The sequence below is a fragment of the Budorcas taxicolor genome, chromosome X, assembly GCF_023091745.1.
Source record: "Budorcas taxicolor isolate Tak-1 chromosome X, Takin1.1, whole genome shotgun sequence".
Taxonomy (NCBI): Eukaryota; Metazoa; Chordata; class Mammalia; order Artiodactyla; family Bovidae; genus Budorcas; species Budorcas taxicolor.
The window spans coordinates 86,087,791-86,231,969 of record NC_068935.1 but is presented as its reverse complement, the minus strand read 5'-3'; the positions used below and the strand labels follow the sequence as shown (position 1 = coordinate 86,231,969).

The 144,179-nt window shown below is 42.3% G+C and overlaps 2 protein-coding genes, 1 non-coding gene and 3 pseudogenes across 3 annotated transcripts; 2 read left to right on the top strand and 4 right to left on the bottom strand.

The window, feature by feature from the left end:
* Positions 1-33,471: 33,471 nt before the first annotated feature.
* On the bottom strand, positions 33,472-34,488 carry LOC128070471 (casein kinase I-like). Its single transcript, XM_052663778.1, has one exon. It carries the CDS (start codon positions 34,486-34,488, stop codon positions 33,472-33,474), a length of 1,017 nt encoding a protein of 338 aa, XP_052519738.1.
* Positions 34,489-38,602: 4,114 nt separating this feature from the next.
* Positions 38,603-38,674, bottom strand: TRNAW-CCA (transfer RNA tryptophan (anticodon CCA)). Its single transcript has one exon. It is a non-coding gene; the product is annotated as a tRNA-Trp (tRNA).
* An 18,473-nt stretch (positions 38,675-57,147) lies between these two features.
* On the bottom strand, positions 57,148-93,026 carry LOC128069555 (protein fem-1 homolog A-like; annotated as a pseudogene).
* A 1,220-nt stretch (positions 93,027-94,246) lies between these two features.
* Positions 94,247-100,439, top strand: LOC128069554 (CXXC-type zinc finger protein 1-like; annotated as a pseudogene).
* Positions 100,440-114,069: 13,630 nt separating this feature from the next.
* LOC128070473 (casein kinase I) lies at positions 114,070-115,080 on the bottom strand. The gene has a single exon (XM_052663780.1). It carries the CDS (start codon positions 115,078-115,080, stop codon positions 114,070-114,072), a length of 1,011 nt encoding a protein of 336 aa, XP_052519740.1.
* A 19,911-nt stretch (positions 115,081-134,991) lies between these two features.
* Positions 134,992-136,902, top strand: LOC128069553 (protein fem-1 homolog A-like; annotated as a pseudogene).
* The last annotated feature ends 7,277 nt before the right edge of the window (positions 136,903-144,179 follow it).

The window sequence follows — 144,179 nt, the reverse complement described above, 5'->3', positions numbered from 1 at the left end:
ATTGCCTCCTCCAACAAGACTAGTTGCCCATTCATAAATCTTGACTTAGGAATGCACTTGCTGTTTCCAAGCACGTACCCCCACCCCCAGTCCCTAGGTTAACTGTGAAATTGTCCTAATCCTCCCTCAGCTCTGTAGGAGGCAGCTGTGAATGCTTCTGGTTCATCGGCCGCCTGATCCCACCCTGTGAGTAAGTTATCTATAACAATAAACTGATCCATTGATTATATGGAGTTGCCTGCCTCATTTTTCAGTCTCAAGACACCATTCCAGTATCTTGAGTATCCCTCCATCTTCCAAAAATATAGAACAGCATTAATGAGAGACACAGAAGATGATTGGGGAGATAAAGTTTTAAAAAAAATTTCTAGGAAGGAGAGCGAAAGAGAAAAAATGGAAATCAGTAGAGCAAAGAATTTAAAATATGGAGGATCAACAACTGAAATAAGAGATTTTTTGAAAAGCAGAAAAAAAGTGTGTATGAGTGGGAAAAGGACTAGACTGGAAACAGGTTTGTAAAATTCTACACAAAAATGATTTTCAACCTAGAATTCTACACTCAGCCAAAAAGATAAATTTATTATCAGGGTCAAATAAACATATTTCCATGGTATTTATTACTTTTTTATTTCTGTAAATGTATTTATACAATTATATATATTACATAAATACATTTTATATGACATTTTCACATATGCAAAGCTTCATAAAGTTCTCTTGTCATGCATCCATTTTCAAGGATATACTGAAGGATGTACCCCACCCCCCAAATTAGAGGGTAAACCAAGAAAGAGGAAGACACAGGATCTAGGAAACAGGAAGGAAAAAAACAGGATTCTCAGGGAAGGGAATCTGATACAAGACAGAGGTAAAAAGGATTTCCTGATAGATGGCAAACAGAAGACACCAAAGTCATAGCTGTGTGTGAAGGTGAGGGAGCAACCAGACCAGCCTTCAGCAAGTCAACAAGGTCCAGGAGAGATTTTTTCAAAGAGAAGACACTGATACCCAGAGTTGAGATAGCACTCCTTGCTATTACTTGCTGTGTTAACTTGGGTCAGATAGTTTTTCTCTATGCCCCAGTTTCCCCTTGGAGAAAGAAATGGCAATCCACTCCAGCATTCTTGCCTGGAAAATTTCATGGACAGGGGAGCCTGGGGGGCTATAGCCCATGGGGCTGCAAACAGTTGGATACTACTCAGCAACTAAACAACAGTTTCCCCTTATATAAAATGAGAATAACAATGGTACCTACTTCTCCAGATTGTAACAAAGATGAGTTAGTAGATGTAGTGTGTGTGTAACAGTGCTGGGCTCATAGTAAACATGGTATGAGTATTTATAAGTAATGTCACTATGTGTGTGTCCGACTCTTTGTGACCCCATGGATTGTAGCCCACCCAGCTCCTCTGTCCATGGGTTTCTCAAGGCAAGTATACTGGAATGGGTTGCCAGTCCCTTCTCCAGGGGATCTTCCTGACCGAGGAATTGAACCTGAGTTGGAGAAGGCAATGGCAATGCACTCCAGTACTCTTGCCTGGCAAATCCCATGGATGGAGGAGGCTGGTAGGCTGAAGTCCATGGGGTCACTAGGAGTCGGACACGACTGAGCGACTTCACTTTTACTTTTCACTTTCATACAGAGGAGAAGGAAATGGCAACCCACTCCAGTGTTCTTGCCTGGAGAATCCCAGGGATGGGGGAGCCTGGTTGGCTGCCATCTGTGGGGTCGCACAGAGTCGGACACGACTGAAGCAAGTTAGCAGCAGCAGCAGCAGCAGCTCACATTGCAGGTAGATTCTTTAACGTCTATGTCTGAATATACAGAGAGATTTAAATAACTAGAAAGAAATTAAAGCAAAGAAATGATCAATCCATTAAAAAAATAGTTAATTCCAGGGAAAAGTAAAAGTTGTGAAGAAATAGTAAGCAGGGATACTACACAACTCAACTATAAACAGTCATAATAATAAACATGATAGATCTAATCAGAACAGTGATAGGTAGAGGCAAATGTGTATATGAGTGGAGGTGTGTGGAAAAGCTAAATCTCTCCCTTCCATAGTGGAAAGTCAATAAATAATGTTCAAAACTAAAAAGAAATCCATTAAAAAGTTTAAGAGAGCTTGCTTCTAGAGAGCTGGAATCTGGGAGAAACAAAGCAGGGAAGAGTCATTGTTTTAAGAAGGCTTCGAGAACTATTTGGCACCTTTTGTCATTTATAAATAAACTAGAAACTAATTTCAAATTACAAAGTGGCAAAAAATATTCACAGAAATATTGGGTTAACCAAAAAGTTCATTTGGGTTTTTTCCATAACGTCATACAGAAAACCCCGAACAAACTTTTTGGCCAACCCAATATATAAGAATGATAAAAGGTTATTAACCTTACTCTTTAAAAAAAAAAAACTGTAAAAATCCTTAAGCTAATATAAATAAATCAACAATGGACAGAAGGAAATTCACATAAATAAATAAGCAATAAAAATCCCGATTATGTTGCCTGATTAAAAAAAAGTCATACAAATTAAAATAGCGAGATATTATCTCTCATTCTGGAGAATTTCTGTCCCTGGGTGCCTCTTCCTACTCCTTACCTCACAGGAATTGTCACGTCCCCCTGTAGTCAGGGTCAGGGACGGCCCAGCAGCACTCCGATTGCCTGGCATCTTTCTGATGGGCTTTACCTCCAGGTTCTCTTGCTGACAACTCTGTTCTTCCCAGGAACCCGAGGTCAGGTGGGCACCTGTGGACTTAACCACAGCTGCTGATGCTGGAAATGGAAGATCCTGCAGCCTTCACCACAGGGTCTGTCGCAAGAGCTAAGCAGAGATTCCAAGAAACCTGGAAAGACAGTGTTCATGTGGTCAGTTATTCTGCATTCACCCCACAAGTGCTTCCTGAGAACATGGCACTGAATACTGTGGAGGAGACAGTCACATCAACCTATTCAACCTATTGAACCTATTCACATCAACCTATTCAAGTCATTCACCAAAAGGGAATATGAGTGTGACCATGAGACTCAGACTAAAATTAACAAAAGCTTCATTTCTAGCTCTGTCATCCTTTAGCTATATGAATATGAAAATGTTTCTTCAGGTTTTCTTTTCCCCAAAACAAATCAAAAATATTTATTTCAAGGGACTGTGAGAATCAAATGAGTTGACGTTTTTAAGGAACTCAGCAACAGACTGGCCCAGATAAATACATAATTCATATTAGCAAATATGGTTATTACAAGGAATCATGTAATATGCAGAAGGAGGTATCTCATTTAATGTGCACATCAATCACATTATTTGTGTACTGCTGTAATTATTATTATCTCACAGTATGTATATAGAGGAGAAGGAAATGGCAACCCACTCCAGTATTCTTGCCTAGAGAATCCCGTGGACAGAGGAGCCTGGTGGGCTACAGTCCATGGGGTCGCACAGAGTCAGACATGACTGAAGCGCCTTAGCATGCATGCATGCTTGCACTGGAGAAGGAAATGGCTACCCACTGCAGTATTCTTGCCTGGAAAATCCCAGGGACACAGGAGCCTGGTGGGCTGCCGTCTATGGGGTCACACAGAGTTGGACACGACTGAAGCGGCCTAGCAGCAGCAGCAGCATGCATATAGAAACAGGTTTAGTGATGTTAAATTGAAGTCAGTCTACCTGGCTGCGAAGTTCACATTCTCAATGGTATACCACATGGTACCTTATATATGGGAGGCTCAAAATTAACATGGTTCTACTATTAAATAGATGTTGAAAACATGATTATAATTTGAAAAAAGTAAATGTTAAGTAAAGTTTCTTAAGACAGAAGATATATGCCATAAAGAAATTACTAACAGTCTGGGACTAAAATTTTTAATTACCACAAAAACATCCAGAGGTAAAAACTGTTTCTCCTGTTGAGGGAACTAGGGAGGGGAAGTTGTTTCCCTGTCCAAGCTGAGGTACAATTTCATTATAATCAACTAATCCAGGCACTACAGATTTAGTCATTCTTGTTGGGGAAGGGTAAATATCACATAAAATGAGGAGGAACTTAAGACAAGAGAAGTTAAGAAATGACATGAAAAAGAAACAAGAAAGTAAACAAAATAAAAAGTAAAATAAAATTAAAAGTATGAATAGGTTAAATTTTAAACACGTAAAGATGACGTTGTGTCAGAAAGAGAATATGCTTTCTTTTCTTTTGCCTATAGAACTTTTTACAAAATTCTATCAAATAACTTGGCCACAAAAAAATCTGGTAGATGTCTGAATGTTGGGAATGGACAGGCTGCATCCTCTGATTATAGTATAAGATGTTCAATGTCACAATGCCTTAGGAAATGCAATCAAAACCAAAAATGTTCTACTAATTAGCAAACCATTTCATATACACTAGGATGGCTAAAAAAAAAGTAACTAATGTTGGTGAGATGTGAATAAATTTGAGCTCTCAGACATCACTGGTAAAATTTAAAAATGGTACAGCCACTCTGAAAAATAGGTTGGCAGTTCCTCAAAATGCTACCCATATAGAGTCATTGTATGACCCAGCAGTTCTACTCCTAGTATCTACCAAGAGAAATGAAAGCCCATGTTCACTCCAAAACTTGTGCACAAATATTCACAGCAGTATTATTCATAGCAGCCAAAAAGTGGAAACCATTTAAATGTTGACCAACTGATGAACAGATAAACAAAATTTGGTGTGTGCATACAATGGAGTATTACTTGGCAATAAAAAAGAAGTACCAATATATGCTACAACATAAATGAACCTTGAAATCATTATCTTAAGGGAAAGAAGTCAGTCACAAAAGACCACATATTTTATGATTCCATATATATGAAATGTCCAGAATAGGCAAACACATGAGACAGAAAACTGATTAGAAGTTTCCTAGGGCTCGGGATGTAGAGTGGCATGAACGATGAATGTCTGCTAATGCATGAAAAGTTTCTTTCTGGGGTATTGACAACGTTCTAAAATTATACTGTGGTGTTGACTAAACAATTCTGTGAATGTACTAAAAATTACTGAACCATACACTTCAAATTGGTGAATTTTAAGGTATTGAATATATATGCATGTCTCTTTTATATAACTAAATAAATAAATCTGCTTTAAAAGGAAAAGAAAGTGAAAGTCACCCAGTCGTGTCCAGCTCTTTGTGACCACATGGACTATAGAGTCCATGGAATTCTCCAGGCCAGAATACTGGAGTGGGTAGCCTTTCCCTTCTCCAGGGGATCTCCCCAACCCAGGGATCGAATCCAGGTCTCCCACATTGCAGGCAGATTCTTTACCCGCTGAGCCACAAGGGAAAAGGAAAAAAGAAAAAGAACACTTTCCTAAATAACCCAGGATCAAAGTCAGAAATCAATACAAAAGCTACAAAATTTTTACCAGAAGTCATGGAACATGCTAAAGTTTTATACAGAGTGAAATGTATATATTTTAATGGCTTTATTTTTAATTAAAAATAAATATAACAGGTGCAGATGACATTACCTGGAGCTTGAGCAGCTGCATGAGGGTATCAAACTGGCCATGGGCAGTTTGTCCAGGAATGTATTTCATAAAGCCAGCCAAAAAACTTTAAGGTAAAAAATACAGCAAAACCAGTTACCACTAATTTAAAGAAAATAAATACTGTGAAAGATGAAAAGTCTAATAGAGTGGAAAAATCTGTAGGTATACAAAAGGAACTTGCACATTTCCCAAAAGGTTTTTATCTTTAATCTCTATAGAAACAGCTGATTTTTCAGCAGTGTCATAAAAATGAACCAGTTAACAGTGGTGAAGCTATACAAGATTAATGGCTCAGCTGTAATACACTGGTGATATATCAAATTGCCCCCAAAGACCAACAAAGTAAATATTCTATACAAATAAATAGATAAAACAAAAAAGAGATACATGTGTCTTTTTCAACCCTGGTTTCCTCAGGGTATACGAGGTGGATGAACCTAGAACTTATAATAGAGAGTGAAGTGAGTCAGAAAGATAAATACCGTATTCTAACGCACAGAATCTAGAAAAATGGTTCTGAAGAATTTATTTACAGGGCAACAATGGAGAAACAGACATAGAGAGTAGACTTATGGACATGGGGAGAGGGGAGGAGCGGGTGAGATGTATGGAAAGAGTAACATGGAAACTTACATTACCATATGTAAAATAGATAGCCAATGGGAATTTGCTGTATGGCTCAGGAAACTCAAACAGGGGCTCTGTATCAACCTAGAGGGGTGGGATGGGGAGGGAGATGGGAGGGAGGTTCAAAATGGAGGGGATATATGTATACCTATGGCTGATTCATGTTGAGGTTTGACAGAAAACAACAAAATTCTGTAAAGCAAAATTCTTTAAACCCTTCAATAAAATAATAAATAAAAAAATGAATAAGAACAAAAGAGAGCTAAGTATTCACTCTAAAACATCAGAAGTAGAAAAAAACAAAATTAAGCAACCCCCCCAAAAGGAAAACAGTAATTAAGAAAAACCTTAAATAAATCAAATTAATATAATAGGATTTTAAAGAAAACAAAGAGCTGGTCCTTTAAAATGACCAATGTCACAGATAACTCCCTAGCAAATGAGATAAAGAAGAGTTAAAAAACATATATATTCACACACATGCACACACATGCACACATATACAGACAGAGAAGACAGAATGAGAATCATTCCCAGATAAGGCAGTGTTTCAAAGTAGTTAATGTAGGATATTACGCATAACTGTATAGCAACATATTTTATATTGATGTGAAACAGGTGCTTACCTAGAAAAATTTAAATTAACAAAGTTAAAACAGGAAAATACAGATAGAAGAGAATAATGAATGTGGAAGAGACCAAGGGAAAAAATGACATAACAACAAATACAAATAGACTCAAAGTTAAAAAGAAAAGGCACGGTCTACAGACCTCAGGGCCTAAGGAACAACTGTAGTGAGTTCCCTGGGTTTCCTTTTCCCTTGCATGTATCACAAACAGGCCACTAAAGAAGCTTATAACTCAGAACCATCAGTAGGCACAGACAACAAAGCTCTAAGAAAAGCCTGCACCCCTTAATCAAAGGACCAAGAAAAGAGACCTAACTGAACATATCCATCCTACTCCAGCCAAACACTAATAGAATACACATTCTCTTCAAGCACCTGTGTGACACTCTCCAGGGTCAAACAAACCTTAACAAATTGAAATCATACAGCTTATGTTCTCTAATTATAATAGCATCAAACTAGAAATCAGTAACAGGTAACAGGAAAGTCACCAAACTTTGGAAATTAAACAATACAATTAAATAATCCATGAATCAAAGAGGAAGTCTCAAGGGAAATTAAAAAGTAATGAATGAAAATGAAAATACAACATATCACAATTTGGGATATAGATAAAGCAGTGTTGAAAGGCAAATTTATAATCCTAAATGTTTATATTAGAAAATAATTAAGGTATTATTAATCAATAAGGTAAGCTCCCAACATAAGATACTAGAAAAAGAAGAGCAAAGAAAACCCAAAGCAATCAGAAGGAAGCAAGTAATAAATGTAAGAGTGGAAATCAATAAAATTGAAAATAGAGAAAAATCAACGAAACTAAAAGCTGGTTTGTTGAAAAGACAATGAAATTGGCAATCCTCTAGCAAGACTGACAAAGATAAAAAGAGAAGACACAAATTACCAATATCAGAAATGAAACAGTAGATATAACTATAGATTCTGTAGTCATTGAAAGTAAGGGAATATCACACACCACTTTATGCACATAAATTCAACAACTTGGATGAAACAGTCCAATTTTTTCACAAAACATAGACTCTTACAATTTACCCACTATTAAATATGTAGGTACTCTGAACAGACACTAAATAGATAACCTGAATAGTTATTTAACTACTGCAGAAATTGAAGCCATAATCAAAAGCTTCCAAAAGGAAATTTCCAGGCCCAGATGGTTTCACTGGAGAATTCTACTGAACATTAAAAGAAAAAATATCTACATAATCTATTCCAGAAAATAGAAGAGGAGAGAACACTTTCTAACTCATTTATTGAGATCAGTATTATCCTAATACTAAAACCAAAGACAGGACAAAAAGGAAAACTACAAGACCAATGTCTGTCACAAACTTGGACACAAAAATCCTCAAAAAAGCATTAATTAATAATTCCTGCAATATAAAAAAAGAATTATACACCACTAGCAAGTGAAGTTTATTCCAGGAATGTAAGGCTGGTTCAATATTCAAAAATCAATAAGGGGATTTCCCCATATCAACAGGCTAAAGAAGAAAAATCATATAAATTCATACAGTATTGAAAAATTCAATGTACTTTCACGATAAAAGCAGACAGACACATAGACAAATGGAACATAACAAAGAATCTAGAAGTAGCTGCACAAAAGTATGGCAAATTTATTTTTGACAAAGGTACAAAAGGAGTCAGTGGAGGAACTGCAGTCTTTTTAACAAAAGGTGCTTAAGTAACTGAACATTCAAATATATGCACCTCGATCTAAGACTCACAGCTTCACACAAAACAACTCAAATTGGATCATGGACAGCGGAAGAAGAAATGAATAAAATCATTATCACAGTGAAGACTTAATCTCTCCTTTCTCTGTAAGAGAATAAGCAAACAAAAAAGTACAAATTTTGTACAACACAACTGACAGCTAAACAAATATTATTTTCGAATTATACATGAAACATTTATTAAAAATTCACCAAAGACTAGGCCGTGAGTCCCCTCAGATTTCAAGAAATGAGCTTCATGCAGACATTTTTCTAACCAAAGAAATCTTAGAAGTCTAGTAAGAAGATAAACTTTTGTAAAACTTTTAAATAATTCATGGACGAAAAAAAAAATCAACTCTTGGAAACACTTAGAATCTAATGCACCAAACCCTGTGGGTCTCAGAGTGAACTTTAAGACCTTAACATTGATATGAGAAAAGGGGAAAGCCTGAAAAATAAAAGGCGAATCATCCAATGATATCCGGACAACCGATTCCATCACTGACCAGACAGAATTCCCCAACACTCACCCTCCCCGGGTCCCCTTTACCTTCACACTGCTCCGGCACAGAGCAACGGGATCCTCTCCACAACAACTATTAAACCACCGCAGAAAACTGCAGCCGCTTCCGGTCACCACCCCTAGCACCGCCCCTTCTCGGGGCTTGGGTGGGAGGTTCACACGAAGGGGCACAGGCGCAAAAACACGTTCGAAGCCACAGTCAACCAACAGTCAACATGGCGATGTTACGGAGTCAATGTTTTGGGGCATTCAGTGCCCCTCGGCAGCGTTGTCAGGCGGGGAACGTGGCCGCGCCCAAGTTGCGCTTCCCCGTGGAGTACGCCATGTTGGAGCAGTGTCCATTCCGTACCGAGGATGAGGAAGCCTCTACTCCCGTTGCGGAGCGGTGGCCCTGTCTCACAGGTGGTGGGGAGCAAGAATGGGGGCGTTTCTCTGGGCGGGCTTCTTAGAGAAAGGGTCTTTGGCTCTGAACTCTATGGATCTGTGTAATGATGTTCACAGAAGCTGAGAGGCCTCCGGAAAGACACAGAGATGCCAGTGGCTATTATCTCCTGGCAGATAACAGGGGATGAGAAGTCAGACTGCTTGCAGGCTTCTCCTGGAACATATCACGAGGGGCAAAAGGGGAAAAACCAGGGACCTACAGGCCCTCCTAGGATATAGCACTGGAGGAAAAGGGGAAGGAGTCAGTGTAAGCTTCCCCTCTGCTGGGCTTGTGGGGTTGGCTGTGGGATTTGGATGCTCCCCAAATCAACATTATCGACGTACCCACTCCAGCCACCCCAGCTAAAATAAGTTTATACCAATTTTTAAAAAAATTTCCCTTAATCTAATACAATATGTCAATAAAAATATTTTAGGAAAATTTTCTTTTTTCATAAAATATATATAGTAATAGTGCCCTTACTTTGCAAATGTAGCTTTAAGACAAGACCGCTTCTGCCCTTTTACCAGTTTGTTGCCCCCTGTCACCTCCAGTAAGGAAATCCTGGAGATACCCTTGCCCTCTGGGAGATGTCACTGGGGGACATGAAGAAGAAGTCATGCTGCCCTTCTCCTGGGAATGCCTACGTATCTTTCAAAACCCAACTTCCAATATCTCCTTCATGGAATCCTCCTGACAGAGGTAGAGGGCTCTGTATCCCACTGCAGGCCCTTCTGAATCCTCAAGTAAGGAAGGTGTTTGGAGGAGCTCAGGTGTGAACTTGCTGGATGCTCTCAGTCCAGTGACATTCCATCTGGGCCTCAGTTTAACAATCTGGAATATAAGGGTGTCCTATTCCAATTAGCCTAAGAACATCTGGGATTAATCTGTAGTCTGACAAATTTATCAGTCAGTGAGGGAAACCACACACCAGAGGAACCATAGTGTGGTTCACTAAACAAAAGAAAGAATTGAGTTATGAAATTCTGAGGCATGGTGAAGTTCACATGAAATGTGAATGAAGCAGTGTTTTGGTAAACTCAAAGCAAAACCGGACTGTATGTGGACTATAAAGTGAACTCAGAATCCTGTTCCCTTGGAAACCATAAAGTTAAGATAGATATGGAATTTTCTATCTAGATACCCCCTCTCTCTGCACTGGGGTTGGAAACCTTAGCTGCTCTTTTGTGTGTAAATGACTTAAAATCTTCAGCAAGAGTGGGATGTTTTATCTATACTGACATCAAACAGTTTGATACTTTATGATTGTAGAGAACAAAGTTTCTCAGTGAGTAAAAAAGCAGCAGTCACTCAAAGCAGGAGTTCTTTATGGCATTACAGATACAGGACATCCTTGAGAGAAATAATGTTTCCTATTCATTTTTATCTGAATTTTTCTGTGTCTGTTCCCCCAGCCTTATGAATGGCAGGGCATACTTTTACATTCTTAGCTAATTTTTACTTTCTTACATGGTTAAAGCCTCTGGTTATCCCAGATTCTCTTTCTGCCCCTATAGTCCTGGTCTGGGTGTTTGTTGAATGAATACATGAAAGAAGAAATGGAATCAGTGGAAGCATGTTTGATATTGTTAATGTCAGTGTCATAATAGTACTATGGTTATGTTTTTAAAAAGCTAAGTCTATTAGACTATTTCAGAGAAGAAAGAAGGAGCCAATAATCATATGAGGAGATGTTCAAAGTCATTAGTGATCAGGGAAATACAAATAATGAGATAACATTTTACACCCATTCAACTTGCAAAAATTATGTCTGACAAAACAGACTGTTGGAGAGGATATATAAATACAGGATCTTCTTGCCCTGTTGAAGGAATATAAATCAGTGTGACCACTTCAGAAAATAGTTGGCATTTCCTCCTACAGTGAATATTTACAGACCTCACAATCTATCCTGTCCATGCTTAGGAATAAATCTAAGAGAACCACTTGCACATGAAACCTAGAATATGCATGGTATCTTGTTTTGATAGCAAAACCTGAAAACAAAAGTGAATGGAGTCAAAATGAATGAACCAGAACAGTACCCAACAATAGGGATGAATTTAAGGGGGGAAAAAAAAACACAACTGTGATTCCCAAAATAGTATAAAAAGCGTAACACACTTTTATAAAACTAAAAAGAATTATTTAGGATTTTGTATAGTTGTGATAAAATTATATTAAAAGGAAATAAAAAATTGATGAACTTGGTATTTAGGATGATGTTTACCTCAGTTGAGGACAGGCAGGGCCAGGAATTGGGGAGACACGTGGTTAGATGGAATTATTGTTAAGGCCATACCTTTTCTTTTGGGTGGTAGGTGCATACGTGCTAATCATATTATTAAAACTAACTTAATGTTTAAGCTAATCTGGAAAATTAAACTGTCATATGGTGAGATGGACAGGGAAGTCGGGCATGCTGCAGTCCATGGGGTCGTGAAGACTCAGACATGACTTGGTGATTGAACAACAACAAACTTAGATAAATGTCTAAATGTAAAAAGAGAAAGTCTGCTTGGAGAAAAGTACAGTCCTGTCCTTGAATGGGCTAAGAAAATCTTTGGCCCCAGCCCAGAGACGCCACCCTGTGGTGGGATGATCAAGAAGGCAGGCGCTCCATGGCCTTGACACTTACTGTGGCCCCTGCCAAAGGTGCTCTGCCTCCAAGGCTCACCCCGGCACACCACTCATGCACCTGCTCGAATGTCTTTTTTTTCTCTTTTAAAAAATTATTGAAATACAGTTGATTAGCAATGTTGTGTTAGTTTCAAGTGCACAGTAAAGTGATTCAGTTATACCATCATTATTTTTACATTCTCTTCTATTATAGGTTATTATAAGATACTGAATATAGTTCCTGTGCTATATAGTAGGTGCCTGTTGTTTATCTACTTTATGTATGGTGATGTGCATCTGTTAATCCCATACTCCCAATTAACCCCTCCCACTTTGAAAGTGAAAGTCACTCAGTCGTGTCCTACTCTTTGCGATCCCACAGAATATACAGTCCATGGAATTCTGTAGGCCAGAATACTGGAGTGGGTAGCCTTTCCCTTCTCCAGGGGATCTCCCCAACCCAGGGATCGAACCCATGTCTCCTGCATTGCAGGCAGATTCTTTACCAGCTGAGCCACAAGGGAAGCCCTCTCACTTTGGTAGCCATTAATTCTGAATCACCTGGTAAATAGGCCAGAGTAGCTCATCCAGTGGAGAAGGCAACGGCAACCCCCACTCCAGTACTCTTGCCTGGAAAATCCCATGGGCGGAGGAGCCTGGTGGGCTGCAGTCCATGGGGTCGCGAAGGGTTGGACACGACTGAGCGACTTCACTTTCACTTTTCACTTTCATGCATTGAAGGAAATGGCAACCCACTCCAGTGTTCTTGCCTGGAGAATCCCAGGGATGGGGGAGCCTGGTGGGCTGCCATCTATGGGGTCGCACAGAGTCGGACATGACTGAAGTGACTTAGCAGCAGCAGCAGCTCATCCAGGTGAGGACTGTGTTGCCTCTGATGTCCAAAGAGGCTCTAGGCGTTGTCCCTCCTTTTCGCTTATGGAAGAGCCAGATGCAAAACTTATTCTTCAAGAGGTTAGAAGGAGTATCTCAACAAGCCCCCTACCACTGCACCCCTAGTAATCTCACTGAGATAGAAGGCCCCTAAATTTTTTTTCAGATTCATTTCCTGTCTTCTGACACACAAATATCTTATCCACAAGTCTAGAATAGTTGGTCACTCTTGTCCATTAGGTCTAATCAGCATAATATCCATGTAATGGACTAATGTGGGGTTCCCAGGTGGCACCGGTGGTAAAGAACCTGCCTGCCAATGCAAGAGATGTCAGGGACATGGGTTCGATCCCTGGGTTGGGAAGATCCCCTGGAGGAGGTCACAGCAACCCACTCCAATATTCTTACCTAGAGAATCCCGTGGACAGAGGAGCCTGGCAGGCTACAGTCCACAGTGTCACAAAGAGCCAGACATGATTAAAGTGACTGAGCATGAAGACATGTGATGTCTTGTGGAAGGGAAAGTTGACTAAAATCCTTACAAACTAAATTATGACATAGGACTGGAGAGTTGATCTACCTCTGAGGTAGGACAGTGAAGGTATATAGCTGGCCTTGCCAATGGAAAGAAAACTGCTTTTGCGGGTCTTTACTAACAGCACTGATTTTAAAAAAGGCATTTACCAGGTAAGTATCTACATGCCGAGTATCAAAGGATGTGTTCATTTGCTCAAGCAACAAAACTGTATCTGGTATAGCAGCTGCTGTTGGAAACACTACCTGGTTAAGTTTACGATAATCTACTGTCCTTCTTCAAGATCCATTTGTCTTCTGCACAATGTGACAAATAGGCACGTTGAATGAGGATATAGTGGAACCACCATCCCTGCATCTTGTAATAACTTACAATGGAAGAGAATGTAAAAATAATGACGGTATAACTGAATCACTTTACTGTGCACTTGAAACTAACACAACATTGCTAATCAGCTGTATTTCAATAATTTTTTAAAAAAGAAAAAAAGACATTCGAGCAGGTGCATGAGTGGTGTGCCGGGGTGAGCCTTGGAGGCAGAGCACCTTTAACAGAGGCCACAGAAGGTGTCAAGGCCACGGAGCGCCTGCCTTCTTGATCATCCCACCACAGGGTGGCGTCTCTGGGCTGGGGCCAAAGATTTTCTTAGCCCATTCAAGGACAAGACTGTACTTTTCTCCATGCAGATTTTCTCTTTTTATATTTAGATATTTGGCTCAGATGGTAAAGCGGCTGTCTACAATGCGGGAGACCCGGGTTCAATCCCTGGGTTGGGAAGATCCCCTGGAGAAGGAAATGGCAATCCACTCCAGTACTATTGCCTGGAAAATTCCATGGACAGAGGAGCCTGGTAGGCTACAGTCCATGGGGTTGCAAAGAGTCAGACACGACTGAGCAACTTCACTCACTCACTTATTTATCTAACGGTTTGTCGTTCAGTTGCCAAGTCGTGTCCAAGTCTTTACTACCCCATAGACTGCAGCACGCCAGGCTTCCCTGTCCATCTCACCATCTAACAGTTTAATTTTCCTGATTAATATAGTAGAACTTTGTTCTTTATTTTACTTATAGCATTGTGTATAATTTAATCTCAAACTTCCGATTTAACCCTCTTTGCCCACCTGCCTTTGGTAACCATAAATTTGTTTTCTACATCTATGAGTTTATTTCTGTTCTGTAAATAAGTTCATTTGTACCATGTTTTTAAAATCCACATATAAGATATTATCACTCAGATGTGTTTTCCTCAGATGTTTTTCTTCCCTGACCTATACCACAACTCTCTAACTCCTCACTATGCATTTGTTTTCTTCATAGCCTTCCTTTCTATCGGAATTTATCTTATTCATTTCCTGTTTGCTCATTTCTGTTCATGCTGATACTGCAGTGATTTCTGCTTCTCACATATGTATTCAGCTGCTTTATTTTTAGTATCTTTACCACACATGTAGAGAGCAGCAAAACATATATGTGCTGTATTCATTTTGTTAAAAGATTAATCATTCCCTCTAAAAGACTCTGCAAGCATCTTGGATGACAGGACTAGTTATAATATTGATTTTGTAGAGTAATGCAGAAAATACTAGAGATGGAGAACTTCTGAGTATATAAGATCCTATTTATTCTTTCAACAATAATCTATTGATCACCAGTCACTGCTCTTGATACTTAATGTTTGGTTGAACAAAGCAACCCCCAAACCCCTAACTTCCTGGACCTGACATTCTGGTGAAGAAGAAAGGCAATAAACGTTGTTAAAAGGTGATAACTTCTAAAGAGCGTTGGATAGGACAGAGTGATGTGAATTGAAAGTGCTGGAAAACTGCCACTTTAAATAGGAAAAGCAGTCTCCTCTTAAACTCTACCACTGGCTGCCCTGCATTCTGGAGCAGGCCAGTCTCAAATCTTCACAAGTATGTGGGCATCTAGTTGAAAACAAGGAAGAATGCAAGGTCAGAATATTTTCACATCTGCAGCTAAGGATGTAACAATGAGTACCTTTTTGTCCTACAGTAGATACAAGGAGTGGGCTTATCCAATGACTCAGTGGTAAAGAATCCACCTGCAGTGCAGGAGACGAAGGAGACTCAGGTTCAATCCCTGGGTCAGGAAGATCCCCTGGAGGAGGAAATGGCAACCCACCCTAGTGTTCTTGCCTGGAGAATCCCACGGACAGAGGAACATGGTGGGCTACAGTCCATGGGGTCACAAAGAGTCAGACACAACTGAGTGACTGGGTACACACACACACACGTAAGGAGTAATATCCAGTCTTCTGATCAGTCTTGTCTTGCATGCCTTCCTTTAGTAGGTGAAAAATATTTTACAGTATTTACTGAGCAGGGTTTCCTGGTGGCTCAGCTGGTCAAAAATCTGCCTACATTGCAGGAGACCACCTGCAATGTGGGAGACCTGGGTTTGATCCTTGGGTTGGAAAGGTCCCCTGGAGCAGGAAATGGCAACCTACTCCAGTATTCTTGCTGGGGAACCCCATGGACAGAGGAGCCTGGCAGGCTACATTTCATGGGGTAGCAAAGAGTCAGATACAACTTAACAAGTAAACCACCACCACTGAGCAGGAATGCTGACCTGTTGAAGAATCTCAATTATTACTGTTTTACAACTAGACCAGTTCTGTAGGAAACAAGAGAAATGGGTAGAAGTGCCATATGTGCTATTCTTTATCTCTCTATGAGACATGCCAGACTTGTGTCCTAAGGGTGCAGATTTGGGTGTGAAACCTTCAGCTGCCTCCTGTTCTCTTACTTAGCCCCTGTATCTGGGGCTCCCAGCTGGACAGGCTGAGAGTCAGGGCACCCTTCCAGGAGGGGTTGCTTCTGTCTTGGTAGAAATTCAAACAGTACCAATTGCAGTCAAGAATATCAAGCAGATCCAAAAAGTACATAGAAGCCTTTACGGGACTAACTTTACTTTATGAGCTTACTTGGAGAGATGTAATATATGTCTTGGGACAGACGCTGACTCCTGACTTGAGAACTCGAGTTTTGGGGGAAGCTGAGACTTCCCTGTAGTTCAAATGGTAATGAATCTGCCTGCGAGGCAGGAGACCAGGGTTCGATACCTGGGTTGGGAAGTTCCTCTGGAGCAGGGAATGGCAATCCACTCCAGTATTCCTGCCTGGAGAATTCCTTGGATAGAAAAGCCTGGTGGGCTACAGTTAGTGGGGTTGCAAAGAGTTGGACATGACTGAGCAACTAACACAGTCCACTACTTTTGGAGATGAATGGCTTGAACATGAGACAAGGGGAAAGAGGGAACATGAAATAGCCCTCCTTCCTACTAGGAGCCAAGCAGTTCTTATGACAGTCACTTTGCCAGATGTATTTTTGAAGAACTCAAGTGAGTACATGCTAAGACTTTAAACTATGCTAAGTTAGCTGACATAGACCAGGGAGAGATGGAAACTCCTGATAAACTCTTAGTTGAGACTATGGGAGGCTCTCCACAAGTTTACTGATGTCAATCTTGAAAGTGCCGAAGGAGGAATGATCTTAAAAGATAGATTTCTCACTCAGTCAGCTCCAGATATCTGCTGTAAGTTACAAAAACAGGTGTTTGGACCAAATCAGCCTTTAGAAAAACTGTTACAGCTGGCTCAGACGGTATATTATGGTAGAGAATATAAGGGGGGGAAATAAGAGGCAAAAAAGAACCAGGCAAAAGACTGAAGCCCCAACAATGGCTGATAGATCTGCTCTGAAACAACCTGAAGAAAAATGCCCAGAGGAACCCAGGTGAAAAGGGAAAGACTTGTTATTACTGTGGAAAGGAGGGGCATCTCAAGCAGGATTGCCCTCAGGCATCTAAGCCGCCCCTGGCTCCAGGTCTGGTCTACAAAGGACCATACTAGAGAATAGACTGCCCTCCGAGGTGTAGGCCCCAGGGGTCAGACTCTCAAGACAATCTGGACTGAAGGTGCCCGGGGGTCCCCATACAAGTTACCATCCTAATTACACCTGAGGAACCCTGGGTATTAGTAACTGTGGGGGGTCAATCAGTTGATTTCTTTTAGACACTGGGGCAACTTTCTCTGTGCTCACTGAAGCCCCTGGCCTGCTTTCCACCCAATCCACTACCATAATGGGACTGTCTGGATGAGCCAAATATTATGTCAGTCATCCTTTAAGTGGCAACTGGGACTCTGTGCTGTTTTCTAATCGTGCCAGAGTCTCCCTCACCCCTTCTGGAGAGGGATATACTGAACAAGGTCCAGGCCTGTATTTTCATGGAGATAGAACCAGCTCTTTTTAATGGATCAAACTGTAAATACTAGAGTGTGAACTGACGGAAAAACGGTGGGTCACGCACAAAATGCTGTTCCTGTCTTTATCAAGCTCAATGACCCTCACCTATTTTTACATCAAAAGCAGTATCCACTAAAGCCGGAGGTTAATGAATGGACAAAATCTTACTGTACTGACTCCTCATGATGTAACTGGGATCTTAAACTCTAAAGTTCAGAGCAACAATGCTCCACCTTTAAAGCTGCTGTAACTCAAGGGGTGTTGAAAGCTCTAGGAATAGAATATCACTTACACTGTTCCTGGAGACCCTAATCTTCGGGAAAGATAGAAAAAAGCTGATGGCATTATTAAGAGACATCTGCATAAGCTAACTCAGGAAACACAAGACAATTGGTTTAAAGTTTTACCCGTAGCTTTAATGAGGACTCAAACTGCCCCTAAGAAAAAGGGACTGTCTCTATGACCGACTGTTTTTGTGCACAGATATCATGATAGATCCTGAAGCCTTAAAATAAACTATGTGACTCAGCTTTTAGCTTTTCAACACACATTACCAGGAGGTTGACTCCTGACCCAGCCTTTGAGTCAAATAAGCCACCATTTGAGCCAGGAACCAAAGATGGGCCTGAGAATCTAGGTGGGCTTGCTTCTGCTGACTCCAAAAGTCCTGAGTCTGCCATTTGACTTTCAAGACAGTGCCTTCCTGTCCTGGACTCATCCCTACGTTGCATTCCACAATTGATCTAACTGGTGGGTCTGCCGAGCACTCCCCTCCTCATCAATTGAAGACTTCCCATGGTGGGTTTCTCCACTTCAAGGAAAGGACTTTCTTCAACTCTGAGAATACTTTGACCAACAACAATCATATGTGACACCTCTTCTTGATCAGATGACATCTAACAATCCTAAGATGGACTGATGTAACGATGGACATAACGTAACTTTTAATTTTGATTATGTTTTAACTTGGTTTAGACTATTTTACTGCACATAAGAAGGTAAATGGGTCTAGATCTGGTGGTTTTCTACCTGATGTTTATCAAATATGGGATGAGGTCATATGGCTAACTCCTAAAAAGGGACACCTACTATCTAATGCTCCCATATGCTGGGGAAAAAATAGAGCCATCCCCAGAAGTTAGCTGACAACTTACTTATAATGATTGGAAACAACTGGGGTTTTTGCCTCAAGAAATATACAGTACAATCATTCCTGTGTTTTCCAATCCCAGCTTGAAAATGAAAGTGAAGTTGCTCAGTCGTGTCCAACTCTTTGGGACCCCGTGGACTGTAGCCCTCCAGGCTCCTCCATCCATGGGATTCTCCAGGCAAGAATACTGGAGTGGGTTGCCATTTCCTTCTCCAGGGTATCTTCCTGACCCAGGGATCGGACCCAGGGCTCCCACATTGCAGGCAGACACTTTAACCTCTGAGCCACCAGGGAAGCCCAGCTTAGGTCCTCCTTTTGCCTGGCCAGGAACTGATTGGGATTGGATCCCTCAGTCACACAGGTTTACTCCAAATGGGACCTATTGGATATGTGGCTCTTACCTATGGGTGTGGCTTTCCCCTGGCTGGATAGGAAGATGCACCCTAGGTCTAACTTTTACTCATGGCTTCAGAGTTTTCAGATAAGCCTACTAATCTGCCACACCTTAAAACTCGTTGGGCAAGATCTGTATTTCACTGGTATGATTATCTGGCTACAACATTCGTTTCCTCTCTGGGAACTACACATCAGATGTTATGCTACGAGTTGATGCTTTGACTAACTTTCAGCCCTTAATACTGAACAAATACAAATTAGAAAGGTGGTTTTACAAAACAGATTGGCCTTAGATATTCTAATGGCTGCACAAGGAGGAACTTGTGCCATTATTCATACCCAATGTTGTACATATATACCAAATATGAGTACTAACGTTACTCACTTTACTAAACACATGAACAAGATGATTCAGGCTATGGATTCTCCTGAGGCCTCAGTCACCTCACTTTGGGAAATGTTTACTAGCTCCCCATGGTGGAACACAATCTTAATCGTAATAATTCTAATTGTTCTGTTTTTACTGTTTGTTCCCTGCATCTGTAACTGTGTAACTGGATTTGTTTCTAACCGTTTGAAAGCTTTTAAGTTGCAAATGATTGTCCAGGCTCCTACCAGTGCCACAACCTCCTCCAACTATTACTTGGAGCCCCTGGATCAGAGACCCTCAATATGAGGGTTAGGAGAATATGTTGCCTCAGCAATTTAGGGACCGCGCCCCTCAACAGCAAGAAGTAGTTATGGAATGAAAATGATGCCCCTTTCCCTTGGCAACATAATTCTCCTAAAAGAAAAAGGGGAAAGAGAGGGTCAATTCCTAGGTAGGTTAATAAGAAGTCCAGGGTCCCCAAGGAGGAGAAAGGGGCGTGGGGCTCTCAAAGTGGTGATAGGGGTCTGGAATTCTCAAGGAGGAGGAAAGGACAAACACCTTTTTTTTTTTCTTTCTCTATATTCCTTAGTTACATAAAACGTTTTTTTCTTTAAGCCCAGAACTGATGATTACACAACAAACAATTCAGTTCACACTCTGTACTAAGGATTTTATAACAATGTATCCTGCTTGAGGACAGTTTCTCCTTCCTGAAAACCTTCTGGCCAATCCTGTTATCTTAAAATGTAAATTATGGGTCTAGTGAGATCTTTAGAACCTGGAGAGATTCTTTTGATTTATTGTAATAACTAATTTTAAAATTATATAACTCCCTTGCTAACACTAGAGGGGGGGCACTCTGTCCCCCTTCTGATGTCTATGTCAGAAGCTTTCTCTGTCCCTTTTCATACTTTAATAAAACTCTGCTACACAGAAGCTCTTGAGTGATCAAGCGTGGTCCCTGGTCCCGAAGCTAAATCTTCTTTGGAGATCAAGAATCTGACACCGTTCACCGTAAGCTATCATGTTCTCCAATGCCAAATAGAAATGCAAAGACAGACTTTTGAGTGAAGTAGAAAAGAGTAGTTTTTATTGCTTTGCCAGGCAAAGGAGGCCACAGTAGTAGTGCCCTCAAGACTGTGCCCTCCCTTGGGAAAAATAGAAAGGGGGTCTTATAGTTCAGGAGGGGAAGGGAGTGTTGCAGGTAAGGAGTAGGGCAGATGCAAGCTTGCATTCTTCTTTCCTCTTGGAAAACTTCTACATGGTCAAAGTTGGTGTCAGGCAGTCTTGGGTGGGTTTTGGTAGACCTTGAAGATATCACACTGTGACTTTCTTTCTGGAATAAAGAATGCTTACAAAAGAAGGGAGTGTTAGGGAGTGCTTTCCCAGAGAAGCAAACACCACATGCAATGTACAGCTCTGGTTAGAAATAATCATTTTCAAAATGTAATTAAGTGAAAAAGAGAAACTTTTTTGAGAAAATGGCTGAGTGGGCTTAAAAGGATAATACCTAGCATATTGCAAGCAGTTTTAATCAATTTCTGCTATAACAGTATCTCCTGGACTTATTCTGGGTTATTCTTACTCTTTTCATTAGTAATGGTGCCCCTCTCACCCGTGAATTGCCTTTAGCAGCCCCTCAGAGCCTAACCCCAAAGACCTTCCTGCACCAGGAAGTCTACTCAAATAAGGGCAGGCTACCTTCTCCCAGGGCAGAACCACTGGCCTGCTGGGCGAGACAGGAGGCAACAGCTTCTTCCACTGTAGTGCAAGGACACCCTTCCATGATGGCGGTCCCTAAGAAGCAATGACACTTGAATGTAGCCATATTAGAAGCCCAGCAAATCTGCAAAGGGTAAAGGAACTTTAATGGACTCTGCATGAAAGCGGCCTGTCGACTGGGGAACATGGCTTCCCAAGTGCTCTTGAGCATGAGCTTTCGACTTACCCTGCCTCTCCACTAAACACCAGGGTGTTAGAGGTTGGAACTTGGAAGCAAAGGAGCTGTCAGGGGTTACAGGTTAGCACCGGTCAGGGGTGATTTTGAAACGGTTTGGTTGGCTATTCTGAGTTGAGTGATGGGGGGGAATCTACCTTGGTGATGGGGCTCCTGTGGATTTAATGATAGGATTTTTTACATCAGATGCCCAGGGAATTATTAGTCAACCCCTCTTTTTCTAATTTAAGCCTTAAGGCTAAACATTTCCATCTAAGACCCACAAGATATGTTGTATTATAGATATATAATATTGTATGTTATATTATCATTTTTGTTCATTAATAAGTATTTTAAAATTTCAGTTATGATTTTTTTAATTTCACCTGTGTAAGCAATTTGAAGCACTTTTCTATTTTGCAATAAAAAGTTAATCCTTTAAAAAAAATTGATTTCTAACCTAGTTTCTCAGTGGTTAGATAATGTGGTTTGTGTCATGAATGTTCCTTGCAACCCGTAGTCTTAACCTTATACCAATTCTATGCTAATTCCATGCCTTATTTTATGTTTACTATTTATATTAATAAACATAAATGACAGAAATGGTATGAACCTAACAGAAGCAGAAGATATTAAGAAGAGGTGGCAAGAATACACAGAAGAACTGTACAAAAAAGAGCTTCACGACCCAGATAATCATGATGGTGTGATCACTCACCTAGAGCCAGACATCCTGGAATGTGAAGTCAAGTGGGCCTTAGAAAGTATCACTACAAACAAAGCTCGTGGAGGTGTTGGAATTCCAGTTGAGCTATTTCAAATCCTGAAAGATGATGCTGTGAAAGTGCTGCACTCATATGCCAGCACATTTGGAAAACTCAGCAGTGGCCACAGGACTGGAAAAGGTCAGTTTTCATTCCAATCCCAAAGAAAGACAATGCCAAAGAATGCTCGAACTACCACACAGTTGCACTCATCTCACACGCTAGCAAAGTAATGCTCAAAATTCTCCAAGCCAGGCTTTAGCAATATGTGAATCATGAACTTCCAGATGTTCAAACTGGTTTTAGAAAAGGCAGAGGAACCAGAGATCAAATTGCAAACATCTGCTGGATCATCAAAAAAAGCAAGGAAGTTCCAGAAAAACATCTATTTCTGCTTTGTTGACTATGCCAAAGCCTTTGACTGTGTGGATCACAAGAAACTGTGGAAAATTCTTCAAGAGATGGGAATACCAGACCACCTGACCTGCCTCTTGAGAAACCTGTATGCAGGTCAGGAAGCAACAGTTAGAACTGGACATGGAACAACAGACTGGTTCCAAATAGGAAAAGGAGTACGTCAAGGCTGTATATTGTCACCCTGCTTATTTAACTTATATGCAGAGTACATCATGAGAAACCCTGGGCTGGAAGAAGCACAAGCTGGAATCAAGATTGCCAGGAGAAATATCAATAACCTCAGATATGAAGACGACACCACCCTTATGGCAGAAAGTGAAGAGGAACTAATAAGCCTCTTGATGAAAGTGAAAGAGGAGAGTGAAAAAGTTGGCTTAAAGCTCAACATTCAGAAAACAAAGATCATGGCATCCAGTCCCATGACTTCATGGGAAATAGATGGGGAAACAGTAGAAACAGTGTCAGACTTTATTTTGGGGGGCTCCAAAATCACTGCAGATGGTGATTGCAGCCATGAAATTAAAAGACGCTTACTCCTTGGAAGGAAAGTTATGACCAACCTAGACAGCATATTAAAAAGCAGAGACATTACTTTGTCCACAAAGGTCCATCTAGTCAAAGCTATGGTTTTTCCAGTAGTCATGTATGGATGTGAGTTTGAGACTATAAAAAAGCTGAGTGCCAAAGAACTGATGCTTTTGAACTGTGGTGTTGGAGAAGACTCTTGAGAGTCCCTCAAGGGGATCAAACCAGTCAATCCTAAAGGAAATCAGTCCTGAATATTCATTAGAAGGACTGATGTTGAAGCTGAAACTCCAACACTTTGACCACCTGATGGGAAGAACTGACTCATTTGAAAAGACCCTGATGCTGGGAAAGATTGAAGGCGGGAGGAGAAGGGGATGACAGAGAATGAGATGGTTGGATGGCATCACGGACTCAATTGACATGAGTTTGAGTAAACTCCAGGAGTTGGTGATGGACAAGGGGTCCTGCATGTTGCAGTCCATGGGGTTGCAAGGAGTTGGACATGACGGAGCGACTGAACTGAATTGAACTATTAGCTCCTAACTATCAATCCTACTAAAATTTTGATGTTTATGCTTTCAGGCATTTTCTTACTCCTTGGAAGAAAAGTTATGACCTACCTAGATAGTATATTCAAAAGCAGAGACATTACTTTGCCGACTAAGGTCCACCTAGTCAAGGCTATGGTTTTTCCTGTGGTCATGTATGGATGTGAGAGTTGGACTGTGAAGAAGGCTGAGCGCCGAAGAATTGATGTTTTTGAACTGTGGTGTTGGAGAAGACTCTTGAGAGTCCCTTGGACTGCAAGGAGATCCAACCAGTCCATTCTGAAGGAGATCAACCCTGGGATTTCTTTGGAAGGAATGTTGCTAAAGCTGAAGCTCCGGTACTTTGGCCACCTCACGTGAAGAGTTGACTCATTGGAAAAGACTTTGATGCTGGGAGGGATTGGGGGCAGGAGGAGAAGGGGACGACCAAGGATGAGATGGCTGGATGGCATCACGGACTCGATGGACGTGAGTCTGAGTGAACTCCGGGAGTTGGTGATGGACGGGGAGGCCTGGCGTGCTGCAATTCATGGGGTCGCAAAGAGTCAGACACGACTGAGCGACTGAACTGAACTGAACTGAGCGACATTTCTGCATTTAAAATTTGTGCATATACATGACTGTTTTATAGAAATTGAAGTCTTGGATCAGGGTGTAAGGACAGATACTTAACAACTTAGGAGCGGATAGTTGTACACTTGGTCCCAGCGAGAAACCTGCTTTTTCTAGGTGTCACACAATCATATCAGTTACAGATACACAGCTTGTGGCCATAGAAATGTGGTGCTCCTTAGCTCTCCCACAGGATAAGACCCCCAGCTGAAGTATGGGTATTTCCAGGCTGGTGGATCTGATCTCTACAATGCTCCTGACTTCACAGACCCAAGCCACTTCCCAATAAAAGCAGGAAATAACCAAGTTTTAAATCAGTTATCATTAATTCATGTATTTGTTTTTTTGCACCCATTGCTTTCCCAGTGTCTTTAGGGGGCCTTTAAGAATCCCTGAAGCAAAATGTCCAGGTATGACTCTATAAATTTAGGTCAGAGGAGATATAGAGAGAATGAACAAAGTCAGCACCAGGATCTATTTTGACTGTAGACATTTGCACCTGATAGTCCTGCAGAGTAATTAAAATCAAGATATAAGCTTCTTTCTTACCTTCCTGTCAGATGTAGCTGGAAAAGATATATAGTCATTTGTAAGATTTGCATTGGTCACAGATATAAAATATGCCAGTTCTTCCAAGGGAAATGTTTTATGATAATTAAATTTCAAAAACAAGTTTGATCTCCTTATGGAGTGTAGATGTATTAACCTTATACTTTATCATCTAAATCAGGACACTTTAGAATGGGAAAGAGGCATCATTAACAATTATGCTTGGGGACTTCCTTCCTGGAGGTCCAGTAGTTAGGACTCTGTGGTCTCACTGCTGAGGATCAGGGTTCAATTTCTGGTCAGGGAACTAAGATCTCACAAGTTATGCATTGCAGCCATTAATAATAGTAATAATGGTTATACCGAATAACAGGTGTAAACTGGACAAGGGGTCGGCCTAATGAAAAAGAGTGTTGTCGATAGTAACCTTGCCATAAATGTATTATAGTAGGGTTTGACACAGCCGTCTTTTTGATAATGGTTCCTTGGACTAGCAGAGGCAGCATCATTTGAGAGATTGGCAGAAATGCAAGTTCTCAGGTCCTACACCAGACTTTTGGGTATGAGGTTTCACAATATGTGTGCTGATGAACCCTCTAGGTGATTCTGATACGTGTTCAAGTTTGAGAACCGCTGGCTTAGGACCAGCTAAAAGTGCTGAGGTCATAGGGCCAAAGCATATCTCAGTGGATACGGTTCTTCATGTGCACACCTCACTGACTATTTCATTTCATATAGGTGCAAATCATCCTACATTTGAATTTTCCTCTGGAACTTTTGACACTACTTGGGCATTAGGTAGGTCAAAGTGAAAAGACTATATTTATATCAAAACACCACCATTGTACACTTTAAGTATATATAATTTTTAACTTCTCAGCCACTCCTGCCTAAAACCGGAATTTTTTTTAAAATGTTTAAAATTTGGTCTTAGAATATGCCATTTTCAGTCTGGACTTAAAATTCTGTGCAAGGACTTGGTTTGTGGTCAGTTCCTCTTTTAATGTTGTTTTTAAACATCTCCATTTAAAATATGATGAAATATAAAATACAATTGCAACAGTGAGAATAATTCTTCAAAGGTACAAAACTTAGTTCATGTATCTTCCCTGCATATATAATCCCTCCATGGTGATCCATTAGATCAAGGAAACAATGCTTACTTTTTCTATGATCTGGCATTTGTCCTCAGATTTTTAATTCATTTTGCTTCCCTGAATGTCACATATACCTTTCTTTGACATAGAGCTATGTGACATCATTTGTTTTTTAAACTTCTACACTTTCACACTTTTCATTACATTCCTTGTCATCCAATTTAAGCTTCTCCAACACTAGTAAACTGCCCCCCTCACATGGAGAATTTACCTTTCCTACCTACCTGTATTTGCTTTTCAACATTTCAGGGTTGCTACAGGGCCAAGTGTGTGTATGATACAGTTCTCCCTACTCAGTTCCCAGCATAACATCTGGTACTCTACTGCCTAGGAAAGGTGTTTCTAGTGGTTCTCAAACTAGCTGGAGGACTTAAGAGGGCTTAATTTAGTCCTCATTTTTATCAATATTTTTTATTGAAGTATAGTAGATTTATTAATACACTATTGTGTTCATTTCTGCTGTATGCCAAAGTTATACATATACATACATTTTAACGTATTCTTTTCCATTACAGTTTTTCACAGGATATTGAATAGCATTCCCTCTGCTATAAGTAGGACCTTGTTGGTAGTCCACTGGATATATACTAGTTTGTATTTGCTAATCCCAAATTCCCAATCCATCCCTCTCCCTTCCCCTCTCCCTTGCCTAAGACAAGTCTGTCCTCTATGTCTCTCTGTGAGTCTGTTTCTATTTTGTAGGAAGTTCATTTGTGTCATGTTCTCAGTTCAGTTCAGTCACTCAGTCGTGTCCAACTCTTTGCGACCCCATGGACTGAAGCACGCCAGGCCTCCCTGTCCATCACCAACTCCCAGAGTGTATTCAAACTCATGTCCATTGAGTCCATGATGCCATCCAACCATCTCATCCTCTGTCGTACCCTTCTCCTCCCGCCTTCAATCTTTCGCAGCATCAGGGTCTTTTCAAATGAGTCAGCTCTTCGCATCAGGTGGCCAAAGTACTGGAGTTTCAGCTTCAGCATCAGTCCTTCCAATGAATATTCAGGACTGATTTTCTTTAGGATTGACTGTTTGGATATCCTTGTGGTGCAAGGGACTCTCATGTTCTAGACCCCACATATAAGTGACATCATGTAGTATTTGTCCTCCTCTATTTCATTTAGTATAATAATCTCTAGGTCCATCCATGTTGCTGCAAATGGAATTATTTCATTCTTTTTTGATGGCTGAGTATACTCAGTCGCTTCAGTCATGTCTGACTCTTTGCGACCCCATGGACTGTAGCAGGCCAGACTTCTCTGTCCATGGGGATTCTCCAGGCAAGAATACCAGACTGGGTTGCCACTGCCTACTCCAGGGGATCTTCCCAATTCAGGGACCAAACCCACGTCTCTTATGTCTTCTGCATTGGCAAGCAGGTTCTTTACCACTAGCGCCACCCGGGAAGCGTATATATCACATCTTTTCTATCCATTCTTCTGTCTATGTAGTCCTCATTTTTAGTAAAGAATAACTATTACTGCATGAACACAGTGAATTGCAGAAATTTCAATTATATGTTCTTCTACTAAATGTTATTTTATATTAGGTATTTAGTAATAGGCATACTATGTTTTATACTACTAGGATTAAAACTCATTAAGGACTTCACTGGTTGCACAGTGGATAAGAATCCACTTGCCAACACAGGGGACACAGGTTTGATCCCTGGTCCAGAAAGCTTCCCGGAGTAGGATAGGATAGTGTTTGGATCTGAGATATATAGAGTTCTGGGATATTTTTAGTGCCACAGTGGTGCCCTCAGTATATGGCATGGGAGCAAGGGAGAAATTATCTCCTAAGAGATACAATTATGGGAGAGGGTGATAATTCAGGATGGAACAGTCCCCTTCTGAGATATACCACTGTAGGACTGGGGAAGTCAGGAAGGTTCATAAGGTACCAAAGGTAAGATAGCACTAGGGAAGAATCGGGAGGTGTTACTAGAGTGGTCAGGAGGGAGTTCAGGATGTTTCTCATTCAGTACATACAGAAGGTTTCCTGCCAGTATGAACATTCAGGTGTACAGTGAGGTGTGACTTCTGTGTAAAGATTTTACCACAGTCACTGCATTCATAAGGTTTTTCACCAGTATGAATTCTCTGATGTGTCATCAAGACTGACTTGTAAGTGAAGGCCCTTCCACATTCAGTATAAACATAAGCTCTTTGTCCAGTCCGAGACTTCTGGTATATAAGGAGGTTTGAACTTTTGGTGAAGACCTTCCCACATCTTGTGCAGGTGTGGGTTTTTTCCCTGTGTGAGTTTTGCTATGCTCATGCAGTTGTGATTTGGAAGGGAAAGATGTCCCATAGTCACTGTATTCATATGGCTTCTCTCCACTATGAATTTTTTGATGTGCAACCAAGTGGGTCTTTGGGATAAAAGCCTGCCTACATTCAGTGAATATGCAGGGTTTTTCTCCTGAATGAATTCTCTGATGCAACGTCACTACCGACTGATGAATGAAAGTTTCATCACATTCATTGCATTCATAGGGTTTTTCCACAGAATGACTAATCGGATAGACAAAGAAAGAGGTGTGGCTTCTGAGTGAGGACCTTTCCACATTCACTGCATACATAGGCTATCTTCCCAGTAAGAAATTTTCAATGAGCAATGTGTTCTTGTTTCTGGCTGAGGGCTTTCCCACACTGATTAGGTTCACAGAATTTCTCATTTAGATGAGAATGGACATGGTGTAGAAAAAGGAAAAAGTAAAATTTGACTACAACCAATAATCTTCTCAAGGTTTTCCTATGTTACTTATATTAGAACTTGTAAGTTTAAGGTCTACTTCAAACCATTCCCAAATGAGTCACTTTTAAGGGGTTGTTCTTATGAACTATGGGATCATGTAAGTTATTTTTCCAGCGTACTTACATTCACAATCTGTATACTTATTCAATGTGTTCTTATTGATGAAAGCAACATGACACAAAGGTCTATTTTGGTTTTCCTTATATTTATCTGGTCATCATATTGTCACAGTTTTTTATTTAAAATGAGTAATCATTTTAATTAAAAGAAACAATGAATAATTCCTCTTGAATTCATCCAGTTTCTCATTGTGAAATGAAGCTTTTACAGTAGTTATCGAGTGTATGATTTCAATCCCATGTTTCTCTCTTAAAAGGAGAAAGAGGAGGCAAAATTCAAATTTAATACAGTTAGCCAAATATAGGGAGAAGGCAATGGCAACCCACTCCAGTACTCTTGCCTGGAAACTCCCATGGATGGAGGAGCCTGGTAGGCTGCAGTCCATGGGGTCGCTAAGCGTCGGACACGGCTGAGCGACTTCACTTTTCACTTTCACGCATTGGAGATGAAATGGCAACCCACTCCAGTGCTCTTGCCTGAAGCCTGGTGGGCTGCCGTCTATGGGGTCGCACAGAGTCGGACACGACTGAAGCGACTTAGCAGCAGCAGAAGCAGCAGCCAAATATAGAGGAGTTACATGCAACTGATCCAGGTTGGACACAGGCAAGCCAGATGATGATGATGACGATGACGATGACAGAAAACACTAGTATGGTTCTTACTACATGCTATGTACTTAAATAGCTTTTAGGACATGCCAGGCACTATTCTAAGTGACACAGAAGTATGTACACACATACAAACTCGTTTAATTCTCCCAGAAACCATATGAGCTAGATTAAAAGAGGAAACTAAAGCCCAGAACAGGTATATAATTTTCCCAAGATGACATGGGTCATATGCAGGAGAGATTAAAACAAGACAGCATGTCTCCACTTACATAGATGATCTGGTACCCATTTAGTTCTTCCAGCAACTCATCTTTACTCTAAGTAATGTACCAATTCAGCTGGAAGGGGAAATCACTGATGCTTTGTACAGAAGATGAAATATAATAGTTTTATAATATTAAACAGAACGAATAAGTTATGCTATTATCCCGTTATACAAAATTTTAAAATACTGAGCCTGATCAGATCATGAAATCCAGTTTGTTTTCTTCTTTTGGTTAGGCTAAAATAGTGAAATCTAGAACTTTGTCTTATCCCTGCCAAACTTCACTATTCTTTCACTCCTATGCTGTACTCTTTATATCCACAAGCCTCACTTCATTTATTCTATAGACCTTAAGCATTCCGATCCATAGGCATTGATTGAGAACTTTTTCCAACTTTCTACTTCATTTAGTACATGTGTACAAAATTCGCTAGAGCCAATAATATTTAGTTACAGCTACCACTATTCAATGTAAAAAGTTAATGCCTGTGCTGAAAATAATTATCTTTAACATTCTGAGCCCATAGACTTCCTTATCAGCACATAAATAGAGTCATCAGTCTGGAACCATAGCTATGGATGTGAGTTTGCATTCTGCTAGTCATGAACATGTCCTCAAAAAATCCAGCATATTCCCCACTCCAATAATTATTCACATACTTCTTCCATTAATTTGGCTCTTTCTGCTCTGTTGTGCCAGTTCAAAATATATATGTGATTCATAGATCAGTTAAGAGCATTACACTCTGATTAGTCCACAGTCTCACCACAACTTTAGGGAGACGTAATTTTCTCTGAATTTTGAAAGAAGACACTATGCTGCCCACCTTGATGCTTTCTGAGTGAGAGTTGTCTGCTTCACTAGAGTGATTAATGAACAAGGCTGAATTTCTGTTTTGTTCTCAAGCCATTTCACCCCTTCCTACTAACAATCTGATTCTTTGAACTCTTTTTGACACACTTTTAAAAAAACCCACTGAAACATCTACACAAAATTATTAATGTCAGTACTTGACCTAGTTTCTTCATTTTTCCACTAGAAAATTTAAGAATAAAATATTATTTTTCTATTCTTAAAGATTTTTCATAGATATAGGATGGAAAATAATCACATACCAGATGATCTAAAAGCATTACTTGTAAAGAAATACTTCTGAAAAGAAAGTAAAAAATGATTAACATGGGTAGACCCCAGGGAAGAGAATTGGGGAGTAGATATGAGAGTGAGATTTTCTTACTGTGTACTCGTTCACACTTTCTGAATTTCAGTCTTTGTGAATGTATCGTCTCTCCAAAAGTTTTCAATTAAAAATTAAAATAAAGGGGGAAAAAGTTTTTATTTATTCTGAGTTTCTATGGGATGGTGGGGGTGAGAAAAGGAAAAGAATATTAGATACTGGAGTGATTAAGGGCCCAATTTTATGGAACAGGTGAAGCCTGTATCTAAATAGAGCCCTAAATAATCAATAGCCTAGACACAGAAATTTCCTATGCAGGAAGCATTAAGAAAACTGGAGTTAAACATGAGCGCTGGAAGATAAGTTTCAGTTGGAAATAAGGGGCTTGTTGTCATTAAGAGGAAAGTTTCATTATCATGTACTACATAATAGAGAGTAACTGCAATTTTATTTCATAAGGCTAGTAGTACAAGATAAATGTCATGGTTTAGGTAATGAAATCTGTCAGTAGTACCTAAAATGAACTTGTTAAAAAATGGAATCAGTTAATCCCATTAGGAACAGAATAATCCAGGATAAACATGGACTTGCTTTGTGGTGACATAGATGAAACTTAAAAAGCGGGGGGTATTTAAATAATTTCAAAAAGAGAAAAAACAAATTGCAGAGTGAAGAATATGGGAGAAAAATATCTGATTTGGGCAACGATGATTTCAGTTAATAATATATTGAGAATGAAGGAACTGCACAACTGTGAGAAATGTCACTCTTCATAGGTAAATTCTGGTACTAGGGTACAGTCATAATGCTAGGACTGAAGGTATCACCATATGAGTCAGTAGAATAAGAAAATAAAACGTGTTCAGAATGGATGGAACATCCCCTTAAGGAAGGGAAGAGCAGAGGACAGTAGACAGGGCTCTTCATTTAGAGGGAATGGAAGGAAAAAAGTTTGTAAAAAGAAAACAAGGTACTCATCAACAAGGAAAACACAAAATAGCTGCACTTATAAATTGATAGAACAATAAGAACAAGCACTTCACAGAATGGAATCTCACATAGATAACAAATACAATTAACATTCAAAGTAGCTGACTATAAGAGAAATTGAAGCACAAACACCAGGAAGTTAGCAACTGAGGATGAGACACAGGGAGCAAGAGTACAGAATCTGATGTCACTGTTGACATATGTGAAATTAAATGAGACTGGTTCTAGATGACATTGAGAAGCTGGAAAGGAAATGGAAAGGGACTGGCAGGAGCAAGAGCAGGAATTGGTGGTTATGAAAGGAAGCAGATATATGGATTTCCATTGCATAAGGACAAAATCTATGGAGGGGGAGGGACAGGCAGGACAGAAGAAGCACAAAATATTAGGGAAGGAAAAAAATAACTAAGAAAGCAAGGTGCTTGAGACGGTAGCACCTTGATCTAGACTACAGGGATGGGGGAAGGGCAGATAGCTCTCCTGCCAAAAAAAGCCAAGCAAAGAAGACAGTGGATATTGGCAAGGGTCATACTAGGAGATGGCATTTAAGCATCAAAGGGGCTTCTGTTAAACCTGTCTAAGCAACTCGAAAAGTTTAGAGCTTGTTTTTGTTTTTAAAGAAACAGTTTACAGTTTTTAATGAATCTATAAAACAAAAAGCTCCCATTTCAAAATAAAAACAAATCCCAGGTCATGTAGATGTTTACCGTAAGTACATTTATCTAAGCAACATATATACATGTTCAGTTTAAGATGTTAACTAAAATTCTGTGATAAACAAGCTTTTTTAAAATACCAAGGACATTACAGAGTTAATGCCAAGTCCTAAGGATAATCTAGTAGTCACTAAGTTTTTCTTAAGTCTTCACTTCAGAGGCTGTTATTTCTAGCTCAAGTAAGCAAGCAGAGTCGTTCATATGCTCAAACTTGGAATCTCGATTACTACCATATCAGCTGGCTTGCAAACAAGAAGTCAACCATATTAAGAATGTTTTAAGTGAACAACTTGCAAACCCCACGGATGGATAAACCCTCAGAATGCATTAACAATCATAGCAACTGCACAGGCTATTCTTCTGAAATGAGATCTCTCAAAGCAGTATAGTTCAAAATAAAAGATTTTAATTAAAATGGGCATAGGTAAAATTTTCCCACCAATTTGTGTGGTTCAAGCATTTAGTGAACTTTTCCACTTGAAAAAGTGAAATAGAAAATGGGATACCATGTTTCATTAATTACAGAGCCTTTAACTCAGGAGACAGTATCTCTGCTGACCAGAGCCAGTTGACAGGGAAATGAATTTGCTGCTCCAGTCTCCTGCTCTGTGTCTTCTGTTCCTTGATTCAAGCTTGGGAACCTTTCATTTCACTTTTGGTTTTGTCACTTTTGCCTGTGGGGGTTTGGGCCTGCTGACCCTGCCCACTTGAAGAGGCAGCCTGCTGTTCTGCTTTCTGCTTTAACACTATCCAATCAAATGCATAGTCATGTTGGTAATTCAGGGTCCTGAAAAGAAGGCGGAATAGCTGCCTCAGGTACGTGTAATCTGGGGCTTCCTCAAAGGACAGCCCGCGACAATGCTTTAAGTATGTGGCAAATTCTACAGGAAATCCCTTACATAAAACATCAACAGGTGTGGTCATCTTCATTTCGCTAATCTTTTCACATTTTTGCTTCATTGTTGCACCCTTTAGTCCTTGCCATGGCAGGCTGGCTCTGTTAAAATACATCAAAACATATCCTAATGATTCCATGTCATCTCGGCGACTCAGTTCAATACCATGATGGGCACTGAGGCTAGCATAGGAAGGCGTGCCAGTGAGACTTTTACCGGATCTGTAGGGTATGTGTTGCCCTGTCTTCTTGTCTCTGTACCTCTTGGCCAAACCAAAATCAATAAGGAATAACTTCTTCCACTGCTGCCCAGTACCCATCAGGAAGTTATCTGGTTTAATGTCTCTGTGTATAAGATTCTGTGTATGCACGTACTCGATTCTACTGATCATCTGATCAGCTAACATAAGTACAGTTTTCATTGTAAACTTTCTTGAACAGAAATTGAAGAGGTCTTCAAGGCTGGGTCCCAGAAGATCCATGACTAGCACATTATAGTCCGTTTCCTGACCATACCACCGTATCTGGGGGATGCCAACCCCACCTTGAAGGATATTATAGAGTTCCTTCTCGTATAACAACCGGGGCTGCCTCGCATTCTGTGATTCTAATTTTACTGCCACTTCCTCGTGGTTGGTGAGGTCTATCGCCAAATAAACGTGCCCAAAAGAGCCACACCCGATCTCCCGTACCAGTTTATATCTCCCTCCGACAAGGAAATCGGCCTCGGGTCCACTGCTGCTCGCCATCCTGAGAGACAAAGATGGGGGTGGGTTAAGCTCCGACGCCTCTAAGGGGACGATGGACGCCCCTAAGACTCGTCCACGGAGCAAGGCTGGGAAGGCAGGCAGGAAACAGAAAACGCTGGCTGTTTCTCAGCGTTACAGGGCCCAGAATCGGCCAAGGGGAATCTGACCACCGGTACTGTCAGGTTTCTTTTCACCAGGCCACAGACTGTTGAGGGGGTTCTTACCTTTAGCAAGCCGAGCCTCTGGCTTCTGGTGGCAGCGGCCTTGCCTTCTCGGCGACTTCGGGGGCTGGTTCAGGGGAGCCGTGAAGTTATGGCGGCGATACTGCTGCCGCCACTGCCACCGGCTTCCGCCAGGAGGAGCCCCTGGTCACTCCGCCGACGCTGCCATCTTGTTACAACGGCTGCAGCCAATGCAGAATGCCCCGCGTTGCAGGAAGGCGCTTCATGGAGCAGAGAACTCTGGGAAAGGAATCACGGGCACCGTTGGCATCTTCCAGACAGATTACCTTCAGTTCAGTTCACTCGCTCAGTCGTGCCCGACTCTTTGCGACCCCATGAATCACAGCACGCCAGGCCTCCCTGTCCATCACCAACTCCCGGAGTTCCTCAGATTCACGTCCATCGAGTCAGTGATGCCATCCAGCCATCTCATCCTCGGTCGTCCCCTTCTCCTCCTGCCCCCAATCCCTCCCAGAATCAAAGTCTTTTCCAATGAGTCAACTCTTCGCATGAGGTGGCCATCAGAGCCTTTCAAAGGCATCAGCCTGTCCTAGAAAAACAGATCTACTCCACGTCCCGCATCTACTCAGGTCACACGTCTGAGCAGCTGTGACGTGGGGTTTCCTCCTCCAATGTCCATGGGCCCTCTCCTTGCTCCAGCTTGAAGATGACCTCTGGTTTGGGAACTTGGTTCCCTGTGAACAGGACACGATACAGATTGGGTCCAGTTAATTGGGTTTCAGGGCCTTTCAACCACACTTCTGTTTGCTCTTCAGGAAAGCAATCCCATTTCCCTGGGAATAGAGTAATAATCACAGAAGGGTAAAAGGACTGAAGTATCTCGGGCAAATCAAAGATGACACCATTACACACTTCAGATGCCCCAGAGCATTCAGCAGCTGAGAATGGAAGCAGCCTCTCTGAGGCCCCTGGCAGGTGCACGGGGCAGCTGTGCTTACTTACCCACTGCGCACAGGTGGCTGTAGGTCTCCAGTGTCACATCCTGGTACAGGCACCTCTGTACAGGGTCCACGTGCTGCTACTCCTCCCTGCTGAGGTCCACACGGATGTCCTTGAATGACCCCTGTTACAATACAGTCCCATTCAAGGTGACACGGTCAGCACCGGGGGTTGGATGGAAGAGAACTAGGAAGTTAGTTGTCTTTCATGATTTTCGCCGTGATATGCTATGCTTGTCAAATACCTAGTTATACCTAACATTGTGCAGGGTGAGAATATCTAAAGCTGTGAATTTCTCTTACTCATCATGTGTTAAATTCAATCAGTAACTCATTATTCAGAAATTAAGATTAAATTCGTTTTTCTAAATCTTCTAGTTCTTTTAGGAAATACCTAGAATTTATTTCTTAAACAGGTAGGTACCAGACATGCTAGGTTCTTTGGCCAGTGCTGTGTGCTAGTTCGCTTCGGTCCTGTCCGACTCTTTGTAACCCCATGAACTGGAGCCCGCCAGACTCCTCTGCCCGTGAGATTCTCCAGGCAAGAAAACTGGAGTGGGTTGCCCTTTCCTTCTCTGGGGGATCTTCTTGACCCGGGGATGGAACCCGAGTCTCCAGCATCGGCAGGAGGAATCTTTACCACTAGCGTCACCTGGAAAGCCTATCTGAGACCTCAGCAAAAACACAGTTATTCCTATTTCTCCCACCAGTTTCTTTGAGGCAATCTAGACTTCTTCTATCAAGCACCTACAAATTTCTCCAGCCTCTACCCGCTGCCCAATTCCAAAGCCACTTCATCTCTTTTTAGGTGTTTCTTATAATAGCACTCCACCCCCAAATACAGAAAGTGGTAGTTTCCTAGGACTGTTGTAACAAAGTATCACAAACCGTGTGACTCAGAACAATAAGAATTTCTTGCCTTGCAGTTCTGAGGGCCAGAAGTCTAAAATCAAGGCGTCAGCCAGGTCATGCTCTTGTTGAAGGTGCTAGGGAGGGGTGTGTTCCACGTCCCTCTCCTGGTTTCTGGTGGCCTCAGGCACCTCTTGTCCTACAGAAGCATCACTCCAACCACACGGTCATCTACTCCTTGTGTGCCTCCACACGGTCTCTCTTGTGTGTTTGTGTGTCTCTGTGTCTACACTTCCCCTGTTTGTAAGAATGCCAGGCATATTGGAGTAGGGCCCACCTAACGACCTCGTTGTAGATTGATTACTTCTGGAAAGACCTGACAGGTTACTGCTGTGAGCCGTGTGCTACGCTGGGATTCGTGGTCTCTGGAGGAGAGACAGGAATTCGATCCAGGGCAAGACACGAGGCTTGCCCACTGGAACCTTTTGGGTAACAGAATTTTATTAAAGTATGAGAGAGAGAGAGAGAGAAAGCTGCTGACACGGACATCAGAAAGGGGCAGAAAGAATGCCCCCTTGCTACTTTCTGGCAAGGTGTTTTATGTCTGTTAGCAAGCTTATTAATCAGATAAGAGTGTCACCTCAAGGCTGAGGGGGTTTCACCAAGGCCCTCTCCCACAATATGCATTTTTGAGATAGGATGGCCCAAGGTGTGTCATCCCCCGGCCATAAAACTATTGGCATGAATACTGGTTTCTTGAGCCATTATCAGCCCGAGGGTTGAGAAAAGAAAAAAAAAAGTTATTCTTAGGCAGAACCATTTTGAAGAAAGGCAGATTGCAAAGCAAATACGTGGTTTCATTAACATAGCTGAAGAAAAACTTTTCCATAAGAAAAACATATTGGTTAGCTCATGGTAGAGCTAGGTGTCGTCAACACATATAGAAGAGAAGGAGACACACACGTAGAGAAGGAGAGAAAAAGCGTCTGCCACTTACAGTTTATTGTCTCCTGCCGCTCTGAGACTTCTGGCCTTCCTCCCTGTTACCGTCTCAGGCCCTATTTTTAATTAAGGGCACATTCAGAAGTAGTGGGGGTTAGGACGTGGACACAATTTTACTCATAACAGAGTCCTCAAGAAGGAGGAAACAGACAGAACAGGCTCCATCTGGAAAGCAGGACTCCATCTTGGGCCGGACTGTGGACTTTGAGCTCTATGCCCAGTATCTATGGAAATGACATACCAACTGGAAAACCAGGCCCCCGGGATGGAAGAGCCCCAGGGCTCGTACCTAGACTCTCTGTTGCCTGAAAGAATACCCTAATTATCTGTGTAACCGAATAGAATCATAAATTCTATTATGCTTATTGGGGTATGACCACAGGCCTATTGACAATTGTCCACTGTTAACTACCTAGGCTTAAGGCATATGAATCACGGGTTAACTCTGAGTGTATCTTTCCTTCCCTTTCTTCAGACTAGTTTCAGGGAATTTGGGGAGGTGGGTTTGGGCACGTACACTTAGGGTATATAAGGTTTTCAGAAAAACTGATCAGGGTCCTTGGCTAAGAGGAGACTCTGCCTTGGGCCCGCCGGTGTAATAAACTGCACTCCACCATCTGCATTGTCCTTCTGAATGAGTGTGTTTCCCAGAACGCGTGGCTACAACACTCGTAGATTCACAGGGTAGCTGTGCATACCCAGTGAGATGAGGTGGCTGTGGTTTTCGGCATCATGTCCTGGTACAGGAACCTCTGAGCAGAATCCAGGCCCTGCCACTCCTCTCTGCTGAAGTCCACGGTCATGCCCTCAAAGGACACTGACACCTGTAACAAACACCAAGGACACTGACACCTGTCAACACAGCCCCATTTGGGGTGACCAGGTCAGCACAGGGGGATAAGGGAAAGTTAGGAAATTGTTTTTAGTGATTTTTACCATAATGCCCCCCCTTTTTTTTAAAGTCACTCAGTCGTGTCCAACTCTTTGTGACCCCGTGGACTGCAGCCCACCAGGCTCCTCAATCCATGGGATTCTCCAGGCAAGAATACTGGAGTGGGTTGCCATTTCCTTCTCCAGGGGATCTTCCCGACCCAGGGATCGAACCTGGGTCTCCTGCATTGGAGGCAGATGCTTTAACCTCTGAGCCACCAGGGAAGCTCATAATGCCCCATAGGCTATGCCTTTAAAGGCCTACTTACATGTAATGTATAAAATAAAAATATCTTGTCATAAATTTCTGCCACCCATTGTACATAACAGTCTTTCATTTTTGAAAATAATAATTTTTATTTGCTATCTATTTTATACATAGTAGTGTGCATACCTGACTCAGTTTGCTGTAGAGCAGAAACTAACACAGCAGTGCAAACCATCTATACTCCAATAATAAATAAATAAATGTGTGATTGAAAGGGGGGAAAATAATAATTTTGTCCAGGATTTGAAGTTTGTTCTACTTTGTTGCTCATGTTCATGGGAAATTTGTGTTTTATTCCTTTTTGAAAGAGGCACGTATACTTTATTAAAATTTATCTATGTATATATCTTTGTCTGTGCTGGGGCTTTGTTCCTGTGCGTGGGCTTTCTCTAGTTGTGGCAAGCAGGGGCTACCGTCTAGGTGTGGTACGAGGGCGTCTCATTGCAGTGGCTTCTCTCGTTGCAGAACACAGGCTCTGGAGCACACAGGCTTCAGTGGTTGGGGAGCGCAGGCTCAGCAGTTTGGCTCCCGGGCTCGAGAGTGCAGCCTCAGTAGTTTTAACGCGCAGGGTCACTTGAACCAGCGGCCCCTGCCTTGACAAGCAGACTCTTAACCATTGGACCAGCAAGAAAACCCAGCATCTACACTTTTTTTTCTCAATAGCTCCCTCTACTGCTGCTTTCATTTAGTCTTCAAAAATACAGGCATTTTCTCTTGATGCCTTCTTTCTGGGTCAATTTTAACTTAATTCCATAGTTGTCGGAAAACGTACTCTGTCTGATTTCAACACATGGTCTATCTAGAAGAATGTTTCATGTGTCCCCAGAGAGAATGTATGTTCAGAAGGATGGGTGCAGTGTTCTCTAATATATGTCAACTTGATTGGGTGTTGTTGAACTTTTATATCACTTTACTCATTTGTCTTCTACTTGTACAACCAGTTCTTTGTCGACTTTTTGGTGAAAACTGAAACAGAGATGTTAGAAATTTATATTGCTATGCAAAGGAACTAGAATAAACAAAGCAGGGATTAGCACGGAGGATTTCTATTATGAAATGTTAGGACTTACTGTAAAGCTACAATAATTCAGACAGTGTGGTATGGATGTAAGTACAGACACAGATATTAATGAAACAGAATCAGTTCAGTTCAGTTGCTCAGTTGTGTCCGACTCTTTGCGACCCCATGAATCACAGCACGCCAGGCCTCCCTGTCTATCACCAACTCCCGGAGTTCACTCAGACTCACGTCCACCGAGTCAGTGATGCCATCCAGCCATCTCATCCTCTGTCGTCCCCTTCTCCTCCTGCCCCGAATCCCTCCCAGCATCAGAGTCTTTTCCAAGGAGTCAACTCTTTGCATGATTTGGCCAAAGTATTGGAATTTCAGCTTCAGTATCGCTCCTTCCAAAGAAATCCCAGGGCAGGTCTCCTTCAGAATGGACTGGTTGGATCTCCTTGCAGTCCAAGGGACTCTCAAGAGTCTTCTCCAACACCACAGTTCAAAAACATCAATTCTTCGGTGCTCAACTTTCTTCACAGTCCAACTCCACATCCATACATGACTACTGGAAAAACCATAGCCTTGACTAGACGGACCTTAGTCGGCAAAGTAATGTCTCTGCTTTTGAATATGCTATCTAGGTTGGTCATAACTTTTCTTCCAAGGAGTAAGCGTCTTTTAATTTCATGGCTGCAGTCACCATCTGCAGTGATTTTGGAGCCCCCCAAAATAAAGTCTGACACTGTTTCCACTGTTTCCCCATCTATTTCCCATGAAGTGATGGGACTGGATGCCATGATCTTTGTTTTCTGAATGTTGGGCTTTAAGCCAACTTTCATTCTCCACTCTCACTTTCATCAAGAGGCTTTTTAGTTCCTCTTCACTTTCTGCCATAAGGGTGGTGTCATCTGCATATCTGAGGTTATTGATATTTCTCCCGGCAGTCTTGATTCCAGCTTGTGTTTCTTCCAGTCCAGCGTTTCTCATGATGTACTCTGCATATAAGTTAAATAAGCAGGGTGACAATATCCAGCCTTGATGTACTCCTTTTCCTATTGGGGACCAGTCTGTTGTTCCATGTCCAGTTCTAACTGTTGCTTCCTGACCTGCATACAGATTTCTCAAGAGGCAGGACAGGTAGTCTGGTATTCCCATCTCTTGAAGAATATTCCACAGTTTCTTGTGATCCACACAGTCAAAGGCTTTGGCATAGTCAATAAAGCAGAAATAGATGTTTTCCTGGAACTCTCTTGCTTTTTCCATGATCCAGCAGATGTTTGCAATTTGATCTCTGGTTCCTCTGCCTTTTCTAAAACCAGCTTGAACATCAGGAAGTTCACGGTTCACATATTGCTGAGGCCTGGCTTGGAGAATTTTGAGCATTACTTTACTAGCATGTGAGATGAGTGCAATTGTTCGGTAGTTTGAGCATTCTTTGGCATTGTGTTTCTTTGGGATTGGAGTGAAAACTGACCTTTTCCAGTCCTGTGGCCACTGCTGAGTTTTCCAAATTTGCTGGCATATTGAGTGCAACACTTTCACAGCATCATCTTTCAGGATTTGAAATAGCTCCACTGGAATTCCATCACCTCCACTAGCTTTGTTCATAGTGATGTTTTCTAAGGCCCACTTGACTTCACATTCAAGAGCCCATTATATCAGTTCTGGATTAAAAAGGACTTGAGAGACTATTGGGAGACTATTCTCCACAAATCTCATATTTCTGTGTATCTTTCAAGCAGACTGAAGATTGCCTTTTTTCCAAACACTCTTTTTGAATATTTATATAGTGAACAGCCTCAAAAGATAAGAGTCTCCCTCTCCAGAGCAAAGGGCAAGTTATACTGCAAATTATGCTCAAGACGTTTCTTTCTCAAGGCCAGGATCGGGCAAAGACTCGACTCCCATAAGCTAGGAGTGCTTCTCCTGTAATGGAGCCTACTGCACACGCAGGATTTATCTGGCCTTCTGCAACACCCTGTGGGGACTGAGGCTTAGGGAACTCGTGGAAATGTTGATACTCTCACTGCCACTAACGCTGTGGGTGTTCAAGTCTTTGTCTCTGACCCAGGAGTCTCATGTTTTCCAACAGCAGCCATAACACCACGGCCAGCCAACTTGTTAGCTTTCACGGAGGAGAAAATATTAGACCCTATGCCTCAACTACGGAAGCCCACACACCTAGAGCCTGTTTTGGCAACAGAAGAAGCCTCCACAGTAAGTCCGCACACAACAACGAAGAGACGCCCCTGCTCGCTAAAACTAGAGAAAAGCCTACACACCAATGAACACCCAGCACAGACAAAATTAATAAAATAAATAAATAAATAAACGGACCCATACCTGCCAACATCTTGACTTTAGCCCAATGGGAGCCATTTAGGTCTTCAGAACTACAAGACTAACATTTTCTGTGGTTTTAAGCCAACGAGTTTATGGCAGTTTGCTACAGGAATGATAGAAAACGCACAGAGGCAAATTCAGGAGATCTGAGAGAAGTCTCTGGAATCAGGAGTGGAAATGTTGATCAAATTGTATGGTCAATAAACGGTCCTCCACTTTACTGCCAGTCAGTGAGGAGGAACTGAAGAAGTTATTGCATGCAAAGTACCCTGAAGTAGGTTTAAAGACAGCTGCCTCGACAGTGTTACAGTTGGTCTTAACTCTTCCAGGTGGGGGACTTCCTCACCAAACTGTGGTCAGTCTCAAGTGTAACTTATTGTACACACTCTCAAGCCTCTTATTGCAACAACTAGTACAGGCATACCTCAGGGATATTGTGGGCATGGCACACCACCACAACAAAGTGAATATTGCAATACAGTGAGACACAAATTTTTGGTTTCCCAATGCATGTAAAAGTAACCTTTATATCGTATTGTAGTCTACTAAGTGTTCAACAGCACTGTATCTTAAAAACAATGTAAATTAATTAATTAAAAAACTTTATTCTTTCAGTGCTCCACAGGTGGCTGAATGGTAAAGAATCCACCTGCCAGCAGAGGAGACCCGAAAGACGGCGTGTCGATCCCTGGGTCAGGAAGATCCTCTGGAGGAGGAAATGGTAACCCTCTCCAGTGTTCTTGCCTGGAACATCGCATGTACGGAGGAGCCTGGCAGGTTACAGTTCATAGTGTTGCAAAGAGTCAAACACGACTGAGCACAGCACAGCACTTATGCCTAAATGAGGCTAACCATCATCTGAGTCTTAGGTGAGTCGTAATCATTTTGCTGATGGAGGGTCTTGCCTTGATGATGATGGCTACTGGTTGATCAGGATGGTTTTTGCTGAAGGTTGAGGTGGCTGTGGCAATTTCTTAAAATGAGACACAAATGAAGTTTGCCTCACCCACTCTTCTTTTCACAAACGACTTCTCTGCAGCATCTGATACTCTTTTGGAAAATATATTTTTGTATTGAAGGATGATTGCTTTACAGAATTTTGCTGTTTTCTGTGCTGACCTGCACTACCAAAAGAGTTCCTTAAGACAGAAGGCAAATGATACCAGATGGAAATCTACATCTACACAAAGGAATGAAGAGCATCAGAAATGGTAACTACATGGGTAACTATAAGTATTGTTCTCATTGTTTGGATCTCTTTAAAAGATCATCAGCTGTTTAAAATTAGAATATCAATGAATCATGCCACTTATAATATACTCAGATTTAAATATATGACAACAATAGCACAAAACGTGGGAGGGGCATGGAAGTATGTTGTTGTAAGGTTCTCGAATTATACATAAGATGGCATAATGGCACGATGTTAAATTGTAATAAGCGAATGATATCAACACTATAAACCCTAAAACAACCACTAAAATAAAACAAGGAAGTATTAAAGCTCTTAAACATAACAAAGAATATAAAATGGAAGCATAAAGAATAATTAATTCAAAATAAGACAGAAATAAAGGGGGAAAGGCCAAGGAATTGATAGAACAAATAGAAAACCAATAGCCATATGGTAGATTTAAACACAACCGCATCTGTAATCTTATTATATGTAAGTGGAAAATAGATTTTCAAGTGGGTAAAAAAAGCAAGAAATCCACTTTAAATATAAAGACAAGATTAGGTTAAAAGTAGAAGGATGGCAAAAACATGTACCAGGCTTTGCCAGGGGAAAGGGATATTTAGGGAGTTCGGTATGGACAGGTACACAATGTTCTATTTAAAATAAATAATCAGTAAGGGCCTACTGTAGAGCACATGGAACTCTGCTCATTACGTGGCAGCTTGGATGGGAGGGGAGTTTGGGGGAGAATGGATACATGTATATGTATGGCTGAGTCCCTCTGCCGTTCACTTGAAACTATCACAGGATGGTTAATCAGGTATACCTCAATACAAAATAAAAAGGATTTTTTAAAAAAAACTTTGAATTTCCATACAAATTTTAGAATCCTCTTAGTCAATTTCTACAAAAAAAAAAAAAAGCAAAAAAAACATAGTGCACCATGCTAACACTAATCTGAAGAATCCAAACTAATCCTTAGTGCTTATGCATGTGATAATAGAGCTTCAAAATACATGAAGCAGAATTCAGGAAGCAATAAATGTTTTTCTTATTATTTGGATCTCTTATGTCAATGTATGGCAAAACCAATACAGTATTGTAAAGTAAAATAAAGTAAAAATAAAAATTAAAAAATAAAAAGATAATCAACTGTTTAAAACTGCAAGAATTAGAGAAGTCAACATTTATAATTGGAGATTTCAACAATACTCTAAGTAATTGATAGAAAAGTGGACAGAAAATCAATAAAGATACATAAGATCTGATCAACACTATTAAGCAAGTTGGCCTAATTGGCTTTTTATAGAACACTCCACTAAATAACAGTAGAATACACATTCCTTTCCTTTTAAGTGCACACAGAACTTTTACAAAGCAGACTATAATCTTGCCCGTAAAAATACATCTCAATCAGTCTAGGTTCGATGCAGGATACAAGATGCTTGGGGCTGGTGCACTGGGATGACCCAGAGAGATGGTATGGGGAGGGAGGTTCAGGACTGGGAACTCATGTACACCCGTGGTGGATTCATGTTGATGTATCTCAAAACCAATATAGCATTGTAAAGTAAAATAAAGTAAAAAATATATATACATCTCAATAAGTATTAAGACATTCAAGTTATACAAACCACGTTCTCTAGCCACAGTAGAACTGAGTTAGAAACCAATAGAAAGGTAATTTCAAAATCCCTAAGTAACTGAAAACTGAATAACACACATCTAGATAACCCATGCATTAAAGAATAAATCGAAAGGGAAATTTAAAAAGTATTTTGAACTAGATGAAAATGAAAACACAATGTATTAAGTGTTGTTAGGGGCTTCCCTGGTGGTACAGTAGATAGGAATCTGCCTGTCAATGTAGGGAAATGGGTTCAGTTTCTAGTCTGGGAGGATTCCACATGCCCCAGAGCAGCTAAGACCATGTGCCACAACTCCTGAGCCCATGCTCTAGAGCCGGTGTGCCTCAACCACTAAGGCCTGCTCACCTGGAGCCTGTGCTCAGCAACAAGAAGCCATCGCAATGCGAAGCCCATGCACTGCAGCTAAGAGTAGTCCCCACTCGCTGCAACTAGAGAAAGTCAGTACACTAATTAAAAAAAATAAAACAAAACAAAACAAAACTCAGTATACTAGGAATAGAAGGGGATGTCCCCAACTTGGTAAAGGGCATCTATGAAAAACCTATAGCTAACATCATATTTAAGGGTGAAAAATGGAATGTTTTCCCCTTAGGATCAAGAACAAGTCAAGGATGTCCTCTTGGCACGTGTATTCAACATTGTATTAGAGATTCTAGCCAGTGCAGCAAGAACAAAAAAGAAAGAAAATGCATGCAGATTAGAAAGGGTGAAGTAAAACATGGTTGTCTCCATTGAAAATCCTTATTTATTTAAAAGCTACTCAAATTAATCAATAAGCTTAGTAAGGTTTCAAGACTCACAGTCAATTTATCAAAAATTGATTGCATTTCTATATACTTATATAATACCATTTATAACTGCATTAAAAATATCAAATACTTATGGAGAAACCTGACAAGAGACATGTAAGACTTATATACTGAAAACAGAAAACTTGCTGAGAGAACTTAGGGAATCCAAAGACTCTTAAAGATGTAAATAAATGGAGAGATGTATACTGTGTTCATGGATCAGCAAACACAGTATTGTTAAGATGTCAGTTCATCCCCAACTGATCTAGGCATTTAGCACATTGCCAATCATAGCGCCACCAAGCCTTTCTTGTCGAAATTGACTAAGATGACTCTAAAATTTAAATGGAAATTCAAAGGACCCAAATAGCCTAAACAGCTTTGAATAAAAAGACAGAGTTTTGCCTGACTTACACTCCCTGACTTTAAGACTTATTATTCAGTTCAGTTCAGTCGCTCAGTCGTGTCTGATTCTTTGTGATCCCATGGACTGCAGCACGCCAGGCCTCCCTGTCCATCACCAACTCCTGGAGTACACTCAAACTCATGTCCATTGAGTCGGTGATGCCATCCAACCGTCTCATCTTCTGTCGTCCCCTTCTCCTCCTGCCTTCAATCTTTTCCAGCATCAGGGTCTTTTCAAATGAGTCAGCTCTTTGCATCAGGTGGTCAAAGTATTGGAGTTTCAGCTTCATCAGTCCTTCCAATGAATATTCAAGATTGATTTCCTTTATGATGGACTGGTTGGATCTCCATGCAGTCCAAGGGACTCTCAAGAGTCTTCTCCAACAACACAGTTCAAAAGTATCAATACTTTGGCGCTCAGCTTTCTTTATAGTCCAACTTTCACATCCATACACGACTACTGGAAAAACAATAGCCTTGACTAGATGGGCTTTTGTTGGCAAAGTAATGTCTCTGCTTTTTAATATGCTGTCTAGGTCGGTCATATCTTTTCTTCCAAGAAGTAAGTGTCTTTTAATTTCATGGCTGTAGTCACCATCTGCAGTGATTTTGGAGCCCCCCAAAATAGTCTCTCACTGTTTCCACTGCTTCCCCATCTATTTCCCATGAAGTGATGGGACTGGATACCATGATCTTTGTTTTCTGAACGTTGAGCTTTAAGCCAACTTTTTCACTCTCCTCTTTCACTTGCCTCAAGAGGCTCTTTAGTTCTTCTTCACTTTTTGCCTTAAGGGTGGTGTCATCTGCATATCTGAGGTTTTTGATATTTCTCCCAGCAGTCTTGATTACAGCTGGTGCTTCCTCCAGCCCAATGTTTCTCATGATGTATAACTCTCATGAAGACTTATTATAAAGGTGCAGTAATAAAGACAGGGATTTCCCTTGTAGCTTAGTCGGTAAGAATCTTCCTGCCATGCCAGAGACCTGGGTTCAATTCCTGGGTCAGGAAGATCCCCTGGAGAAGGAAATACTGGCAACTCACTCCAGTATTCTTGCCTGGAGAGTCCCATGGACAGAGGAGCCTGGCAGGCTACAGTCCGTGGGGTCGCAAGACAGTGCAATATTGAGATCAAGACAATTAAGTAGAGGGTGGATAAATAGCCCCATAGATGCAAAAGTACTGTGTTGTATTTTCTGTCCATTTTGTACTCTTCTGTCCAAAAGGTACATTCTTTTCAAAAATTGGAAATGCATGTACAAAAAAATTACATGAACTTGGATCTATATCTCATACAATATATGAATATTAGTTCAAAATGAATCATTGGCTTAAGTGTAAAATTATAAAACTTCTACAAGAAAACATAAGGGAAATTATTTGTGACCTTGAGTTAGGCAAAGAGTTGTTAGGTATGACACCAAAAAACATGGTCCATTAAAGGAACAAATTGATAGATTCTGGCTCATAAAATTAAGAACTTCTGTTTTTCAGAAGACAAGTTACAGACTAGGAGAAACTGTTTGCAAAGTACATTAATGATAATGGGCTTGTATCCAGAATATATGACAGTCTCTCAAAAATGCTACAAATAAGAAAACTACCTACCCAATTAATGGCCAAAGTGTATGCACAGATGCTTTATCAAAGATTATCTACAGATAGCAAAGAAGCACATGAAAAGATGTGCACAAGTCCTCTCCCCACTTCTCTTCCCTGAGGACAACCAATATTAATCATTTTTTGCTTTCTTTGCAGAAATATTTCTTTACAAATAATGCTTTTAGATTGCCTGGTATATGATTACTTTCCATCCTATATCTATGAAAAATCTTTAAGAATAGAGAAATAATATTTTATTCTTAAATTTTCTCATGGAAAATTGGAGAAACCAGGTCAAGTACTGACATTGATAGTTTTGTGGAGACGTTTCAGTGGGTTTTGTTTAAAGTGTGTGAAAAAGAGTTCAAAGAAACAGATGGTTAGTAGGAAGGGGGGAAATGGCTTGAAAACAAAACAGAAATTCAGCCTTGTTCAGTAATTACTCTAGTGAAGCAGACAACTCTCACTCAAAAAGCATCAAGGTGGGCAGCATAGAGTGTCTTCTTTCAAAATTCAGAGAAAATTACATCTCCCTAAAGTTGTGATGAGACTGTAGACTAATTTTCAGAGCATAGTGCTCTTAACTGATATATGAATCACATATATATTTTTTGAACTGGCATTATGGAGCAGAAAGGGCCAAATTAATGGAAGAAGTGTATGTGAATAATTATTGGAGTGGGGAATATGCTGGACTGTTTGAGGATATGTTCATGGCCAGCAGAATGCAAACTCACATCCAGAGCTATGGTTCCAGCTATGCTTATGTGATGACTCTATTTATGTGCTGATAGGGAAGTCTATGGGCTCAGAATGTAAAATTAATTATTTTTAGCACAGGCATTAACTTTTTGCATTAAATAGTGGTAGCTGTAACTAAATATTATTGGCTCTAGTGAATTTTGTACATATATACTAAATGAAGTAGAAAGTTGGAAAAAGTCCTAATCCATGCTTATGAATCGGAATGCTTAAGGTCTATAGAATAAATGAAATGAGGCTTGTGGATATAAAGAGTACAGCATAGGAGTAAAAGAATAGTGAAGTTTGGCAGAGACAAGATACAGTTCTGGATTTCACTATTTTAGCCTAACCAAAAGAGCAAAACAAATTTGATGTCATGATCAGATCAAGCTCAGTATTTTAAAACTTGGTATAATGGGATAATAGCAAAACTTATTCATTCTACTTAATATTAAAAACCTATTGTATTTCATCTTCTGTACAAATCATTAGTGATTTCCCCTTCCAGAAGAACTAAATGGGTGCCAGATAGTCTATGTAAGTGGAGACATGCTGCCTTGTTTTAATCTCTCCTACACAAGACCTATGTCATCTTGAGAAAATTATTTACCTCTTCTAGTCTCCTCTTCTAAAAATATGTATAATAGTATCTAGCTCATATGGTTTCTGTGAGAATTCAATGCGTTTATATGAATGTACATAGTTATATGTCACTTAGAACAGGGCCTGGCATATCCTAAATGCTCTAAGTACATAGCAGGTAGTAAGAAACATAGGAGTGTTTTCTGTCATCATCATCATCTAGTTTCCCTTTGTCCAACCTGGATCAGCTGCATGTAGTTCCTCTATATGTGGCTAACTGTTCTAAGTTGAATTTTGCCTTCTTTTTCTCCTTTTAGGAGAGAAATGTGGGATTGAAATCATACAGTAGATAATGACTGTAAAAGCTTCATTTCAGAATGAGAAAGTAGGTGAATTTAAGAGAAAATATTCATTGTTTTTTTTAATTAAAACGATTACTCATTTAATTTTTTAAATTAATTTATTTTGTATTGAAGGATAATTCCTTTACAGAATTTTGCTGTTTTCTGTCAAACTTCAACATGAATCAGCCATAGGTATACATATTTCCCCTCCCTTTTGAACCTCCCTCCCATCTCCCTCCTCATCCCACCCTTCTAGGTTGATACAGAGCCCCTGTTTGAGGGGAAATCACTAATGATTTGTACAGAAGATGAAATACAATAGGTTTTAATATTCACTTCAGTTCAGTTCAGTCGCTCAGTCATGTCCTACTCTAATATTAATATTTGAGCCATGCAGCAAATTCCCATTGGCTATCTATTTTACATATGGTAATGTAAGTTTCCATGTTACTCTTTCCATACATCTCACCCTCTCCTCCCCTCTCCCCATGTCCATAAGTCTATTCTCTATGTCTGTTTCTCCACTGTTGCCCTGTAAGTAAATGCTTCAGTACCATTTTTCTAGATTCTGTATATATATTTTAGAATATGGTATTTATCTTTCTCTTTCTCACTCACTTCATTCTGTATAATAGGTTCTAGGTTCAACCACCTGGTTAGAACTGACTCAAATGCGTTCCTTTTATGACTGAGTAATATTCCATTGTGTATATATACCACAAATTCTTTCTCAACTTATCCTTCAATGGAAATCTAGGTTACTTCCATGTTCTAGCTATTGTAAATAGTGCTGCAATGAACAATGGGATACATGTGTCTCTTTCAATTTTGGTTTCCTCAGGGTATATGCCTAGGAGTGGGATTACTGGGTCATATGGCAGTTTTATTCCTAGCTTTTTAAAGAATCTCCATACCATCTTCCACAGTGGTTATATCAATTTACATTCCCACCAACAGTGCAAGAGCATTCCCTTTTCTCCACACCCTCTCCAGCATTTATTGTTTGTTGACTTTTTGATGATGGCCATTCTGACTGGTGTGAGTTCAGAATGTGGTTTGCATTTCTCTGTGAAATAGATGGGGAAACAGTGGAAACAGTGGCAGACTTCATTTTTCTGGGCTCCAAAATCACTGCAGATGATGATTGCTGCCATGAAATTAAAAGACGCTTACTCCTTGGAAGGAAAGTTATGACCAACCTAGATAGTATATTCAAAAGCAGAGACATTACTTTGCCAACAAATGTCTGTCTAGTCAAGGCTATGGTTTTTGCAGTAGTCATGTATGGATGTGAGAGTTGGACTGTGAAGAAAGCTGAGCACCGAAGAATTGATGCTTTTGAACTGTGGTGTTGGAGAAGACTCTTGAGAGTCCCTTGGACTGCAAGAAGATCTAAACCGTCCATTCTGAAGGAGATCAGTCCTGGGTGTTCTTTGGAAGGAATGATGCTAAAGCTGAAACTCCAGTACTTTGGCCACCTCATGAGAAGTAACCCATTGGAAAAGACTCTCATGCTGGTAGGGATTGGGGGCAGAGGGAGAAAGGGACGACAGAGGATGAGATGGCTGGATGGCATCCCTGACTCGATGGATGTGAGTTTGAATGAACTCCGGGAGTTGGTGATGGACAGGGAGGCCTGGCGTACTGCAATTCATGGGGTCGCAAAGAGTCAGACACGACTGACTGACTGAACTGAACTGAATAATGAGTGATGTGGAGCATCTTTTCATGTGTTTGTGAGCCTTCTGTATGTCTTCTTTGGCGAAATGTCTGTTTAGGTCTCTTCCCCACTTTTTGATTGGGTTGTTTGTTTTCCTAGTGTTGGGTTGTATGAGCTGCTTGTATATTTGGAAATTAATCTTTTGTCAGTTGTTTCATTTGCTATTATTTTCTCCATTCTGAGGGTTGTTTTTCACCTCGCTTATAGTTTGCTTTGCTGTGCAAAAGCTTTTAAGTTTAATCAGGTCCCACTGGTTTACTTTTGTTTTTATGTCCTTTACTTCAGGAGGTGGGTCATAGAGGATCTTGCTTTGATTTATGTCATTGAGTGTTCTGGCTATGTTTTCCTCTAAGAGTTTTATAGTTTCTGGTATCACATTTAGGTCTTTAATCCATTTTGAGTTTATCTTTGTGTATGGTGTTAGGAAGCATTCTAATTTCATTCTTTTACATGTAGCTGTCCAGTTTTCCCAGCACCATTTATTGAAGAGGCTGTCTTTGTCCCATTGTATATTCTTGCCTCCTTTGTTAAAAGTAAGGTACCCATAGGTGCATGGGCTTATTTCTGGGTTTTCTATCTTGTTCTATTGGTCTATAATTCTGTTTTTGTGCTAGTACCATATTGTCTTGATGACTGTAGCTTTGTAGTATGATCTGAAGTCAGGAAGCTTGATTCCTGCAGCGCCTTTCTTCTTTCTCCAGAATGCTTTGGCTATTTGGGATCTTTTGTGTTTCCATATGAATTTTGACATTTTTTGTTCTAGTTCTGTGAAAATGTCATTAGTAATTTGATAGGGATCACGTTGAATCTGTAGATGCATCTGGTAGTAGAGTCATTTTCACAATATTGATTCTTCCTACCCAAGAACTTGGAATATCTCCCCCTCTGTTTATGTCATCTTTGATTCTGTTCAGCAGTGTCTTCTAATTTTCTGTGTACAGTTCTTTTGTCTCCTTAAGTAAGTTTATTCCTAGACATTTAATTCTTTTTGTTGCAATGGTCAATTGGATTGATTCTTTAATTTCTCTTTCTGATTTTTCATTGTTAGTATATAGAAAGGCAAGTGATTTCTATGTATTGATTTTGTATCCTGCAACTTTGCTAAATTCACTGATTAGCTCTAGTAATTTTCTGATACTATCTTTAGGGTTTTCCATGTGCACTATGATGTCATCTGCAGACAGAGCTTTACTTCTTCTTTTCCAGTCTCAATTCCTTTTCTTTCTTTTTCTTCTCTGATTGCTGTAGCTAGGACTTCCAGAACTATGATGAATAATAGTGGTGAAAGTGGTCACTCTTGTCTTGTTCCTGATCTTAGGGAGAATTTAAAAAGTTGAAATCATTTCAAGTATCTTTTCTGATCTCAGTGCGGTAAGATTAGATGTCAACTACAGGAAAGAAAAACTATAAAAACACAGTCATATGCAGGCTAAACAACACTCTTCGGAATAACTAACAGATCATGGAAGAAATAAAAAAAAGAAATCAAAATATGCATAGAAACAAATGAAAATGAAAACATGACACCCCCAAACCTATGGGGTTCAGTGAAAGCAGTGCTAAGAGAGAGGTTCATAGCAATACAAGCCTACCTCAAGAAATAAGAGAAACATTAAATAAACAGCCTACCTTTACACATAAGGCAAATAGAAAAAGAAGAACTCCAAAGTTAGTGGAAGGAAAGAAATCCCCAAACTCAGAGCAGAAATGAGTGAAAAAGAGATGAAGGAAACTGTAGCAATGATCCTGTGGCTGATTCATTCAATGTATGGGCAAAACCAATACAGTATTGTAAAGCAAAATAAAGTAAAATTAAAAATTAAAAAAGAGAATATTAAAAAAAAACTAAACTAAAAGCTGGTTCTTTGAGAAGATAAATAAAATAGACAAACCATAAGCCAGACTCAACATGAAAAAAAAGAGAGAAGAATCAAATCAATAAAATTAAAAATCAATATGGAGAAATCACAACAGACACAGAAATACGAAAGATCATAAGAGACTACTATGAACAATTATATGCCAATGAAATGGACAACTTGGAAGAAAGGGACAAATTCTTAAAAAAGTATAACCTTTCAAAACTGAACCAGGAAGAAATAGAAAATCTTAACAGACCCATTACAAGCATGGAAATCGAAGCTGTAATCAAAAATCTTCCAGCAAACAAAAGCCCAGGATCAGATGGCTTCACAGGTGAATGTGACCAAAAATTTATAGAAGAGCTAACACTTATCCTACTCAAAATCTTCTGGAAAACTGAAGAGGAAAGTAAACTCCCAAACTCATTCTGAGAGGTCACCATCACGCTAATACCAAAACCAGAAAAGATGCCACACAAAAAAAGAGAAAACTACAGGCAAATATCAATGATGAACATAGATGCAAAAATCCTGAAATAATTAAACGGAAAAAAAATCCAACAACATATTAAAAAGATGACTAAGTGGGCTTCATCCCAGGGATGCAAGGATTCCTCAATATTTTCAAATCAATCAATGTGATACACCATATTAACAAAATGAAATATAAAAATTATTTGATTATCTCAATAGTTGCAGAGAAAGCCTTTGACAAAATGCAACACGCATTTATGGTAAAAACTCTCCAGAAAGCAGGCATGGGAGGAACATATCTCAACATAATAAAAGCCATATATGACAAACACACAGCAAGCATTATCCTCAATGGTGAAAAATTGAAAGAATTTTTTCTGAAATCAGGAGCTAGACAAGGGTGCCCACTTTAACCACTACTATTCAACATAGTTTTGGGAGTCCCAGCCACAGCAATCAGAGAAGAAAAAGAAATAAAAGGAATCCAGATTGGAAAAGAAGCAGCAAAACTTTCACTTTTTGCAGATTATTCTATACTCTACATAGAAAACCCTAAAAATACCACCAGAAAATTACTAGAGCTAATCATGAATATAATAAAGCTGCAGGATATACAATAAATACACAAAAATCCCTTGCATTCCTATACACTAACAATGAGAAAGCAGAAAGACCAATTAAGGAAACAATCCCATTCACCATTGCAATGAAAAGAATAAACTGCTTAGGGATAAACTTACCTAAAGAAACAAAGACCTATATATAGAAAACTATAAAACACGGATGAAAGAAATTAAAGATGAAACAGATAGATGGAGAAATATACCATGTTTCTGGATTGGAAGAATCAATACAGTGAAATTGAGTATACTACCCAAAGGAATCTATAGATTCAATGCAATCCCTATCAAAGAACCAATGGTATTTTTCACAGAACTAGAGCAAATAATTTCACAATTTGTATGGAAACACAAAGAACCTCAAATAGCCAAAGCAATCCTGAGAAAGAAGAATGGAACTGGAGGAATCAATCTTCCTGACTTCAGACTATACTACAAAGCTACAGTCATCAAGCCAGTATGGTACTGGCACAAAGACAGAAATATAGATCAATGGAACAAAGTAGAAAGCCCAGAGATAAATCCACACACCGAAAGACACCTTATCTTTGACAAAGGAGGCAAAAATATACAATGGATAAAAGAGAATCTCTTTAACAAGTGGTGCTGGGAAACTGGTCAACCACCTGTAAAAGAATGAAAGTAGAGCACTTTCTAACACCACACACAAAAATAAACTCAAAATGGATTAAAGATCTAGATGTAAGACCAGAAACTATAAAACTCTTAGAGGAAAACGTAGGCAGAACACTCTCTGACATAAATCACAGCAAGATCCTCTATGACCCACACACAGTGTAATGGAAATAAAAACAAAAATAAACGGGACCTAATTAAGCTTAATAGGTTTGCACAATGAAGGAAACTATAAGCAAGGTGAAAAGGCAGCCTTCAGAATGGGAGAAAATAATAGCAAATGAAACAAATGCCAAAGAATTAATCTCCAAAACATACAAGCAGCTTATGCAGCTCAATACCAGAAAAATAAGTGACTCAAACAAAAAATGGGCCAGAGAACTGAACAGACATTTCTCCAAAGAAGACATACAGATGGCTAACAAACACATGAAAAGATGCTCAACATTACTCATTATCAAAGAAATGCAAATCAAAACCACAATGGGGTACCGTCTCATGCCAGTCAGAATGCTGCTGCTGCTAAGTCACGTCAGTCGTGTCCAACTCTGTGCAACCCTGTAGACCGCAGCCCACCAGGCTCCCGTCCCTGGGATTCTCCAGGCAACAATACTGGAGTGGGTTGCCATTTCCTTCTTCAGCACATGAAAGTGAAAAGTGAAAGTGAAGTCGCTCAGTTGAGTACGACTCTTTGCGATCCCATGAACTGTAGCCTACCGGGCTCCTCTAACCATGGGATTTCCCAAGTAAGAGTAATGGAGTGCGTTGCCATTGCCATCTCCAGCCAGTCAGAATGGCTGCCATCAAAATGTCTACAAGCAATAAATGCTGGAGAGGGTGTGCAGAAAAGGGAACCCTCTTACACTGTTGGTGGAAATGCAAACTAGTACAGCCACTTTGGAGAACAATGTGGAGAGTCCTTTAAAAATTGAATGTACAAATGCCATATGACCCAGCAATCCCACTGCTGGGCATACACACCAAAGAAACCAGAATTGAAAGAGGTACATGAACCCCACTGTACATTGCAGCACTGTATACAATAGCTAGGGCATGGAAGCAACTTAGATGTCCATTGGCAGATGAATGGATAAGGAAGTTGTGGTACATATGCACGATGGAATGTTACTCAGCTATTAAAAGGAATGCATTTGAATCAGTTCTAATGAGGTGGATGAAACTGGAGCCTATTATACAGAGTGAAGTAAGTCAGAAAGAGAAACACCAATACAGTATATTAACATATATATGGAATTTAGAAAGAAGGTAATGACGACCCTATATGCAAGACAGCAAAAGAGACACAGATGTAAAGGACGGACTTCTGGACTATATGGGAGAAGGCGAGAGAGGGACGATTTGAGAGAATAGCACTGAAACATGTATATTCCCATATGTGAAATAGATGACCAATGAAAGTTCGATGCATGAAGCAGGGCACTCAAAGCTAGTTCTCTCGGACAACCCAGAGGGATGGGATGGGGAAGGAGGTGGCAAGTAGGTTCAGGATGGAAGCCACATGTATACCAGTGGCTGATTCATGTTGAGGTATGGCAAAAACCACCACAATATTGTAAAGTAATCAGCCTCCAATTAAAATATATTAATTTTTTATATTGAAAAAAAAAATAGTGTATGGCAGCAAAACCTCCTGCACCACAAACGTAAGCTGCTTGTGCCTGAGTGTGCGCAGTCACATCTAACTCTTTGGACCCCATGGACTGTAGCCCACAAGGACCCTCTGTCCATGGGATTCACCAGGCAAGAATGCTGGAGTGAGTTGCCATACCCTTCTCCATGGGATCTTCCTGACACAGGGAACAAACCCGCATCTCCTGTGTCGCTTGCATTGCAGGTGGATCCTTTACCACTGAGCCACCTGGTAAGCACCAACTCCACTTTGCCAGGTAAATAAACATAACACCAAACCACAAAGGCTATGAAAGGGGCTGGTGGCCCAGGGGCAGAGAGTCTGACCCACAGCAGGGCAGAAGGAGCAGGTGTGAATGTGCTGGAAGGGTGAATTCTCCCACTTTGACCCCTCAGAGCCCCCAGTCCTAACACTGCCCTGGGTGGGTGTATATATCCTGTCTGATACATAAGAGGTAGAGGCTGTATCCAACTCTCAGCTCCTTCTTGTGTTTCTAGTAGGAGAGGGAAGTGATGCTTTCCCTCTGCCAGGGGTCAGAAGGCAAGAGTCTCTGCAACTAGAGCAAACGGGATGTGTGGGAGGTTGAGCATCTTCTCCTTGTGGAGTATGGGCGTGTGGACTCCTAGAGAAAGCCAGTTCTCTGAGCACGTGGTCTGGAAGTTTCTACTACTGACAACTCATTGATTCTTGCCCCTCTCCATGATGAGGGGAGGGGACCTTGGAGGCCCCGTGAGCTCTTCCCCAGTTTCCAGCCACCAAAAGAGGTCCTCAGAGAGGGCAGGGACAGGTGCGGGCCCCGCCCGTCCTGGGTTCTCCTCTCTGACCACTTTCAGTACAGCCAGAGGAAAGCCTCCAGCTCTTAGGGAATGAAGCCCTTGTAGGGGATCTTGTTGTTGTCCAAGGTGAAGGCCACAAGGCACTGTGGGGTCACGTAGTTGAAGGGCTGAATGGTGATCTTGGCCAGCAGTTTCTCATGAAGCACCTAGCAGGCCGTATTCTTGAAGGCACTGGTGGCGTCCATGTGGGTCCCTGCCTCTGTCAGGGCATTCACGATCTCCAGGCAGTTGTTCTGCTTCGCGATGTGCACTGGGGTGTTGTTGTCAAAGTCCCAGCTGTCTGGATCGACCCGGAAGTTGAGACCACCTTGACCACTTCGAGTAAGGGAATCTGCCCCCGAGAAGTGGCCCACGTTCTTGGTCCAAATCCACCGCCACGTGCAGGAGTGGAGCCATTCTTGCTGAGAGGGGTGCAAACCCTCACCCTCTGGGGTTTCATGTCCTCCTGATCAGGATGACACTCCACTTTCTCCAGCAGATAGAGCAGGTGGAGGATGATGTCCAGGGCCTTGGTGAGTCCTGGGCTGAGTCCCTGGGCTCCTTGGGCTTGCTCCACTTCCCAGTGCCCTTTGCACAGCACCCACATGAGATCTGCAAAGCCAGTTGGCACGCCCAGGCTGCCCCTTGGCCAAGGGTTTCTGGAGCACTTAGGAGAAGAGTTCATCAGAGGATAGGAAGCTGCTGGCAATCAGAGGCTCCAGGTTGTTCTGCTGCATGTCTAGGATGTATTTCCATGAGGGGATGCAGAGCTAAAAGCTGTTCCAGTCGGCCTACACAGCATCCTGGTAACGCACAGGGTAGGAAATATCTGGGTGGGAGGGACCCAGGACCACTCTCAGGTCAGCAGGGCCTGCTTGCGCATCTCATCACACTGCATTTTGAGCGCCTCCAATTCCTTGGTGGTGTTCACCTCCCTGGAATAGTCAGACCGAGGACCAGCTGGGACTCAGGTTTTGGCAGATACGTGTCCCCTGGTGACGCAGCTCCATGGCCCCTCCCAAGAGTTTCAGGACCCTGAGCAGATTCCGTTTCTTAGCCATGTAGGTGGCTCCCAGCAACTCCAAGGCTGTCAGACGGCTTCTCAGCTGGTGCTCAGGGGTTCCCCTGAGGAGGAGCTTCAGCAGCATGAGCCCTGGGGCTGCGCACATGCCTGGCTGGTAGACAGACCTTCTCAGGCCAGCCTTGGCTGCGTCTCCTCTCCAGAAGGCTGCTCTTGGGTGAAGTCCCCCGTCATGCTCCTGTGGTCCGTCATGTGGGCCGCCAGCAGTGGGGTCATGACATAGCCATCCCGTTCCCCGTGGGTCTGGCACCTGAACAGCACCTGCTTGACACCCAGGCTGCCGGCCTCGGTGAGGTCACGCAGGGCCTTGTTGCCCTTGACATTGCTCAGGTTCAGGTGGGAACCCTGATCTAACCAGTAGATGGTGATATGGCGATGGCCTGTGTAAGGGTAGATCAGGAGGCATGTGTGTGCCTGCGCTGGTTGGCCTCCCCCAGGTAGCCTGGTGCTCGCCCTCTGAGTATCGCTCCACATCCAGTTGCCCATCAAAGCAGGCAGCATGCAAGGGCTTCGAGAGGGTGCATGTGGTGCGGCTCTCCAAGTCCCCGCAGCACAGCAGGCTCTGCACCAGGTCCAGGTGGTCAGCGGCTGAGGCGGCCCACAGTGGCTGTGCACCCTTGATGGTCTTGTCACTGAAGTATACTGAGCCACCCGCCTCCAAGCTGGCGCCGCCATCGGGTACTTGACCACATCTAGGTGGCTGTAATGGGAAGTGATGACAAGCGGATTCCCCACCCTCAGCCCCCCACCCCCATCCCCTTTTACCACTTTGCTCTTCTCAAGTACTACCTCGATAGCTCTCACTCTCCAAATTCTAGATTTTCTTTTTGAGTAAGCATGCATAATACAGGACCTAAAAGTCCATCAGAGTCATCATCAGCTTTAATGGTGGGAAAGATGGGAAGCCAGATCTTACTTGCAAATCTTTTCTCTCAAATGACCAATACAGCTCAATATGACATTTGGAAGGGAATCCATCTGAAAGGAAAATGCAGTCTTACATTGGCCTGAGGACGCTTCCATTAATTTGGATGAATTAACATATATGGTGGTTCTTAGAAGAACCTCTTCTTGGTAGCTCAGACAGTAAAGAATCTGCTTGCAACGCAGGAGACCCGGGTTTGACCCCTGGGTCAGGAGATCCCCTGGAGAAGGGAATGTCAACCCACTCCAGTATTCTTGCCTGGAGAATCCCACGGACAGAGGAGACTGGCTGGCAACTGTCCATATTGTTGCAAAGAGTTGGACATGACTGAGTGATTACAATTGCACTTTCATCCCCAGCAAAGGAATTACTAATGTTTACAGGATGCATATCACCCTAAGAAGAAGGTAAAAAATCATTTGGGAAGATGGAGCAAAATGGAAGAGGAAATGGGAGAATTAAAGTCTCTTTCTCTTTCTCCAAACCCTCCTCCTCCTTTCTCTGCTGTCTCCCCTCCTTTTGCTCCCTTTCCATGGCAGCTCTTCATCTTCACGCCTCAATCTGACTCCTAGTAAGGGCGAAGCTATGATCTTCAAGATGGGCGGTTAATCAGTAGATTTCCCTGCAAAGAAGGACAAGGAGACAATGATGAATTATCTCCCTGTGTGAGGTGTGTGTTTGTCATGCCCTAGCTCTGATTCCATTTCATGCTTAGCCTAGATTTTGACCTCCAAGAATATTTTCTTATCCACAAACTATACAGCTGGGAAAGCAGAGATGATAAAGCAATATTATTAAGGAATAACTGGGAAAGGAAACCCAGGAGTCATCTAATTCTACATTTTTCCTGAAGACAGCTAGCCTTCCCTAACCACTTTGCCAATAAAGCAGATGCCATCACGTAGCTACCCAGGGTTGAAACAGTACAACTCTACATGCTGTTCAACTCCCCTACATTATTCACTGAGGGCTCCTTTTCCTGAGCCCAGGGAAGACCACAGAAGCTTGCGCAAGTAGCTGGCATGTGTTTTCAGTTTACAGCCCTTCATATGTGCAATGGTAGTTGCACAGAATTCTGCAAGCAGCAGCTTTGGTTGTTTGATGGAGCAGGCATGTCAGGACTGGAATGTGACCTACCACATCAGGGGCAATGTGGCCAAAATAATGTGTCTATATGCAAAATCCACTACAATATTGTAAAGTAATTATCTTCCAATTAAAATAAATTAATTACTTTAAAAAAAGAAAAAAAAAAGACTCTGACTCTATGCCACCTCCCACATAATGGAAGAACTAAATGCTCGAGGGACCCACTGAGAGGGCCTGCAAATGGCCATAGCTGAAGTCCTTCTAAGAAAAGTGAGCTGGGAGAAATCACAGCAGTGTATCCAGAAGACTAGTGATTTCCCAGTTGATTTCCATCGGCAGTTTGTTGAGGCTTCCCAAAATTTACCATCATGGATCCAGGAGTAGTTCAAAATCACCCACTGGTCTTATTTACTTTGTGTCAACCTTGGAGAAGGAAATGGCAACCCATTCCAGTGTTCTTGCCTGGAGAATCCCAGGGATGGGGGAGCCTCATGGGCTGCCATCTGTGGGGTCACACAGAGTCGGACATGACTGAAGCGACTTAGCAGCAGCAGCAGGACCGAATACTACATAAAACCTAGCAGGAGCTGCTCAATTTTGGGACAATGTAGAGAAAGAGGAAGGAGAAAAGAAGCAGTTAAATATCACTGTGTTAGCCACTTGGTTACAACTATTTTCTGAGGGAAGAAGCCCTACTCTGGACAACATGTGAAGGGAGCCAAGGTAGATGGGAAAACCGTATGTCATTATTACATTATGCCAAGACACTGGAAGAGGGACTGGAGAAAGAGATTCCTGAGAATGCAGACCCTGCAGGAACAAGGGAATCAGGAAAGCCTAGGACGAAACCCTCGGCTAGGGAATAATAGGAAAAAGGCTCAAAGACAACTGATTGAGGGAATCTTGGACGTAGAACCTGGTGAACCACAAGCTTCAATAAGTGGCCCTCAGGCTAATTATGCTTGCCTTTTCTGGTAAATATTGGTGCTGGAGAGGGCTCTTGAGAGTCCCTTGGACTGCAAGGAGATCAAACCAGTAAATTCTAAAGGAAATCATCCCTGAATATTCATTGGAAGGACTGATGATGAAGCTGAAGCTTCAAAGGCATGATGTGGACAGGAGCAGAAGCAGGGTGGGCAAGATCAAGGGCAGCATGTGGGTGGGCTCAGAGGCAGAGGTGGGTGAATTAGGGGCATGGTTTGGGTGGGGAGCCACCAGGGAAGCTCACTTGTGTTCCTCCCCGCGATCTCTCCTGTGTGTTTGTGTGTCTCCGTGTCTACACTTTCCTTTTTTGTAAAAATGCCAGACATATTGGATTAGGGCTCATGTAATGACCTCATTCTAGCTTGATTACTTCTTGAAAGACCTGATAGGTTACTGCTGCAGTCCCTGTGCTACACCAGGATCTGTGGCCTCTGAAGGAGAGGAATTCGATCCAGTGCCAGAGATAAGGCTTGCCCACTGAAATTTTTTGTGTAACAGAATTTTGCTAAAGTATAAGAGAGATAGAGAAAGCTTCTGACATGGACATCAGAAAGGGACAGAAAGAATGCCCTCTTGCTAGTTTTTTAGCAAAGTGTTTTATGTCTGTTAGCAAGCTTATTAATCAGATAAGAGAGACACCCCAAGGCTGAGGGAGTTTCACCAGGGCCCTCTCCCACAATATGCATTTTTGAGATAGGATGGCCCAAGTTGTGTCATCCCCCAGCCATAAAACAATTGACATGAATACTGGTTTCTTGAGCCATTATCAGTCCAAGGGTTGAGTAAAGAAAAAAAAAAGTATTCTTAGGCAGAACCATTTTGAAGAAAGGTAGGTTACAAAGCAAATTCATGGTTTCATTAACATAGCTTAAGAAAAACTTTTCCATAGGAAAGATATTGGTTAGCTCAATTCTGAACCAGGTGTCGTCAACACAGAATTAAAATTGGAGAAGGAAAGTGAATGTCTGCCACTTGCAGTTTATTTCTCCTGCCGCTCTGGGACTTCTATGCTTCCTACCTGTTACCCTCTCAGACCCTATTTCTAATTAGGTCACATTCAGAAATAGTGGGGGTTAGGACATCAACATATTTTCTGGATGGATACAATTTTACTCATAACAGGGTCCTCAAAATTCACAGGGTAGCTGCACATACCCAGTGAGAGGAGGCGGCTGTAGTTTTCAACATCATGTCCTGGTACAGGAACCTCTGAGCAGAGTTCAGTTGATGCAAATCCTCTCTGCTGAAGTTCACGGTCATGTCCTCAAAGGACACTGACACCTGTAAACACAGCCCCATTTGGGGGTGACCAAGTCAGCACAGGGGGACAAGAGAAAGATAAGAAATTGTTTTTAGTAAGTTTTACCATAATACTTCATGGGCTATGATTTTTATATTGTCACCCTACTTATTTAACTTTTTTGCAGAGTACATCATGAGAAATGCTGGGCTGGAGGAAGCACAAGCTGGAATCGAGATTGCTGGGAGAAATATCAATAACCTCAGATATGCAGATGACACCACCCTTATGGCAGAAAGTGAAGAAGAACTAAAGGGCCTCTTGATGAAAGTGAAAGAGGAGAGTGAAAAAGTTGGCTTAAAGCTCAACCTTCAGAAAACAAAGATCATGGCATCTGGTCCCATCACTTCATGGCAAATAGATGGGGAAACAGTGGAAATAGTGGCTGACTTTATTTTTCTGGGCTCCAAAATCACTACAGATGGTGATTGTAGCCATGAAATTAAAAGATGCTTACTCCTTAGAAGGAAAGTTATGACCAACTTAGACAGCATATTAAAAAGCAGAGACATTACTTTGTCCACAAAGGTCCATCTAGTCAAGGCTAAGGTTTTTCCAGTAGTCATGTAAGGATGTGAGAGTTGGACTATAAAGAAAGCTGAGCACCGAAAAATTGATGCTTTTGAACTGTGGTGTTGGAGAAGACTCTTGAGAGTCCCTTCGACTCCAAGGAGATCCAACTAGTCCATCCTAAAGGAGATCAGTCCTGGCTGTTCATTGGTAGGACTGATGTTGAAGCTGAAACTCCAATACTTTGGCCGCCTGGTGCAAACAGCTGACTCATTTGAAAAGACCCTGATGCTGGGAAAGATTGAGGGCAGGAGGAGAAGGGGGCGACAGAGGATGAGATGGTTGGATGGCATCACCGACTCAGTGGACATGGGTCTGGGTGAACTCCGGGAGTTGGTGATGGTCAGGAAGGCCTGGCGTGCTGTAGTTCATGGGGTTGCAAATAGTCGGACATGACTGAGCGACTGAACTGAATTAAACTGAACACATAATGTATAGAATAAAAAAATCTAGTCATAAATTTCTGCCATCCATTGTACATAGTAGTCTTTCATTTAAAAAATAATAAATTTCATTAGCTATCTACTTTATACATAGTAGTGTGTATACCTGATTCAGTTTGCTGCAGAGCAGAAACTAACACAGCAGTGCAAAGCAACTATACTCTAATAATAAATAAATAAATAACGTGATTGAAAGGGGAAAAAAATATTTTTGTCCAGGATTTGAAGTTTATTTTATTTTGTTGCTCATGTTAATGGGGAATTTGTGTTTTATTCTGTTTTGAAGGAGGCATGTACACTATATAAAATTTTATTTGTTTATTTATCATTGGCTGTGGTGGGGTCTTTGTTCCTGTGCATGGGCTTTCTCTAGTTGTGGCAAGCGGGGGCTACCATCCAGGTGCAATGCGAACGCGTCTCATTGCAGTGGCCTCTCTTGTTGCAGAGCACAGGCTCTGAGCACACAGGCTTCAGTGGCTGGTGTGCATGGGCTCTGAGGTTGGTTCCTGGGTTCTAAAGTGCAGCCTCAGTAGTTTTAGTGCACAGGGTCACTTGAACAGGAGGCCTTTGTCTCGAAAGTGGGCTCTTAACCGTTGGACCACCAGGAAAGCCCAACATCAACACTTTTTTCTCAATTTACATAGCTCCCACTGCTGCTGCTTTCATTTAGTCTTCAAAAATACAGGCATTTTCTCTTGATGCCTTTTGTTCTGGGTCAATTTTAACTTAATTACATAGTTGTTGGAAAATGTTCAATTCAGTTCAGTCACTCAGTCATGTCCGACTCTTTTGTGACTCCATGGACTGCAGCACACCAGGCTTCCCTGTCCATTACCAACTCCTGAAATTTGCTCAAAATCATGTCCATCGAGTCGGTGATGCCACCTAACCATCTCATCCTCAGTCAGCCCCTTCTCTTCAATCTTTCTAGCAACAGGGTCTTTTCCAGTGAGTCAGTTCTTTGCATCAGGTAGTGAAAGTATTGGAGTTTCAGCTTCAGCATCAGTCCTTCCAATGAATATTCAGGAATCATTTCCTTTAGGATGGACTGGTTGGATCTCCTTGCAGTCCAAGGGACTCTCAAGAGTCTTCTCCAACACCACAGTTCAAAATCATCAATTCTTAGGCACTCAGCTTTCTTTTTAGTCCAGCTTTCAAATCCATACATGACTACTGGAAAAACCATAGCTTTGACTAGACGGACCTTTGTAGGCAAAGTCATGTCTCTGCTTTTCGATATGCTGTCTAGGTTGGCTTTTCTTCCAAGGAGCAAGCATCTTTTAATTTCACGGCTGCAGGCAACATCTGCAGTGATTTTGGAGAATAAAATAAAGACTTTCACTGTTTCCACTGTTTCCCCATCTATTTGCCATGGGACTGGAAGTAATGGGACTGGATGCCATGGTCTTGGCTTTCTGAATGTTGAGTTTTAAGCCAGATTTTTCACTCTCCTCTTTCACTTTTATCAAGAGGCTCGTTAATTCTTCACTTTCTGCCATAAGGCTGGTGTCATCTGCCTATCTGAGGTTATTGATATTTCTCCCGGCAATGCTGTTTCCAGCTTGTGCTTCCTCCAGTCCAGCATTTCTCATGGTGTACTCTGCATATAAGTTAAATAACCAGGGTGATAATATACAGCCTTGTTGTACTCCTTTCACAATTTGGAACCAGTCTGTTGTTCCATGTCCAGTTCTAACTGTTGCTGCTTGACCTGCATACAGGTATCTCAGGAGGCAGGTTAGGTGGTCTGGTATCCCCATCTCTTGAAGAATTTCCCACAGTTTGTTGTGATCCACACAGTCAAAGGCTTTGCTGTTGTCAATAAAGCAGAAGTAGATGTTTTTCTGGAATGCTCTTGCTTTCTCAGTGATCCAACGGATGTTGACAAGTTGATCTCTGGTTCCTCTGCCTTTTCTAAAGCCAGCTTGAACATCTGCAAGTTCACTGTTCACGTACAGTTGAAGCCTGGCTTGGAGAATTTTGAGCATTACTTTGCTAGTGTGTACCGTGAGTACAATTTTGTGGCAGTTTGAACATTCTTTGGCATTGCCTTTATTTGGGAACAGAATGACAACTGACCTTTTAAAGTCCTGTGGCAACTGCTGAGGGTTTCAAATGTGCTGGCATATTGAGTAAAGCACTTTTACAGCATCATCTTTTAGGATTTGAAATAGCTCAACTGGAATTCCATCACCTCCACTAGCTTTGTTCATAATGATTCTTCCTAAGGCCCACTTGACTTCACTTTCCAGGATGTCTGACTCTAGGTGAGTGATCACACCATTGTGGTTATCTGGGTCACTAAGATCTTTTTCATATAGTTCTTCTGTGTATTCTTGCCACTTCTTCTTAAGAGCTTTTGCTTTTGTTAGGTCCCTAACATTTCTGTCCTTTATTGTGCTCAGCTTTGCATGAAATGTTCCCTTGGCATCTCTAATTTTCTTGAAAAGATCTCGAATCTTTCCCATTCTATTGCTTTCCTCTATTTCTTTGCATTGATCACTGAGCAAGGCTTTTTTATCTCTCCTTGCTATTCTTTGGAACTGTGGATTCAAATGAGTGTATCTTTCCTATTCTCCTTTGCCTTTAGGGTCTTTTCTTTTCTCAGTTATTTGTAAGGCCTCCTCAGACAACTGTTTTGCCCTTTTTACATTTCTTTTTCTTGGCAATGGTCTTGATCACTGCCTCCTGTACAATGTCATGAACCTCCATCCATAGTGTTTCAGGCATTCTATCAGATCTAATCCTTTGAATCTATTTGTCACTTCCACTGTATAATCATAAGGAATTTTATGTAGGTCATAACCGAATGGTCTAGTGGTTTTCCCTACTTTCTTCAATTTAAGTCTGAATTTGGCAATCAGGAGTTTTTATCTGAGCCACAGTCAGCTCCCAGTCTTGATTTTGCTGACCATATAGAGCTTCTCCATCTTTGACTGCAAAGAATATAATCAATCTAATTTCTGTATTGACCATCTGGTGATATCCATATGAAGTCGTCTCTTGTGTTGTTGGAAGAGGGTGTTTGCTATGATGAGTGTGTTCTCTTGGCAAAACTCTATTAGCCTCTGTCCTGCTTCATTCCGTACTCCAAGGCCAAATTTGCCTGTTACTCCAGGTATCTCTTGACTTCCTGCTTTTGCATTCCAGTTCCCTATAATGAAAAGGACATCTTTCTTGGGTGTTAGTTCTAGAAGGTCTTGTGGGTCTTCATAGAACTGTTCAGCTTCAGCTTCTTAAGCATTACTGGTTGTTGACTAGACTTGGATTACTGTGATTGAATGCTTGGCCTTTGAAACAAACAGAGATCATTCTGTTGCTTTGAAATTGCACCGAAATACTGCATTTCGGACACTTTTGTTGACTATGAAGCCCATGAAGAGTTGGAAAACGTACTCTGTCGGATTTCAACACATGGTCTATCTCGAAGAATGTTTCATGTGTCCCAAGAGAAGAATGCATATTCAGCCAGGGATGGGCACAGTGTTCTCTAATATATGTCAACTTGATTGAGTGTTGTTGAAATTTTATATCACTTTACTCATTTGTCTTCTACTTGTTCAACTAATTATTTGTCATCTTTTTGGTGAAAACTGAAATGGAGATGTTAGAAATTTATATTTCTATACAAAGGAACTAGAATACACAAAGCAGGGATTATCATGGAGGATTTCTATTATGTAATGTTAAGACTTACCTTAAATCTACAATAATTAAGACAGTGTGTTACTGATGTAAGTACAGACACATATATTAATGAAACAGAATAGAGGTCCAGAAACAGATTTGCACACATATGGACAACCAATTTATAAAAAAAGTTAAAGTATTTCAATGGGGAAAAGGAAAGCCTTTTTAAAAAAACTGTGCTAGAACAAGTAGATAAACATTTTGGAAGAGAAAACAAACTGTGATCCACAATGCACACCATATACAAAAATTAACTTAAGTATTCACACCACACACACACACACACACACACACACACACAAAGTAACTCTGTGAGGTGATGAGTGTGCTGACAAACTTGATTGTGGTATGAAAACAGATATACAGGTCAATGGAACAGATAAACCCACACATTGATGGTCAATTGATTTTTACCAAAGGAGCCAGGAAAATGAAAATGGAAGGGCAATCTCTTCAATTAATGGTTCGGGAAAACTGGACAGCCACATGCAATAGAATGAAGCTGGAACACTCTCTTACACCACACATCAGAGTTAACTCAAAATGGATTAAAGACTTGATCATAAGACCTGCAACCATAGAAGTTCTGATAAAATCATAGGGTGGTAAGCTCCTTGACATAACGTGTGGAGATAAATTCTTGGATTTGACACCAAAATCAAAGGCAACAAAAACAAAAATAATCAAGTGGGAATATACCAAACTAAAAAGTTTATGCATAGCAAATGAAACCTTCCACAGAATGACAAGGCAGTATACTGAATGGGAAAAATTATTTGCAAATTGTATGTCTGATAAGTGGTTAATATCCAAAATATGTGGGGCTTCCCTGATGGTTCAGATGATAAAGAATCTGCCCGCAATGCAGGACACCCTGCTTAGATCCCTGGGTGGGAAGATCCCCTGGAGAAGGAAATGGATTTAAGGAAATAGAATTCAAATCCATAGATTTAAAATCTGTGGATTGGGTTGACAACAATTCAATACACCGAGAGAGATAGCCAGGCATTACGTGCCACCTGGAGGGATGAATTAACAAGCATTCAATACCACTTCTGAAGTATGTTTGCCTAAAAATTGAATCTGTATTGATCAAACCTCTAAAATTATCAGTTCATGTTAACATAGGGACATGGGAACTATGAAGTAACACCACAAGAATACAATTAGAAAATTCCAAAAGGTGGAACATAGTTCAGGGCAAATGGCCTAGTTGCTTCAACAAAAATGTAACTGGGGTAGAGAGCATTACATCAGTTCCAGATTAAAAGGAACTTCAGAGATTATTGCGAGAGAATTCTTCACAAATCTCAATTTCTGTATATCTTTCAAGCAGACCCAAGATTGCCTTTTTTCCAAACTATATTTTCAAAGATATTTATATAGTGAACAGCCTTAGAAGATAGAGTCACCCTCTCTAGGACAAAGGGCAGGTTATACTAGAAATTGTGCCCAAGACATTTCTTCCTCAAGGCAAGATTCAGGGAGGCTTACTACCCTTTATGAAAGACTCAATCGATGCCCATTCACTACAGGTGCTTCCCCTATGATGGAACCTAATGCACATGCAGGTATCATCTGGCCTTCTGCATTACCCTGTGGGAACTGAAGCTTGGGGAACTGGTGAAAATGTTCATACTCTGGTTACCACTAATGCTATGAGTATTCAAGTCATTGGACTCTGTCCCAGGAGTCTCATGTCTTCTATCAGCAGCCATAACACCGTGGCCAGCTCACTTGTTAGGTTGGATGTAGGATAGAATCTTGGACCTTTCACAGTTCTTGGAAGTTTTGGTGATTAGGATGTGCTGTGCACAGATATGTGGCTTTCTGGAAAAGGAAATGTAAGGGACTTGTGGACATCCCTGCCCCAGAGATGTCCACATCCTAGTCTCTGCAACATGTGGATATGTTGTACTACATGGCAAGGGGAAATTAAGGCTGCAGATGGAATTAAGGTTGCTAATCAACTGACCTTAAAACAAGGATACTATTTTGGCCTTTCTGGGTAGGGCCAAGGTAAAGAGTCCTTAAAAGTGTAGGAGTGAGGTAGACAAGAAGGCTAGAGTAATGTAGCATGAGAATATCCAACCCGCTGTTGCTGGTATTAAGGATGAAGTGAACCATATCAAGGAATATGTGTGACCTCTAAAAGCTAGAAAGGGCAAAGCAATTGATTCTTCCCTTGAGCCTTCAGAAAAGAACACATCTGGATTTCCCTGGTGGCTCAGTGGTGAAGAATCTGCTTGCCAATGCAGGAGACAAGGTTTGACCCCTAATCTGGGAATATCCCACATGCCACGGATCAACTAAGTCCATGTACCACAGCTACTGAGCCCACGCTCTAGAGCCTGGGAACCGCAAATACTGAGCCCATGTGCTGCAACTACAGAAGCCCAGACACCTAGAGCCTGTGCTCTGCAGCAAGAGACGCCTCCACAATAAGTCCACATACAGCAACAAAGAGTCACCCTCGCTCGCTGCTACTAGAGAAAAGCCCACGCACCAACCACCAACGAAGACCCAGCACAGACAAAAGTAATGAAATTTTTAAAAAATGAACCCATATCTGCCAACATCTTGACTTTAGCCCAGTGGGAGTCATTTAAGACTTCAGAACTACAATATTAAAATTTCTGTTGTTTTAAGCCACTGAGGTTATGGCAGTTTGTTACAGGAATGATAGAAAACGGACAGAGGCAAATTCAGGAGATTAGAGAGAAGTCTCCGGAATCAGTAGTGGAAATGTTGATCAAACTGTATGGTCAATAAATGGTCCTCCGCTTTACTGCCAGTCAGTGGGGAGGAACTGAAGAAGTTATTGCATACAAAGTACCATGAAGTAGGTTTAAAGACAGCTGCCTCAATAGTGTTATGTAAGGTTGGTCTTAATTCTTCTAGATGGGGGACTTCCTCACCAAACTGCGGTCAGTCTCAAGTGTAACTTATTGTACACACTCTCAAGCCTCTTATTGTGCAGGCCTTGTGAAATTTGCCTCATTATGCCTCTTATGTACAGGCAATACCTCAGAGGTGGGTGTTCCAGACCACCACAATAAAGTGAGTATCACAAAAAAGTGAGACACAAATTTTCGGTTTCCCTGTGCATATAAAAGTTACCTTTATATCATATTGTAGTCTTTAAGTGTTCAGCAGCATTGTATCTTAAAAAGCAATGTAAGTTAATTAATTAAGAAATTATTCCTAAAGGGCTTCTCAGGTGGCACAGTGGTAAAGAATCTGCCTGCCAGAAGAGGAGATGCAAGAGATGGTGGGTCGATCCCTGGGTCAGGAAGATCCCCTGGAGTAGGAAATAGCAACCCATTCCAGTATTCTTGCCTGGAAAATTCCATGTACAGAGGAGCCTTGAGGGCTACAGTTCATGGTGTTGCAAAGAGTCAAACACGACTGAGCACAGAACAGCACTTAGGCCTAAAAGATGCTAACCATCATCTGAGTCTTTGGTGAGTCGTAATCATCTTGCTAATGGAGAGTCTTGCCTTGATTTTGATGGCTACTGGTTTTGATGGGTACTAAGATGGTGGTTGCTGAGGGCTGGGGTGACTGTGTCATTTCTTAAAATAAGACAGAAATGAAATTTGCCTCACTATCTCGTCCTTTCATGAACAGCTTCTCTGCAGCATCTGACATTGTTTGATATAGCATTTTACCCACAGAAGAACTTTTATCAAAATGTGAGTCAGTCCTCTCAAACCCTGTTTTATCAGCTAAGTTTATGTCATATACAGAAATCTTCATAGCATCTTCACCTGTAGTAGAGTCTATTTCAAAAAACTATTTTTTTGCTCACACATAAGAAGCAGCTGCTCATCTATTCAAGCTTACAATGAGACTGCAGCACTTAAGTCACATCTTCAGGCTCTACTTCAAATTCTAATTCTCTTGCTATTTCTGACATCTGCAGTTACTTCCTTCAGTGAAGTTCTAAAACCCTCAATATCATCCATGAGAGTTGAACCCACTTCTTCCAAACTCCTGTTAATGTCAATATTTTGACATCCTCCCATGAGTCATGAATGTTCTTAATGGCATCTAGAATGGTGAAACCTTTTCAGAATGTTTTCAATTGCCTTTGTCCAGATCTATCTGAGGAATCACTACCTATGGCAGCTAAAGCATTATGAGATGTATTTCCTAAATAATAAGACTAAAGCTGAAATTACTCCTTGATCCATGAATTGTAGAATGAATAAGGTGTTAGCAAGCATGAGAACAACATTTATCTCATTGTACATCTCCGTTAGAGCTTTTGGGTGACTGGTCCATTGCCAGTGAGCAGTAATATTTTGAAAGCAATCTTTTTATCTTTCTGAGCAATATGTCTCAAGAACAGGCTTAAAATATTCAGTAAACCATGCAGTAAACAGATGTGCTGTCATCCAGGCTTTGTTGTTCCACTGACAGAGGATAGGTAGAGTGAAAGTGAAAATGTTAGTCTGTCAGTCATGTCCAACTCTGTGACCCCATGGACTGTAGCCCACCGGGCTCCTCTGTCCACGGGATTCTCCCAGGCAAGAAGACTGGAGTAGGTTGCCATTCCCTTCTCCAGGAGATCTTCCCTACTCAGGCATCGAAACCAGGTCTTCTTCACTGTCGTCATAGTCAGATTCTTTACTGTCTGAGCCACCAGGGAAGCCCATTTACAAAGGACAGGTAGAATAGATTTAACCTAATTCTTAAGAGCCCTAGGATTTTCAGAATGCTCAATGAGCGTGGGCTTCTTTCTTAAAGTTACCAGCTGCATTAGCCCCTAAAAGAGAGCCAGCTTGTCCTTAGAAACTTTCAAGTCAGGTATTGAATTTTCTCTAACTATGAAAGTCCTAGATGACATCTTCTTCTGATATAAAGCTGTTTCACTACAGTGGAAATTTGTTGTTTGGTGTAGCCACTTTTATTAGTTATTTTAACTAGATCTTCTGGATAAGTTTCTGCAGCTTCTACATTAGCACTTGCTAATTCAACTTGCACTTTTATGTTTTGGAGACAGCTTTCATTAACCCTCACGATCCAACCTCTGCTAGATTCAGACTCTTCCTTTGCAGCTTCATTCAACTCTCTCAGGCTTCACAAAACAGAAGAGTTACAGCCTTGCTCTGAATTAAGCTTCGGCTTAAGGACATGTCGTGGCTGGTTTGATCTTCTCTCCAAAGCATGAAAATCTTCTCTGTATCAGCAGTAAAGCTGTTTCTCTTTCTTATCATTTATGTGTGTACTGGAGCATCACTTTTAATTTCCTACAAGAACTTTCCCTTTGCATTCACAACTTCAGTAACTGGTATAAGAGGCCTAGCTTTCAGCCTGCCTCAAATTCCGATGCACCTTCTTCACTAAGTGTAATCATCTCTAGATTTTGATTCGAAGTGAGAGACTCTTCTTTTCACTTTAACACTTAGAGGCAAATTGTAAGTTTATCAACTGGCCTAATTTTCAATATTATTATGTCTCAGGGAAAGAGAGGCCTGAGGAGAGGGAGAGGGACAGGAAGCAAGGCAGTTTGAAAACATACATTTACCATCTAAGTTTGCCAATCTAGAGTCATGGATTAGTAGTAACGTCAAAGATCACTGATCATAGATCATCATAACAAGTATAATAATAATGAAAAGTTTGAAATATTGCAAAAATTACTGTAATGAGTCACAGAGACAGGCAGTGAGCAAATGTTATTGGAAAAATGGTGCCAACAGACATGCTGAATGCCCAGTTGCCTACAAACTGTCAATTTGGTTTTTTTAAAAAACAAACCCACAGTACAGAAGCAGACTCGTAGACACAGAAAGCAAACTTAATGGTTACCAAAGCAGGAGGTGTTAACTGGGGGTATGGAATTAACAGATGTACATTACCATATATAAAAGACATGTGTACCCCAGTGTTCATCACAGCACTGTTTATAATAGCCAAGACATGGAAGCAACCTAGATGTCCATCAGCAGATGAATGGATAAGAAAGCTGTGGTACATATACACTGTGGAATATTACTCAGCCATTAAAAAGGATACATTTGAATCAGTTCTAATGAGGTGGATGAAACTTGAGCCTATTATACAGAGTGAAGTAAGCCAGAAAGAAAAACACCAATACAGTACACTAACGCATATTATGGAATTTAGAAAGATGGTAATGATAACCCTATATGCGAGACAGAAAAAGAGACACAGATGTATAGAACAGTCTTTTGGACTCTGTGGGAGAGGGCGAGGGTGGGATGATCTGAGAGGATAGCATTGAAACATGTAGATTATCATATGTGAAACAGATCGCCAGTCCAGGTTCGATGCATGAGACAGATGCTCAGGGCTGGTGCACTGGGATGACCAGAAGGATGGGATGGAGAGGGAGGGGGGAGGGGGGTTCAGGATGGGGAATACATGTACACCCATGGCTGATTCATATCAATGTATGGCAAAAACCACTACAATATTGTAAAGTAATTAGCCTCCAACTAAAATAAATAAATTTAAAAAATTAAAAATAAAAATTGGGTGGGAGAGAAGAGGGAAAGGGTGAGATAAACGGAGAGAGTAGCATGGACATGAGGGTAACACATGCAAATACAGTACACATACAAACACATACAGTAACACATGCAGATAGATAGCCAATGGGAATTTGCTGTATGACTCAGGGAACTCAGACTGGGGCTCTGTAATAACCTAAAGGGGTGGGAATAGGTGGGAGGTGGGAGGGAGATTTAAAAGGGAGGGAGCATATGTATACCTATGGTTAATATATGTTGGTGTATGACAGAAATCAAACTAATATTGTAAAGCAATCATCAAACAAGTAAAATAAATAAATATTTAAAAATTGAAAAAAATAAAAGTTTACCATATATAAAATAGATAAACAACAAGCACCTACTATATAGCACAGGGAACTATATTCAATATCTTGTAATAAACTATAATGGAAAAGAATTGAAAAAAAGAAAAAACTCATGATATCTGTAAAGCACAATAAAGCAAAGCACAAGTAAAGTGCAGAAAGTCTGTACTAAGATTTGGGGGAGGGCAGATGTGGCTCGCAACACTTCTTCAGACAATAGCTTCAGAGGTGAGCATCTATACTCAGGGAAAAAGGACAGAAACTCATGAGCAGTATGGGCAGAAGCCAGGCACATGGTGACAGCTTTGGCTGGTTGGTTGAGCGAGGAGCAGGAGGGGATGTGAAGATTGCTGCAACCGAAGCTGAAATGTCTTATGGCTCAGTTCATCTACTGTCTACCATGCCTACCACAGATCCATTGAGAAACCACAGCCAAAGGACTCAGATGTTTCTGCAGTAGATCCTGCCTGCTATAGTTCAGCTTCTTGGGGAGATTTCACCAAGACAAACTTCTATAGGAAACCACTGATGAGGCAATGACTGGCATCAGGGCTCTACTGCCCCATACTGGATCTATCATGCTGATGAAGACGACCTACTGCCAAGAGAGAAACTGACCCGAAAAATTTCTAGATAAATTCTTAAAAAAAAAAAAATTCTAGATAAATTCTTGAGGTCAGCCCCACTGCCCTGAAAAATTTCCCTAGCCTTTATCTTAAAAGTGAGAAAAAACTTAAGATATAGAGGTATAGATGGGCTTCAGGATGTGCTACCCCCAAACATGGCACCTTGGTGAATAGAATACTCTAAGCTGAAAGACTTTGAGAAAACAGCTGAAGCAGTGAGGTCACTCCAACCTTCCCCCTTGCCCTTCTTCCCTGAAGCAGGTCATTGAGCCCTCAGATGAGTGGTTCCCTGGCTACACCCAGACTAAAAGAACATCCTTATCTCAGAAAACAAAGGGACCCTACGAAACAGTTTGTGCTAAGTCTCTCCCAGTTACTAAATTTACGTCACACTCTCTGACTTATCATATTCCTCCACAACCATCCAGTCTTCATCTCACCCAGCATAGAACTCCTCAGGTCTAACTGTTCCTTCGTGTCTTCATTCCCTTATAAAGGCTCCCACAACTTGTAAAACTTACAAACAAATGTGTATGCTTTCCTTCTCTTAATCTGTCTCTGTCAGTTTAAATTTCCGATTCAGCCAGGGACCCTAAGAAGTCAAGAAAACCTTTTTCTTCCCCTACTATAAAGAAAATGGGTAGCACATGCCCTGAATTGAGGTGAACATCTTTAAAAGTTGCTACTGCTCTAGTCTTCCTTTCAGGGATCACACACCATATTGAGAGTCCCTTGGACTGCAAGGAAATCTAACTAGTCAATGTTTAAACAAATCAACCCTAAATACTCATTGGAAGGACTGATGCTGAAGCTGAAGCTCCAATACTTTGGCAACCTGATGCGAAGAGCTGACTCATTGGAAAAGACCCTGATGCTGGGAAAGACTGAAGAAAAAAGGAGACGGGGGCAGCAGAGCATGAGATGAACAGATAGCACCACCGACTCAATGAACAAGAATCTGAGCAAACTCTGGGAGATAGTGAAGGACAGAGGAGCCTGGCATGCTGCAGTCCATGGGGTCACAAAGAGTCGGATACGACTTAGTGACTGAACAACAGGAACAGCTGCACCAGTGATACCTGAGCTAGCCAATGGGCACAACTAGAAAGCAATATGGCCACGGCTGCAGAATCAAGGCATCCTCAAATCTGAAAGATGCATCTGTCACAAGGACCTTGCTGCCCAATACAGAGCTCTGGGCATACTGAAAACATGAGATCCTTTGGTTGAGGCCCAAGCAGCTGAGACCCAAGCAAGACCCAAGACTTGCCTTCTGGCATGGAACCGCACTTTTACTCTACATGTTGTCTCTCCCTTCCCTTGTATTCTGAAATTGGCCATTTTGAAGCAATGATTGGGGTGGAACGGGGGCTCCCTGTTCCCAAGAGTGACCAAAGGCCATACACCCCTCTCTGAGTATTCTGGAGAACTTTGGAGAAGGGAGAGACTTGGACTTTTAAGGATCTGTTGGATACATGCACCTAGGCCATTCTATCTGATCTCAAGAGATAAGAAAGCACCCAGATTCAGCTGATGGGGTTTAGGTATGGATAAGTGAAAAGGAATCTAAAGTCGCCCTGTTAAGTCAATTCAACGTACCCTTGACCCCTGAACAACATGGTTTTGAGTTGTATGGGTCCAATAATGCATATATTTTTTTCAAAAAATCTACTGAAAAAATTTTGGGGATTTGTAACAATTTATTTGAAAAATTTCACAGATGAATCATTTAACCTAGAAATATCGAAAAAAATTAAGAAAATGTTAGGTACATCCTGAATTCATAAAACACATGTAGATAACGGTCTCTTTTGGGATTTACTACCATAAAACATACACAAATCTATTATAAAAAGTTAAAATTTATCAAAACTTCAAGCACACATTTACAATACACAGCGCTGTTAACAGTCAAGAAAAATTTAAACAATGGAAAAAGTCAGTAATACATTATAACTGCATAAATTTAACTGTAGTCCATACCTACTACTGCAATCATTTCATAGCCAGCTCCTTTTGCAATTGCCGTGAGCTCAAGACATGCAGGTATCCACTTAAAACACCGTGTGATATTAATCATCTCTGTGTGAGTGGTTTGTTTTTCCAAAAAAAATTGTGTGTTGAAATAATAAGCCATCTCCCATGGTTTTCATGTATTTTTCATTGTGCTTAGTGCAATATTGTAAACCTTGAATGACACCATGAACCAAACCAAACCACTAGCGATGCTGGAAGTGCTCTTAAGAAGCAGAGAAAAGCCACGGCATTACAACAAAAAATTGAACTGCTTGATATTTGCTATAGGTTGATGGACAGGGAGGCCTGGCGTGCTGCGGTTCATGGGGTCACAAAGAGTTGGACACAACTAGCGACTGAACTGATCTGAGGTCTGCAGCTGTGGTTTCCCACCATTTCAAGATAAATGAATCCATCATAAGGACTATTGCTTTTAAGAAAGAAAGGAAATTGGTACAGCTGTCCTTGCAGGTATACCAACAGGTCTGAAAACATTGCACTTTTTGTTAAACACCGTATCTAATTTTGAAAAATGCAGCTTTAATGTAGATGCAGTATTGCTCTGAGAAAGGCATACCAAAAGCCTCTCTATATGATTCAAGGAAAAGCAAAGTCTTTCTACAACAACCTAAAGCAAAAGGAAGGTGAAGAATCTAAAGCTGGAGAATGTAAGGTCAGCAAAGAAAAGTCTGATAATTTTGAGAAAGAGGTTTGGCTTTTAAAATGTCAAGATAAGAGGAAAAGCAGCTTGTACCCACCAGGGGGCAGCAGATGAGTTCCAGATAGCATGTAGAAAAATCACTGAGGAGAGGGGTATCTGCCTGGCAGAGGTTTTGAATCCAGACAAAAGTGCCCTATTCTGCCAGAGAAGGCAATGGCACCCTACTCCAATACTCTTGCCTGGCAAATCCCATGGACAGAGAAACCTGGTAGGCTGCAGTCCATGGGTCGCTAGGAGTCAGACATGACTGAACGAGTTCACTTTCACTTTTCACTTTCATGCATTGGAGAAGGCAATGGCAACCCACTCCAGTGTTCTTGCCTGGAGAATCCCAGGGACGGGGGAGCCTGGCGGACTGCTGTCTATGGGGTTGCACCGAGTCGGACACGACTGAAGCGACTTAGCATTCTGCCGGAAATATGTGAAAAAAGACATTTATTAGTAAGGAAGACAAGCAAGCACCAGGATTGAAGGCAGGGACGTCAGGATTGACTGACGGACGATCAGTCGTGTCCGACTCTCTGGAATTCTCCAGACCAGAATATTGGAGTGGGTAGACTTTCTCTTCTCCAGGGGATCTTCCCAACCCAGGGATCGAACCCAGGTCTCCCACATTGCAGGTGGATTCTTTACCAGCTGAGTCACAAGAGAAGCCCAAGAACACTGGAGTGGGTAGCTTATTCCTTCTCCAGCGGATCTTCTCGACCCAGGAATCGAACCAAGGTCTCCTACACTGCAGGTGGATTCTTTACCAACTGGACTATCAGGGAAGCGTTAAAATGTCAAGATAAGAGGAGAAGCAGCTTGTACCCACCAGGGGGCAGCAGATGAGTTCCAGATACCATGTAGAAAAGCACTGAGGAGAGGGATATCTGCCTGAACAGGTTTTTAATACAGTTAAACGTGCCCTATTCTGACAGAAATATGTGAAAAAAAAAGACATTTATTAGTAAGGAAGAGAAGCAAGCACAGAATTGAAGGCAGGGATGGATAAGCTAACTACTATTTTCTTCAAATGCAGTCGAGTTTATGATCTGGACTGCCCTTATCTATAAAGATGCTAACTCCCGAGCCCTGAGTGTGTTAGTCGCTCAATTGCGTCTGACTCTTTGCGACCCTACGGATTGTAGCCTTCCAGGTTCCTCTGTCCTTGGGATTTACAAGGCAAGAATACTGGAGTGGGTTGCCATTTCTTTCTCCAGGGGATCTTCCCAACCCAGAGATCAAACATGGGTCTCTGGCATTGCAGACAGATTCTTAGCCAACTGAGCCAGAAGACAAGCCTTGAAGGGAACAGATAAACACCAGCTGCTAGTCTTTTGATTGTACAACAAGAAGGCCTGAAGAACCAGAATTCTTTTCCTGGATTGGGTCAATCAATGCTTTGTCTCTGAGGTCAGAAAATATCTGGCTGGTAAAGGACTGCCTTTTAAAGTCGTTTTGACCTTGGACAATATCCTTGGCCACCCAGAGCTCCAGCTGTTCAACACTGAAGGCATTAAAGTGATTCAAGTGCCCCCAAACAATATATCTCTAGGTCAGCCTCTAGATCAGGTGGTCATAAGGACCTTTAAGGCTCATTACACACAGTCCTCTATGGAAAGGATTGTCAGCACTATGGAAGAGAACTCCAACAGAGAGGACATCGTTAAAGTCTGAAAGGATTACACTATTGAAGATGTCATTTTTGTTATAGAAAAAGCCATGAAAATCATCAAGCCTGAAACAATAAACTTCTGCCAGAGCAAACTCTCCAGATGCTGTGTATGACTTCACAGGATTTATGACAGAGCCCATCAAGGAAAGAGATTGTGGATGCCACACATACAAAAAAAAAAAAAAAGGCAGGTGATAAAGGTTTCAAGATACAGATCTTGGAGAAATTCAAGTGCTAATAGACACCACACCAGAGGAATTTACAGAAGACTACTTGATGGAGATGAGAGCTTCCCAACCAGTGCCTGACAAAGAGGAGGAAGAAGACAGAAGAAGCAGAGTCAGAAAACAAACTGACATTAGCCAATCTGGCAGAAGTGTTCTGACTTCTCTAGACTACTTTTGACTTCTTTTATAACAGGGCTTCTTCTATGATGCAGGCTGAAACTAAAGCAAATGGTGGAAGAAGGGTTGGTACAGTATAGAAACATTTTTGGAAAAATGAAAAAGCAAAAAACTCAGAGATCATGATGTGTTTCCATAAAGTTACACCATGTGTGCCTGCCTCTCCTGCCTTCCCTTCCACTTCCTTCACCTCTGCTGCCCTGGAGACAGAGACCAACTCCTTCTTTTCCTCCTCCTCTCCAACCTACTCAACACGAAGATGAGCATGAAAACCTTCATGATGAATCTACATCCATTTTAGCAAAGAATCATCATGCCTTATGCTTATAAAACACATCTGATGTGTATGCGTTCTGAGTGTCTTCATGTGAAAATCTAACAACTGTATGACAAGAAACACATGGAGATGTTTTTGTGTCAATCTCATCTCCTAAGTATGCATGATATAGAATATTGTGGGCAAGATGTAGTGCCCTGGATAGCCTGTCCTTAAATAGCCATAAGATGAGCAATATTCAATATAAAATTATTAGTGTGTTAGTTTTCTTACTGTTTCACAACTTGTCTCTTAAAGAATTACATTATTGCACAGTATGAGTCTCTCACTCTCTTGTAAATTGAGAAACTGCATAAGAGCCTGTTATCAGAGGTGTTTTTTTTAAGGTAAAAATGCTTCCAAAACTGTATTAAGAATATGACTGTAATACTGTATGCCACAAAAAGTTTCTAAAAGTTCATTCATTAGTGTATAGGCTAAACTACCATGAAACAATCATATCGATTACTTGAGGCTACCATAATGCAATGATATTGCTGCTTCTTCATTATCAGTGCATTAGTCATCATAACTGTAAATAAATACAAATTTCTTTTTCACTTTATTTTTTTCATTTTTTTAATTGAAGGATAATTTCTTTACAGAGTTTTGTTGTTTTCTGTCAAACCTCAACCTGAATCAGCCATAGGTATACATATATCCCCTCTCTTTTGAACTTCCCTCCCTTCTCCTCTCCATCCCACCCCTCTAGGTTCATACAGAGCCTCGATTTGAGTTTCTTAGCCATACAGCAAATTCCCATTGGCTATCTATTTTACATATGGTAATTTGAGTTTCCATGTTACTCTTTCCATACATCTCACCCTCTCCTCCCCTCTACCCAAGTCCACAAGTCTATTCTCTATGTCTGTTTCTCCATCGCTGCCCTGTAAGTAAACTCTTCAGTACCGTTTCTCTAGATTCCATATATATGCATTAGAATATGATATTTATCTTTCTCTTTCTGACTCATTTCACTCTGTATAACAGGTTCTAGGTTCATCCACCTCGTTAGAACTGATTCAAAGGCATTCCTATTTATGGCTGAGTAATATTCCACACATGGACATCACCAGATAGTCAACACTGAAATCAGATTGATTATATTCTTTGCAGCCAAAGATGGAGAAGCTCTATACAGTCAGCAAAAACAAGACTGGGAGCTGACTGTGGCTTGGATCATGAACTCCTTATTGCCAAATTCAGACTGAAATTGAAGACAGTGGAGAAAACCACTTGACCATTCAGGTATGACCTGAATCAAATCCCTTATGACTATACAGTGGAAGTGAGAAATAGATTGAAGGGACTAGATCTGATAGACAGGGTGCCTGATGAACTATGGATGGAGGTTCGTGACATTGTACAGGAGACAGGAATCAATGCCACCCCTGTAAGGAACAAGGTATAAGGAAGGTTGAGAAGTGCTTGCAAACGAGACTCTCAACCAGGGCTGAACATTCTTGCAAACGAGATGTTCAGCTAAGAATCCTCTGTTTGTTCCCGTGGGAAAAGAACATTTCTTGCACACAAGGATGTTTCTCTGATTCCTCAAAAGGAACAGACCCAGGGACAAAACGGATTCTAAGTTGATAAGGAAGTTCCCCAAAACAAAGTCTTAGCTGCAGTAAATAAGTCAAGGTAAAGGTTATCTCGCCCTGCGCCTGCGCACTGTATAGTCTCTGAATCACAGTGCTTGGCAGCTTGCCCTGTAGGTTGTTGTGCAAGGGATATAAAATAAAGCAGCTGTAAGAAGCAAGTGTTAAAATATAAAGATTCAAACCACTCTGCAGTGTTGGTGTTTCATTCCGTCGCCAGCAATCCCCAAGAAAAAGAAATGCAAAAAAGCAAAATGGCTGTCTGAGGAGGCCTTATAAATAGCTGTTAAAAGAGGGGAAGCAAAAAGCAAAGGAGAAAAGGAAAGATATACCCATTTGAATGCAGAGTTCCAAAGAATAGCAAGGCGAGATAAGAAAGCCTTCCTCAGCCATCAATGCAAAGAAATAGAGGGAAACAACAGAATGGGAAAGACTAGAGATCTCTTCAAAAAATTAGAGATTCAAGGGAATATTTCATGCAAAGATGGGCTCAATAAAGGACAGAAATGGTATGGACCTAACAGAAGCAGAAGATATTAAGAAGAGGTGGCAAGAATACATGGAAGAACTATACAAAAAAGATCTTCACGACCCGGGTAATCACGATGGTGTGATCACTCACCTAGAGCCAGACATCCTGGAATGTGAAGTCAAGTGGGCCTTAGGAAGCATCACTATGAACAAAGCTAGTGGAGGTGTTGGAATTCCAGTTGAGCTATTTCAAATCCTGAAAGATGATGCTGTGAAAGTGCTGCACTCGATATGCCAGCACATTTGGAAAACTCAGCAGTGGCCACAGGACTGGAAAAGGTCAGTTTTCATTCCAATCCCAAATAAAGACAATGCCAAAGAATGCTTGAACTATCGCACAATTGCACTCATCTCACACACTAGTAAAGTAATGCTTAAAATTCTCCAAGCCAGGCTTCAGCAATACATGAACGGTGAACTTCCAGATGTTCAAGCTGGCTTTAGAAAAGGCAGAGGAACCAGAGATCAAATTGCAAACATCTGCTGGATCATTGAAAAAGCAAGAAAGTTCCAGAAAATCATCTATTTCTGCTTTATTGACTATGCCAAAGCCTTTGACTGTGTGGATCACAATAAACTGTGGAAAATTCCGAAAGAGATGGGAATACCAGACCACCTGACCTGCCTCTTGAGAAACCAAAATGCAGGTCAGGAAGCAACAGTTAGAACTGGACATGGAACAACAGACTGGTTGCAAATAGGAAAAGAAGTCCGTCAAGGCTGTATATTGTCACCCTGCTTATTTAACTTCTATGCAGAGTACATCATGAGAAATGTTGGGCTGGAAGAAGCACAAGCTGGAATCAAGATTGCCAGGAGAAATATCAATAACTTCAGATATGCAGATGACACTACCCTTATGGCAGAAAGTGAAAGAAAACTAAAGAGCCTCTTGATGAAAGTGAAAGAGGAGAGTGAAAAAGTTGGCTTAAAGCTCAACATTCAGAAAACTAAGATCATGGCATCCCGTCCCATCTCTTCATAGCAGATAGATGGGGAAACAGTGGCTGACTTTATTTTGGGGGGCTCCAAAATCACTGCAGCTTGTGATTGCAGCCATGAGATTAAAAGATGCTTACTCCTTGAAAGGAAAGTTATGACCAACCTAGACAACATATTAAAAAGCAGAGACATTACTTTGCCAACAAAAGTTCGTCTAGTCAAGGCTATGGTTTTTTGAATGGTCATGTATGGATGTGAGAGTTGGACCACAAAGAAAGCTGAGTGCTGAAGAATTGATGCTTTTGAACTGTGGTATTGAAGACTCTTGAGAGTCCCTTGGACTGCAAGGAGATCCAACCAGTCCATCCTAAAGGAGATCAGTCCTGGGTGTTCATTGAAAGGACTAATGCTGAAGCTGAAACTCCAATACTTTGGCCACCTCATGCAAAGAGTTGACTCATTGGAAAAGACCCTGATGCTAGAAGGGATTGGGGGCAGGAGGAGAAGGGGAAGACAGAGGATGAGATGGCTGGATGGCATTACTGACTCAATGGACATGAGTTTGGGTGAACTCCGGGTGTTGGTGATGGACAGGGAGGCCTGGCGTGCTGGGATTCAAGGGGTTGCAAAGAGTCGGACACGACTGAGTGACTGAATTGAACTGAACTGAATCGTAAATGGGTGCTGAATTTTCTCAAAGGATTTTTCTGCATCTATTGAGATCAGCATATGGTTTTTATCTTTCAATTTGTTAATATGGCGTATCACATTGATTGATTTTGCATATATTGAAGAATCCTTGCATCCCTGGAATAAACCCAACTTGGTCATGAGCTTTTTGTGTTGCTGAGTTTTATTTCCTAAAATTTTGTTGAGGACTTTTGCATCTATGTTCATCAGTGATATTGGCCTGTAGCTTTCTTTTTTCTTATTTATTTAGTCAATAAATTTATTTATTTTAATTGGAGGCTAATTACTTTACAATATTGTATTGGTTTTGCCATACATCAACATGAATCCACCACGAGTATACACATGTTCCCCATCCTGAACCCCCCTCCCACCTCCCTCCCCATACCATCCCTCTGGGTCATCCCAGTGCACCAGCCCCGAGCATCCTGTATCATGCATCAAACCTGAAAGCGTTTTAAGATAGGCATTACTTCTTTTCTGAATGTTTGATAGAATTCTCCTGTGAAGCCATCTGGTCCTGGGCTTCTGTTTTTTGGGAGATTTTGATCAGAGCTTCAATTTCACTGCTTGTAATTTGGTTGCTTATAATTTATATTTCTTGGTTCAGTCTTGGAAGATTAAACTTTTGAAAGTTGGAACTTGGAACTTGGAAAATTCAATCTGTCCATTTCTTCCAGGTTACCCATTTTATTGCCATTAGTTCTTCACAACAGTCTCTTATTATCCTTTGTATTTCTGCATTGTCTGTTGCAACCTCTCGTTTTTCATTTCTAATTTTGTTGATTTGATTCTTCTATCCTTTTTCCTTGATGAGTCTGGCCAAAGGTTTGTCAACTTTGTTTATCTTCTCAAAGAACCAGCTTTTCATTTTATTAATCTTTACTATTGTTTCTTTCATTTCTTTTTCATTTATTTCTGCTCTGATCTTCACGGTTTCTTTCTTTCTACTAATTTTGGTGTTTTGTTTTGTTTTTTTCCTTTTCCCAGTTGCTTTAGGTGTAGTTAGGTTGTCTATTTGGTGTTTTTCTTGTTTCTCGAGGCAGGATTGTATTGCTATAAACTTCCCTCTTAGAACTGCTTTTGCTGCATCCCATAGGTTTTGAGTTGTCGTGTTTTCATTGTCATTTGTTTCTAGGAATTTTTAAATTTCCCTTTCGATTTCTTCAGTAACCTGTTGGTTATTCAAAAACGTGTTGTTTAATGTGTTTGCATTTCTTACAGATTTTTTATTATTGTAATTGATATCTAGTCTCATAGCATTGTGGTCAGGGAAGATGCTTGATATGATTTCAATTTTCTTAAATTTACTGAGGTTTGATTCGTGACCCAAGATGTGGTCTATCCTGGAGAATCTTCCATGTGCCCTTGAGAAGAAGGTATATTCCTCTGCATTTGGATGGAATGTCCTGAAGATATCAATGAGCTCCATCTCATCCAGTGTATCATTTAAGACTTGTGTTTCCTTATTAATTTTCTGTTTTGATGATCTGTCCATTGGTGTGAGTGGGTAAAGTCTCCTACTATTATTGTGTTACTGTCAATTTCTCCCTTTATGTCTGTTACTATTTGTCTTATGTATTGAGGTGCTCCTGTGTTGGGTGCATAGATATTTACAATTGTTATGTCTTCTTAGGTTGATCCCTTGATCATTATGTAGAATCCTTCCTTATCTCTTATAACCTTCTTTATTTTAAGGTCAATTTTGTCTGATATGAGTATTGATACTCCAGCTTTCTTTTGCTTCCCATTTGCAGAGAATATATTTTTCCATCCTCTCACTTTCAGTGTATATGTGTCTTGAGGTCTGAAGTGGGTTTCTTGTAGACAGCATATATATGGGTCTTGTTTTTGTATCTATTCAACCAGTCTGTGTCTTTTGGTTAGAGCATTTAATCCATTTACATTTAAAGTAATTATTGATATATATTTCCTATTGCCATTTTCTTGATTGTTTGGGGTTGATTTTTGTAGATTTTTTTTTACTTCTCTGTATTTCTTGACTATATAGGTCCCTTTAACCTTGTTTGTAAAGCTGGTTTGGTTGCACTGAATTCTCTGAACTTCTGCTTGTCTGAAAAACTTTTGATTTATTCATCAATTTTGAATGAGATCCTTGCTGGGTACAGTAATCTTGGTTGTAGATTTCCCTTTCAATACTTTAAATATATCCTGCCATTCCCTTCCGGCCTGCAGAGTTTCTGCTGAAAGATCAGCTGTTAAAAGTATGGAGTTTCCCTTGTATGTTATTTGTTGCTTCTCCCTTGCTGCTTTTAATATTCTTTCTTTGTGTTTAGTTTTTGTTAGTTTGATTAGTACACGTCTTGGCCTGTTTCTCCTTGAGTTTATCCTATATGGGACTCTGTGCCTCTTGGACTTGATTATTCCGTTTCCATATTGGGGAAATTTTGAACTATAATCTCTTCAAAAATTTTCTCATACCCTTTCTTTCTCTCTTCTTCTTCTTCTGGGACCCTTATAATTTGAATGTTGGTGCATTTGATATGGTCCCAGAGGTCTCTGAGACTGTCCTCAGTTCTTTTCTTTCTTTTTGCTTTATTCTGCTCTTCAGAAGTTATTTCCACCATTTTCTCTTCCAGCTCACTGATTTGTTCTTCTGCTTCAGATACTCTGCTATTGATTCTTTCCAGAGTATTTTTAATTTCAGTAATTGTGTTGTTTGTATGTTTATTCTTTAATTCTTCCAGGTTTTTGTGAATTGATCCTTGAATTTTCTCTATTTTGTTTTCAAGGTTTGTGATTATCTTACTATCTTGATTCTGAATTATTTTTCAGGTAGTTTGCCTATTTCCTCTTCAGTTCAGTTCAGTTCAGTTGCTCAGTCGTGTCCAACTCTTTGCGACCCCATGAATTGCAGCACGCCAGGCCTCCCTGTCCATCACCAACTCCCGGAGTTCACTCAGACTCATGTCCATCGAGTCAGTGATGCCATCTAGCCATCTCATCCTCTGTCGTCCCCTTCTCCTCCTGCCCCTAACCCCTCCCAGCATCAGAGTCTTTTCCAATGAGTCAACTCTTCGCATGAGGTGGCCAAAGTACTGGAGTTTCAGCTTTAGCATCATTCCTTCCAAAGAAATCCCAGGGCTGATCTCCTTCAGAATGGACTGGTTGGATCTCCTTGCAGTCCAAGGGACTCTCAAGAGTCTTCTCCAACACCACAGTTCAAAAGCATCAATTCTTCGGTGCTCAACTTTCTTCACAGTCCAACTCTCACATCCATACATGACCACAGGAAAATCCATAGCCTTGACTAGACGGACTTTAGTTGGCAAAGTAATGTCTCTGCTTTTGAATATACTATCTAAGTTGGTCATAACTTTTCTTCCAAGGAGTAAGCATCTTTTAATTTCATGTCTGCAGTCACCATCTGCAGTGATTTTGGAGCCCAAAAAAATAAAGTCTGACACTGTTTCCACTGTTTCCCCATCCATTTCCCATGAAGTGATGGGACCAGATGCCATGATCTTTGTTTTCTGAATGTTGAGCTTTAGGCCAACTTTTTCATGCTCCTCTTTCACTTTCATCAAGAGGCTCTTTAGTTCCTCTTCACTTTCTGCCATAAGGGTGGTGTCATCTGCATATCTGAGGTTATTGATATTTCTCCCAGCAATCTTAATTCCAGCTTGTGTTTCTTCTTTGGATTCCTGCACTTCTAATTTGTTCCTTCATTTGTGTAGTATTTCTCTGCCTTTTCATTATATATGTATATATATGTAAACTATTGTGTTTGAGGTCCCCTTTTCCCAGGCTTCAAGTTTGAATTCTTTCTCCCTTTTGGTTTCTGCCCTCCTAAGGTTGGTCCAGTGGTTTGTATAAGTTTTGTATATGGTGAGATTTGTGCTGAGTTTTTTGTTTGTTTGTTTCTTTCCGTTTCCTCTGATGGGCAAGGCTGAGTGAGGTGATAATCCTGTCTGCTGATAATTGGGTTTGTATTTTTATTTTGTTTGTTGCTTAGATGAGGCATCCTGCACAGGGTGCTACTGGTGTTGGGTGATGCTGGGTCTTGTATTCAAGTGGTTTCCTTTGTGTGAGTTCTCACTATTTGATACTCCCTAGGGTTAGTTCTCTGGTAGTCTAGGGTCTTAGAGTCAGTGCTCCCACTGCAAAGGCTTGATCTCTGGTCAGGAACTAAGATTCCACAAGTGGTTTGTTATGGCATTAAGTGAGATTAAAACAAATACCCAAAAATGAGAAACCAAAGATGAACCCCAGACAAATCAGGCAAATAATAATTAAAATAATGGAATATACACATGTACATATACACCCATAAGCAAAGTCAAAACAGTCCAACTAAAATAAAGTACAGTAGACTGACCCAGTGAACAAAGGAAATCAAATATCATATTTACCAGTTAAGACTAGAACTATCTAAAGCACAAACCAGAAAACAAAAGTAGAGCAAGGTGCCAAGTGGGGAATAAATCAATGAAAAGAAAACTAAGAAATATGTTGTGAGGAAAGGAATGAAAGAAAAGAAAGGAAGAATAGATATGCAAAGTTAAATAGAGGTAGATAAAGAAATTTATATGCATTAAATATTAACTGAAAGGGGAAAAAACAGTAGGAAAAGCAAACAAGGGAATAAATGTAGAGAAAATAATAATAGGTTTAAAAATTAAAATTAAAAAAAGAGAAAAGAAAGGGAAAAAATGGAAAACTCCATAGAACAGCAAAAGCCTGACATAGAGGCAGAGGTTTATAACAACAAATAAATTGTGATTGAGGGGGGGAAAAGAAGCTCAAAGGCTTAATTAGGTTTCATAGTGCCAATAAAATTGACAACTGCAATGGGTGGGGTGAGGGGAGGAAAACAAAAAAAGAAAAAAAAAAATCCAAAAGGATATATAGAACAAGTCAAAACGTAAGAATAATAGATGCTTTTCTTGAGTCACTGCTGTCAGAGTCCTTTCCCTTGCTGGGAGTCACAGTTCACCTCACCTCCCTAGGATGCCCTCCCACTCTGTGCTGATCTCTGGACCTGCCGTGGGGGCAGCTCAGATTCTAGTCTGGCCCTACTCCTGTGTATTCTTGTCTCCAGTGTCCACAGCTATTAGAACTAGTGTGTTTTCTTTTGTGGGCGCTCTCAATGTCATTTTATATATTTGATAGACACAGAGTCTGCCTGGTTGATCATGTGGATTTAATCTGCAGCTTGTACAGTTGGTGGGAAGGTTTTGAGTCTTCTTCCTTAGCCACATTGCCCCTGGGTTTCAACTGTGGTTTTATTTCCACCTCTGCATGTGGGTTGTCCACTGGGAATTGCTCCTGAGGCTGCCCTGGAGGATTTGGGTTTGCCCCTGTGAGGGCCAGGTGTGGAGGTGGTGCAGCTGCTTGAGTCACAGGTGTTTCTATCAGCACCAGGTACTCAGGGGAGTTGGCAGCTAGGGCAGCAGGAAATATAGTGCTCTAGAAGGGTATGGAAACCAGTATTGTCCAATACACTCCAGCATTCTTGCCTGGAGAACCCCCTGACAGAGAAGCCTGGCAGGCCACAGTCTACAGGGCTGCAAAGAGTTGGACATGACTGAAGCAACCTTGCGTGCATAGATGCAAGATTTCTTTGCCTGTAGCAGTTCTGCCTTCGTGAGCGTTGAGCGTGAAGGTGGCGCAGCTGCTTGGCTTGCGGGAACCCTGGCGGTGCAAAGTGTGGAGGGACACGGACTGCCTCTGCCCCCAGGAGTTATGGCCCTATCAGTCTTTTTTCGAGCCTCTTGTAGCTGGTGACCAGAAGGCTTCTTTGGCCAGTCTTTCTCTGTAGCTCCGCCGGTTCAGGCACTTAGAGGGATTCCTTGCCTGGGGCCCTTCTCTGTTGTTTGGCACATCAGGCACATAGAGGGGTCCCCCTGGCTGGGGGTCCTACTCTGCAGATCGGTGCATCAGGCACTTAAAGGGGCACCCTGGGTGGGGTCCTACTCTGTAGTCCAGTGTGTCAGGTGTTTGATGGGCCAGCCTCTCTATTGTTCAGCTGCCGGTGCTGGCGAGTGGGGAGAGAGAGGCTATGGTGGTGGCTCTACTCCCTATGCGTGACTCAGCAGTATTGCCTTGCTTCCAAGGCTGCCCGGCTTTCCTCCACAGGCATTTCCCACCACAATCTCTTCCCTCGATCACTCTCTCTGTGGTCAACAGCAGCCCTCGCCCTTGGATTGCTCCACAATCCCTAAACTCCAGCTCCCAGCCGAGCACCTTCCAGGGGACCTGCGTCCCTGTCCAGGATATGTATGGCTCTGGCAAGGACTGTATAATTCTCCTTCCATTTAGGCTGCCACAGATCAGCTGGTTCACTCTCAGCCTTAAAAGTCTCCTCTGACTCAGACAGTTGCCCTAATGTGGGGATTGGACCCCTGCTTCAGTTCCCCCACCCGCTGAGGGCAGGTCCAATCCTACTAACACTTCTGTTTCTCCCCCTAGTTCCTTCATCCTACCGAGTTTTGCGTGGGTCTATATATTCTTTTCTGCTGGTCAGGTCCTCCTGTCCGCTCTCAGCTGGTGTTCTGCATGTGCTACTGTGTCTGAAGGTGTATTCCTGATGTATCCATGGAGAGAGATGTACTCCATGCCCACCCACTCCTCTGCTATCTTGTTCTCCTCTTTTCATTTTTGATATCTAGTGTTGATAAAATGTGAAACATCTATAGTGTTTTGTATCATATAAAACAATGTGGATAAAGGTACTGACAGATAATTCCTCTTGTAAACAGATGACATAAACTTACACTATCAATAAATATAGGTCAGTACTGTGAATGTATTTTCTCTTCCTCATGGATTTTTTTGGGGGGACACTGCCTTGTTTCTTTATTCCAGGCTTCTGGAGGGACGGTGATGGTGTTCCCTGCCTTGACAGAAGGCAACACCTGGTCTTGTAAATAAAGACTGTGCTAACACTGCAAATCTAAACGAGACTTAGTTCCCTTGGAGGGACAGAACATCTAGGCACCCACTGTGGCTTCTGGAGTCTTCTGGGTATCTGCCCTGAGATAAGCCTGCAGGAGAGGCGCAGAGTGGGAATGGCCTCTTTCCTGAGCTGTAGGGGTGGCGGCTCCAGTCCCTTTCTGTTCCTCACTGCTTTCCCAACGGGCCAAAACCACTCTCCTGCTGGCGGCCAGGGCACATGGAGGATACCCCCCACACCTGACAGTCTCTCAGGGGCAGGTTCTCTAGAAGGAGCACTTGATCGCCCTCCCCACCCCCAGTGATGGGAGACCAAGATTTTGTACCACTGTAGTCGACAACCTGTTCCAGACATCCACCATCTTATCTATCTGGCTCAGTGGGTTAATGGTGTGTCAATACTTGGAATTATCTCAGGGTCACCTGGATCCTGGTTTCCAAGTGGATCGTTCGCCACACACCTGTGCCCACTTGTGTGATTTGTGAGGCAGAGGTGACCTGCAGTTTGAACTCAGAAACTGTGAAAATCAAACTCCAAAGCAACCAAACTATTAATAGCTCTTGTTGAGTCAGAAGTGGCTGGCAAGCCCAGCTCCTTTGGTATTTGGCCTGGTCCTCCTTTGGAAAACGACTTCTCTTTCTAGTGAGAATGGGAAGTAGGGCAGCCCAAGTAAAAGGCAAGTGAGTGAAGTGTTCAGAAATGTATGTTCACCCTCGTTTGGGGGACCTTCATGAACTTGTCACAAAATATAGCTCACTCTAGCTGGCCGTGGCTGTCTCAGGCAAGATAAAACCCTTGTTGTGTGAAATGAACTTAGGGAGCCTGACACCAAAATCTCTTTTTTTTTTAAGTGTATGGCAGCAAAACCTCTTGCACCACAGCTGTAAGCTGCCCGTGCTTGTACGTGCACAGTCGCATCTAACTCTTTGCGACACCATGGACTATAGCCCACCAAGCTCCTCTCTCCATGGTATTCTCCAGGCAAGAATACTGGAGTGACTGGCCATTCCCTTCTCCAGGGGATCTTCCCGACACAGGGATCGAACTGGCATCTCCTGTGTCTCTTGCATTGAAGGTGGATTCTTTACCACAGAGCCACCTGGTGAGCACTAACTCCCCTCCCCCAGGTAAATAAACAGAACACCAAATCACAAAAGCTACCCAAGGGGCTGGTGGCTTGTGGGCAGAGAGTTGGACCCACAGCAGGGCAGAAGGAGCAGGTGAGAATGTGCTGGAAAGGTGGATTCTCCCACTTTGCCCTCTCAGGGGCCGCAGTTCTAACACTGCCCTGGGTGGCTGGGTCTATCCTTTCTGATACGTCAGAGGTAGAGGCTGAACCCAACTCTCAGCTTCTACATGTGTTTCTAGTAGGGGAGGAAGGCAATGGTTTCAATCTCTCTGCCCCAGGTCAGAGGCAAGATTCTCTGAAACTCAGGCAGACAGGACATGTGGGAGGTTGAGCATCTTCTTGTGGAGGATGAGTGCGTGGACTCCTATAGAATGTCAGTTCTCTGAGCACGTGGTCTGGAAGCTTCTACCACCAAGAGCTCATTGATTCTTGGCCCCTCTGCCTGATGAGGGGAGCGGGCCACGGAGGCCCATGAGCTCTTCCCTGGTTTCCAGCCACCACAAGTGTTCCCTAGAGAGGGCGGGGACAGGTGTGGAGGCCCATGAGCTCTTCCCTGGTTTCCAGCCACCACAAGTGTTCCCTAGAGAGGGCGGGGACAGGTGTGGGCCCCGCCCATCCTGGGTTTTCCTCTCCCACACTTTTCCGTGCAGCTGGATGAAAGCTTCCAGCTCTTAGGGAGTGAAGCCCTTGTATGGGTTCTTGTTCTTGTCCAGGGTGCAAGTCAGTGCACTACTGGGTCACATAGTTGAAGGGCTGAATGGTACTCTTGGCCAGCAGCTTCTCATGCAGCGGCTCGTAGACTGTCTTCTTGAAAGATCTGATGGCATCCATGTGGGCCCCCGCCTCTATCAGGGCATTCATGATCCCCAGGCAGTTGTTCTGCTTTGCAATGTGCACTGGCGTGTTGTTAGCAAAGTCCCAGCTCTCTGGGTCAGCCCCACAGTTGAGTGTACCTTGACCACCTGGAGGGAAGGGAATCTGCCCACCTAGAAGTGGCCCTCGTTTGTGGCCTATGTCCACTACCATGTGCAAGAGTGAAGCCATTCTGGCTGTGATTCTTGTGGCTCACCAAGACCCCCTGGCACAGCAGGCTCCGCACCCAGGTGATCAGCTGCCGAGGCAGCCCACAGCAGCTGTGTGCCCTCGATGCTCTCGTCATTGAAGTGTATGGAGCCGCCGGCATCCATGCTGGCGCCGCTCCGGTCCACTGGGTACTCAACCACATCTAGGTGGCTGCAATGGGAGGTGATGACAAGCAGTGTCCCCACCTTAACCCCCCACCCCTGTCCCCCGCTGGCCAACTAGCATGTCAGCTCGTCCAGCTCCTTCCTGCTCTGACTGCTAGGCAGCCTCTGAAGCATCTGAAGCTTGTCAACATGGACTGTGTTGTATACGGTGGTTTAGAGGTCTACCATTTGGACCTCTGCCAGGACATGGACTGGCCGCCGAAGGGTTGAGGGGACTGGGGACCGAGGACTAGAGCCCGGAGGGGCAGACTGCAAATTTCACCATCTCTCCTGCTGCCATCCTAGGTGTGTCTCCTTAATAATTTTCTTAATAACATTTTTTTCTCTGGCTTACCTTAAGAATACAGTATTTAGGGGCTTCCCTGGTGGCTCAGTGGTAAAGAATCTGCCTGGCAATTCTGGAATGACTGTATCCATCCCTGATCTGAGAATATCCCATGTGTTGCGGAGCAAATAAACCCACGTGTGCCACAACTATTGAGGCAGTGTTCTAGAGCCTCAGAGCTTCAACACTGAGCCCACACACCCTAGAAGCTGTGATCCACAACAACAGAAGCCACCACAATGAGAAGGGTGTGGCTCGCCACTAGAGAGTAGACCCCACACATCGCAACTAGAGAATACCCCCATGCAGCAACAAAGACTTAGCACAGCACCCCCCAACACAAAACAAATACAATTATTTTTTTTAAAAGAATACAGTATATAAGGCATGAGTGGGTGTGCATTGTCAGTTGTGTCTGACTCTCTGTGGTCCCATGGAGTGTAGCCTGCCAGGCTCCTCTGTCCATGGGATTTCCCAGGCAAGAATACTGGAGTGGGTTGCCATTTCCTCCTCCAGGGGATCTTCCCCACCCAAGGATCAAACCCACGTATCTTGTTCGTCTCCTACCCTGGCAGTCGGATTCTTTACCACTATTGCCCAGGTAACGGATATAACATACAAAATATGTGTTAATCAACTGTTTATGTTAACCATAAGGCTGCCTGTCAACAGTAGACTATTAGTAGTTAAGTTTTGGGAGAGTCTAAAGTTATACTTGGATTCTTGACTCAGACGGGTGTTGGTGCCCCTAACCCCTACATTGTTCAAGGGTCAACAGAACTGTCCTTGTTGCTTCCACGACCTAATACTTCCCTGGGACAGTGTTTTGCATGCTTGTTCTAGGAATGCTGGATAAAGACCAAAGGGAATTCTCCGACTGAGCGACTGCCGCGTGCAGAGAGACAACAGCAGAGTGTGCAATTCACTCCCTAACCCATCTCCCTATCCTCTCCCAGGTGTCTGAAGGGAAACAGCAGAGACTCCCTGGAGGACAAAGAGAAGTCACGGCCTTGACTAAGACTAAAATGCGGCAGGTAGATTACGACAGTAAAGCATCAGTATAATGGCCCAGTATGGCCGGTGGAAAAAACTAGCAGGGGGTACAGGCTCACGGTGGACTTCCGCCAATGGAATGTGTGTCGCTCCGGTGGCCCTGGCCATTCGAGACTCTGTGGCTGTAAATGAACACACAGCACAGACTGATGGCACTGCCTAGGCCTTCTTTACTGTCCCACTGGACTTGAAGACACTCCTCTATGGGTCTCTTGTGCTCCTACACATCTTGCTGAGTGTGACAGGAAAGCAAGGCCCCAAGTACTCTTTCCCTGGCATTTCTCAGGCTTGTGCTTACAGCAAATGACTCCAAGGCTGGTTTCCAGGCTGCTCTTAGGCAGCAGGTTGCTCATGCTCAGGGTCCTTTCCTGTAAGGCAACTCGGTGCACATGCAGGCATTTGTCGAGGATGATCTGCGACACCTCTGTGGGAACTCAGGCTTAGGAAACTCACAGCCTTTTAAAACTCACAGCCATTTTTTAAAAAAATGGAATCTTCTCTGTTGCTGTAAGAGAAAGAGACCTTTTCCTCCTTCCCTTTTCTTAGAATATTTCCTGGAGAAAACTGGTATTTGTAAACCCTTCCTCTGCCCCTTGGATACATATGTAAATCTTATAAGGGTAAATAAGCCTTCTGTCAGCAAAACAACCCAGAGTAATTTTCTTTGGGACTAGGAGCCATCTCCTTGAAATATAAACACCAAAGAAGATGGTGATCTATCACCCTGGGAGCTTAGCCTCAGGGCCTGGCTCTAAGCTGGAACTCAGTTCAGTCCCTCAGTCCTGTCTGACTGCTTGTAACCCCATGGGTTGCAGCATGCCAGGCTTCCCTGTCCATCACCAACTCCCGGGGCTTGCTCAAACTCATGTCCATCGAGTCAGTGATGCCATCCAACCATCTCATCCTCTGTTGTCCCCTTCTCCTACAGCCTTCAATCTTTCCCAGCAACAGAGTCTTTTCTAATGAGTCAGTTATTCGCATCAGGTGGCCAAAGTATTGGAGCTTCAGCTGCAGCTTCAGTCCTTCCAATGAATGTTCAGGATTCATTTCCTTTAGGATTGACTAGTTGGATCTCCTGGCAGTTCAAGGGACTCTCAAGAGTCTTCTCCAACACCAGAGTTCAAAAGCATTCATTCCCTGCCCTTCGGCTCTCTTTATGGTCCAACTCTCACATCCATACATGACTACTGGAAAAACCATAGCTTTGACTAGATGGACCTTTGTGGGCAAAGTAATGTCTCTGATATTTAATATGGTCTCTTGGATTGTCATAGCTTTTCTTCCAAGGAGCAAGCATCTTTGAATTTTGTGGCTACAGTCACCATCTTCAGTGATTTTGGATCCTAAGAAAATAAAATCATTCACCGTATTCATTGTTTCTCCATCTATTTGCCATGAACTGATAGGACCAGATGCCATAATCTTCATTTTTCGAATGTGGAGTTTTAAGCCAGATTTTCACTCTCCTTTTCCACTTTCATCAAGAGTCTCTTTAGTTTTTCTTTGATTTCTGCCAAAAGGGTAGTGTAATTTCCACATCTGAAGTTACTGATACTTCTCCCGACAATCTTGATTCCAGCTTATGCTTCTTCCAGCCCAGCGTTTCTCACGATGTACTCTGCATATAAGCTAAATGAGCAGGGTGACAATATACAGCCTTGACATACTCCTTTTCCTATTTGGAACCAGTCTGTTGTTCCATGTCCAGTTCTAACTGTTGCTTCTTGACCTGCATGTAGCTTTCTCAAGAGGCAGATCAGGTGGTCTGGTATTCCCATCTCTTTCAGAATTTTCCACAGTTTATTGTGATCCACACAGTCAAAGGCTTTGGCATAGTCCATAAAGCAGAAATAGATGATTTTCTGGAACTCTCTTGCTTTTTCAATGATCCAGCAGATGTTGGCAATTTGATCTCTGGTTCCTCTGCCTTTTCTAAAACCATCTTGAACATCCAGAAGTTCATGGTTCACATATTGCTGAAGCCTGGTTTGGAGAATTTTGAGCATTACTTTACTAGCGTGTGAGATGAGTGCAATTGTGCGTTGTTCGAGCATTCTTTGGCATTGCCTTTCTTTGGGATTGGAATGAAAACTGACCTCTTCCATTCCTGTGGCCACTGCTGAGTTTTCCGTATTTGCTGGCATAACGAGTGCAGCACTTTCACAGCATCATCTTTCAGGATTTGAATTAGCTCAGCTGGAATCCATCACCTCCACTAGCTTTGTTCGTAGTGATGCTGTCTAAGGCCCACTTGACTTCACATTCCAGGATGTCTGGCTCTAGGTGAGTGATCACACCATCGTGATTATCTTGGTCATGGAGCTCTTTTTTAAATAGTTCTTCTGTGTATTCTTGCCACCTCTTCTTAATATCTTCTGCTTCTGCTAGGTCCATACGATTTCTGTTCTTTATCAACTCCATCTTTGCATGAAATGTTCCCTTGGTATCTCTAATTTTCTTGAAGAGATCTCTAGTCTTTCCCATTCTGTTGTTTTCCTCTATGTTTGCATTAATCACTGAAGAAGGCTTTCTTATCTCTCCTTGCTATTGTTTGGAACTCTGCATTCAGATGCGAACATCTTTCCTTTTCTCCTTTGCTTTTCACTTCTCTTCTTTTCACAGCTATTTGTAAGGCCTCCTCAGACAGCCATTTTGCTTTTTTGCATTTCTTTTCCATGGGGATGGTCTTGATCCCTGTCTCCTGTGCAATGTCACGAACCTCTGTCCATAGTTCATCAGGCACTCTATCGGATCTAGTCCCTTAAATCTATTTCTCACTTCCTCTATATAACCATAAGGGATTTGATTTAGGTCATACCTGAATAGTCTAGTGGTTTCCCCCACTTTCTTCAATTTAAGTCTGAATATGGCAATAAGGAGTTCATGACCTGAGCCACAGTCAGCTCCCGGTCTTGTTTTCGCTGACTGTATAGAGCTTCTCCATCTTTGGCTGCAAAGAATATAATCAGTCTGATTTTGGTGTTGACCATCTGGTGATGTCCATGTGTAGAGTCTTCTCTTGTGTTGTTGGAAGACAGTGTTTGTTATGACCAGTGGGTTCTCTTGGCAAAACTCTATTAGCCTTTGCCTTGCTTCATTCCGTACTCCAAGGCCAAATTTGCCTGTTACTCCAGGTGTTTCTGGGCTTCCTACTTTTTGCATTCCAGGACCTATAATGAAAAGGACATCTTTCTGGGGTGTTAGTTCTAAAAGGTCTTGTAGGTCTTCATAGAACTGTTCAACTTCAGCTTCTTCAGTGCTACTGGTTGGGACATAGGCTTGGATTATCGTGATATTGAATGGTTTGCCTTGGAAACGAACAGAGATCGTTCTGTCGTTTTCGAGATTGCATCCAAGTACTGCATTTTGGACTCTTTTGTTGACCATGATGGCTACTCCATTTCTTCTGAGGGATTCCTGCCTGCAGTAGTAGATATAATGGTCATCTGATTTAAATTCACCCATTCCAGTCCATTTTAGTTTGCTGATTCTTAGAATGTTGACGTTCACTCTTGCCACCTCTTGTTTGACCACTTCCAACTTGCCTTGATTCTTGGACCTGACATTCCAGGTTCCTATGCAACACTGCTGTTTACAGCATCGGACCTTGCTTCGATCACCAGTCACATCCACAACTGGGTATTGTTTTTGCTTTGGCTCCATCCTTTCATTCTTTCTGGAGTTATTTCTCCACTGATCTCCAGTATCATATTGGGCACCTACCGACCCGGGGAGTTCCCCTTTCAGTATCCTATCATTTTGCCTCTTCATACTGTTCATGGGGTTCTCAAGGCAAGAATACTGAAGTGGTTCACCATTCCCTTCTCCAGTGGACCACATTCTGTCAGGCCTCTCCACCATGACCCTCCTGTCTTGGGGGCCACACACGGCATGGCTTAGTTTCATTGAGTTAGACAAGGCTGTGCTCCGTGTGATCAGATTGGTTACAACTACTTTTTAAGGGAAGAACCCCTCCTCTGGACAACATGTGAAGGGAGCCAAGTTAAGTGGGAAAACTGTATGTCATTATTACATTATGCCAAGACACTGAAAGCCGGACTGGAGAAAGAGACTCCTGAGAATGCAGACCCTGCAGGAACAAGAGCATCAGGAAAGCCCAGGATGAAACCCTCAGCTAGGGAATAATAGGCAAAAGTCTCAAAGTCAACTGACTGAGGGAATCCTGGAGGTGGAAACTGATGAACCACAAGTTTCAACAACTTGCCCGGAGGCTAATCTATGCTTGCCTTTTCTGGTAAATATTCATACTGCAGAAGACTCTTGAGAGCCCCTTGGTCTACAAGGAGATCAGACCAGTGAATCCTAAAGGAAATCATCCCTGAATATTCATTGGAAGGACTGGTGATGAAGCTGAAGCTTCAGAGGCATGATGTGGACAGGATCAGGGGCAGGGTGGGCAAGATCAAGGGCAGGATGTGGGTGGGCTCAGAGGCAAAAGTGGGTGAATTTGGGGCAGGGTTTGTATGAGGCACCACCAGAGAAGCCCACTTGGGTGGGATTGGGAGAAAGTGTGGCCTGAGTTCAGGGTGAAACCACCCTCCTCTTCATCTTTAGCACCTCACTTTCAATCTCTCCCCAGAGCCACAAGGCTCTTCTGTGATGTTTACAACCCACAGAGTAACAGGTACTGTAAGCAACTCCCGCCCCGAGCACTCAATGGACCCCAAGGTGAGACTTTTTCTTCTCTATCTCATGAGCTTTCAGTCCCAGCCCCCCTCCTCCCTACCTGACCACCTTCTTTGTCTGGTTCTCCGTGCTTGAATTGCCTCCTATTCCTTCTTCCCTCTGCCTGACTGCTTTCATACCTACTGACCAATCTCAGTGGGTCCCCTCCTCTCTTTCTGACCTCCCCTACACTCCCCCACCTTATTACTCAGTCATCTTCTAGTCTCACTTTTCTTTCTGTGTGGCTGCTGTTTATTGATAAGCTCCTTGCCTGACCACACCCCCCAACATTTCTCTTTCTGCCTGTCTCTCTCCTTCTGCCTGTCTAGCCTCCATTCCTCTGCTCCTCAGTATAATCATCCCCTGTTCCTCCTGTCTTCTTGCTGGCCCATCTGCTTTCTTCTCCCAGCCCCTGCCTGACATTCCACCCCAACCATCCCTGAAAGGACACCCTCAATTCCTCTCTTTTGAATTTCTGACTTCCCTTCATTTCTTTTTTATTCTTCCTGCCTCACTTCCCCAGTCATTCTCCCTGCTTCTCATCTCCAAAATCCCTCCTTCTTTGTTTGATCAGCCCTCATCCCTCCACACTCCTGACCCCATTCCTCACCTCCTTTATGTTTTACCAACCTCCATTCATCTACTGTGGTCCAGCTAGTAAAGAATCCACCCGCAATGCAAGAGACCTGGGTTCAATCCCTGGTTTGGGAAGATCCCCTGGAGAAGGGAAAGGCTACTTATTCCACTCTTCTGGCCTAGAAAATTCTGTGGGATCGCAAAGTGTTGGACATGACTGGGCGACTGTCACTCACGTTCATGTACTTCTCCCTGTCAGACCTCCCCTCCATCCCTCCTCTCTTTCCTGTTTGATCTCTTTCTACTCTTCCATCCATCCTACCCGATCACACTCTTTCCTACATCCCAGCTTAACTTCTTCCTCCATCCTCCATGCTTGATCATACCCCCTTTGACCCCTTCTTCTTTACCTAGTAATTACTGAATTCCTCTCTTCTTTCCTGCTAGTTCACTTCCCATCCCTCTCCTTCTGCCTGACTGCCCTCCAATCCCCCTCTTTCTCTCATTTTACCTGCCTGATCCCCCTCCATAGCCACCCCCTCCATACCTCATCATCATTCTTTCTGCCCACAGGTTCCAGATGATGAGGTGTGCGGTTGTCCACTAGTGCACAATGTCATTGAGGTCACTGATGATTTCTGTCATCTCTCCCAAAGGCCTTTGCAAACTCCACTATTGCTGGGAGAAGCTGAGGCGTGCCGAGGTGGACCTAGAGCATGTTCGTGCGGTCGGTTACAAGGCTGAGTGTGGCTGAGGGGCAGCATGGGATCCTAGAAGCCCCTTCTCACACTTACCCTCCACAGTTGCACGAGCTGGTTGAGCAGGCGCACAAGGTGTGCAAAGCCACGATGAATCGGACAGGGCTGCTGACCCTGATGCTTCACCAAGCAGTCCAGCATGATCCACTCAGCACTGACCGACGCTTCAGAGTAGACAGCTGAGCTCTGCTCAACTGAGGTCCTATGCCCAATACTTGGTGCAAGGGAGACACTACGAATTTCTCACACACCTATTCCTCTAACCATGTCTTTCTCAGGGCATCTCAAAGTTTCTCTGTGCTTCTCTGTTCCCCATTTAGTATCCTATCTCTACGCCTCCTTAAGGTGGACTGGTCTTTAAAATTTCCCCACTTCTGTCCTTTCTCTTATCCCCTGTCTCTCTCTTTCCTGAATCTGAGCAGGGCCAAAGGATCTGCCCTGTGCTCATCTCCCACTGGCCTGAGTTTTGTTTAGAAACTTGAGATTAGCAAGACATTTTAATATCTCCTGGTGGCCCCTAATCCAGTCTCTGTGCCCACAAACCCAATTCCAAACCTCCAATGGTGGTGGGGGACAGTGCAGCTTTACTTGGCTGGCAGGCCCATTTGCAGTTGGCTGAGAAGTGCTGCACACTCAGCTCAGTTTGTCCTTTTCTGTCAAGGGAGAGGTGAGGTTACAAAGTGGGTACCAGTGACCCTGAGTCCCCCCTCCCGGGCCATCAGGTCTGTCATTGTCACCTGATTAGTGCACTTTGACCAACTTCTGTATAATTGTTGGCATTCCCCGGGCCAGAGATGCTGGAAAAATGTTGCAATGGAGGGAAAAGGTGATGAGTCCATGTTGGGACACTGAGGAGAGTTCAAGGTTCAATGCAATCGGGCCCTTGCCCCTGCCCATCTTGTCCCACCCCTCAACATACCATGAGGTCCCAGCCCTTCCGTCAGCCTTGGCCCCTGTCAGTGCAGTCCTGGTCTATGCACATCCCCCCCCCAGCCCCCACCTCTGATCTTGTCTTGTTCTCCTATTCCCACTACCCTTCTCTGGGTCTACTCTTCCCAGCTGGCTCTGTCTACCTAATGCCTGTAGGGTTGCCAGAAGAGGATTGGGACCTCTGCTATATCTGCCTTTGCAAGGCCCTGCCAGGCCAGTGGAGGTGTATCCAGTAAGGCTGCCTGTGGGAACTCGTATGACTCAAATGAGAGACTTCAACCACTCTTCCTGTTCTTTTTATATTCACTAGACCCTCAGAGATTTTGTTGTTGTTGTTGTAATTTTCACTATTGTTTTTTCTGAATGGACTCAGATATTTCACCTAAATTTTTCAGGATGTTGCTCTAGACTTACACCTCGTATTCCACCATAACTAGTGTATCAGTTATCTAATGCACTACCTTGGAGAAGGAAATGGCAACCCACTCCAGTCTTCTTGCCTGGAGAATTCCATGGACAGAGGAGCTTGGCAGGTTGCAGTCCATGGAGTCACAAGAGTCGGGCATGACTTAGCGACTAAACCACCACCACCACCAATGCCCTACCTATCTGGTGCCATATCTCCTTTCTTTATTCCCAGTATTGTGTGTGTGTTTTTTTTCTTTAACTTGATCATATTTTCCAGGAGCTAATCCATATAAATAATTATAAGATTAAATTTTAGTTTTAATTATACTCCCTATGTTTATATTTATGTAAACTTTCATTTTATTAATTGCCACTTTTTTGTTTTGTTTCCTTTTTTGTGTTTGCTCCATTTTGTTCTTTCTTGAATTGAATTCCTAGCTTTATTAATTTTGTTTTCCAGTCTATTATAGTAGTAAAGCATTTGAAAATATACACTTTTTTCTAATGCAGCTGTATCTGATAAACTCTGGTCTGAAAAGTGCAAGTTCAGAATTGATTTCTCACTCTGATTCTACCTATTGAGGAATGTTTCTTAGTTTCTAACTGGTTAAGCAGTTTTGCTATCTTTCTTTTCTATATTTGTAATTATGCTTTTACTGTGATCAGAGAATATAGCTTGTTGAATCTGAACTCAAAATATTACTCAGGATTTTCTTTGTGGGCCAGATTACTCAAGTGAGTTTCATAAACTTTCATGGATGTAAGAAAATATATCTTCTGTTAGGTTCAGATTACTCATTAGGACTTTTCTGTCCCGTTTGACAGTTACTGCTTCTTTAGTCTGGAGAAGGCAATGGCAACCCACTCCGGTACTCTTGCCTGAAAACTCCCATGGACTGAGGAGCCTAGTAGGCTGCAGTCCATGGGGTCGCTACGAGTCAGACACAACTGAGCGACTTCACTTTCACTTTTCACTCTCATGCATTGGAGAAGGAAATGGCAACCCACTCCAGCATTCTTGCCTGGTAGGCTGCCGTCTATGGGGTCGCACAGAGTCGGACACGACTGAAGCGACTTAGCAGCAGCTTCTTTACTCTGACTTTTGTCTTTTTGTCTGCTCCAGCTGTTATGCTATCAAAAGATAGAATAAATGTTGTAATATTTTAAAACAAGTTTCTCTTTGCAGTTGTGTTTTTGGCAGGTAGAGGTGGAAAATCCTAAAGTACGTATCTTAGGCTGTTTTGCGCAATGCCCACTATGTGTTTTCTTTGTTTTGCTTGTTTAGTCCTTTTGACCTTGAATTTATTTTCCCAAGTACATCATCGCTGCTTCTTTTATTTTGCAGCCACTAACCTGGTGTGTGGGTTTCCCAGGTGACTCAGTGGTAAAGAATCCACTCGCAGTGCAGGAGAGATGGGTTTGATCCCTGGGTTGGGAAGATTCCCTGGAGTAGGAAATGGCACTCCAAGCCAGTACTCATGCCTGAAAAATTCCATGGACAGAAGAGCCTTGGGGCTACAGTCCAGGACTTGCAAAGAGTCAGACACGATTGAGCAACTGAGCATGCACAACCTTGTGTATCTTTGCCTAAACCTTATTTTTCTCACTGTTTAACGTATACTTCTTTTCAACTATATATATATATATATATATATATATATATTTTGCTCTCATTGCACACTTGTGTCTTCAGATTTAGTCCATCTGAATATGTATAAATATGATCATCTTGTCTTTTGTATTAAAATTTCCTTATTATCAATTTTACTGTTTCCTAAATGCTAAAATTTCCTTATTTCAATTTTACTGTTTCCTAAATGCAACCTTTTCTTTTCTTCTTCCTAATACTTTGATGCTTCTCTTCATTTCTGTGCCTCCTCCTTACATCATTAATGCTTTTTATGTTTACTAATGGTACAATTATATATTGTGCCACTTCCAACAGGCAAGATTGATGTTTTCTCTATTATTTGATCAGAATACAATTAACTGTTCTTTGTAGAGAAAGATATTTATCACCCATATTTGCCTCAGGAAGAGGAACAGTATTATTTTTGTGTTTTTCTAGAAATATTAAAGCTGCTCTTTGGAAGACTGTATTTTTCTTAGGTTAAGTCCATTCTGCTTCAAGAAAACTTACTTAGTATTTGTATTCAAAGTTCCCAGTTACTTTATTTGTCATAATTTAACTCTAGCTATGCTGCTGCTGCTGCTGCTGCTGCTGCTGCTAAGTCGCTTCAGTCGTCTTCGACTCTGTGTGACCCCATAGACGGTAGCCCACCAGGCTCCCCCGTCCCTGGGATTCTCCAGGCAAGAACACTGGAATGGGTTGCCATTTCCTTCTCCAATGCGTGAAAGGGAAAAGTGAAAGTGAAGTCGCTCAGTCGTGTCCGACTCTTAGCGAACCCTGCAATTGCAAGCGTATGTTTTACCACAACAGTTATTGCTAACCATTGTTTTGCTCCCTTATTTTGAGATCTATCTTCTCATTCACTGTTCATTTATCTACAATACTTCCTTTAGTGTTTCATCAAATAGAGTAAACTGGTGGGATAGTCTTCAAATTATTTAATGTCTGAACCTGTTGTTCTTTTGCACTAAGGAGTGTTTTCTTGGGAGTGGGTATAGGATCTCTGCATTAGAGTCCTCCTTTTTAACTACACTTTTTATTTTTGTATTGGAGTATAGCAGATTAACAATCGGAGAAGGCAATGGCAACCCACTCCAGTACTCTTGCCTGGAAAATCCCATGGGCGGAGGAGCCCGGTAGGCTGCAGTCCATGGGGTCGCTAACAGTCGGACACCACTGAGTGACTTCACTTTCACTTTTCACTTTCATGCATTGGAGAAGGAAATGGCAACCCACTCCAGTGTTCTTGCCTGGAGAATCCCAGGGACGGGGGAGCCTGGTGGGCTGCCGTCTATGGGGTCACACAGAGTTGGACACGACTTAAGTGACTTAGCAGCAGCAGTAGCAGCAGCAGCAGCAGCAGATTAACAATGTTGTGATAGTTTCAGGTGGAAAACAAATGGACTCAGCCATACAAATACATGTATCCAAGAGTCCTTCTTTGTTGATGGCCTACGAGAAGTGGCTTCTAAGATGGCTCCCAATGAGCCCAGACTCCTGGTATCCAAGGCTTTGTGTAATTCCTTCCATTTGTATAACTCACTTCTAAGCAGTAACATACCTTTAACATTGAGGAGATGCCACCTTCGTGATTAGCTGACAAGAGATTGTAGGTTCTGTCTTGCTAACAGGCTCTCTTCCGTGTGGACTTAGTGAACCAACCTGCCATGTTGGGGAGGCCTATATAGCAGGGAACTCAGGATTGCCTTTGACAAATAGTATGAAACTGAGGCTGTCAGTCCAACAGCCCAAATGAACTGGATCCTGCAAACAACCACATAAATGAGCTTGGAAGAACATCCTTCCCCAGGTGAGCCTTCGGATGAGGCCCCAAGACTAGCTGAGACCTTGATTGCAGCCACATGAGAGACCCTGAAACAGAGGATCAAGCTACGCTGTGCCTAGGATTTTGACCCACATAAACACTGAGATAATCAGCGCATGTTGTTTTAGACAACTAAGTTTATGGGAATGTGGAGACAGGCAGATAGGGACTGGGGGCGGGGGATGGTCAGTGATTTTGTGAAAGATACTAGGTGGTTTCTGAAATGAAAACCATAGCATCCAGCAGGCAAGTTCAGTGGTTGGCTGCTCCAGGAGTCAGTTTTAGAAACCCTGTGGGTCATCAATTGGCAGTCTGGGAAGACGGATAATTGGAAACCTGCATGGGATGTGGCACTGCTGTGCTTGTGTTGGTTATTATTCAGTGTTGTCATAGTCATCACTGTGGATTAATAATATGAGGAGCCTGGCCATTCAAGTGATTAGGGGACTTTGAAGTGTCCTCTGCCAGTCCCTGTAGTCCATCCATGGGTGGATTCTGCTCGTCAGTGATTGATTGGCAGCGAGAGCAATCAGGGGTTATAGTGCCAGGGATGTGAGGTGTGCAGAGACCAATTTTTTTGAGTTGGTCAGTCACTGGGGGACTTGGTGCACACCTGGATTCCAGTGTCTAAGAAAGGAGGGAGGATGAGTTTGAGTTTTCACCTCTATCAGAAGAGGGAAATTTAGGCAGATTGCTGTGGATGTGCACTGAAATATGCAGAAGCTCAGTTTATGCCCACAAGATGGCCTCCTCCAGCCCGAGCATTTTGAAGACAATGGATAACAGGAATATTGTTTACTGGGAGCGGACCCAGTATGGGGTTCAGAATCACAGACCGACTTTGAAGTCAGCTGATCTTGGCTTCAGTATTTCCTGGTCTTTTACTTGCTAGTAGTGTGACCTTAGGATAACTGACTTAGCCTCACTGTGCTTCAACAGCTTCTGCTGTCAAATGGTGCTAATGATAATCATTGTCGTGTAGCTGGCAAGGTTACAGTGAAAATTAAATGAGGTACCTGATATTGATCAGCAGGGCCTCAGGGCAGGGCAGGTGTGTCACAGGAGGGGCAGATTCCAGCCTTGTTGCCCCTGAGATGAATCACCATTCCACTGTTGAGCATGAGTACCACCTGGATGGTGTCCCACGTCCAGAGCCCTGCCTATTTTAGTGAAAAATGTGATGTAGTTGATGGAGGAACAGTGGGATGAAGGGTGAGCCCCATAGCCTGGGAGAGGGGGAGGTCCAGGGTGTCTGCAGGCAGCAGTGTCCAGGTAGGGGTGACCACCAGCCCCAGCCTGGGAGACATTCCCCCCTGATGTCCAGCACTCCCCACTGGCTCTGTGCAAATGCTCAGCTGATCACCACCAGATCTTCCGTTTTCCTGATCCTTGGGGATTTGCTAATTTCCCCTCTACGCTGATCTAGGGCAGAAAATTCCCCTCCCTTTTTCGTTTTTTTTTTTTTTGGAACTTAGAGGATGGCCAGGTAGTAGGGTGAGCACAGTCTCTAGGGCCCTTGTAGTTCTTCGTCCTCTTCTCAAAGATGAATAAAGTGGCCTGAGAAGGTACATGAGTTGGCCAGGTTCCTGGGGTTGTGACAGTAATGGACTGGAGCCAGGTCTCCTGACTGTGTCCTCCACCCTCCCCACACCCCAGCCAAGACCAGCTTTCCCACTAAAAGTTCCCCTTGAAATTCGCAAACAGAGGAGGACGAGGGAGCCAGACCCTGCCCCACAGCTCCCTTCTGACAGTCCTGAGTCTGCTGTCAACACGGGGACAGGCTGGTTGTCACAGGGGCTCAGTGAGACAGTATATATGATAAAACTGCATAACTTTATTTTGTTTATTATATGGATATGAAATAGTTAAATGTATTTTATGTTGTTATATAAATTCATATATGTATATAAAAATGTTAAAATGTATATTTTTATATATGGTTATATAAAAATAGTTTTATTTTTGTAACAAGAAGTCATATACTCTAAGTAGAAAAAAGAAAATTAAAGTGACCTCTAAGTCTATGATCACCTAACTATCAATTCTATTAACATTTTGATGTTTGTGGTTTCAGACATTTTCTCTGGTATGTGCATGTGTGGCTATTCATGAGTGTTTCAGTTCAGTTCAGTCGCTCAGTTGTGTCCGACTCTTTGCGACCCCATGAATCGCAGCACGCCAGGCCTCCCTGTCCATCACCAACTCCCGGAGTTCACTCAGATTCTTGTCCATCGAGTCGGTGATGCCATCCAGCCATCTCATCCTCGGTCGTCCCTTTCTCTTGCCCCCAATCCCTCCCAGCATCAAAGTCTTTTCCAATGAGTCAACTCTTCGCATGAGGTGGCCAAAGTACTGGAGTTTCAGCTTTAGCATCATTCCTTCCAAAGAAATCCCAGGGCTGATCTCCTTCAGAATGGACTGTTGGATCTCCTTGCAGTCCAAGGGACTCTCAAGAGTCTTCTCCAACACCACAGTTCAAAAGCATCCATTCTTCGGCGCTCAGCCTTCTTCACAGTCCAACTCTCACATCCATACATGACTACTGCAAAAACCATAGCCTTGACTAGACGGACCTTAGTCGGCAAAGTAATGTCTCTGCTTTTGAATATGCTATCTAGGTTGGTCATAGCTTTTCTTCCAAGGAGTAAGCGTCTTTTAATTTCATGGCTGCAGTCGCCATCTGCAGTGATTTTGGAGCCCCCAAAAATAAAGTTTGACACTGTTTCCACTGTTTCCCCATCTATTTCCCATGAAGTGATGGGACCGGATGCCATGATCTTCGTTTTCTGAATGTTGAGCTTTAAGCCAACTTTTTCATTCTCCACTTTCACTTTCATCAAGAGGCTTTTTAGTTCCTCTTCACTTTCTGCCATAAGGGTGGTGTCATCTGCATATCTGAGGTGATTGACATTTCTCCCGGCAATCTTGATTCCAGCTTGTGTTTCTTCCAGTCCAGCGTTTCTCATGATGTACTCTGCATGGAAGTTAGATAAGCAGGGTGACAATATCCAGCCTTGACGTACTCCTTTTCCTATTGGGAACCAGTCTGTTGTTCCATGTCCAGTTCTAACTGTTGCTTCCTGACCTGCATACAGATTTCTCAAGAGGCAGGTCAGGTGGTCTGGTATCCCCATCTCTTGAAGAATTTTCCACAGTTTCTTGTGATCCACACAGGCAAAGGCTTTGGCATAGTCAATAATGCAGAAACAGATGATTTTCTGGAACTCTCTTGCTTTTTGCATGATCCAGAGGATGTTTGCAATTTGATCTCTGGTTCCTCCGCCTTTTCTAAAACCAGCCTGAACATCAGGAAGTTCACGGTTCACGTATTGCTGAAGCCTGGCTTGGAGCATTTTGAGCATTACTTTACTAGCATGTGAGATGAGTGCAATTGTGCGGTAGTTTGAGCATTCTTTGGCATTGCCTTTCTTTGGGATTGGAATGAAAACTGACCTTTTCCAGTCCTGTGGCCACTGCTGAGTTTTCCAAATGTGCTGGCATGTTGAGTGCAGCACTGTCACAGCATCATCTTTATATTATTAATATATGCACACTTGGTTTATATGGAAACTAGAATTGTTTACCTTCATTTTTTGCTCTTTACACTAACTTAAACATATCTCCATGTCGGCAAATATTTTTGTATACAATTTTAACAGTTGGATAATATTGAGTTTTCGCACGTATCATCATTTTTGTAACCAACATACTGTTAATATAGGAATCATTTTAGGAATCAGTGAACCAGAACAGACTGGAATGGGTGAAGTTATCTCAGATGACCATTATATCTAACACTGTGGGCAGGAATCCTTTAGAAGAAATGGAGTAGCCCTCATAGTCAATGAAAGAGTCTGATGTGCAGTACGTGGATGCAGTCTCAAAAATGACAGAATCATCTCCGTTCGTTTCAAGGCAAACCAGTCAGTATCACAGTAATTCAAGTCTATGCCCCAACCAGTAATGCTGAAGAAGCTGAAGTCGAACAGCTCTATGAAGACCTACAAGACCTTCTAGAACTAATACCTGAGAAAGATGTCCTTCTCATTATAGGAAACTAGAACGCAAAAGCAGGAAGTCAAGAGATACCTGGAGTAACAGGCAAATTTGGCCGTGAAGGACAAAACAAAGCAGGGCAAAGCCTAGTAGAGTTTTGCCAAGAAAACTCACTGCTCATAGCAAACACACTCTTCCAACAACACAAGAGAGGACTTTACACATAGATATCACCGAATGGTCAATACCAAAATCAGATTGATTATATTCTTTGCAGCCAAAGATGAAGAAGCTCTATACAGTCAGCAAAAACAAGACCGGGAGCTGACTGTGGCTCAGATCATGAACTCCTTATTGCCAAATTCAGACTTATACGGAAGAAAGTAGGGAAAACCACTAGACCATTCGGGTATGACCTAAATCAAATCCCTTACGATTATAGAGTGGTAGTGACAAATAGACTCAAGGGATTAGATTCGATAGACAGAGTGCCTGAAGAACTATGGACAGAGGTTCGTGACATTGTACAGGAGGCACTGATCAAGACCATCCCCACGTAAAAGAAATGCAAAAAGGCAAAATGGTAGTCTGAGGAGAAAAGAAAAGAAGCTAAAGGCAAAGGAGAAAAGGAAAGATATACCCATTTGAATGCAGTATTCCAAAGAATAGCAAGGAGAGATAAGAAAGCCTTCCTCAGTGATCAACGCAAAGAAATAGAGGAAAACAAGAGAATGGGAAAGACTTGGGATCTCGTCAAGAAAATTAGAGATACCAAGAGAACATTTCATGCAAAGATGGGCACAATAAAGGACAGAAATGGTATGGACCTAAGAGAAGCAGAAGATATCAAGAAGAGGTGGCAAGAATACACAGAAGAACTATACAAAAAAAAAAAAGATCTTCATGAACCAGATAACCACGGTGGTATGGTCACTCACCTAGAGCCAGACATCCTGGAGTGTGAAGTCAAGTGGGCCTTGGGAAGCATCACTATGAACAAAGCTAGTGGAGGTGATGGAGTTCCAGTTGAGCTATTTCAAATCCTAAAAGATGATGCTGTGAAAGTGCTGCACTCAATATGCCAGCAAATTTGGAAAACTCAGTAGTGGCCACAGGACTGGGAAAGGTCAGTTTTCATTCCAATGCCAAAGAATGTTTAAACCACTGCACAACTGCACTCATCTCCCATGCTAGCAAAGTTATGCTCGAAATTCTCCAAGCCAGGCTTCAACTGTACGTGAACTGTGAACTTCCAGATGTTCCAGCTGGATTTAGAAAAGGCAGACGAAGCAGAGATCATATTGCAACATCCGTTGGATCACAGAAAAAGCAAAAGAGTCCCAGGAAAACATCTACTTCTGCTTTATTGACTACGCTAAAGCCTTTGACTGTGTGGATCACAGCTAACTGGAAAATTCCTCAAGAGATGGGAATAGCAGACCACCTGACCTGCTCTCTGAGAAACCTATATGCAGGTCGAGATGCAACAGTTAGAACTGGACATGGAAGAACAGACTGGTTCCAAATCGGGAAAGGAGTACGTCAAGGCTGTATATTGTCACCCTGCTTATTTAACTTCTGTGCAGAGCACATCATGGGAAATGCCTGGCTGGCTGAAGCACAAACTAGAATCAAGATTGCCGGGAGAAATATCAATAACTTCAGATGCGCAAATTACACCACCCTTACGACAGAGGACGAGATGGCTGGATGGCATCACTGACTCGATGGACGTGAGTCTGAGTGAACTCCGGGAGTGGGTGATGGACAGGGAGGCCTGGCGTGCTGCAACTCATGGGGTCGCAAACAGTCGGACACGACTGAGCGACTGAACTGAACTGAACTGAGGCAGAAACCAAAGAGAAACTAAAGAGCCTCTTGATGAAAGTGGAAAAGGAGAGTGAAAAAGCTGGCTTAAAACTCAACATCTGAAAAATGAAGTTCATGGCATCCTGTCCCATCACTTCATGGCAAATAGATGGGGAAACAGTGGAAACAGCGAGAGACTCTCTTTTCTTGGGCTCCAAAATCACAGCCGATGGTGACTGAAGCCATAAAATTCAACGACGTTTGCTCCTTGGAAGAAAAGCGATGTCAATCCAAGAGAGCACATTAAAAATCAGAGACATTGCTTTGCCTACAAAGGTCCGTCTAGTCAAAGCTATGGTTTTTCCAGTAGTCAGTCATGTATGGATGTGAGAGTTGGACCATAAAGAGAGCTGAGGGGCAGAGAATTGATGCTTTTGAACTGTGGTGTTGGAAAAGACTCTTGAGAGTCCCTTGGACTGCCAGGAGATCCAACCAGTCAATCCTAAAGGAGATGAGTCCTGAATATTCATTGGAAGGACTGATGCTGCAGCTGAAACTCCAATACTTTGGCCACCTGATGTGAATAACTGACTCATCAGAAAAGACCCCGTTGCTGGGAAAGATTGAAGGCTGTAGGAGAAGGGGACAACAGAGGATGAGATGGTTGGATGGCATCACCAACTTGATGGACACGAGTTGGAGCAAGCCCCGGGAGTGGGCGATGGATGGGGAAGCCTGGTGTGCTGTGGTCCATGGGCTCGCAGAAGTCGGACATGACTAGCAAATGAACTATACTGATACTGTTAGTAAGCATGTATGAAGGATAGTCTTGGTTTTGACAACTAATACCACTGTAGTTACATTTCTGCATTTAAATCTTTGTGCATATACATGACTGATTTCTAGAAACTGAAGTCTTGGGTCAGGGTGTAAGGAAAGATATCTAATGACTTAGGAGGGGACAGTTGGTACACTTGGTCCCAGTGAGAAACCTGCCTTTTCTAGGTGTCACACAATCATATCAGTTACAGATACACAGCTTGTGGCCATAGAAAGGTGGTGCTCCTTGGGTCTCCCACAGGGTGCGACCCCCAGCTGAAGTGTGGGTGTTTTCAGGCTGGTGGATCTGATCTCTACAATGCTTCTGACTTCACAGACCAAGCTCCTTCCCAATAAAAGCAGGAAATAATCAAGTTTTTAATGAGTCATCATTAATTCTTGTATTTGTTTGTTTGTTTGTTTGTTTGTTTTTGCACCCATTGCTTTCCCAGTGTCCTTAGGGGGCCTTTAAGAATCCCTGAAGCAAAATGTCCAGGTATGATTCTATAAATTTGGGTCAGAGCAGACATAGAGAGAATGAACAAAGTCAGCGCCAGGATCTATTTTGACTGTAGACATTTGTGCCTGATAGTCCTGCAGAACAAATAAAATTGAGCTATAAGTTTCTTTCTTACCTTCCTTTTAGATGCAGCTGGAAAAGAAATACAGTCATTTGCAGGATTTACATTGGTCACAGGTAGAAAATATGCCAATTCTTCCAGGGTAAATGTTTCCTGATAACTGAATTTCAAAAACATGTTTGATCTTCTTATGGAGTGTAGCTGAGTTATCCTTATACTTTATCATCTAAATCAGGACACTTTAAAATGGGAAAGGGGCATCATTAATAATTGTGGTGGGGGACTTCCTTCCTGGTGGTCCGGTAGTTAGGACTCTGTCTCACTGCTGAGGATCTGGGTTCAATCCCTGGTCAGGGAACTAAGACCTCACAAGCTGTGCAATGCAGCCATTAATAATAGTAATAATGGTTATACCAAACAACAGGTGTAAACCAGACAAGGGGTCGCCCTAATGAAAAAGACAGAGTGTTATCGATAGTAATCTTGTCGTAAGTGTGTTATAGTAAGATCTGCCACAGCCGTCTTCTAGAAAATGGTTCTCACATATATATGTATCTCACATATTCTCTATCCATTCATTTGCCTATGTAGTCCTCATTTTTAGTAAAGAACAACTGTTACTGCATGAACACTGAATTTCAGAAATTTCAATTATATTTTCTCCTACAAAATGTTACTTTAAATCCGATGTCAGAGTTGACATATGTAAAACAAAATGAGGTTGGTTTTGGATGACATTGAGAAGCTGGAGAGGAAATGGAAAGGGACTGGCAGGAGCAGGGGCGGAATTGGTACTTTTGAAAGGAAGCAGATCCATGAAATCCGAATACATAAGGACAAAAACTATGGTGGGGGCGGGGCAGGACAAAGGAAGCACAAAATAGTAGGGAAGGAAATAAATAACTAAGAAAGCAAGCTGCCTGAGACGGTAGTGTGGCATATGATCTAGAGTACAGGGATAGGGGGAGAAGGGCAGATAGCTCTCCTGCCAAATAGCCAAGCAAAGAAGACAATGGATACTGGCAAGGGCCATACTAGGAGATGGCATTGAAGCATTAAAGGGGCTTCTGTCAACTCTGCCTAAGCAACTCTAAAAGTTTAGAGACTTTTGTTGTTGTTGTTGACAAGCTCTCATTTCCAAATAAAAACAAATTCCAGATCATGTAGATGTTTATAGTGACTAGTTTATCTAAACATATATACAGGTTCAGTTGTAAGATGTTAACTAAAATTCTGTGACAAATATGCTTTTTCTTAAATACCAAGAACATTAGAGAATTAATGCAGAGTCCTAAGGATAATCTAGTAGTCACTAAGGTTTTCTTAAGTCTTCACTTGAGATGCTGTTATTTCTAGCACAGGTAAGCAGGCACAGTCTTTCATATGATCAAACACTGGAATCTTTGATTGCTACCATAACAGCTGGCTTGCAAACAAGTAGCCAACCATTTGAAGAATGTTTTACGTGAACAACTTGCAAACCCCACGGATGGATAAACCCTCAGAATGCATTAACAACCATAGCAACTGCACAGGCTATTCTTCTGAAATGAGATCTCTCAAAGCAGTATAGTTCAAAATAAAAGATTTTAATTAAAATGGGCATAGGCACAATTTTCCCACCAATTTGTGTGTGTCAAGCATTTAGTGACCTTTTCCACTTGAAACAGTGAAACAGAAAACCGGATGCCATGTTTCACTAATTACAGAGCCTTTAACTCAGGAGACAAGATCTCTGCTGACCAGAGCCAGTTGACAGGGAACTGAACTTGCTGCTCCGGTCTCCTGCTCTGTCTTTTGCTCCTTGATTCAAGTTTAAGAATGTTTCATTTCACTTTTGGTTTTGTCACGTTTGCCTGTGGGGGTTTGGGCCTGCTGACCCTGCCCACTTGAAGAGGCAGCCTGCTGTTCTGCTTTCTGCTTTAACACTATCCAATCAAATGCATAGTCATGTTGGTAATTCAGGGTCCTGAAAAGAAGGCGGAATAGCTGCCTCAGGTACGTGTAATCCGGGGCTTCCTCAAAGGACAGCCCGAGACAATACTTTAAGTACATGGCAAATTCTACAGGAAATCCCTGGCATAAGACATCAACAGGTGTGGTCATCTTCATTTCGCTAATCTTTTCACATTTTTGCTTCATTGTTGCACCCTTTAGTCCTTGCCATGGCAGGCTGGCTCTGTTAAAATACATCAAAACATATCCTAATGATTCCATGTCATCTCGGCGACTCTGTTCCGTACCAAGATGGGCACTGAGGCTAGCATAGGAAGGCGTGCCAGTGAAACCTTTACCGGATCTGTAGGGTATGTGTTGCCCTGTCTTCTTGTCTCTGTACCTCTTGGCCAAACCAAAATCAACAAGGAATAACTTCTTCCACTGCTGCCCAGTACCTATCAGGAAGTTATCTGGTTTAATGTCTCTGTGTATAAGATTCTGCCTGTGCACATATTCGATTCTACTGATCATCTGATCAGCTAACATAAGTACAGTTTTCATTGTGAACCTTCTTGAACAGAAATTGAAGAGGTCTTCAAGGCTGGGTCCCAGAAGATCCATGACTAGCACATTATAGTCCGTTTCCTGACCATACCACCGTATCTGGGGGATGCCAACCCCACCTTGAAGGATATTATAGCGTTCCCTCTCGCGTAACAACTGGGGATGCCTCACATTCTGTGGTTCTAGTTTTACGGCTACCTCCTCGTGGTTGGTGAGGTCTATCGCCAAATAAACGTGCCCAAAAGAGCCACACCCGATCTCCCGTACCAGTTTATATCTCCCTCCGACAAGGAAATCGGCCTCGGGTCCACTGCTGCTCGCCATCCTGAGAGACAAAGATGGGGGTGGGTTAAGGTCCGACACCTCTAAGGGGACGATGGACGCCCCTAGGGCTCGTCCACGGAGCAAGGCTGGGAAGACAGGCAGGAAACAGAAAACGCTGGCTGTTTCTCAGCGTTACAGGGCCCAGAATCGGCCAAGGGGAATCTGACCACCGCTACTGTCAGGTTTCTTTTCACCAGGCCACAGACTGTTGAGGGGGTTCTTACCGTTAGCAGGCTGAGCCTCTGGCTTCTGGCGGCCGAGGCCTCGCCTTCGCAGCGACTTCGGGGGCTGGTTCAGGGGAGCCGTGAAGTTATGGCGGCGATACCGCTGCCGCCACTGCCGCGGGCTCCCGCCAGGAGGGGCCCCCGGTCACTCCGCCGACGCTGCCATCTTGTTACAACGGCTGCAGCCAACGCAGAATGCCCCGCGTTCCAGGAAGGCGCTTCATGGCGCAGAGAACTCTGGGAAAGGAATCACGCGCGCTCTTAGAACCTTCAAGACAGATTATCTTCAGAGCCTTTCAAAGGCATCAGCCTGTCCTAGAAAAACAGATCTACTCCACGTCCCGCATCTACTCAGGTCACATGTCTGAGCAGCTGTGACGTGGGGTTTCCTCCTCCAATGTCCATGGGCCCTCTCCTTGCTCCAGCTTGAAGATGACCTCTGGTTTGGGAACTTGGTTCCCTGTGAACAGGACACGATACAGATTGGGTCCAGTTAATTGGGTTTCAGGGCCTTTCAACCACACTTCTGTTTGCTCTTCAGGAAAGCAATCCCATTTCCCTGGGAATAGAGTAATAATCACAGAAGGGTAAAAGGACTGAAGTATCTCGGGCAAATCAAAGATGACACCATTACACACTTCAGATGCCCCAGAGCATTCAGCAGCTGAGAATGGAAGCAGCCTCTCTGAGGCCCCTGGCAGGTGCACGGGGCAGCTGTGCTTACTTACCCACTGCGCACAGGTGGCTGTAGGTCTCCAGTGTCACATCCTGGTACAGGCACCTCTGTACAGGGTCCACGTGCTGCTACTCCTCCCTGCTGAGGTCCACACGGACGTCCTCGAATGACCCCTGTTACAATACAGTCCCATTCAAGGTGACACGGTCAGCACCGGGGGTTGGATGGAAGAGAACTAGGAAGTTAGTTGTCTTTCATGATTTTCGCCGTGATATGCTATGCTTGTCAAATACCTAGTTATACCTAACATTGTGCAGGGTGAGAATATCTAAAGCTGTGAATTTCTCTTACTCATCATGTGTTAAATTCAATCAGTAACTCATTATTCAGAAATTAAGATTAAATTCGCTTTTCTAAATCTTCTAGTTCTTTTAGGAAATACCTAGAATTTATTTCTTAAACAGGTAGGTAGCAGACATGCTAGGTTCTTTGGCCAGTGCTGTGTGCTAGTTCGCTTCGGTCCTGTCCGACTCTTTGTAACCCCATGAACTGGAGCCCGCCAGGCTCCTCTGCCCGTGAGATTCTCCAGGCAAGAAAACTGGAGTGGGTTGCCCTTTCCTTCTCTGGGGGATCTTCTTGACCCGGGGATGGAACCCGAGTCTCCAGCATCGGCAGGAGGAATCTTTACCACTAGCGTCACCTGGAAAGCCTATCTGAGACCTCAGCAAAAACACAGTTATTCCTATTTCTCCCACCAGTTTCTTTGAGGCAATCTAGACTTCTTCTATCAAGCACCTACAAATTTCTCCAGCCTCTACCCGCTGCCCAATTCCAAAGCCACTTCATCTCTTTTTAGGTGTTTCTTATAATAGCACTCCACCCCCAAATACAGAAAGCGGTAGTTTCCTAGGACTGTTGTAACAAAGTATCACAAACCGTGTGACTCAGAACAATAATTTCTTGCCTTGCAGTTCTGAGGGCCAGAAGTCTAAAATCAAGGCGTCAGCCAGGTCATGCTCTTGTTGAAGGTGCTAGGGAGGGGTGTGTTCCACGTCCCTCTCCTGGTTTCTGGTGGCCTCAGGCACCTCTTGTCCTACCGAAGCATCACTCCAACCACACGGTCATCTACTCCTTGTGTGCCTCCACACGGTCTCTCTTGTGTGTTTGTGTGTCTCTGTGTCTACACTTCCCCTGTTTGTAAGAATGCCAGGCATATTGGAGTAGGGCCCACCTAACGACCTCGTTGTAGATTGATTACTTCTGGAAAGACCTGACAGGTTACTGCTGTGAGCCGTGTGCTACGCTGGGATTCGTGGTCTCTGGAGGAGAGACAGGAATTCGATCCAGGGCAAGAGACGAGGCCTGCCCACTGGAACCTTTTGGGTAACAGAATTTTATTAAAGTATGAGAGAGAGAGAGAGAGAAAGCTGCTGACACGGACATCAGAAAGGGGCAGAAAGAATGCCCCCTTGCTACTTTCTGGCAAGGTGTTTTATGTCTGTTAGCAAGCTTATTAATCAGATAAGAGTGTCACCTCAAGGCTGAGGGGGTTTCACCAAGGCCCTCTCCCACAATATGCATTTTTGAGATAGGATGGCCCAAGGTGTGTCATCCCCCGGCCATAAAACTATTGGCATGAATACTGGTTTCTTGAGCCATTATCAGCCCGAGGGTTGAGAAAAGAAAAAAAAAAAGTTATTCTTAGGCAGAACCATTTTGAAGAAAGGCAGGTTGCAAAGCAAATACATGGTTTCGTTAACATAGCTGAAGAAAAACTTTTCCATAAGAAAAACATATTGGTTAGCTCATGGTAGAGCTAGGTGTCGTCAACACATATAGAGAAGGAGAGAAAAAGCGTCTGCCACTTACAGTTTATTGTCTCCTGCCGCTCTGAGACTTCTGGCCTTCCTCCCTGTTACCGTCTCAGGCCCTATTTTTAATTAAGGGCACATTCAGAAGTAGTGGGGGTTAGGACGTGGACACAATTTTACTCATAACAGAGTCCTCAAGAAGGAGGAAACAGACAGAACAGGCTCCATCTGGAAAGCAGGACTCCATCTTGGGCCGGACTGTGGACTTTGAGCTCTATGCCCAGTATCTATGGAAATGACATACCAACTGGAAAACCAGGCCCCCGGGATGGAAGAGCCCCAGGGCTCGTACCTAGACTCTCTGTTGCCTGAAAGAATACCCTAATTATCTGTGTAACCGAATAGAATCATAAATTCTATTATGCTTATTGGGGTATGACCACAGGCCTATTGACAATTGTCCACTGTTAACTACCTAGGCTTAAGGCATATGAATCACGGGTTAACTCTGAGTGTATCTTTCCTTCCCTTTCTTCAGACTAGTTTCAGGGAATTTGGGGAGGTGGGTTTGGGCACGTACACTTAGGGTATACAAGGTTTTCAGAAAAACTGGTCAGGGTCCTTGGCTAAGAGGAGACTCTGCCTTGGGCCCGCCGATGTAATAAACTGCACTCCACTATCTGCATTGTCCTTCTGAATGAGTGTGTTTCCCAGAACGCGTGGCTGCAACACTCATAGATTCACAGGGTAGCTGTGCATACCCAGTGAGATGAGGTGGCTGTGGTTTTCGGCATCATGTCCTGGTACAGGAACCTCTGAGCAGAATCCAGGCCCTGCCACTCCTCTCTGCTGAAGTCCACGGTCATGTCCTCAAAGGACACTGACACCTGTAACAAACACCAAGGACACTGACACCTGTCAACACAGCCCCATTTGGGGTGACCAGGTCAGCACAGGGGGATAAGGGAAAGTTAGGAAATTGTTTTTAGTGATTTTTACCATAATACCCCATAGGCTATGCCTTTTAAAGGCCTACTTACATGTAATGTATAGAATAAAAATATCTCGTCATGAATTTCTGCCACCCATTGTACATAACAGTCTTTCATTTTTGAAAATAATACTTTTTACTTGCTATCTATTTTATACATAGTAGTGTGTATACCTGACTCAGTTTGCTGTAGCAGAAACTAACACAGCAGTGCAAACCATCTATACTCCAATAATAAATAAACAAATAGTGTGATTGAAAGGGGGGAAAATAATAATCTTGTCCAGGATTTGAAGTTTGTTCTACTTTGTTGCTCATGTTCATGGGAAATTTCTGCTTTATTCCTTTTTGAAGGAGGCACGTATACTTTATTAAAATTTATTTATGTATATATCTTTGTCTGTGCTGGGGCTTTGTTCCTGTGCATGGGCTTTCTCTAGTTGTGGCAAGCAGGGGCTACCATCTAGGTGTGGTGCGAGGGCGTCTCATTGCAGTGGCTTCTCTCGTTGCAGAACACAGGCTCTGGAGCACACAGGCTTCAGTGGATGGGGAGCACAGGCTCAGCAGTTTGGCTCCCGGGCTCGAGAGTGCAGCCTCAGTAGTTTTAACGCACAGGGTCACTTGAACGAGCGGCCCCTGCCTTGACAAGCAGACTCTTAACCATTGGACCAGCAAGAAAACCCAGCATCTACACTTTTTCCCTCAATTGACATAGCTCCCTCTACTGCTGCTTTCATTTAGTCTTCAAAAATACAGCATTTTCTCTTGACACCGTCTTTCTGGGTCAATTTAACTTAATTCCATAGTTGTCAGAAAACGTACTCTGTCTGATTTCAACATATGGTCTATCTGGAAGAATGTTTCATGTGTCCCCAGAAAAGAATGTATGTTCAGCCAAGGATGGGTGCAGTGTTCTCTAATATATAAGTCAACTTGATTGAGTGTTGTTGAAATTTTATGTCACTTTACTCATTTGTCTTCTACTTGTTCAACCAGTTCTTTGTCGACTTTTTGGTGAAAACTGAAACAGAGATGTTAGAAATTTATATTGCTATGCAAAGGAACTAGAATACACAAAGCAGGGATTAGCACGGAGGATTTCTATTATGGAATGTTAGGACTTACTGTAACGCTACAATAATTCAGACAGTGTGGTATGGATGTAAGTACAGACACATATATTAATGAAACAGAATAGAGGGTCTAAAAAACAGATTTGCACACATATGGACAACTGTTTTATGAAAAAAGTGACAAAGTACTTCAATGGGGAAAAGGAAAGACTGTTTTAAAAATTGTGCTGGAACAAATGAATGAAGTCACTCAGTCGTGTCCGACTCTTTGCGACCCCATGGACTGTAGCCTACCAGGCTCCTCTGTCCATGGGATTTTCCAGGCAATGGTACTGGAGTGGATTGCCATTTCCTTCTCCAGCGGATCTTCCCAACCCAGGGATCGAACCTGGGTCTCCCGCATTGTAGACAGACGCTTTACCGTCTGAGCCACCAGGGAACAAATAGATAAACATTTTGGAGGAAAAAGCAAACCGTGATCCACACCGCACACCATATACAAAAGTTACCTTAAGTGTTCTCACCGCACACACAAACACACACACGCACACACAACGTAACTCTGTGAGGTGAAGAATGTGCTGACAAACTTGATTGTGGTATGAAAACAGACATACAGATCAATGGGACAGATGAGAAAATCCAGAAATAAGCCCACACATTGATGGTCAATTGATTTTTACCGAAGGAGCCAAGAATATGAAAAGGGAAAGGACAGTCTCTTCAATTAACGGTTTGGCAAAACTGGACAGCCACATGCAATAGGATGAAACTGGAACACTCTCTTACACCACACATCAAAGTTAACGGAAAATGGATTAAAGACTTGACCGTAAGACCCCAAACCACACATCTTCTGAGGAAATCAAAGGTGGTAAGCTCCTAGACGTAACTGGTGGAGATAAATTCTTGGATTTGACACCAATATCAAAGGCAACAAAAGCAAAAATAAACGAGTGGGAATATACCAAACTAAAAAGTTTGTGCACAGCAATTGAGACCTTGCACAAAATGACAAGGCAGCTTACTGAATGGGAAAAATATTTGCAAATTGTATGTCTGAAATGCGGTTAAAATCCAAAGTATGTGGGGCTTCCCTGATGGTTCAGATGATAAGGAATCTGCCCACAATGCAGGACACCCTGCTTAGATCCCTGGGTGGGGAAGATCCCCTGGAGAAGGAAATGGATTTAAGGAAATAGAATTTAAATCCATAGATTTAAAATGTGTGCATTGGGTTGACAACACTTCAACACAACGAGAGAGATAACCAGGCATTATGTACCATCTGGAGGGATGAATTAAAAAGCATTCAATACCACTTCTGTAGTATGTTTGCCCAAAACTCGAATCTGGTTTGATCAAGCCTCTAAAATTATCAGTTCATATGAACATAGGGACATGGGAAGTATGAAATAACACCACAAGAATACAATTAGGAAATTCCAAAAGGTGGAACATAGTTCAGGGCAAATGGCCCAGCTGCTTCAACAAAAACATAGCCAGGGGTAGAGCCCATTACATCAGTTCCAGATTAAAAGGGACTTGAGAGATTATTGGGAGACTATTCTCCACAAATCTCATATTTCTGTGTATCTTTCAAGCAGACTGAAGATTGCCTTTTTTCCAAACTATCTTTTTGAATATTTCTATAGTGAACAGCCTCAAAAGATAGAGTCTCCCTCTCCAGAGCAAAGGGCAAGTTATACTGGAAATTATGCTCAAGACATTTCTTCCTCAAGGCAAGGATCGGGCAAGGACTCGACTCCCATAAGCTAGGAGTGCTTCTCCTGTAATGGAGCCTACTGCACACGCAGGATTTATCTGGCCTTCTGCAACACCCTGTGGGGACTGAGGCTTAGGGAACTCGTGGAAATGTTGATACTCTCACTGCCACTAACGCTGTGGGTGTTCAAGTCTTTGTCTCTGACCCAGGAGTCTCATGTTTTCCAACAGCAGCCATAACACCACGGCCAGCCAACTTGTTAGCTTTCACGGAGGAGAAAATATTAGACCCTATGCCTCAACTACGGAAGCCCACACACCTAGAGCCTGTTTTGGCAACAGAAGAAGCCTCCACAGTAAGTCCGCACACAACAACGAAGAGACGCCCCTGCTCGCTAAAACTAGAGAAAAGCCTACACACCAATGAACACCCAGCACAGACAAAATTAATAAAATAAATAAATAAATAAACGGACCCATACCTGCCAACATCTTGACTTTAGCCCAATGGGAGCCATTTAGGTCTTCAGAACTACAAGACTAACATTTTCTGTGGTTTTAAGCCAACGAGTTTATGGCAGTTTGCTACAGGAATGATAGAAAACGCACAGAGGCAAATTCAGGAGATCTGAGAGAAGTCTCTGGAATCAGGAGTGGAAATGTTGATCAAATTGTATGGTCAATAAACGGTCCTCCACTTTACTGCCAGTCAGTGAGGAGGAACTGAAGAAGTTATTGCATGCAAAGTACCCTGAAGTAGGTTTAAAGACAGCTGCCTCGACAGTGTTACAGTTGGTCTTAACTCTTCCAGGTGGGGGACTTCCTCACCAAACTGTGGTCAGTCTCAAGTGTAACTTATTGTACACACTCTCAAGCCTCTTATTGCAACAACTAGTACAGGCATACCTCAGGGATATTGTGGGCATGGCACACCACCACAACAAAGTGAATATTGCAATACAGTGAGACACAAATTTTTGGTTTCCCAATGCATGTAAAAGTAACCTTTATATCGTATTGTAGTCTACTAAGTGTTCAACAGCACTGTATCTTAAAAACAATGTAAATTAATTAATTAAAAACTTTATTCTTTCAGTGCTCCACAGGTGGCTGAATGGTAAAGAATCCACCTGCCAGCAGAGGAGACCCAAAAGACGGCATGTCGATCCCTGGGTCAGGAAGATCCTCTGGAGGAGGAAATGGTAACCCTCTCCAGTGTTCTTGCCTGGAACATCGCATGTACGGAGGAGCCTGGCAGGTTACAGTTCATAGTGTTGCAAAGAGTCAAACACGACTGAGCACAGCACAGCACTTATGCCTAAATGAGGCTAACCATCATCTGAGTCTTAGGTGAGTCGTAATCATTTTGCTGATGGAGGGTCTTGCCTTGATGATGATGGCTACTGGTTGATCAGGATGGTTTTTGCTGAAGGTTGAGGTGGCTGTGGCAGTTTCCTAAAATGAGACACAAATGAAGTCTGCCTCACCGACTCTTCTTTTCACGAACGACTTCTCTGCAGCATCTGATACTCTTTTGGAAAATTTATTTTTGTATTGAAGGATGATTGCTTTACAGAATTTTGCTGTTTTCTGTGCTGACCTGCACTACCAAAAGAGTTCCTTAAGACAGAAGGCAAATGATACCAGATGGAAATCTACATCTACACAAAGGAATGAAGAGCATCAGAAATGGTAACTACATGGGTAACTATAAATATTGTTCTCATTGTTTGGATCTCTTTAAAAGATCATCAGCTGTTTAAAATTAGAATATCAATGAATCATGCCACTTATAATATACTCAGATTTAAATATATGACAACAATAGCACAAAACGTGGGAGGGGCATGGAAGTATGTTGTTGTAAGGTTCTCGAATTATACATAAGATGGCATAATGGCACGACGTTAAATTGTAATAAGCGAATGATATCAACACTATAAACCCTAAAACAACCACTAAAATAAAACAAGGAAGTATTAAAGCTCTTAAACATAACAAAGAATATAAAATGGAAGCATAAAGAATAATTAATTCAAAATAAGACAGAAATAAAGAGGGAAAGGACCAAGGAATTGATAGAACAAATAGAAAACCAATAGCCATATGGTAGACTTAACACAACCGCATCTGTAATCTTATTATATGTAAGTGGAAAATAGATTTTCAAGTGGGTAAAAAAAAAGCAAGAAATCCACTTTAAATATAAAGACAAGATTAGGTTAAAAGTAGAAGGATGGCAAAACATGTACCAGGCTTTGCCAGGGGAAAGGGATATTTAGGGAGTTCGGTATGGACAGGTACACACTGTTCTATTTAAAATAAATAATCAGTAAGGGCCTACTGTAGAGCACATGGAACTCTGCTCATTACGTGGCAGCTTGGATGGGAGGGGAGTTTGGGGGAGGATGGATACATGTGTATGTATGGCTGAGTCCCTCCGCCGTTCACTTCAAACTCAATACAAAATAAAAAGGATTTTTCAAAAAACTTTGAATTTCCATACAAATTTTAGAATCCTCTTAGTCAATTTCTACAAAAAAGCATAGTGTACCATGCTAACACTAATCTGAAGAATCCAAACTAATCCTTAGTGCTTATGCATGTGATAATAGAGCTTCAAATTACATGAAGCAGAATTCAGGAAGCAATAAATATTTTTCTTATTATTTGGATCTCTTTAAAAGATAATCAACTGTTTAAAACTGCAAGAATTAGAGAAGTCACCATTTATAATTGGAGATTTCAACAATACTCTAAGTAATTGACAGAAAAGTGGACAAAAAGTCAATAAAGATACATAAGATCTGATCAACACTATTAAGCAAGTTGGCCTAATCGGCTTTTATAGAACACTCCACTAAGTAACAGTAGAATACACTTTCCTTTCCTTTCAAGCGCACACAGAACTTTTACAAAGCAGACTATAATCTTGCCCATAAAAATACATCTCAATAAGTATTAAGACGTTCAAGTTATACAAAGTACATTCTCTAGCCACAGTAGAACTGAGTTAGAAACCAATAGAAAGGTAATTTCAAAATCCCTAAGTAACTGAAAACTGAATTAACACACATCTAGATAACCCATGCATTAAAGAATAAATCAAAAGGGAAATTTAAAAAGTATTTTGAACTAGATGAAAATGAAAACACAATGTATTAAGTGTTGTTAGGGGCTTCCCTGGTGGTACAGTAGATAGGAATCTGCCTGTCAATGTAGGGGAAATGGGTTCAGTTTCTAGTCTGGGAGGATTCCACATGCCCCAGAGCAGCTAAGACCATGTGCCACGACTCCTGAGCCCATGCTCTAGAGCCGGTGTGCCTCAACCACTAAGGCCTGCCCACCTGGAGCCTGTGCTCAGCAACAAGAAGCCATCGCAATGCGAAGCCCATGCACCGCAGCAAAGAGTAGTCCCCACTCGCTGCAACTAGAGAAAGTCAGTACACTAATTAAAAAATATAAAACAAAACAAAACTCAGTATACTAGGAATAGAAGGGGATGTCCCCAACTTGGTAAAGGGCATCTATGAAAAACCTATAGCTAACATCATATTTAAGGGTGAAAAATGGAATGTTTTCCCCTTAGGATCAAGAACAAGTCAAGGATGTCCTCTTGGCACGTGTATTCAACATTGTATTAGAGATTCTAGCCAGTGCAGCAAGAACAAAAGAGAAAGAAAATGCATGCAGATTAGAAAGGGTGAAGTAAAACATGATTGTCTCCATTGAAAATCCTTATGGAATCTATTTATTTAAAAGCTACTCAAATTAATAAATAAGCTTAGTAAGGTTTCGAGACTCACAGTCAATTTATTAAAAATTGATTGCATTTCTATATACTTATTATAATACCATTTATAACTGCATTAAAAATATCAAATACTTATGGAGAAACCTGACAAGAGACATGTAAGATTTATATGCTGAAAACAGAAAACTTGCTGAGAGAACTTAGGGAATCCATAGACTCTTAAAGATGTAAATAAATGGAGAGATGTATACTGTGTTCATGGATCAGCAAACACAGTATTGTTAAGATGTCAGTTCATCCCCAACTGATCTAGGCATTTAGCACATTGCCAATCATAGCGCCACCAAGCCTTTCTTGTCGAAATTGACTAAGATGACTCTAAAATTTAAATGGAAATTCAAAGGACCCAAATAGCCTAAACAGCTTTGAATAAAAAGACAGAGTTTTGCCTGACTTACACTCCCTGACTTTAAGACTTATTATTCAGTTCAGTTCAGTCTCTCAGTCGTGTCTGACTCTTTGTGATCCCATGGACTGCAACACGCCAGGCCTCCCTGTCCATCACCAACTCCTGGAGTACACTCAAAGTCATGTCCATTGAGTCGGTGATGCCATCCAACTGTCTCATCTTCTGTCGTCCCCTTCTCCTCCTGCCTTCAATCTTTCCCAGCATCAGGGTCTTTTCAAATGGGTCAGCTCTTTGCATCAGGTGGTCAAAGTATTGGAGTTTCCACTTCAACATCAGTCCTTCCAATGAATATTCAGGATTAATTTCCTTTATGATGGACTGGTTGGATCTCCATGCAGTCCAAGGGACTCTCAAGAGTCTTCTCCAACAACACCGTTCAAAAGCATCAATTCTTTAGCGCTCAGCTTTCTTTATAGTCCAACTCTCACATCCATACATGACCACTGGGAAAACAATAGCCTTGACTAGATGGCCTTTTGTTCGCAAAGTAATGTCTCTGCTTTTTAATATGCTGTCTAGGTTGGTCATAACTTTTCTTCCAAGGAGTAAGTGTCTTTTAATTTCATGGCTGTAGTCACCATCTCCAGTGATTTTGGAGCCCCCCAAAATAGTCTCTCACTGTTTCCACTGCTTCCCCATCTATTTCCCATGAAGTGATGGGACTGGATACCATGATCTTTGTTTTCTGAATGTTGAGCTTTAAGCCAACTTTTTCCACTCTCCTCTTTCACTTTCATCAAGAAGCTCTTTAGTTCTTCTTCACTTTTTGCCTTAAGGGTGGTGTCATCTGCATATCTGAGGTTATTGATATTTCTCCCAGCAATCTTGATTACAGCTGGTGCTTCCTCCAACCCAATGTTTCTCATGATGTATAACTCTCATGAAGACTTATTATAAAGGTGCAGTAATAAAGACAGGGGTTTCCCTTGTAGCTTAGTCGGTAAGAATCTTCCTGCCATGCTGGAGACCTGGATTCAATTCCTGGGTCAGGAAGATCCCATGGAGAAGGAAATACTGGCAACTCACTCCAGTATTCTTGCCTGGAGAGTCCCATGGACAGAGGAGCCTGGCAGGCTACAGTCCGTGGGGTCGCAAGACTGTGCGATATTGGGATCAAGACACATAAGTAGACGGTGGATAAATAGCACCATATATATATGTTAACTTTTGACAAAGATGCAAAAATGCTGTGTTGTATTTTCTGTCCATTTTGTACTCTTCTGTCCAAAAGGTACATTCTTTTCAAAAATTGGAAATGCATGTACAAAAAAATTACATGAACTTGGATCTATATCTCATACAATATATGAATATTAGTTCAAAATGAATCATTGGCTTAAGTGTAAAATTATAAAACTTCTACAAGAAAACATAAGGGAAATTATTTGTGACCTTGAGTTAGGCAAAGAGTTGTTAGGTATGACACCAAAAAACATGGTCCATTAAAGGAACAAATTGATAGTTTCTGGTTCATAAAATAAACTTCTGTTTTTCAGAAGACAAGTTACAGACTAGGAGAAACTGTTTGCAAAGTACATTAATGATAATGGGCTTGTATCCAGAATATATGACAGTCTCTCAAAAATGCTACAAATAAGAAAACTACCTACCCAATTAATGGCCAAAGTGTATGCACAGATGCTTTATCAAAGATTATCTACAGATAGCAAAGAAACACATGAAAAGATGTGCACAAGTCCTCTCCCCACTTCTCTTCCCTGAGGACAACCAATATTAATCATTTTTTGCTTTCTTTCCAGAAATATTTCTTTACAAATAATGCTTTTAGATTGCCTGGTATATGATTACTTTCCATCCTATATCTATGAAAAATCTTTAAGAACAGAGAAATAATATTTTATTCTTAAATTTTCTCATGCAAAAATGGAGAAACCAAGTCAAGTACTGACATTAATAGTTTTGTGGAGACGTTTCAGTGGGTTTTTTTTTCCCTTTTTTTTTTTAAATTTTTTAAATTTTTTATTTTTTTATTAGTTTTTTATTTTTTTAATTTTAAAATCTTTAATTCTTACATGCGTTCCCAAACATGAACCCCCCTCCCACCTCCCTCCCCATAACATCTCTCTGGGTCATCCCCATGCACCAGCCCCAAGCATGCTGTATCCTGCGTCAGACATAGACTGGCGATTCAATTCTTACATGATAGTATACATGTTAGAATGCCATTCTCCCAAATCATCCCACCCTCTCCCTCTCCCTCTGAGTCCAAAAGTCCGTTATACACATCTGTGTCTTTTTTCCTGTCTTGCATACAGCGTCAGTGGGTTTTGTTTAAATTGTGTGAAAAAGAGTTCAAAGAAACAGATCGTTGATATGAATCAGTCATGGGTTTTCCATGTGTTCCCCATCCTGAACCCCCTTCACACCTCCCTCCCCATCCCATCCCTCTGGGTCATCCCAGTGCACCAGTCCTGAGCGCCTGTATCATGCATCGAACCTGGACTGGCGATCTGTTTCACATATGATAATATATATGTTTCAATGCTATCCTCTCAGATCATCCCACCCTTGCCTTCACCCAGAGTCCAAAAGACTGTTCTATACATCTCTTTCTCTTTTTCTGTCTCTCATATAGGGTTATCATTACCATCTTTCTAAATTCCATATATATGCGTTAGTATACTGTATTGGTGTTTTTCTTTCTGGCTTACTTCACTCTGTATAATAGGCTCCAGTTTCATCCACCTCATTAGAAGTGATTCAAATATATTCTTTTTAATGGCTGAGTAATATTCCATTGTGTATATGTACCACTGCTTTCTTGTCCATTCTTTGCTCATGCACATCTAGGTTGCTTCCATGTCCTGGCTATTATAAACAGTGCTGCAATGAACATTGGGGCACACGTGTCTCTTTCAATTCTGGTTTCCTCAGTGTGTATGCCCAGCAGTGGGATTGCTGGGTCATATGGCAGTTCTATTTCCAGTTTTTTTAAGGAATCTCCACAGTGTTCTCCATAGTGGCTGTACTAGTTTGCATTCCCACCAATAGTGTAAGAGGGTTTTCAAAAAGTGTCAAAAAGTTATGACACTGAAAGATAAACTCCCCAGGTCAGTAGGTACCCAGTATGCTACTGGAGAAGAGTGGAGAAACAACTCCAGAATGAATGAAGAGTTGGAGCCAAAGCGAAAACAACACCCAATTTTCATGTGACTGGTGATGGAAGTAAAGTCTGATGCTGTAAAGAACAATATTTCATAGGAACCTGGAATGTTAGGTCCATGAATCAAAGTGAATTGGAAGTGGTCAAACAAGAGATGGCAAGAGTGAACATTGACATTTCAGGAATCAGTGAACTACAATGGACCAGAATGGGCAAATTTAATTCAGATGACCATTATATCTACTACTGTGCATAAAAATCCGTTAGAAGAAATGGAGTAGCCCTCATAGCCAACAAAATTTTCAGATAGGCAGTATTTGGGTGCAATCTCAAAAATGACAGAATGATCTCTGTTCGTTTCCAAGGCAAACCATTTAATACCACAGTAATCCAAGTCTGTGCCCTAACCACTAATGCTGAAGAAGCGGAATTTGAATGGCTCTATGATGACCTACAAGACCTTCTAGAACTAACACCAAAGAAAGAAGTCCTTTTCATCATAGGGGACTAGAAGGCAAAAGTAGAAAGTCAAGAGATACCTGGAGTAACAGGCAAGTTTTTGCCAAGAGAATGCACTGGTCATAGCAAACACCCTCTTCCAACAATGCAAGAGACAACTCTATACATGGAATGGACATCACCAGATGGTCAATACTGAAATCAGATTGATTATTTTCTTTGCAACTGAAGATGGAAAAGCTCTATACAGTCAGTAAAAACATGAGTGGGAGCTGACTGTGGCCCAGACCATGAACTCCTTATTGCAAAATTCAGACTTAAACTAAAGAAAGTAGGGAAAACCACTAGGCCATTCAGATATGACCTAAATTAAATCCCTATGATTATACAGTGGGAGTGACAAAATAGATTCAAGGGATTAGATCTGATAGACAGAATGCCTAAATAACTATGGATGGAGGTTCTTAACATTGTACAGGATGAAGTGATAAAAATGATCCCCAAGAAAAGAAATGCAAAAAGGCAAAATAGTTGTCTGAGGGGGCCTTACAAACAGCTGAAAAAAGAAGAAGCTAAAGGCAAAGTAGAAAAGGAAAGATATACCCATCTGAATGCAGAGCTCAAAATGATAGCAAGGAAAGATAAGAAAGCATTCCTAAGAGATCAGTGCAAAGAAATATAGGAAAACAACAGAATGGGAAAGACTAGAGATCACTTCAAGAAAATTAGAGATACCAAAGAAACATTTCATGCAAAGATGAATAAAATAAAGGACAGAAACAGTACAGACCTAACAGAAGCAGAAGATATTAAGAAGAGTTGGCAAGAATACACAGAACTACACAAAAATATCTTAATGATACAATGGTGTGATCACTCACCTAGATTCAGACATTGTGGAGTTCAAAGTCAAGTGGGCCTTAGGAAGCATAACTATGAACAAAGCTAGTGGAGGTGATGGAATTGCAGCTCAGCTATTTCAAGTCTTAAAAGATGATGCTGTTCAACTGCTGCACTCAATATGCCAACAAATTTGGAAAACTCCACAGTGGCCACAGGACTGGAAGAGGTCAGTTTTCATTCCAATCCCAAAGAAAGGCAATGCCAAAGAATGTTCTCACACTAGCAAAGTAATGCTCAAAATTCTTCAAGATAGGCTTCAACAGTATGCCAACCGAGAACTTCCAGTGGTTCAAACTGGATTTAGAAAAGGCAGAGGAACCCGAGATCAAATTGCCAACATCTGCTAGATCATAGAAAAAGCAAGAGGATTCCAGAAAAACATCTACTACTGCTTCATTGACTGTGCTAAAACCTTTGACTATGTGGATCACAACAAACTGTGGAAAATTCTTAAACAGATGGGAATACCAGATGGGAATATCACCTGTCTCCTGAGAAATCTGTATGCAGGTCAAGAAGCAACAGTTATAACCAAACATGGAACAATGGACTGGTTCCAAATTGGGAAAGATGTACGTTAAGGCTGTATATTGTCAGTCTGCTTATTTAACTTCTATGCAGAGTACATCATGCGAAATGCCTAGCTAGGTGAAGCACAAACTGGAATCAAGACTGCAAGAAGAAATATCAACAACCTTAGATATGCATATGACACCACAGTTATGGCAGAAAGTGAAGAGGAACTAGACAGACTCTTGATGAAAGTGAAAGGGGAGAGTGAAAAACCTGGCTTAAAACTCAAGATTCAAAAAACAAAGATCATAGCCTCCAGTCCCATCACTTCATGGCAAGTAGACGTGGGAACCATGGAAACTGACAAAATTTATTATCTTGGGCTCTGAAATCACTACAAATGCTGACCGCAGCCATGAAATTAAAAGACCTTCTCCTTGGCAGGAAAGCTATGACCAACCTAGACAGCATATTAAAAAGCAGAGACATTATTTTGCCAATGAAGGTCCACATAGTCAAAGCTAATGGTTTTTCTAGTAGTCATGTATGGATATGGGAGTTTGACCATTCAGAGGGCTGAATGCCAGAGAATTGATGCTTTTGATCTGTGGTGTTGAAGACTCTTGAGAATGCTTTGCACTTCAAGGAAATCAAACCAGTCAATCCTAAAGGAAATCAACCCTCAATATTTATTGGAAGGACTGATGCTAAAGCTGAAGCTCCAAAACTTTGGCTCCCTGATTCGAAGCACTGACTCATTAGAAAAGACCCTGATGCTGGGAAAGATTTAAGGCAGGAGGAGAAGGGGACAACAGAGGATGAGATGTTTGGATGGTGTCACCACCTCGATGAACATGAGTTTGAACAATCTCCAGGAGATGATGAAGGACAGGGAAGCCTGGTGTGCTGCAGTCCATGGGGTCTCAAAGAGTCAGACATGACTGAGAGGGTGAACAACAACAAGTTAAGAAGAAGGAAGGAAAGGAGTATGATCAAGCATGGAGAATGGAGGAAGAAGTTAGGCAGGGGTATAGAAAAGGAGGTGATCAGCGGGAAGGATGGAAGACTAGAAAGAGATCAAACAGGAAGGAGGGGAAGGATGGAAGGGAGGTCTGACAGGGAGAATTAGATGAATGGAGGTTGATAAAACATGGAGGAGGTGAGGAATGAGGCCAGGACAGTGAGATGGATGGGGGCTGATCAAACAAGGAAGAATAAGGGATTTTGGAGGTGAGAAGCAGGGAGACGATGACTGGGGATGTGAGGTAGGGAGAATAAGAATGAAGGGAAGTCAGAAAGTCAAAACAGAGGAATGGAGGATGGCCTTTTGGGGATGATTGGGAGTGGAATGTCAGGCAGGGGCTGGGAAAAGAAAGTAGATGGGCAAGCAAGGAGACAGGAGGAACAGGGAATGGTTACACAGTGAGGAGCAAAGGAATGTAGGCTAGACAGGCAGAAAGAGAGACATATTGGGGGGGGGGGTGGTCAGGCAAGGAGGTTATCAATAAAGAAACAGCAGCCAGGCAGACAGAAAAGTGAGACTAGAAGATGATTGAGCAGTAAGAAGAGGGGAATGTAGGGGAGGTCAGGAAGAAAGGAAGGGACCCGCAGAGGTTAGCCAGAAGGTATGAAGGCATTCAGGCAGAAGGAAGAAGGAATAGGAGATATTTCAAGCATGGAGAACCAGAGGAAGAAGGTGTGATAGGGAGAAGGTGAGGAATGGAAGTTCATGAGGGAGAAAAGGACAAGTCTTGCCTTGGGGTCCCTTGAGTGCTCAGGGCATAACACCTGGAATTGCTTGCACTACCTCTTATTATTAGGAAGGTGGTCCCACCCTGAACCCTGCCCACACCTTGTCACCAACCCCAGCCAAGTGAGCTTCCTGGTGTCTCCCCCACCAAACCCTGCCCCTAATTCACACACTTCTGCCTCTGAGCCCACCCACATGCTGCCCTTGATCTTGCCCACCCTGCTCCTGCTCCTGTCCACATCATGCCTTTGAAGCTTCAGCTTCATCATCAGTCTTCCAATGAATATTCAGGGATGATTTCCTTTAGAATTCACTGGTTTGATCTCCTTGCAGTCCAAGGGACTCTCAAGAGCCCTCTCCAGCACCAATATTTACCAGAAAAGGCAAGCATAATTAGCCTGAGGGCAACTTATTGAAGCTTGTGATTCACCAGGTTCTACGTCCAAGATTCCCTCAATCAGTTGTCTTTGAGCCTTTTTCCTATTATTCCCTAGCCGAGGGTTTCATCCTAGGCTTTCCTGATTCCCTTGTTCCTGCAGGGTCTGCATTCTCAGGAATCTCTTTCTCCAGTCCCTCTTCCAGTGTCTTGGCATAATGTAATAATGACATACGGTTTTCCCATCTACCTTGGCTCCCTTCACATGTTGTCCAGAGTAGGGCTTCTTCCCTCAGAAAATAGTTGTAACCAAGTGGCTAACACAGTGATATTTAACTGCTTCTTTTCTCCTTCCTCTTTCTCTACATTGTCCCAAAATTGAGCAGCTCCTGCTAGGTTTTATGTAGTATTCGGTCCTGCTGCTGCTGCTGCTGCTGCTGCTAAGTTGCTTCAGTCATGTCCGACTCTGTGTGACCCCACAGATGGCAGCCCATGAGGCTCCCCCATCCCTGGGATTCTCCAGGCAAGAACACTGGAATGGGTTGCCATTTCCTTCTCCAAGGTTGACACAAAGTAAATAAGACCAGTGGGTGATTTTGAACTACCCCTGGACCCATGATGGTAAATTTTGGGAAGCCTCAACAAACTGCCAATGGAAATCAACTGGGAAATCACTAGTCTTCTGGATACACTGCTGTGATTTCTCCCAGCTCACTTTTCTTAGAAGGACTTCAGCTATGGCCATTTGCAGGCGCTCTCAGTGGGTCCCTCGAGCATTTAGTTCTTCCATTATGTAGGAGGTGGCATACAGTCAGAGTCATTTTCTTTCTTTTTTTAAAGTAATTAATTTATTTTAATTGGAAGATAATTACTTTACAATATTGTAGTGGATTTTGCATATACAGACACATTATTTTGGCCACATTCCCCCTATGAAGGGCTGTAAACTGAAAACAAATGCCAGGTACTTGTGCAAGCTTCTGTGGTCTTCCCTGGGCTCAGGAAAAGGAGCCCTCAGTGAATAATGTAGGGGAGTTGAACAGCATGTAGAGTTGTACTGTTTCAACCCTGGGTAGCTACGTGATGGCATCTGCTTTATTGGCAAAGTGGTTAGGGAAGGCTAGCTGTCTTCAGGAAAAATGTAGAATTAGATGACTCCTGGGTTTCCTTTCCCAGTTATTCCTTAATAATATTGCTTTATCATCTCTGCTTTCCCAGCTGTATAGTTTGTGGATAAGAAAATATTCTTGGAGGTCAAAATCTAGGCTAAGCATGAAATGGAATCAGAGCTAGGGCATGACAAACACACACCTCACAAAGGGAGATAATTCATCATTGTCTCCTTGTCCTTCTTTGCAGGGAAATCTACTGATTAACCGCCCATCTTGAAGATCATAGCTTCGCCCTTACTAGGAGTCAGATTGAGGCGTGAAGATGAAGAGCTGCCATGGAAAGGGAGCAAAAGGAGGGGAGACAGCAGAGAAAGGAGGAGGAGGGTTTGGAGAAAGAGAAAGAGAATTTAATTCTCCCATTTCCTCTTCCATTTTGCTCCATCTTCCCAAATGATTTTTTACCTTCTTCTTAGGGTGATATGCATCCTGTAAACATTAGTAATTCCTTTGCTGGGGATGAAAGTGCAATTGTAATCACTCAGTCATGTCCAACTCTTTGCAACAATTTGGACAGTTGCCAGCCAGTCTCCTCTGTCCGTGGGATTCTCCAGGCAAGAATACTGGAGTGGGTTGCCATTCCCTTCTCCAGGGGATCTCCTGACCCAGGGATCAAACCCGGGTCTCCTGCGTTGCAAGCAGATTCTTTACTGTCTGAGCTACCAAGAAGAGGTTCTTCTAAGAACCACCATATATGTTAATTCATCCAAATTAATGGAAGCGTCCTCAGGCCAATGTAAGACTGCATTTTCCTTTCAGATGGATTCCCTTCCAAATGTCATATTGAGCTGTATTGGTCATTTGAGAGAAAAGATTTGCAAGTAAGATCTGGCTTCCCATCTTTCCCACCATTAAAGCTGATGATGACTCTGATGGACTTTTAGGTCCTGTATTATGCATGCTTACTCAAAAAGAAAATCTAGAATTTGGAGAGTGAGAGCCATCGAGGTAGTATTTGAGAAGAGCAAAGTGGTAAAAGGGGATGGGGGTGGGGGGCTGAGGGTGGGGAATCCGCTTGTCATCACTTCCCATTACAGCCACCTAGATGTGGTCAGGTACCCGGTGGCGGCGCCAGCTTGGAGGCGGGTGGCTCAGTATACTTCAGTGACGAGACCACCAAGGGTGCACAGCCGCTGTGGGCCGCCTCAGCCGCTGACCACCTGGACCTGGTGCAGAGCCTGCTGCGCTGCGGGGACTTGGAAAGCCGCACCACATGCACCCTCTCGGAGCCCTTGCATGCTGCCTGCTTTGATGGGCAACTGGATGTGGAGCGATACTCAGAGGGCGAGCACCAGGCTACCTGGGGGAGGCCAACCAGCGCAGGCACACACATGCCTCCTGATCTACCCTTACACAGGCCATCGCCAGATCGCCATCTACCAATTAGATCAGGGTTCCCACCTGAACCTGAGCAATGTCAAGGGCAACAAGGCCCTGCGTGACCTCACCGAGGCCGGCAGCCTGGGTGTCCAGCAGGTGCTGTTCAGCTGCCAGACCCACAGGGAACGGGATGGCTATGGCATGACCCCACTGCTGGCAGCCCACGTGACGGACCACAGGCGCATGACGGGGGACCTCACCCAAGAGCAGCCTGCTGGAGAGGAGACGCAGCCAAGGCTGGCCTGAGAAGGTCTGTCTACCAGCCAGGCATGTGCGCAGCCCCAGGGCTCATGCTGCTGAAGCTCCTCCTCAGGGGAACCCCTGAGCACCAGCTGAGAAGCCGTCTGACAGCCTTGGAGTTGCTGGGAGCCACCTACATGGCTAAGAAACGGAATCTGCTCAGGGTCCTGAAACTCTTGGGAGGGGCCATGGAGCTGCGTCACCAGGGGACACGTATCTGCCAAAACCTGAGTCCCAGCTGGTCCTCGGTCTGACTATTCCAGGGAGGTGAACACCACCAAGGAATTGGAGGCGCTCAAAATGCAGTGTGATGAGATGCACAAGCAGGCACTGCTGACCTGAGAGTGGTCCTGGGTCCCTCCCACCCGGATATTTCCTACCCTGTGCGTTACCAGGATGCTGTGTAGGCCGACTGGAACAGCTTTTAGCTCTGCATCCCCTCATGGAAATACATCCTAGACATGCAGCAGAACAACCTGGAGCCTCTGATTGCCAGCAGCTTCCTATCCTCTGATGAACTCTTCTCCTAAGTGCTCCAGAAACCCTTGGCCAAGGGGCAGCCTGGGCGTGCCAACTGGCTTTGCAGATCTCATGTGGGTGCTGTGCAAAGGGCACTGGGAAGTGGAGCAAGCCCAAGGAGCCCAGGGACTCAGCCCAGGACTCACCAAGGCCCTGGACATCATCCTCCACCTGCTCTATCTGCTGGAGAAAGTGGAGTGCCATCCTGATCAGGAGGACATGAAACCCCAGAGGATGAGGGTTTGCACCCCTCTCAGCAAGAATGGCTCCACTCCTGCACGTGGCGGTGGATTTGGACCAAGAACATGGGCCACTTCTCAGGGGCAGATTCCCTTACTCGAAGTGGTCAAGGTGGTCTCGACTTCCGGGTCGATCCAGACAGCTGGGACTTTGACAACAACACCCCAGTGCACATCGCGAAGCAGAACAACTGCCTGGAGATCGTGAATGCCCTGACAGAGGCAGGGACCCACATGGACGCCACCAGTGCCTTCAAGAATATGGCCTGCAAGGTGCTTCATGAGAAACTGCTGGCCAAGATCACCATTCAGCCCTTCAACTACGTGACCCCAACAGTGCCTTGTGGCCTTCACCTTGGACAACAACAAGATCCCCTACAAGGGCTTCATTCCCTAAGAGCTGGAGGCTTTCCTCCGGCTGTACTGAAAGTGGTCAGAGAGGAGAACCCAGGACGGGCGGGGCCCGCACCTGTCCCTGCCCTCTCTGAGGACCTCTTTTGGTGGCTGGAAACTGGGGAAGAGCTCACGGGGCCTCCAAGGTCCCTTCCCCTCATCATGGAGAGGGGCAAGAATCAATGAGTTGTCAGTAGTAGAAACTTCCAGACCACGTGCTCAGAGAACTGGCTTTCTCTAGGAGTCCACACGCCCATACTCCACAAGGAGAAGATGCTCAACCTCCCACACATTCCGTTTGCTCTAGTTGCAGAGAATCTTGCCTTCTGACCCCTGGCAGAGGGAAAGCATCACCTCCCTCTCCTACTAGAAACACAAGAAGGAGCTGAGAGTTGGGTACAGCCTCTATCTCTTACGTATCAGACAGGATATATACACCCACCCAGGGCAGTGTTAGGACTGGGGGCTCTGAGGGGTCAAAGTGGGAGAATTCACCCTTCCAGCACATTCACACCTGCTCCTTCTGCCCTGCTGTGGGTCAGACTCTCTGCCCCTGGGCCACCAGCCCCTTTCATAGCCTTTGTGGTTTGGTGTTATGTTTATTTACCTGGCAAAGTGGAGTTGGTGCTTACCAGGTGGCTCAGTGGTAAAGAATCCACCTGCAATGCAAGAGAGGAGATGCGGGTTTGTTCCCTGTGTCAGGAAGATCCCATGGAGAAGGGTATGGCAACTCACTCCAGCATTCTTGCCTGGTGAATCCCATGGACAGAGGGTCCTTGTGGGCTACAGTCCATGGGGTCCAAAGAGTTAGATGTGACTGCGCACACTCAGGCACAAGCAGCTTACGTTTGTGGTGCAGGAGGTTTTGCTGCCATACACTATTTTTTTTTCAATATAAAAAATTAATATATTTTAATTGGAGGCTGATTACTTTACAATATTGTGGTGGTTTTTGCCATACATCAACATGAATCAGCCACTGGAGTACATGTGGCCCCCATCCTGAACATCTCTCCCACCTCCTTCCCCATCCCATCCCTCTGGGCTGTCCGAGAGAACTAGCTTTGAGTGCCCTGCTTCATGCATCGAACTTTCATTGGTCATCTATTTCACATATGGGAATATACATGTTTCAATGCTATTCTCTCAAATCGTCCCTCTCTCGCCTTCTCCCATATAGTCCAGAAGTCCGTCCTTTACATCTGTGTCTCTTCTGCTGTCTTGCATATAGGGTCGTCATTACCTTCTTTCTAAATTCCATATATATGTTAATATACTGTATTGGTGTTTCTCTTTCTGACTTACTTCACTCTGTATAATAGGCTCCAGTTTCATCCACCTCATTAGAACTGATTCAAATGCATTCCCTTTAATAGCTGAGTAACATTCCATCGTGCATATATACCACAACTTCCTTATCCATTCATCTGCAGATGGACATCTAGGTTGCTTCCATGCCCTAGCTATTGTATACAGTGCTGCAGTGTACAGTGGGGTTCATGTACCTCTTTCAATTCTGGTTTCTTTGGTGTGTATGCCCAGCAGTGGGATTTCTGGGTCATATGGCATTTGTACATTCAATTTTTAAAAGACTCTCCACATTGTTCTCCAAAGTGGCTGTACTTGTTTGCATTCCCACCAACAGTGTAAGAGGGTTCCCTTTTATGCACACCCTCTCCAGCATTTATTGCTTGTAGACATTTTGATGGCAGCCATTCTGACTGGCTGGAGAAGGCAATGGCAACGCACTCCAGTACTCTTACTTGGGAAATCCCGTGGACGGAGGAGCCTGGTAGGCTACAGTCCATGGGGTAGCGAAGAGTTGTACTTGACTGAGCGACTTCACTTTCACTTTTCACTTTCATGTGATCACAGTCCATGGGATCACAAAGAGTCAGACACGACTGAGAGACTGAACTGAACTGAATAATAAGTCTTAAAGTCAGGGAGTGTAAGTCAGGCAAAACTCTGTCTTTTTATTCAAAGCTGTTTAGGCTATTTGGGTCCTTTGAATTTCCATTTAAATTTTAGAGTCATCTTAGTCAATTTCGACAAGAAAGGCTTGGTGGCGCTATGATTGGCAATGTGCTAAATGCCTAGATCAGTTGGGGATGAACTGACATCTTAACAATACTGTGTTTGCTGATCCATGAACACAGTATACATCTCTCCATTTATTTACATCTTTAAGAGTCTATGGATTCCCTAAGTTCTCTCAGCAAGTTTTCTGTTTTCAGCATATAAATCTTACATGTCTCTTGTCAGGTTTCTCCATAAGTATTTGATATTTTTAATGCAGTTATAAATGGTATTATAATAAGTATATAGAAATGCAATCAATTTTTAATAAATTGACTGTGAGTCTCGAAACCTTACTAAGCTTATTTATTAATTTGAGTAGCTTTTAAATAAATAGATTCCATAAGGATTTTCAATGGAGACAATCATGTTTTACTTCACCCTTTCTAATCTGCATGCATTTTCTTTCTCTTTTGTTCTTGCTGCACTGGCTAGAATCTCTAATACAATGTTGAATACACGTGCCAAGAGGACATCCTTGACTTGTTCTTGATCCTAAGGGGAAAACATTCCATTTTTCACCCTTAAATATGATGTTAGCTATAGGTTTTTCATAGATGCCCTTTACCAAGTTGGGGACATCCCCTTCTATTCCTAGTATACTGAGTTTTGTTTTGTTTTATATTTTTTAATTAGTGTACTGACTTTCTCTAGTTGCAGCGAGTGGGGACTACTCTTTGCTGCGGTGCATGGGCTTCGCATTGCGATGGCTTCTTGTTGCTGAGCACAGGCTCCAGGTGGGCAGGCCTTAGTGGTTGAGGCACACCGGCTCTAGAGCATGGGCTCAGGAGTCGTGGCACATGGTCTTAGCTGCTCTGGGGCATGTGGAATCCTCCCAGACTAGAAACTGAACCCATTTCCCCTACATTGACAGGCAGATTCCTATCTACTGTACCACCAGGGAAGCCCCTAACAACACTTAATACATTGTGTTTTCATTTTCATCTAGTTCAAAATACTTTTTAAATTTCCCTTTTGATTTATTCTTTAATGCATGGGTTATCTAGATGTGTGTTAATTCAGTTTTCAGTTACTTAGGGATTTTGAAATTACCTTTCTATTGGTTTCTAACTCAGTTCTACTGTGGCTAGAGAATGTACTTTGTATAACTTGAACGTCTTAATACTTATTGAGATGTATTTTTATGGGCAAGATTATAGTCTGCTTTGTAAAAGTTCTGTGTGCGCTTGAAAGGAAAGGAAAGTGTATTCTACTGTTACTTAGTGGAGTGTTCTATAAAAGCCGATTAGGCCAACTTGCTTAATAGTGTTGATCAGATCTTATGTATCTTTATTGACTTTTTGTCCACTTTTCTGTCAATTACTTAGAGTATTGTTGAAATCTCCAATTATAAATGGTGACTTCTCTAATTCTTGCAGTTTTAAACAGTTGATTATCTTTTAAAGAGATCCAAATAATAAGAAAAATATTTATTGCTTCCTGAATTCTGCTTCATGTAATTTGAAGCTCTATTATCACATGCATAAGCACTAAGGATTAGTTTGGATTCTTCAGATTAGTGTTAGCATGGTACACTATGCTTTTTTGTAGAAATTGACTAAGAGGATTCTAAAATTTGTATGGAAATTCAAAGTTTTTTGAAAAATCCTTTTTATTTTGTATTGAGTTTGAAGTGAACGGCGGAGGGACTCAGCCATACATACACATGTATCCATCCTCCCCCAAACTCCCCTCCCATCCAAGCTGCCACGTAATGAGCAGAGTTCCATGTGCTCTACAGTAGGCCCTTACTGATTATTTATTTTAAATAGAACAGTGTGTACCTGTCCATACCGAACTCCCTAAATATCCCTTTCCCCTGGCAAAGCCTGGTACATGTTTTGCCATCCTTCTACTTTTAACCTAATCTTGTCTTTATATTTAAAGTGGATTTCTTGCTTTTTTTTTACCCACTTGAAAATCTATTTTCCACTTACATATAATAAGATTACAGATGCGGTTGTGTTAAGTCTACCATATGGCTATTGGTTTTCTATTTGTTCTATCAATTCCTTGGTCCTTTCCCTCTTTATTTCTGTCTTATTTTGAATTAATTATTCTTTATGCTTCCATTTTATATTCTTTGTTATGTTTAAGAGCTTTAATACTTCCTTGTTTTATTTTAGTGGTTGTTTTAGGGTTTATAGTGTTGATATCATTCGCTTATTACAATTTAACGTCGTGCCATTATGCCATCTTATGTATAATTCGAGAACCTTACAACAACATACTTCCATGCCCCTCCCACGTTTTGTGCTATTGTTGTCATATATTTAAATCTGAGTATATTATAAGTGGCATGATTCATTGATATTCTAATTTTAAACAGCTGATGATCTTTTAAAGAGATCCAAACAATGAGAACAATATTTATAGTTACCCATGTAGTTACCATTTCTGATGCTCTTCATTCCTTTGTGTAGATGTAGATTTCCATCTGGTATCATTTGCCTTCTGTCTTAAGGAACTCTTTTGGTAGTGCAGGTCAGCACAGAAAACAGCAAAATTCTGTAAAGCAATCATCCTTCAATACAAAAATAAATTTTCCAAAAGAGTATCAGATGCTGCAGAGAAGTCGTTCGTGAAAAGAAGAGTCGGTGAGGCAGACTTCATTTGTGTCTCATTTTAGGAAACTGCCACAGCCACCTCAACCTTCAGCAAAAACCATCCTGATCAACCAGTAGCCATCATCATCAAGGCAAGACCCTCCATCAGCAAAATGATTACGACTCACCTAAGACTCAGATGATGGTTAGCCTCATTTAGGCATAAGTGCTGTGCTGTGCTCAGTCGTGTTTGACTCTTTGCAACACTATGAACTGTAACCTGCCAGGCTCCTCCGTACATGCGATGTTCCAGGCAAGAACACTGGAGAGGGTTACCATTTCCTCCTCCAGAGGATCTTCCTGACCCAGGGATCGACATGCCGTCTTTTGGGTCTCCTCTGCTGGCAGGTGGATTCTTTACCATTCAGCCACCTGTGGAGCACTGAAAGAATAAAGTTTTTAATTAATTAATTTACATTGTTTTTAAGATACAGTGCTGTTGAACACTTAGTAGACTACAATACGATATAAAGGTTACTTTTACATGCATTGGGAAACCAAAAATTTGTGTCTCACTGTATTGCAATATTCACTTTGTTGTGGTGGTGTGCCATGCCCACAATATCCCTGAGGTATGCCTGTACTAGTTGTTGCAATAAGAGGCTTGAGAGTGTGTACAATAAGTTACACTTGAGACTGACCACAGTTTGGTGAGGAAGTCCCCCACCTGGAAGAGTTAAGACCAACTGTAACACTGTCGAGGCAGCTGTCTTTAAACCTACTTCAGGGTACTTTGCATGCAATAACTTCTTCAGTTCCTCCTCACTGACTGGCAGTAAAGTGGAGGACCGTTTATTGACCATACAATTTGATCAACATTTCCACTCCTGATTCCAGAGACTTCTCTCAGATCTCCTGAATTTGCCTCTGTGCGTTTTCTATCATTCCTGTAGCAAACTGCCATAAACTCGTTGGCTTAAAACCACAGAAAATGTTAGTCTTGTAGTTCTGAAGACCTAAATGGCTCCCATTGGGCTAAAGTCAAGATGTTGGCAGGTATGGGTCCGTTTATTTATTTATTTATTTTATTAATTTTGTCTGTGCTGGGTGTTCATTGGTGTGTAGGCTTTTCTCTAGTTTTAGCGAGCAGGGGCGTCTCTTCGTTGTTGTGTGCGGACTTACTGTGGAGGCTTCTTCTGTTGCCAAAACAGGCTCTAGGTGTGTGGGCTTCCGTAGTTGAGGCATAGGGTCTAATATTTTCTCCTCCGTGAAAGCTAACAAGTTGGCTGGCCGTGGTGTTATGGCTGCTGTTGGAAAACATGAGACTCCTGGGTCAGAGACAAAGACTTGAACACCCACAGCGTTAGTGGCAGTGAGAGTATCAACATTTCCACGAGTTCCCTAAGCCTCAGTCCCCACAGGGTGTTGCAGAAGGCCAGATAAATCCTGCGTGTGCAGTAGGCTCCATTACAGGAGAAGCACTCCTAGCTTATGGGAGTCGAGTCCTTGCCCGATCCTTGCCTTGAGGAAGAAATGTCTTGAGCATAATTTCCAGTATAACTTGCCCTTTGCTCTGGAGAGGGAGACTCTATCTTTTGAGGCTGTTCACTATAGAAATATTCAAAAAGATAGTTTGGAAAAAAGGCAATCTTCAGTCTGCTTGAAAGATACACAGAAATATGAGATTTGTGGAGAATAGTCTCCCAATAATCTCTCAAGTCCCTTTTAATCTGGAACTGATGTAATGGGCTCTACCCCTGGCTATGTTTTTGTTGAAGCAGCTGGGCCATTTGCCCTGAACTATGTTCCACCTTTTGGAATTTCCTAATTGTATTCTTGTGGTGTTATTTCATACTTCCCATGTCCCTATGTTCATATGAACTGATAATTTTAGAGGCTTGATCAAACCAGATTCGAGTTTTGGGCAAACATACTACAGAAGTGGTATTGAATGCTTTTTAATTCATCCCTCCAGATGGTACATAATGCCTGGTTATCTCTCTCGTTGTGTTGAAGTGTTGTCAACCCAATGCACACATTTTAAATCTATGGATTTAAATTCTATTTCCTTAAATCCATTTCCTTCTCCAGGGGATCTTCCCCACCCAGGGATCTAAGCAGGGTGTCCTGCATTGTGGGCAGATTCCTTATCATCTGAACCATCAGGGAAGCCCCACATACTTTGGATTTTAACCGCATTTCAGACATACAATTTGCAAATATTTTTCCCATTCAGTAAGCTGCCTTGTCATTTTGTGCAAGGTCTCAATTGCTGTGCACAAACTTTTTAGTTTGGTATATTCCCACTCGTTTATTTTTGCTTTTGTTGCCTTTGATATTGGTGTCAAATCCAAGAATTTATCTCCACCAGTTACGTCTAGGAGCTTACCACCTTTGATTTCCTCAGAAGATGTGTGGTTTGGGGTCTTACGGTCAAGTCTTTAATCCATTTTCCGTTAACTTTGATGTGTGGTGTAAGAGAGTGTTCCAGTTTCATCCTATTGCATGTGGCTGTCCAGTTTTGCCAAACCGTTAATTGAAGAGACTGTCCTTTCCCTTTTCATATTCTTGGCTCCTTCGGTAAAAATCAATTGACCATCAATGTGTGGGCTTATTTCTGGATTTTCTCATCTGTCCCATTGATCTGTATGTCTGTTTTCATACCACAATCAAGTTTGTCAGCACA

Coding starts and splice junctions, on each gene's coding strand:
- LOC128070471 (XM_052663778.1), bottom strand. CDS start 34,488: ATGGCGAGCAGCAGTGGACCCGAGGCCGATTTCCTTGTCGGAGGGAGA.
- LOC128070473 (XM_052663780.1), bottom strand. CDS start 115,080: ATGGCGAGCAGCAGTGGACCCGAGGCCGATTTCCTTGTCGGAGGGAGA.